Source organism: Podarcis muralis, chromosome 5, assembly GCF_964188315.1.
Source record: "Podarcis muralis chromosome 5, rPodMur119.hap1.1, whole genome shotgun sequence".
NCBI classification, from domain to species: Eukaryota; Metazoa; Chordata; class Lepidosauria; order Squamata; family Lacertidae; genus Podarcis; species Podarcis muralis.
In genome coordinates, this window is record NC_135659.1 from 83,392,222 (window position 1) to 83,536,400 (window position 144,179).

Below are 144,179 nucleotides of genomic sequence, written 5' to 3' on the forward strand. Positions count from 1 at the left end.
TATAATCAATTATAATACTTTATTACAGGCATCCCCAAACTTGGCCCTCCAGCTGTTTTGGGACTACAACTCCCATCATCCCTAGCTTAACAGGACCAGTGGTCAGGGATGATGGGAACTGTAGTCCCAAAACAGCTGGAGGGCCAAGTTTGGGGTTCCTGCTTTATTATAATTAATTTTCTTAATTAAAAAATCAGTATATAAATTCAATTAAGCAGTGGATTAAGGCTTATCTGTCTCTGCTTAAAGCACCTTTTGCTATAATAACTGAATGAAATCCATGGAAGAACATTCTTCAGCTTGAGTTGCAAGGCGTTGGTAGTACTAGTTTGCTGTTAAACCACTTGTTAGAAGTGTCTTCCAATGTTTAAATATGTTACTTATTTAGTCTGTTGCCAGCCATTTTACCTACTCTTGATGAGGGGCAAGGAAGAGAGCTTATGGAATGGTATTTGTTTTCAGGAGATTAAAACCAGGTCATTTGGCCACCATCCCAATATTTGGCAGCACTAGGTCCACTGGCTGTTTGCCTTTCCTCATTCTTTTTATTCTAATATACTGAAACTCAAGAAGAATAAAAATGTAACCTAGAATTACACATTGACTAAAGAATTGCAAGTACATATCTTATAAGCCATTGACAGTTCTTTGGAAAGCTCTGAGTTTTGCTCTTCCAGTGCTAACTTCTTTGCTAAAAGTCCTAGAGCTAAGGATGTTCCGTTTGCGAGCCATGTGTCACATTTAGTGGGCTATATAAAATAAAGCGCAATACAGACATGCAGCTACCTTGTTCCTTGAATCCCTTTTTTCTTGGACTAGGCTAGCCTGTGTAAGTTCCATTTAGCAGATCAGGAGCAAAACATTACAGAATGCTGAGAACTATTTATTTAGGAGCTCTTTAATGGCTAGTCAGTGCCATATATGCTGACTGGGCTTATTTTGTACTCCAAAAATTAACATGTACTTCTCTCCCCCCCCTTTTCTCTTTCCATTTGTACAGAAGATGCAGACTACAGTGCCTTTGGGATGGATACCATAACAAGGAAGAAAAATGTCTTGACAAACGTGTTGCGTCCAGATAACCATAGAAAAAAGCCTCACATTGTCATTAGCATGCCACAAGACTTCAGACCAGTATCTTCTATTATAGATGTAGACATACTTCCAGAAACACATCGCAGAGTGCGGCTTTATAAATATGGAACGGACAAGCCTCTAGGATTTTATATACGGGATGGCTCTAGTGTCAGAGTAACGCCTCATGGGTTAGAGAAAGTACCAGGAATTTTCATATCTAGGCTTGTTCCTGGTGGACTGGCTCAAAGCACGGGCTTATTAGCTGTAAATGATGAAGTTCTGGAAGTAAACGGTATAGAAGTTTCAGGTAAAAGCCTTGATCAGGTTACAGATATGATGATTGCTAACAGTCGAAACTTAATAATTACTGTGAGACCAGCGAATCAGAGAAACAATGTTGTTAGGAACAGCCGGACTTCTGGTAGCTCAGGACAGTCTACAGATACCAGCCTTCCAAGTTACACTCCACATACTGTGCCCATATACCACCCTGAAGAAGAGGAAGACAGTGATGAAGATGATATTATTATTGAAGATAATGGTGAGCCACAACAAATTCCAAAAGCGGCTCCTTCCAGTGACAGCATTGAGTCACTGACACAAACTGAAACCAATCATGAATCTGTGCAGAACGGCTTAATTTCTTCCAGAGAAGTAAACTTGTATTGTTCAACTGGCAGCATTAACATGGAGTATGAAATCCAGGACTCAGACCCAAAGACTTTAGAAGAAGATGGGACAATCATAACATTGTGAAACTACAACAGCTTATTTGCTAAAAAGGCCATAAGAATTTTTTTACTTGGCTGTATTCATGCAGGACGTACCTCTCAACTACCATGCTCCAATGACTTTTGATATCTGCATAACGGATTAGAGCACTCTGCTGTGATTCACAGGAACTGTTCCATTTTGATACCCAGCTGAGAAACAAGTGTTTTAGGAACACACACCGACTGGTTTTATGGCTCAAGGCAGGACAGCATTTCCATGACCTCAAATTGTGCAGGTCTATTTTTCAGAATGTCAGTGTCTAGAAGGAGCCCCACCGTTTCGTTTATTGTCCTGTGATCTGGTTCCATGTATTGTTCATGGAACATGTTTTCATTTTATTGTGGATTTGAGTATTGTCATAGGAGAACCAGCCTGAACCATTTTTCAACACGAGAATGTTAATAAAATAACCAAACATAAACTTCAACAATTTTTGGCCTTCTTACTCCATACTCCAGACATGTGTAACTTAAAATAATCTGGAATGTTAATTATCAGTGCAATCCTATTCATATTTACTCAGAAGTAAGCTCCATTGAGTTGAACTCTTCTTACTACAGGCAAGTAGGTATTGGATTGCATTCAATGAGTTGATTGACTTCAGTTGTTCTAAAATTTCTTGAAGCAGTTCACAAAATCAGAAGGGAGAGAACTGTCCATTGGATTTATTGATTTGATAGTTGTGAAGTGTAACTTTTTAAAAAAAAAACCTTTTAAACTGTATTGTGATCTACTACTGGTGTTGGAGGGATAAATCACTGCTATTTTGTATGGATTGGATAGCTCACTAAAAAAAGCAATGAAGTTATTTGTCTGATCATATATAGATGTGTACATTTACCCTTTTTATGAGAAAAACTGTGACCTTGAAATATTATGATGCAATCAATCTCAACAAAAACCAATTGGATTTTCCATTTACGTCAGTGGGAGTTGTATTGTACCCATAATGTGAAAGTCTTAAAATATCATTCCTTTTTGTTCCTTAATTAGTTCTCTTGGTTCATGGCAAGAACTACTGCTGTAACTGTTATGGAATGAATATAAAAATGCAAGTGCTAATGACAGATTTGGCTAACGTAAATCTTACTGCTTATGAAGGTTCTTTTGTAGTGGAACAGTTCCCCAAAGGAGGCAAATTATATAACCACAAATAAAGCAGTTTAGAACGTTGGTTTTAGTTACTTTCCCCTTGACAAAATGCTTTCTATTTATAGAATTCTAAGCAAAGGGCATCCTAACATTTATCCTTTGGGCATGTGCTTATTCCTTTTTCTTCACATAATTATGACTGAAGTACAGTCCACTTGAAGAGGGTTCCACAAATAGATAATGTGTGCAATCAGGTAGCCATTTTCATGGATGCATATGTTTGGTACGACTATGGATCTTACCATGGTTCATTATATGGTAGATAAGGTGTAAAATGAACTTTTCACTTACACAGAAGCATGGAAACCAAAACATTAGTGAAAGAGTTGAATGTTAATTTATTGTGGAAACACACATAGGGTTGTTGTGCTGCTTAACACATTCAGTTTGATTTTTTGATACTTGTACTGCAATCATGTGCATGAACACTTTGGATATATTAGTGCAATTACAAACTTAAGAAAATATTTTATTAAACTGTGTTTAAATTTTACTCCTTATGATACTAGCCTCAATCAGGTAGCTTGTTTTATGGGATGGAGTGTGTTCTTTAAAAAGCATATATATCTATACATATCCTTGTAATGCATAAAATAATCTTGGCTTGAAGTAATGTAATTATACCTAATAAAATTAAACATTGGGGGATGGGGGAAATCAATGAACACTAGAGAGGATAAGCAAAAGGCTCAGTGTGTTTTTCTATTAAAATGACAGGCTGCACTGCATTTAATTGCAAAGTAATGCAGTTGCCATGATGGTTCATCACTACCTTATTTTTACTAAGCCTTTTAAAATCAATTTGAAACAGAATAATAGTACATTTTAATTATATATATATAACGGTACTGGGCTTCAGTATAAGTGAAACTATTAGACTTTCATATACTACCTCTTAAACTTTGACAGCATCTTGTGGGGGACAAGGTCGGTCTGCTAGATGAAGACATGAAGGCTTGGTGTATGTACAATTTTTACTTTAAAACCCAGAGATACTTAAAATTTTACTACAAGTTCTAATATGCTGTTTGCTCCGTATGTGTGTGTATATATACACGAACATACATAAATGCATTCTCAATTTTTGATTGAATCTTACAATGAATGTGTATGGACAACTTCACAGAATCAAAATTCTTTTGATGTTTGTATTGATTTACAAAAATGAAAAGAATTTTTTTATAAAAAAAACCTCTCAGCAATTTAAAGACTGATTTGCCTTTTAAGTGCACCTTATCTGAAAGACAGCAGAATATGGCTAGTAGTACAGTTTTCTGGAACTATTTTATAGTTTCTGATGAAGTCAAGCTAAACTGTGAAATCTCTGTTCTTCCACAGCTATGTTATTTAGGATGTTGTTGTGTACTTTTGTGACTTGTGTGTTTTCTAATTAAAACCTTTATGCAACATGATTTTTACATGAACATGTATAATATGTCAAATGTCAGTATTTTTCTTACCACTTTAATGTATGATGTACGTCAGTACCACTAAATGGACTTTGATTTTACAAAAATCAAATTGGCATAAGTTGTATGTTAGTCATATTTTTACAGACTCAACAATAAAAAACTGTAACTATTGCTAATTTTAAACTTCGATGCCTTCAAGAATGCTTTATTACTTACTTAAGAGATCTCAAAAGTTACTTCCTGATCTTCTCCAGGTCAATATAGAATTTCATTGGAGCTATCCCAGATATTGCTAAAGCACAGAGCTTATCCTTCCACAATCAGGCCAATCACTAGAAAAAGGAAGGACCAGGATCACATTACCTTTTCCTAGAGTATTCTGAAAGGGCTAAAAACAATCGCTCATCTCCTCAATCAAAATGACCACCATAGTTTCTGTTGTAGAAGTCACTTCAAGACTAGTCTATTTATATTACATATGTATCCCACTTTTGCTCCATGAAAGAAAGAAGCTAATAGCACCAACATGTGGTCTCTCATCCAAGGAGTGATCAAACCCTAACTTTAAGTTTTCTAGCATAAATTTTCAGCATTCTGAAAATAAATGAATATGGGACAGTTAAATGTTTCATTATTTCATTTTGGACACCTCAGTTCATAAAGAGGGAACAGCATGAAAGGCAGGTTTGGAAAGGTCAGTTCATCATGCTTGATTTTAGAGATGCAGTTTATGTCCTTAATTTGTAAAAACATAATTATGCTTCATAGGTATTCATAAGTTCCCTTAGCATATGATCAGAAAGTTAAAATGGTAAGGCACAGACCAGGTCTGCAGGAGTGAATAAAAGTTTCAATCTAAAATGAAAATTCAATGCATTGCGAAACCTTGTTACCTCAGGTTTCACCAATTAATTGGCATTGGGTGTGTTCACTCCTACATAAGAAGTGTTTCAAATTGTAAGATCATGGCTGTGATCCACAAAGCCAGTTAGACTAGAGTATTTTGCATTTAAATCCAATTTAATATTAAATGTGGGTGAAGTTTGACGAAATAATAAATGAACAGGCACTAAGGTTTCTGCTATAAAACATGAAAGACAATTGCGACTCCAGTTGTATAATTTAATTTCTCATGCTTTTAGGGAAGAAACTTGATGCAAGTACTTGCCTGTTCCATGGGATTTGAAAACCCAACCCTTTTTAGCATTTATGTGCAAAATAAAATTCTGTGCCACTTTCTGTGACTTCAGTTGGATCTGTCATTTAAATGCTGTAAATTATCTTATGACTCTGCATTTTAAGTTGGTGACTTGCGGATTTTGACAGAGGAGATAAGGCTGTCCCCCTTTTTCCCTTTATCACTGGCATGGCAGGTGCACATTACACTGGCCATTACAACTTATGCCTCAAAGCCCAGAGAATGTCATACAAAGAGCAGAAAGAATAGTGCAGAGTAGTGCAGAAAACCTTGCTTAAATATACTAAGTGTGATGGAAACGGTAGTATATTAACACCAGCTCCCACTGGATGCATCTCTATAGTGCAAACCTAAGTTTAATAGTCTATGATTTCCTAAAAGTGTATTGAGGATTATAGTTTTGTGAGGATGCTTGAATTCTCTGCTAGAATTTCCTAGCGCCTGTTGGAGCTACAAGGTCCAGGGATCACTGGCAAAGAGTAACAACAAAAACCTATTTGAGCTTGTGGTGTGGATAGTGAATAAGTTTGATTTAAATCTAAGTACACCCTGAGTTGTGTGGTCAGAACCTCAGTCAGTGCAAAGGTGGAAGTCATGGGATAAGGGGAGTTCCTTTGCTCTTCTGAAAAACACCAATACTGTAATGATTTTATATAAACTTCTGATGCAAGTGTGTTTGGCATATTGAGCACAGTGCTGGCTGCTGCGTCTCAAAAAGCATATTACGGAGCTAAAAAAGATGCAGAAAAGGCCATCAAAATAGTTAAGGGGCTGGAGCAGCATGGAAAACATTTCAACCTCCAGATGTTGATTAACTACAACGATATCCCAGCAGGCATAGCCAATGACCAGGGATGATGGTAATTGTAGTTCAACAACAGTTGGAGGGCCAAAGTCCACTCCATCACCTGGATGAGAATTTACCCAGGGCTTTTTAGTTTTGAAAAGGGGAAAGGAAGAAGTTGTTGGATTGGTAAAAATGGATAGTGTGGAGTGTTTCTCTTTTTTTCTCGTACTGAATCCAGTACACTACATAGTCCAGTGTAGCTGAATGGTGGGGGGAGACAGACAAGAAAAAGTACTTCACATTGCATATAATTAAGCGATGGACTTTACTGCTGCAAGATATGATGGCTACATAAATTTAGACGGATTTAAAAGATAAGGCAAATTCAAGCAGATAAGGATACCAATGCCTGCTATTCACAAAGCAGCCTTCCATAGCCTCATGCTATCCAGATCCTTTGGACTATATCTGGGGCCCCCAAAGGGGCACCTATGGGCACTATGGTACCCCCTGAGCATGCCAAGGCCCCTGCACTCCCCCCCTTTAAAAATTAAGGGTGCTTGGATTTTGTATGGATGGGTAGGCTTGCATTCTTCCTCACCTGTTTGATTTTGGGGTGCATGTAGGTGTTTTGCATGTTTTAGGGGGCAGGTCTGACCCATCAGAGCTTCTCTGTGAAATATATATTGCAATTAGTGCCTGCAATAGCTTCCTGGGTTTTCAAAAATATCCTCAGGCACTACGTGAAATATTGCTAGTGTTGCCTTGGATCCCTAAATTGATACAGAAACTGTTTCCTCCTTTGGTGAAGCCAGTTCTGCATGACTGATAGTTGCATACACAACTTGTGTAACAAATGGTGTGTACCTTGCACCCATTGCTTATTTTTCACATGAGAGCTGGGTGGCCTTTCACCTGCACTGCACAATGACTTGATCCTCAGGTTTTTCTCTTTGAGCTAATCAGATAGCTGGTGTTCTGCAATCTTGGTTGTGTTTACATACGTGGTTTTACTCACAGCTCAAATTCCTGGAGCCTTGGAAGAGTAAAGTATGCAGGAATACAATGAAATGTGGGGACACGAATGTGTCAATGAGGGTGGGGGGAAGCTGTCAAACCTGAAACCATGGAAGTTTTTACATAGCAGGGATTACTCAGTCTCTTCCCACTGATTACTTTTTCGGTAGGAAAGCTACCTTTCTACTGAGATAGAGGCTGTTGCTGCCTTTTAAATCATGGTTTAGTCTGATTATTTTTATCACAGTGATTTATCATGCAACATTTTCTTTTTGAAACGTATGTAAAATGTATTTCTATAAAATAAGCAAATAGTATTTGTTTGGACCCTAGGTGAAAAGAGATCGCAACTAAGTGTAAGCAGAGACTCTTATATGGTTGGTTGTTTCCTTTTATAATCTAGTCAATATAGCATTGTGTAAAACAGGAAGAGGGAAAAGTGGAAGCATTTATTTCTTACATTTCTATTCCTCTTTCCGCCAAGAAGCTTAAGGCAGTGTATATTGTTCTCTCTCTTGCCTCTGATGGGTTGCAATTCAGCCCAATATGACTTATATTTAAATCTCACTTAACTCTGGGCAGGACTGCAAACATGAACACCTTACGCTGACATTATGTCACTGGGCTCTAACAGCTAAAGTGTGAAAACACCCTAAGTTATCTATTTTGGGCCAATTGGCAAGCAAAACAAGGTTACAAGGCAACCAGGCGTCCCATCTTCTGCTTTAACAAGCAGCTCATTCTGTTCCCTAGAGAAAAATAAATTAGCCAGGGTGGAGTAACTCCCACATTCAGTTGTCATTTAAATTGTAATGCCAATTAGGTTGGCAAACTTGCCATGGCCTGCAGGAAGCATTAATGTCTGGGAACACATTATTTATGAAAGATGCGAATAAAATTGCAAGGAAGGGTTGTGATTGGAGCTAGTGAGACAGAATGTGCCCCCACGGTATTTTGCATTTGCCGTATTTCATGTTTGCACCCAAACAAACCTTGAAAGCTGCTTGAAGTCAACAAACGGTGAAATCTCATTCAGAATACTAGCCATCCAACGATAACTGAGGCCAGCAATGTCCCCACCCAGCATAGAATTAAAACAGAATTGTGCGTAATATAAAGCCAAATACAGAGACAATGAAAGCAACCTGTGTAAATTATGCAATACAACATAATTTGCTTGATTCTCATTATTATCCTTAATGTGAATTTTGCTAACCTTAATGTGAATTTTGCTACTTTGTGTGTCACTTCTTCCATTGGTTGCCTCCAACTCATTGGTTGTCTCAAATGGCCTTATTTTCCAGCATTAAAGTGGAAGTGGTGATTCAGAGGATCCTTTAGGGAAGTACATGTAGTTCAGTGGTAGGTCCCTGATTAAATCCCTGACATCTCCAGGTAGGGCTGGGGGAAAGAGTCCTGTCTGCAACCTTGGAAAGCCACTGCCAGTATGTGCAGAAAGTGGGCAATGCTGAGCAAAATGGACCAATGGTCTGCCTTAATATAATAAGGCAACTTCCTATGGATTCCTATGTACTTGTGCTTAATACAGGGAAACCCAGCCGTTTAATTGCATGCATGCCAATTTGATGGCCCTGCATACATTTTTTTTTGCCATGCCTCCATACTACTAATAAAAGTATTAATTGGTTCAATTTGTATGGCTGCTGAATGTGATTGTTGTCATCAATAGTAGCCACCAAAATGTTGCCATCTGGTGGTAAAGAGAGAGATTGCATGAAGAAATGGGTGCAAAGTCTAGCTTGATGAGTACAGATAGGAGGGGATCAAGTTACCGGTACATGTGTAGCTCCAGAGAATCAGGAAATGGAGGGATAGTTCAATAATACAGTGAGGGTAGATCTGTTTTGGCAGTGACACACAAAAGATGGCTGGCATTGCATGTCCACAAGAAAATGTGCAATATGTTATTTCAACAGGTATGCCAATGCTCATCTGCCCAGGAGATTTATTTCAAGTGCTTTAGGCTGGTGCTCTTCAGCCTTGGTATCAAGTTGTTGTAGCAGATTTTGGTGTCGCACAGGGTGCCCCTGAAATTTCAAGTGCTTTAGGCAGTCCGCCACTGCCTTCACCAATAAATGGTAAAAATGAGGGTGAATTTCATCACTTACTGAGGAACTCCAACTTAGTTTCAAAATTACCAGTACCAGTAAATTGTGCGTGTGAATTTTTTAAAACATTTTCCATTAGCCACCTAACATCTTAAGGATTACTAAAAATGCCAGTGAAGTATTCACTAGATTTTTGGTATTTACCACAATATTACTCTTCTTATTAGCAAACTCGGTTGGTGGGCGATTCCATTGCAGCCAGAATGGCATCGCTGAGAAACGAAAGAAATATCAACATATACTAGTGGGAATATGAAATGAATATTTCATTTAATGTGGAAGAGAAACAAGATTCTCTTTTCTTCCTTATGGGTTACTGTTTTTCCTCCCCTAACTCCCCAGGAGAAATAAGGAAAGGCTGAGGCTTACATGAACCCACTATGGGTAGTCTCTGGAGTTGGAAAATCATAGGAAATTGGATACAAAGATGGGAGACACCCTCCCCTAGGTAATTGGTTCCATTGTTCAACTGTTCTGATAATTAAGAAATTTTAGCCTCCAGTGACTTGAGTAAGGGGCTAATTAGAAATTTAAGCCTTAATTCTCTTTTTTAAAAAAAACCCACCCCATGTATTTAAGATTAGATGGCTCTTTTTTAAAACAAATCTTGCCTGCCAGTGAAAATATGTTGGCAATGTCAAACTTTAGGGAATTCTATAATAGATTATGAGAAAGTTACTCTGTGTACCCCCTCATTTTGAAGAGGTTCTGTGAGGTAACGTGCCAACTTGGTTAAGTCCTGAGAATGTAATCACTTTGAAGTAAAGCAGTTTAAATCTTATCATAAGATGTCTCCCTTGTGATGCCCAATTATTTCTTAATACCCAGTAAGTAATTTGTTAGGCCAAGCTATAAGGAAACAGCCAAATCTTCCTCCTCTTGCAGATGGTGAGCATGTTACTGACATGAGTGAACATTGCCAGTAATCTTTGCTTTCAAACATCAGTCAAAGAATTGAGAGAGAAAGAAATTGCCCTTTCAGAAAATGAATTCACATTCCAGGAAAGGTGCAACAACCTAAATGTATATCATGGCAGGCTGCCATGTTGGTCCATTTGGAGTGGAGGGCGGAATCCAAAAAGTAACAGTAGGTTACTTTTATACCTTTAACAGGTCCAACAAAAATGTTACAAAGAAATGGGCAAAAATTACAGTTGACCAACATTCTTCATCAGGTAGGATGAAAAGTAGAACACAACAACAGACAGAGAAAATAATGTTGCTGTGCACTGTGAAAATCTTCAGCCTGTAATAACTGAAGATGAAACTGTGTTAAACGGATTTAATTAGGTTAGGGCATATCTGGGGGGGGGGGGGGGAGGAACAAAAGGTGAAAGTGCAGTAATAATCTCAGGTTCCACCAAAGGCTACAAAACTCTGCCTAATATATATATAAAGCCAGCAGACAAATCTAGAGGCACATCTCAATCTTTTTAAAGTATTTATTTATTTTGCTAAAATACTATACATATCACTGTATGTCCAGACAGAGACATATACATATTCACTATCTGAACGGGTCAGCAATAAATTTATAAAATGAGTGGGGCTAAGTCTTAATGTCTATTGCTTCAATTGTATGCAATAGCTTTTGGTGACAGGTCAGTGTAAATTATGCCTGTTCTATGAACAAGTCTCCACCCACATCCATTATGTAAAGAATCTTCCTGCTGGTCCTAGACTACGGCAAGCATGGTTGATATTGGAGTGTGTAAAAAAAATTCTGGGAATACCTTCATGCTCCTTAAGACTTTCAGTGTCTGCTATCTGCATAAAGGGACATTTTTTTGCATTTGGCCAGTTGTGTTTGCCTGTTGTTCACGTTGTGTCTACTGTTTCAGTGCTCATAGGCTTCTGCCTTTAAATACTGACACATATCATTTAGGTTGTAATCCTGTTTCCAAATATTTGGAAGTAAGTTTCACTGAACTCCGTGGGCAATATCTGAGCAAGCATGCAAAGCATCATGTTGCATGTAAAGGCTGCATTCTTATTCTTCTCTACAGCAGTTACAGCTTCCCCATCATTGTATAATGCAGAAGGGAAAGCTCCACCTGCTGTGTTCTTGTCTGTCTTGCAGCTACCAAAGGAACACAACAAAAAGCTGTTGGGTTAAACAAACAAATCCAAAAACTCTAGGACAAACAGAATGGGGTGGGAGGCAGGAAATATAACCTGGGCTAGGAAACCCATCCCATAATAAACTCCTGAATATCTTCAATCACCTGAAAAAGTTTTCTTTTTTTTAAAAAAATATTTTAAATTCTTAACCACCCCAAGGTGTCTTGGCAGAAAGGTAGTGTACAACTGCAACAATTAAATGAGCAAAGGAGCAAATAATCAGGTGTGCAGTTACTTTACCCACAGAAAATATTTGAAGTATTTCAAAAAATGTTCATTTTTGTTCTCACCAAAATAGACAGTCTCTACAACATAACATCAAACAACCTAAGTAAACTTCCCTGGAAGTCCCTTCAAACTTGGCAGAGCTTATGCCTGAATAGCCACGCATTTAAAGATTGCATTGTAATTGGTCAACAGCCAGACATTTGTGCAATGATATAAAGAAGGAGGGACGCGGGTGGCACTGTGGGCTAAACCAGAGCCTAGGACTTGCTGATCAGAAGGTCGGCGGTTCGAATCCCTGCGAAGGGGTGAGCTCCCGTTGCTCGGTCTCTGCTTCTGCCAACCTAGCAGTTCGAAAGTACGTCAAAGTGCAAGTAGATAAATAGGTACCGCTCCGGCGGGAAGGTAAACAATGTTCCCGTGCGCTGCTCTGGTTTGCCAGAAGCGGCTTAGTCATGCTGGCCATGACCCAGAAACTGTACGCTGGCTCCCTCGGCCAATAAAGCGAGATGAGCGCCGCAACCCCAGAGTCGGTCACGACTGGACCACGACTGGTCAGGGGTCCTTTTATAGGGAAGAAGGAAGGCAGTGCATTCTGACTTTGCTCAACTGCAATGGTCTAATTTTGTCAAATGATCTTTCCATATGATGAGCTATTGGTTATTGCATGGGTTAGGTAATTACTGCTTGATGCGAAACAGGGAGTGCTGCCCTGCCCTGCCCCAGCATCCCTCACCCCCATAGCTTGTGTGCTGGTGGCGCAAGATATCTGTGTGGACAGTTCCCTGCCAGGCACTGCTTTGGGTCAGCTCAGTTGGGTAGAGCGTGAGACTTTTAATCTCAGGGTCGCGGGTTCGAGCCCAACGTTGGCCAAAAGATTCTTGCGTTGCAGGGGGTTGGACTAGATGACCCTCGGTGTCCCGAGTCTGCGAACCTGTGCTTCCTCCGCCCGAGGTGGCTGTTTCACCCTGGCCCCGAACGGGAGCCGTCTTCCAACGGCATCTGGAGAGAGACAGGCTCCCCACCCCTGCGAGGGGGAAGAGGCAAAATCGAGGGCGATGAGGGGCGCCGCCGCCGCCGCCCTCCACCTTTGGGCGGGAGGAGCAACAGTTCCGCGCCGCCGCCGCCAGGGGGCGCCCCGAGCTCGCCCGGCGGCCCCAGGAAAAAGGGAGCCGCTTCGGATCCGGCCGACGGCGCTTGGCTGCGGCGGGGTTCCCGAGCCGGGGCTGGAGAAGCCGTTACCCGCGGCCTCCGGGCCCAGTCGACTGCCGGCGACCGCCATGAGCGCCGCGGCGGCCTCGGAGCGGGGGAAAGCCTCGGCCTCGTCGACGACTTTGTCCCCCTCAGCTGAGGAGGGAGGCGGCCACGGGGAGCCCCAGCTGAGGGCGGAGGAGGAGGCGGCGGAAGAAGAGGCTCGGCAGTTCGCCCTCTACCTGGCCCCTGAGGCGGGGCGAGAGGGGCGCGAGGAGGTGCGTGGGCGGTTAACGGCCGCGGCTGAGGGGTCACCCGCGGCGGGGGGGAGGGGGGAAGCGTTGCTTAGCTACGGTGGTGGGAAGGACAGGTGGGCGTGGCGGCGGGGGTGGGGTTCCCGCCAAAATATTTTTTTTGGGGGGGTGGGATTGGATTCGTTTGTCTCTGGCGGATGTGGGGGAATTTTGAAAGCCACGCTGCGGGGGGGGGGGGGTGACGCGTGTCTGTGGGGAGGGTGTATACGTTCACACACACAGAGATAGATGCCAGGTTTAGTATCCTATCATTTCGTGTGTGTTTGTGTGTGTGTGTGTACACGTGTACATACTCACACATATATTTAGATCCAAACACACACAATAGAATACTAAACTAACAGTAAGAGCCATTTGGGATGGACTCCCACGAGAGGCGGTGGACTCTCCATCCTTGGAGGCTTTTATGCAGAGGCCTCTGTCAGGGAGGTTTTGGTTGCGATTTCTGCATTGCAGGGGGTTGGACTAGATGACCCTGGGGTCCCTTTCAGCTCTGCCCTTCTGCAATTCTATAATTCTAAGCTAAGCCATAACAAAGGGAAGCAGGGGGTGGGCGTGGAGGTGGGGATCCATTCAGAGTTGAGGCACAAATTCGGGTCTTATTTTCCTGGCAGCCAGCGCAAATAGAGAAAATACGCAAGGTAGCATTATTTCCCTTGTCCGGCAACGGTATTCTTTTTTGTGCCTGCCGAAGACATTCTTATTTAGACAAGCCTACGCAGATATCTAGAAAGTGTGTATGAGTTTTAGTTCATTTTAATATATTCTGGTATTAACTTTCTGTATGTTTTTAATTAGGGTTGTAATATTTTAGGTGAGCATTTTATTGTAAGCTGCTTTGAGGTTTCTTCTGCAACAATCTAGTAGTATATAAGATGTTATTAAATAAATAAATAAGTACACTCAACTCCCTCTTGATGGGACAACTTTTCCTGATTTTTTAAATAAGAATCTTTATATAAAGGAATGCAGTCAACAACATTTTATATAACTCTTAAATCCACTCACAAACCCTGTTCCAAAGGCAGCTTCTTACAGCAGCTGTCCAGAAAGGCGGTCTTAATGCTGTAAAAGCAATTCTGTGTGGAGCCAAACTAATTAACTTGAGCTAGTTGGCTTTCTGATGGTCTGTCTTAATACATGGATGCAACCTGGAAAATAATTGAGGAATGGATAGTTAGCATTATCAAGCAAAGGAGTTCTGCTATGCACAAACTTATTTGGCACTGCTATTCTTAGAAGAGCAGATAAATAAACTGGGAGCATGTGATTGGTGAAGGCAGCCTTTATCTTTTTAAAATCAAACCACTTTATTATTTAAGATTTCTGTCCCACCTCCTCTACCAAGCTGGGCTCTCTGGGTGGCTGAAATTCAGAGAAAACCTCAATGCAGTAAAAAACAAACAACTACTTAGTAAAACATGATCACATTTTCTTTTTGAAAGAAAGCTATGAACACCACCAAAGCTAACGGTTAGCCACCTTCCCTTCAGTGTTTGTTGAAGCATAGGAAAGCTAAAGAATTCCGTATGCACAGACACATCTGCTTGCAGATGTCAGTTAATGTTATAAAAATTAATTTTATATCCTAAGGTTACAGTGCTGTGCCCATTTATCTAGAAATAATACAAGAAGCTGCCTTATACGGAGTACAGTATAAGATGTATATAGATGCCAGGAATGGAAATTTGGACCTTCTGTTCTGCATGCAAAGTATGCTGCTGTATGCACCCAGACTTGCTTCTGTGTCAGCATGTGTATAGTTGCACTATTAAAAAAAGGTTTTATTTATTTATTTAGAGTGTAACTTGCCAGAAGGCTCCCAAAGTGGCTTATATCCAGTCGTTTAAAACAGGACGACCCCTTTTCTTTTTCTTAATAGTTTTAAAGACATGACATAAAAGGAAAAGGGACAGGGAGGAAAGATGAAAAAAGCAAACTCATGTACCAGTTATTTAAATTAAATAGCAGGTTTTATAACAACAGTTTGGAATAGAAACAGTTCAAGAGCAGGAGGTATCTGTACCAGTGGAGTTGAGAAAATACCAAATTTGTACTGTCACAGGTAATACACCCTGATTCCTTTCTGTGTTGGCGTTCCATCTGCTACAGTTAGAGAACTAGGTGGGGACAGACACCACAAAGAGCAGTGCCCAGGAGTTGGCAGTGCTACCCTTGGTTTCTGTGATATGGGGCAAGAAGAGGTGAATCAACAGTAGCAATCCCTCCTTGGGGGGGAGCAACTGCAGCAAATTGCTGTTGCAGATGGTGGTGCTGCTAGAGCACATCTGCACCGTATATCTGAAGGGGTTCAAACTGCAACAGGCCAGTGGCCAGAGTTGACAGTAGTTGTAGTTCAGCAATGTCTGGGGGACTGTAGCTTAGCCACCCCAGATCTATTAAACCATACATAAGGAATAAGAATAAAAAGAATACAGGGGGGGAAATTAGAAGGGGAAAGAGAAATCCATCAGTTTTGAAGGTTGCAAAGGATCTGATGTTCATTGTTTGTTTATTGTGTTTTTGTGTGTGTTCATTTGTCTTTCATATTCCTGCAGAATAGGTATGTTAATTTGTCTGTCACCTAATAGTTATTTTTAATACATATTTTAGCAGATTCACGTTAAATAACCACATACAGATGTCTGAAAATGTTTTGTGTGTTTAATGTACTTTGACGAATACAAACCTTCAGAGTCACTAGGAGAAAGATGAATGAATGAGCTACAGGCTCAGCGTCCCTTTCCTGTTTTCGTGATTTGCAGCAGTATTGTTGAATGTGCCCAGACTGGCCCAGGGAGAGAATAGGATGAAGGCTGTGTTGGGGTCCATGCTGCCCCCCCCCCCGCCTTCTCATTGTATCTTAAGGGTTCATTCCATGGTGGCTGCAGTGCTAAGAGTAATGTAAGTTGTACAGCTGAAGCTGTGTTGGTTTACTTGTGCCTTTTAGACCCTGCTTTTTTTTACTCTGAAGTGACCAAGTGAATCCATGTCATTCCAGTACCACAACTACTAACTACAGAGTGTACAGATCTATCTTGGTAAAAAAAAAAAAAAAAAAAAAAAAGTCTCACGTCTCACGTGGTGCCACATATAGAGATGCTAAAGCCCTTTGTGCTACAGTTTTGGGTCTTACGTGACTGAAATGCGTCACTTGGCATAGAACTGTGCATAGTTACTAATTTTTGAATTGTGTACAATTTCCGTCCTGCCCCTGAAATGTTGTTTAATATACAGTCGTACCTTGGTTTTTGAACAGCTTAGTTCTCGAAAGTTTAGGCTCCCGAACGCCGCAAACCTGGAAGTGAGTGTTCCGGTTTGTGAACTATTTTTGGAAGCCGAACGTCCGACAGGAGCTTCCTGCAGCCAATCAGAAGCAGCGCTTTGGTTTCCAAATGTTTTGGAAGTTGAACGGACTTCTGCAACGTCACATGTCTAATACTGCTCAAGGCAACGTACAGAACGATGCCAAGGATGCTAAAATATTACGTGTGCAGAGTCTCCTTAATGATTTAATAATGTTCCTTTTTTAAATCCAACTCTCAGACAGGAAGGATACACAAAATCCCTATGGTAAAAGTATTGAAACATGTAACTCGGCATGTTTCCATAGGAACCAATCTCATTATCTGATTGGCTCTCAAGATTCTCCAGGTGTGAAGCTATAGGTTTCCTGCAATGGATTTGATGTAGATTATACTCCTTGGATTTTAATCTAAAAATACCAAGGCTCCAGCTTTTCAGTAAACTTTTTGCTAAAATGGAAGCTGAAAGAAACATCACATACTCCTTGCTTTTGACTTAGACATTGCTATGGGTAAACCACTATGAACTTGCATTAGGAACATAAGAAGCTGCCTCATACTGAGTTTGACTGTTTGCCTAGCTCAATATTGTCTGCACTGGCTGGCAGCAGCTCTCTAGGATTTTACGCCGGAGTCTTTTCCTGTCTTACCTGGAGATGGCGGGATTGAAGCAGTGACCTTCTGCTTGCAACGCAGGGGGCTCTACCACTGAGCTATGGACCTCAGTATTCATTTTGCTGTGGTTTAATCATGGTTTTGTTTCCTATACATACATTCTGGTGTTCTTTTTCATAGAATCTATAAGCACTAGAAGTAACTGACACACCATGCAGTTGAACCTCATGCTTGCAAAAATATACTTGCTCTATTTTAATGTCAGGAAGTGGTGAAATAATGTAGTAAGTACCTGTATAGGCTTTAGCAATGGTATGATAGTGTTGGTATATTATATTATATTATATTATATTATATTATATTATATTATATTATATTATATTATATTATTATAATTTAGCAAACAAGCTGCAGGCACAAGCTAAAACATTAATGCAACCTGCTGCTGTTGTTTTCTGATTCTCTTCTGTTTGAGATGAGTTTTTGTTTATGGGACTAAATGAGCAATGCCAAAGACAGGTGAGAACCTAAGGCCACATACCCACAGTACTTGCACATTTTGAGTACAGTGGTGCCTCGCAAGACGAAATTAATTCGTTCCGCAAGTCTCTTCGTCTTGCGGTTTTTTCGTCTTGCGATGCACGGTTTCCCATAGGAATGCATTGAAAATCAATTAATGCGTTCCTAGGGAAACCGCCTTCAGACCAGGTCCGGGGACAGTCTGTCCCCGGACCTCTTCTGAAGGCTGGGGGGGGGGAACAAGGGCTTTTCTTCCCACCCCCAGCATTTTAAAAAACCCCGGGACAGCGGAGGACTTCTCCGCTCTCCGAGGCGATTTAAAAGCCCCTGGGAAGGCAGGCAGGGGGGACAAAGACTTTCGCCCCCCGCCCGCCTTCAGAAGGTGTTCCCGCCCCCGCCCCGCTTCGGAACAGCTTTCCGAAGTGGGGCGGCTGGGGCAGGTGTCCCCGCCCCCCCTCCCCACTTCGGAACAGCTTTCCGAAGTGGGGCGGCTGGGGCAGATGTCCCCGCCCCCCCTCCCCACTTCGGAACAGCTTTCCGAAGTGGGGCGGCTGGGGCAGATGTCCCCGTCCCCCCTCCCCGCTTCGGAACAGCTTTCCGAAGTGGGGCGGCTGGGGCAGATGTCCCCGCCCCCCCTCCCCGCTTCGGAACAGCTTTCCGAAGTGGGGCGGCTGGGGCAGATGTCCCCGCCCCCCCTCCCCGCTTCGGAACAGCTTTCCGAAGTGGGGCGGCTGGGGCAGATGTCCCCGCCCCCCCTCCCCGCTTCGGAACAGCTTTCCGAAGTGGGGCGGCTGGGGCAGGTGTCCCCGCCCCCCCTCCCCGCTTCGGAACAGCTTTCCGAAGTGGGGCGGCTGGGGCAGGTGTCCCCGCCCCCCCTCCCCGCTTCGGAACAGCTTTCCGAAGTGGGGCGGCTGGGGCAGGTGTCCCCGCCCCCCCTCCCCGCTTCGGAACAGCTTTCCGAAGTGGGGCGGCTGGGGCAGGTGTCCCCGCCCCCCCTCCCCGCTTCGGAACAGCTTTCCGAAGTGGGGCGGCTGGGGCAGATGTCCCCGCCCCCCCTCCCCGCTTCGGAACAGCTTTCCGAAGTGGGGCGGCTGGGGCAGATGTCCCCTCCCCCCCTCCCCGCTTCGGAACAGCTTTCCGAAGTGGGGCGGCTGGGGCAGATGTCCCCGCCCCCCCTCCCCGCTTCGGAACAGCTTTCCGAAGTGGGGCGGCTGGGGCAGATGTCCCCGCCCCCCCTCCCCGCTTCGGAACAGCTTTCCGAAGTGGGGCGGCTGGGGCAGATGTCCCCGCCCCCCCTCCCCGCTTCGGAACAGCTTTCCGAAGTGGGGCGGCTGGGGCAGGTGTCCCCGCCCCCCCTCCCCGCTTCGGAACAGCTTTCCGAAGTGGGGCGGCTGGGGCAGGTGTCCCCGCCCCCCCTCCCCGCTTCGGAACAGCTTTCCGAAGTGGGGCGGCTGGGGCAGGTGTCCCCGCCCCCCCTCCCCGCTTCGGAACAGCTTTCCGAAGTGGGGCGGCTGGGGCAGGTGTCCCCGCCCCCCCTCCCCGCTTCGGAACAGCTTTCCGAAGTGGGGCGGCTGGGGCAGATGTCCCCGCCCCCCCTCCCCACTTCGGAACAGCTTTCCGAAGTGGGGCAGCTGGGGCAGATGTCCCCGCCCTCCCTCCCCGCTTCGGAACAGCTTTCCGAAGTGGGGCGGCTGGGGCAGGTGTCCCCACCCCCCCCCTTCGGAACAGCGTTTTAAAATGCTGGGGGTCGGGAGCGCTTCGCTCCCGACCCCCAGCATTTTAAAACCTTCCCGGGACACGGGGAGATTTTAAAATGCTGGGGGTCGGCAGCGCTTCGCTCCCGACCCCCAGCATTTTAAAACCTTCCCAGGACACGGGGAGATTTTAAAATGCTGGGGGTCGGCAGCGCTTCGCTCCCGACCCCCAGCATTTTAAAACCTCCCCGGGACAGAGACTTCTCTGCTGTCCCTTGGAGATTTTAAAATGCTGGGGGTCGGCAGCGAACGCTTCGCTCCCGCCCGCCAGCATTTTAAGATCGCCCCCGGCAGGCGGGGGGAAGGCAGGCGGGGGGGAGCAAAGACTTTTGCCCCCCGCCGGCCTTCAGAAGAGGTCCTCTTCTGAAGGCCGGCTGTGGGCGAAAGTCTTTGCTCCCGACCGCCAGCATTTCCCTATGGGCTTTCGTCTTGCGATGCAAGCCCATAGGGAAATTCGTCTTGCGAAGCGCCTCCAAAACAGAAAACCCTTTCGTCTTGCGGGTTTTCCGTCTTGCGAGGCATTCGTCTTGCGGGGTACCACTGTACTTGCAAGATCTCCACCCCCTCCCTTTGCATTGATGACAGAATAATTTAAAATGGGTGTGGTCCCAGTTTGTGAGAGTAGTAAGTCTGTTCCTTGGTTTACAACTCTTTCTGTTTTTATTCTTCCTTGAAGTGGCATTCTGTGCTTTTCAAAAGCTTGTCACCAGTAAAAGGCAGCATAGTCTATACAGTCAGCAAGGCTGGGGCAGTGTTTTTCAACCACAACTCTGGTGTGTTGTCTCTCATCAGTTACTCTCTTCTATTCTGTGTGTTCATACTTTTGTAACGAATAACTTCTACATGCATTTGATCATTTCCTCCTCCCTCCCAATTCATTTTCCTTTTGTGCCATGCCTTTCCAGATTGTAAGACTGGGGTCAGGTTCTGTGTTTTATTCTTTTTCTTTTTAGCGACCTGTATGGCCACTCAGGGAGCCTTTTCTGGCTGAGGAGTGGAATAAAAACTATTTAAGTAATAAAAATAGCATGATTACTAGCCAGCCGGAATTAAATACAGTGGTACCTCGCAAGACGAATGCCTCGCAAGACAAAAAACTCGCTAGACGAAAGGGTTTTTTGTTTTTTGAGCTGCTTCGCAAGACAATTTTCCCTATGGGCTTGCTTCGCAAGACGGAAACATCTTGCAAGTTTGTTTCCTTTTTCTTAACACCGTTAATACAGTTGCGACTTGACTTCGAGGAGCAACTCATAGAACGCGGTGTGGTAGCCTTTTTTGAGGTTTTTAAAGACTTTGGTGATTTTTGAAGGTTTTCCAAAACTTTCCCGACACCGTGCTTCGCAAGACAAAAAAAATCGCAAGACGACAAAACTCGCGGAACGAATTAATTTCGTCTTGCGAGGCACCACTGTAAATCTTTTCATTTGTGATAGATAGTGCATGTATTTATATTCATGCAATAACCGAGATCAAGAAGAATTTTGAAACACGTTTTATTTATATTCTTCTAGCTTTAAATCTTCAACACCTCACCAGCAACAGATAAGACTGAATAATGCTCGGAAAAGGAGATTCTAAGAATGTGTTTGGCTGTTTGCATGTTTCAAGCAGTTTTTAAATTAAAGTTTTCCATATTTGCACAATTGTGTTGCCATGCCTCTTTTTCTGCGCCTTTGGATGCGGCAGCTACTTTGTGCTGTGTCTCACTGCCTCGTAGCCATTTTATGTTTGGTATCCAGAATACATTCTCAGAAATGTGCCCATATGCCTGAGAAGGTCAGCAACCATTAAATTACAGCAATGCACTCTATATGCACCTTTCCTTTAAGTTGGATGGAAGCTGCAGCTGGTGCAGAATGCAGCAGCGAAGTTGTTCAAGGAGGAGTCCTTTCAACAACATGTAACACCACTGCTGAGAGAACAGCACTGACTTGTCAATAAGCTAGCGGGCCAAGCTTAAGGTCTTCCTCTTAGCAAATAAAGCCCCAAGCAAATTGGGATCGCCAGGATTTATATACAGTACCTCTGTCTGGTCACTTGGATCTTTGAAATAAATGCTCTTAAGTAGTGCTGCATGCTCTAAATGGCTTTTAGTGTTGTGTCGCCTGCTGTTTGAAATTTGCTCCCAGTGAATAGTAGTCAGGTGCCTACAGTATTGGCATTTAGGTAAAGGTAAAGGGACCCCTGACCATTAGGTCCAGTCGTGACCGACTCTGGGGTTGCAGCGCTCATCTCGCTTTATTGGCCGAGGGAGCCGGCGTACAGCTTCTGGGTCATGTGGCCAGCATGACTAAGCCGCTTCTGGTGAACCAGAGCACGCACAGAAATGACGTTTACCTTCCCATCGGAGTGGTACCTATTTATCTACTTGCACTTTGACGTGCTTTCGAACTACTAGGTTGGCAGGAGCAGGGACCGAGCAACGGGAGCTCACCCCATTCGTGGGGATTCGAACCACCAACCTTCTGATCGGCAAGTCCTAGGCTCTGTGATTTAACCCACAGGGCATTTAGGTGCCTACTTAAAACATATTTGTTTGCCTATGCTTTCCCTAAGAGGTGATCCAGTTAAATTGAGTTATTCTTCTGATTTATTGAGTTCTTGATGTAATCTTATTAATCATTTTATATTGTTCACTGCCCATATTGGTTTCTTTTAATGTCTGGTGAGATATAAATATTCTATATAGAAATAATCAAAATATTTATTTGAATACTTGCACAGAGACATTATAGGAAGTGCCTTCTTCAAAGAATTCCCTATGAATACTTTTGTTTCGCTGTTTTAAGATAAAGCTATTGGTTTACTAGATGGTTAAGGTGTTATGGTAGATGTTGCCTACACATTTAAAGACAAGCCTGCAATATCGCATTGGTGGAAACGTTTTGGAACTGAAATTTTTCCCATCAAATCCCTTCAGTCTTATAGTTTTTCATCCCCATACTATAACTATTGTGTTTTTATCCCAAGGGGTAATATCTCTGTGGCAAAACTGCTATATGAAATTATAAAGAGGGTTTTGATCTTGAACAGTGGGCAACCCTAATTCACTTATTCTGTATTAAATCCTTGCACTGGTGGAACAGGTTAGTTGGATACCACCCTTAGTCCGTACTGGGGCAGGAAGTGCTAAACTGGTCCCAGCTTGTTTAGGGCTTGATATGTCAGCAGCAAATCTTTGAACTTGGCTTGGAAGCTATTAGGCAGTCAGTGTGCATCTTAATACGATTTTGGAACTATGGTTAACACAGTAACCTCAGTTAGCATGAACCATGGTTAATGCAAGGTATCTATGCTGGCATGAGGGCAGTTTGTGACAAAGCTACTAGCCTTGGTCAACTATGGTTAAGACTCAGGCCATATTATTTATGGGTTAAGTTGAGAAATGCTATGAAAAAATCATTAAATTAATGGTTTTCCTTTATTTTCATTACATTTTGGTTTACTTACCAACCCTGAGTGGAGTGGGCTATAAATCTGAGGTTGTATCCCAGGTTGTCTACACCAGTCCTAAGATGATCCAGAGGTGGGTAGAGAAAACTAGTTTTCACCAGGAATCTCTCTTTATACAGTGGTACCTCTGGATACGAACGGGATCCGTTCCGGAGCCCCGTTCGCATCCTGAAGCAAACGCAACCCGTATCTGCGCATGCGCGGGTCGTGATTCGCTGCTTCTGTGCATGCGCGTGATGTCATGTTGACCATCTGCGCATGCGCGAGCAGCGAAACCTGGAAGTAACGCATTCTGTTACTTCTGCGTCGCCCCGGAGCGCAACCCGAAAGCGCTCAGGCTGAAGCAACTTCAACCCCTGAGGTATGACTATATTCACTTCAAGACCCTAAGTAACCTGTTCAATTTTTAAAGTGGTCAAACTTTTACGAGTGTGAATGATTGGCTGCTGAGACTGTTAACTCTGAAATTGTCTTCCAAACAGCAAATTTAGAGAAAATGTCACCATTCTATAAGTATACACAGAAGTTCTAAACTTCCATCAGCACAAAAGAGAGAAGGTAGATGTTGCGAGTGGCCAAACCACCTCTCACTTCTTTTCCTTTCCACAACATGCTATCCCAAGAGTTTCTGTTGCTTTTGCTAATTATACTACAATAGAAATACTTCCTTGGAAATCCCACTCTGAAAGAAGTGAACATCCAAGTTTAAAAGGTCAAATGGCTCTCAAGAGTGATCCCTGTAAAATGGAGAAATAATTTGGGTTCTTTAACAGTTAGCATCATCAACTTAAATGTGATTTCCATTTTTAAAAATTGATCTTTGCTCGGACAGTAGACCTATGTCTCAGCAATGTACCAACTATAATGTGTGCAGACTGTCCAAGCAGGAAATACTCAAAATTTGAAGGTATTGTATGCTTGAGAATTGCCATGGGCAGTCTTGAAACTTCAGAGGCGATCCATTTTGAAAATGTAGCCTATTTCTTGAAAAACCTTGATTTTGTGCCTGCGTGCCTGTGTGTGACACTTAATTGCTAAATGGCAAATGATTATTTTATTTGATTACCATCGTTTATTTTTAATAGCTGAATGGCATCGCTGAACTTTATTGAAATGCAGACCGTGCTAATGTCTATTCTTGGAAGGCGATCGCCTTGCTCTTTCATAGATGCAACTTCCTTAAGATTGTTTGTTTGTTTCCAGGTGAAAGAAATAGAGGAGTCTATAGAAGAGATGTTAATAAGACTGGATGAGTTCTGTGGCATGACTGATCTGGTATGTACTTAGCTCCACCTCTGTAGACCTTGAACACTGTAACTGTTGTCTCTGTTTGGCTCCTGTGGAGGCCATCTTGTGAGTGTTTCAGAAGCCATGCAGGCAGCTCAGGCAAGGCAGCAGGCAGCTGTGGTGGCGGGAGGGAGGGAACACACTCTCTCTCTCTCTCTCTCTCTCTCTCTCTCTCTCTCTCTCTCTCTCTTCCCGAGGCAGCCATCTTGATTACAACCTTCCCTGAAATGGTTTTTTATTACAGCGATGGTTTAGCCACAAGGTGGCACTCTGGCGCACTAATATTTAAGGGCCTAGACTAGTGCTCTCCGCTTGTAAATTTAATGTGCTCCTTACAACACACACACACGCACATCGAGGAACCTAGATCATCCCCATGCCTCTCTGGCTTTTGTTGTTTAAGCACTCTGACAGGTTCATCACACACACACACACACACACACCCCCCGTTCTGTATGTTCCCTCTTCTAGATTTCCAGAGAGGTTAAAGTCTGGTGGCATTCAGTACAACAGGTACCCAAAGGTCATTTTGGGAAAAGTTGCTTGTTAGCACTGCTGCCCTTATTATTTGGTGGGGTCGCAAGGCGCATTTCTCAGGAGGTTCCATGCTGACCTGTCACAATGATTGGCGTCCCCCCAGTTGATGGTTTAAGACTTGGGGTGGGGTGGCTGAATAATAGCTTTGATTATAATGCAGTCATCTGGTTGCCCCAAGGTGCAAACTCATTTGAAACAACAAAATAGTGCTAAGCTGCAATTGATAAGAATGCTATCAGCATCTTTCCTCACCGCTGCTGTATATGCAGTGCGGTTGGAAATGCTTAGGAGAAGTGGAATTGCTGTATGTTGTCACAGCAGCCCAACTTGGCCCCTTTTTAGTAGGAATTAGTTAGGCAAGTGCAAATGAAGAAAATTATGACATGTCTCGAACCCACCCAAAGCAGCAATGCTGCAGCAGCAGCTCTTCCTAAGAAAGACATCAAATATTTTTGTAACATAATTAGTACAGTGGTACCTCGGGTTACAAACACTTCGGGTTACAGACTCCGCTAACCTGGAAGTAGTACATCGGGTTAAGAACTTTACCTCAGGATGAGAACAGAAATTGCGTGGCGGCCCGGCAGCAGCAGGAGGCCCCATTAGCTAAAGTGGTACCTCAGGTTAAGAACCGTTTCAGGTTAAGAACAGACCTCCAGAACAAATTAAGTACGTAACCAGAGGTACCACTGTATGCTGAAACAGTAAGTTAGCCTTCTGTTTAACTATTGATACAGTGGTACCTCGGGTTACATACGCTTCAGGTTACAGACTCCGCTAACCCAGAAATAGTGATTCAGGTTAAGAACCTTGCTTCAGGATGAGAACAGAAATCATGTTCCGGCGGCCCAGCGGCAGCAGGAGGCCCCATTAGCTAATGTGGTGCTTCAGGTTAAGAACAGTTTCAGGTTAAGAACGGACCTCCAAAACGAATTAAGTACTTAACCCGAGGTACCACTGTATCTGGCTTCTGCCACCTCTAAATTCCCTGTGACAGTTGCAGCTCACAAAACCCTTATTTCCCACTTACCTGGAAGTAAGCCTCACTGAAATGAATGGAGGATACTTTTGAGTAATCATGGATAGGGTTGTGATACTAGTCTAAATGTTTACATAAGTTGGAAAACAGTTGTGTGATTTGAAGAAACAAAACAACACAACTCTACATAGGTGAGTAAATTACAATCCTGCTTCTTCTTCTTTTTAATTTTCTATTGTTAAAATAATTCAACATTAATACACATACAAACATACATTTCATACAACATACCCACATACATACAACATACCTACAACATACCTACACTCAATCCCACAGATAATTCCCATCACCATCCACCACCCCTCGCCCTTTGTGTTAGACTTCCAATCTACTCAATTGCAATTTCTTTCCACTTCTATTACTTTCTTTCACACACCTTTAACCTAATTTCATACTTCTTTTTCTATTACACATTGTTATCCATCTTATTTAGTATTCCAATATTTGAAACGAAACTTGTTTATTCTGAGTTCTGATTTTTCGATATAGTTTTGCAAGTATCTTTTAAACACCTTCCAGTCCCTGTCTGCCTTCTCTTTTGAGATCCTTCCAATTTCTCCCATTGTTTTGGATATATTGTAAAGGTAAAGGTACCCCTGCCCGTACGGGCCAGTCTTGACAGACTCTGGGGTTGTGTGCCCATCTCACTCAAGAGGCCGGGGGCCAGCGCTGTCCGGAGACACTTCTGGGTCACGTGGCCAGCGTGACAAGCTGCATCTGGCGAGCCAGCGCAGCACACGGAAACGCCGTTTACCTTCCCGATATATTGTAGTACTCCAATAATTTGGCAAGCCATTCTATCTTTGTTGGTACAGTAAATTGGAAAAGTGGTACAATCCTGCTTCTTTTTAAATCTGATTTTTGGTTTCCAGTGCAGTTTTGCCATTGTTTTCAACACTATCACATGCAGACAGCATTTTTACACTGCCTTCATTTCAAAATCTTGGTTAACAGTAACAAGCAAAAACAGTAGAAGACAACACTGACTATTGCAGCAGGAGAAAATCACAGTGGAGGTTAAAAGCCTGGGAATCTAAACGACATCTGCATTCTTGCCAGGCAAACCTCCATAGGGAGAGGGCTCTGCAAGTGACTCTCCACAACTAAAAGGGCCCTCTCCCATTTGCTTCAAATGGTGGTGGCAGCCCCCAAAGAAAGGCCTTTGGGGAAGATTTTAGTGTACAGGCTGGTTGATGTAGGTGAAAGCATTATCCAGGTACCAAGCCATGTAGGGCTGCCTTTAAAGGTAAGTACCAGTGCTTGGAATTGCGCAAACCACTATGCTTGGGACTTTAAAGTTATGTTGCTCATAACAGCTGGAACAGGGGCAATGTTGCTTACTCCCCTGTTACTGATTTAATATTGCAATGAATGCGGAAAATTGATTAAACTCTGCAAGTGGCCAAAAGTTTATTCTGATCAAGCTTTGAGTTTCAAGCTTGGAACTGTTCAAACGAAATGGTTAGAGTTTGTGGCTCTGTAATATTTTTGCAAGTTTCAGGGCCACTGAAGGAATAGCCACTTCTTTTTTCATTTTCCCTATAGGGAAAGTTTAATTGAAACTTTTGCCTATGCTGAGTTTTGAGGTACACTTCATTTTATTGGCATTTCAGCTATTTAAAACTTTCAAAAATCACTTAAGTTGGTTCAATAAACTGAGTTCTCCCTTGAGATCTTCCCCCCATCCCCTTTCCTCAATGGGGGTTTGTTTGCTTGCTTCATCTTTGCTTTACCCATGAAAACATTTTTAGAGAATCTGAAGTATGAATAATTAGGCTGTGTACAAATTATTGACCTGCTATGGCAGCATCAAAGCATTATGCTTAGTCTGCTGAATTTGTGCTTGGCAGTGCTAAATACCTGTAGTGGCAGCTTCCTTTCAGCAGTGTATGAAATAGTATCCAATAAAATTTCATGTCATCTTTCAGATTCATTCCAATTTTTGCACATAAAAACAAACCAAGGAATTTATAGTCTTCTGTTTGGTGTCATGAAGAAATGGATGCATCGTTTTAATTAGTGAGTCAATAAAACATTCTACATTAATTTGTTTCACTGCTTTCAGTATCCTGCTTCTCTGGGTATGTTTAGTTGTTACAGTTATTGGGCTCAATGATTCTTTATATATTTGCATAAATTTGTTGGTTCCTATGATTTATGAGAATCCTAACTGTTATGTACTGAAGTTCTCACCCTGGGCCAGCAGGGGGATACTGTAGATAGTTATGCAAATGAAGGATCGAAAAGTGACGTTCAGTGATTGGATAGTTTTGTATGCAAATGAAGGATCGAAAAGTGACGTTCAGTGATTGGATAGTTTTAGAAAATGGCAACAGTTACATTGTTCTGGAGCTCTATATAAGCAGGCTGACTGAGCCCCTCAGCTTAGTTCTGTTCTGGCATCTGAATAAAGAAGAGCTGTTTGAAGAATCGCTGTGTCGTCTGATATGTTTACCCACAACTTGACACTAACTTCAAACAATCTTTGGGCAAAGATGTGGCTGAACTGAGAGTGCTGGTTATATAAATATATAAAATGAGATCCATCACATTAGACACGTATGACATCAGATTTTCACGGCCATACATTTTTATCAAATTCACATATTTGTAGATGTGAGAGCCTTGATCAGCAGGGTGTGTGAAACAGAACTAATCAGCAAAGTCTCATGTTTTGAGGGTTTTAAAAAACAGCCTACTGATGTAATGATTTCTAGCCCAGGGAAGCTAGATTTGCTGAACATAGTAAACCAGGTGAGACTTATTTCGTTTAATCTACGAAGCAGAAGGGTTTAGATATAGAATGGCACACTAGGTTGTTTTATACCTAAGTCCATCTTGGCATCCATCGGTCATGTTTTATACCTAAGTCCATCTTGGCATCCATCAGTCATGTTTTGGCCGAAACCGTTCTTAACATGAGGTGCTGCTGCTGCATCTCTGGCGCACGACTTCTGCTCGCATCCTGGGGCAAAGTTCGCAACTGGGGACATCTACTTCCGGGTTAGCGGAGCTTGTTACCCGAAGCATTCGTAAGGAGGACGGTACGTAACCCGAGGTTCCACTGTACTACAGTTTGCCTGAGTGTGAATGTCACAGCAAACTGGTTGGTCTAAAACAGAAGTGAAAATGTCCTGTTGCAGCCATGCTGGCTGGGAAGGGCAGTGTGTGCAAGCTTGAGGCTCACTGCGGGAAATATGTAGACACAAAAGAGGAAAGGGAAAATAGAACCGTCATTCTGTCTCAACACAGGCAAACACACACACCAGCACACACAAAGACTTTACTGCCTTCTCTCATCCTGCGTCAGATCAGTGGGACAAAAATAATGTGGGCAAGAAGAAACAAAAATACTGGTTGTTTCCCTGATAAGCACAGAACCCTCTGCTCTCTTCTCACCCACCCACCCAATACCAGTTGGGATAGTTAGGAGGACCTACCTTGCTCAGTTTGTTTTGGTTACTCCCGGAGGGAAACGGATTATGTTATTTTTCAAGAACCTGCCATGGGGGAAGGGAGGAGAGGAGAGGAGAGAAGAGAAGAGAAGAGAAGATCCCATTAGAGTTCACAACACTCTCCCTTTATCTAAGAGGGGAGGATAGAATGGAATTTCTTTTTTATCAAAGGGGGTGCAAGGGTGAGGAGTAAATAAGGGCTCGCTGCATATTTCTATGTTGGTTTCTTTGTTGGTATGGTTCTTAATTCAACCTGCTAATCTCTGGCAAAAAGGTGTTATGTTTCTCGAGGAACATATTTCTGCATTGCAGGGAGCTGAACTATCCTCGTGGGCCCTTCCAACAGTATAGTTCTATCATTCTTTGATTCTTATATATTTCTGCATCTGGAGGAAGATGCCTGTTTTGACCTTATAGGGCATACCTTTAGTGTTCTTCTGTAGATTAATATCTCCTTGTTTTGTCTACATTTCAAACTGCATTTCTTTTCAATGTACTTCCATTGGCTTTGCAAAAGGCCTTTTGAGGTTGCTTCTTTCAACATTAACAAGCAACCTTCGCTTGCTTATCTTTGGTAAATTAAGGGTCAGTTTCTAACCTCTGCTCCGTTTCCTTGTCCTTGAACCAATGATTTTTAAATATTTCCAGAGAGTTACCCATGCTTGTTTGCTGCTGCAAAAACAACAGAGTTCTGAAGCACCTCAAGTACTAACATTTTTATTATAGCATAAGATTTCATGGATTAGAGATGTCAGGGGTCAGTAAAGTTTTTCAGCAGGGGGCCAGTCCACTGTCCCTCATACCTTGTGGGGGGCTGGACTACAGTGGTACCTCGGGTTACATATGCTTCAGGTTACATACGCTTCAGGTTGCACACTCCGCTAACCCAGAAATAGTGCTTCAGGTTAAGAACTTTGCTTCAGGATAAGAACAGAAATCGGGCTCTGGCAGCGTGGCGGCAGCAGGAGGCCCCATTAGCTAAAGTGGTGCTCCAGGTTAAGAACAGTTTCAGGTTAAGAACGGACCTCCGGAACGAATTAAGTACTTAACCAGAGGTACCACTGTATATATATATTTTTGGCAGGGGGGAATGAACGAATTCCTATGCCCCACAAATAACCCAGAGATGCATTTTAAATAAAAGGACACAGTCTACTCATGTAAAAACACGCTGATTCCTGGACTGTCCGTGGGCCGGATTTAGAAGGTGATTGGGCCGGATCCGGCCCCTGGGCCTTAGTTTGCCTATCCATGGTTTATGCCATCATAACTTTGTTTAGTCCGTGAAGTGCTCTGTTGCTTTTGTAAATGTTTGGACAACAAAGACCTGGGCCAAAGGGATGTCAAATGGTGATGATACCACCTTTGTCTGCTTCATCTTTTGTTGGTGTAAAGCAGAGTGGGAAATGGGAGGCCCTCCAGATGTTGTATGACTACAACACCCACTATCCCTGACCATTGGCCATGCTAGGTGGAACGGATGGAAGCTGGAGTCTGACAACATCTGGAGCGCTTCAGGTTCCGCAGTGCTATAGTAAAGAATGTTATCTTAACATTATGCAGAGTCTTCACTGGATAGCTTTGAAGGCAACTAATTGTCAGTTAGAGAATGCCCAATGGTCACTTGATACACATGGCTTTCATTCTCCTACAAGGGTGAACGGAAAGCCAAATAGCTATATTGTTGTGTGAAAACATGTGTTTTTTTGTTGCAAATGCATGTGCCCAGATTCAAAAGCAAAGGTAGGGAACCAGTGGTCCTCCCGACGTTGTTGTACTCCCATCAGGTAACAGGAGATGTAGTGCAGCAACATCTGGAGAATATTTTCATGGTTCTCAATTCATAACGGAGCACTTGATACTGTAGCATCATTGAGGATATGTAGATGTGGACTGAATGGGAGGCCATCAGGAGATTTATACGTATAAGCTGACTTTCTTAAGGAAAGTGCACAGTACTGATACAATAAGTAAAACACAGTAATAGTACTTCAGTTTCTAAATAGTGAGTGAACTATGTCTGGTATTTATTGTTAGTGCTTTCTGATACAGATTTTTCCCCCTTTGTCTATACAGATTAGAAGCAATACATCCCAACTCTTGGATGAGGCAATTCCACTAATTAAAGCCAAGGTGATAGAAATGAACAGCATCTATACCAAAGTGGATAAGCTAGAGGTTTGTTATCACACCAAGTAATTGTCCCGAAGATTATGCATGTGAAAGTTCTTTTCTGCGCTTGTGTTGAAGATTTAAAAGTGAGCCTAGAAATCTGGTGCTGATGCCTAGAAACATGAAAACATTATTCAGCTCTCTGCAGGACTGATACGATGAAGCTTTTAATTCCTGTTGCGTGTTTTTTGAATGCTGGGAAGAGGTCAGTGAAGCATCAAACTAAAGCCTAGAACGTGCAGAGTTGCAGTAATATAATGCTTTTGTCATCCTCCCCCCCCCAAAAAAAAACAAACCAGGTAATAAGAACTCAGGTAAATACATTCTGCAGTCTTTGAAATCTTAATAGCTATTGGCTACAAGAACTCTGGGTTCAGTAGATTGAAATGAGACCTCTTAGGCCATTGATTCATCCATGGGACATTTATAAATATTCTAACTACTCAGAAGTGTTAGAATTTACATACAGGGCCTAAGGGCACTTTGAGGAGTGTACAGTTAATTTGTGCTACCTGATGCCTTCTCCGCTGAACCAATCCTGAAGTCAACTGATAGACTGAAAATGTGAATGTTCTATGTATGTGATACAGTGGTACCTCGGGTTACATACGCTTCAGGTTACAGACTCCGCTAACCCAGAAATAGTACCTTGGGTTAAGAACTTTGCTTCAGGATGAGAACAGTAATCGTGCTCCGGTGGTGCGGCGGCAGCAGGAGGCCCCATTAGCTAAACTGGTGCTTCAGGTTAAGAACAGTTTCAGGTTAAGAACGGACCTCTGGAACGAATTAAGTACTTAACCCGAGGTACCACTGTAGTTGCACGTGAATGGTTTTGTTGAGAGATGGGAATGTGTGCATGTATGTATTATGAGGATTGTGTGTGTGAATATAAATGAATACACACAAACATTCATACGTCTTCTTTTACTCTATTAGGTAGCAAATCTGCCTGCTTCTCTCTTCCACAGTGCTTGTGTGTTGTGAATGTCGGATGTTTATGTGAGGGAAGGTTGTGTGACTTAACAGAATTATGTTCTCTTTTTAACAAGCCACCCTCTTGTAATGGCTGTGAGGAAGTCTGCTTCTGCAGCAAAACATGGGAATATACATATGGCATTGTTTAATATCACTTTAAGTGACTCAGAAGTCTTTGTGTTATCAGGACTGTAAATTCTTAAATTTCAAACCCAACCTCTTGTGTGCACTGATGGAAATTCTTCCTAGCACAACTGAGCTTGGAAAGTTAGCATTATTTATGTGTATGATAGTTGAAGGAACCTATTTGCATTTCTTATTATAGTTTATTAAAGCATTTGAAAGTGCCCATGCAAAAGTCTACATCCGTAAGCAATCCACTCATAGGTGGCAAGTATAGTCAGATCTTCAGTCCTTTGATCTGCACATTTATCTTTCTAGTGCAGCAATATCAGTCTTTTGGCCATAGTAAGGGCACAGGGAATTCATTGATGAATTCATTAATTGCTCAGCCCGGACACTGAGGTACTCTTCTTCTGGTTCCCTCACTGTAAGAAGCGAAGTTACTTGGAGCCAGACAGAGGGCCTTCTCAGTAGTGGCACCCTCACTGTGAAACGCCCTCCCATCAGATGTCAAGGAGAATCAGGAGGTTTTTAATGCTTGATGTTTTTATTATGCTTTTAGATATGCTGTAAGATATTTTTATTTTTATTGATGTCCAGTTGTCAAATTCCATATAGTAGGTATGTAGTTCAAAAGAATATTATCCTCTGAACATTTTAGCTTTTTTCATACACTCCTGTTTACATAATTCACTACTTTCTCCCAAAACCTAGTAAGTATAGGACATTGTAAAAACATGTATTTTAAAGAAGCATTATCCTTATTACATCTCCAGGAAAATGCTGTTTTTGACAATCCTTTTCTGTACAGATGTTGTTGTTGTTGTTTAGTCGTTTAGTCGTGTCCGACTCTTCGTGACCCCATGGACCAGAGCATGCCAGGCACTCCTATCTTCCACTGCCTCCCGCAGTTTGGACAGACTTATGTTTGTAGCTTCGAGAACACTGTCCAACCATCTCGTCCTCTGTCGTCCCCTTCTCCTTGTGCCCTCCATTTTTCCCAGCATCAGGGTCTTTTCCAGGGAGTCTTCTCTTCTCATGAGGTGGCCAAAGTATTGGAGCCTCAGCTTCAGGTTCTGTCCTTCCAGTGAGCACTCAGGGCTGATTTCCTTAAGAATGGATACGTTTGATCTTCTTGCAGTCCATGGGACTCTCAAGAGTCTCCTCCAGCATCATAATTCAGAAGCATCAATTCTTCGGCGATCAGCCTTCTTTATGGTCCAGCTCTCACTTCCATACATCACTACTGGGAAAACCATGGCTTTAACTATACGGACCTTTGTTGGTAAGGTGATATCTCTGCTTTTAATGATCCTGTCTAGGTTTGCCATCGCCTTTCTCCCAGGAGCAGGCGTCTTTTAATTTCGTGACTGCTGTCACCATCTGCAGTGATCATGGAGCCCAAGAAAGTAAAATCTCTCACTGCCTCCATTTCTTCCCCTTCTATTTGCCAGGAGGTGATGGGACCAGTGGCCATGATCTTTGTTTTTTTGATGTTGAGCTTCAGACCATATTTTGCGCTCTCTTCTTTCACCCTCATTAAAAGGTTCTTTAATTCCTCCTCACTTTGTGTCATCTGCATATCTGAGGTTGTTGATATTTCTTCCGGCGATCTTAATTCCGGCTTGGGATTCATCCAGCCCAGCCTTTCGCATGATGAATTCTGCATATAAGTTAAATAAGCAGGGGGACAATATACAGCCTTGCCGTACTCCTTTCCCAATTTTGAACCAATCAGTTGTTCCATATCCAGTTCTAACTGTAGCTTCTTGTCCCACATAGAGATTTCTCAGGAGACAGATGAGGTGATCAGGCACTCCCATTTCTTTAAGAACTTGCCATAGTTTGCTGTGGTCGACACAGTCAAAGGCTTTTGCATAGTCAATGAAGCAGAAGTAGATGTCTTTCTGGAACTCTCTAGCTTTCTCCATAATCCAGCGCATGTTTGCAATTTGGTCTCTGGTTCCTCTGCCTCTTCTAAATCCAGCTTGCACTTCTGGGAGTTCTCGGTCCACATACTGCTTAAGCTTGCCTTGTAGAATTTTAGGCATAATCTTGCTAGCGTGTGAAATGAGTGCAATTGTGCGGTAGTTGGAGCATTCTTTGGCACTTCCCTTCTTTGGGATTGGGATGTAGACTGATCTTCTCCAATCCTCTGGCCACTGCTGAGCTTTCCAAATTTGCTGGCATATTGAGTGTAGCACCTTGACAGCATCATCTTTTAAAATTTTAAATAGTTCAGCTGGAATATCATCACTTCCACTGGCCTTGTTATTTGCAGTGCTTTCTAAGGCCCATTTGACTTCACTCTCCATGATGTCTGGCTCAAGGTCAGCAACCACACTACCTGGGGTGTACGAGACATCCATTTCTTTCTGGTATAGTTCTTCTGTGTATTCTTGCCACCTCTTCTTGATGTCTTCTGCTTCTGTTAGGTCCTTTCCACTTTTGTCTTTTATTATGGAAATCTTTGTACAAAATGTTCCTTTCATATCTCCAATTTTCTTGAACAGATCTCTGGTTTTTCCCATTCTATTGTTTTCCTCTAATTCTTTGCATTGCTCGTTTAAGAAGGCCTTCTTGTCTCTCCTTGCTATTTTTTAGAAATCTGCATTCAATTTCCTGTATCTTTCACTATCTCCCTCGCATTTTGCTTGCCTTCTCTCCTCTGCTATTTGTAAGGCCTCATTGGACAGCCACTTTGCTTTCTTGCATTTCCTTTTCATTGGGATGGTTTTAGTTGCTGCCTCTTGTATAATGTTATGAGCCTCCACCCATGGTTCTTCAGGCACTCTGTCCACCAAATCTAAATCCTTAAACCTGTTCCTCACTTCCACTGTGTATTCATAAGGGATTTGACTTAGATTGTATCTTACCGGCCCAGTGGTTTTTCCTACTTTCTTCAGTTTAAGCTTGAATTTTGCTATAAGAAGCTGATGATCTGAGCCACGGTCAGCTCCAGGTCTTGTTTTTGCTGACTGTATAGAGCTTCTCCATCTTTGGCTGCAGAGAATATAATCTGATTTCGATGCTGCCCATCTGGTGATGTCCATGTGTAGAGTCGTCTCTTGTGTTGTTGGAAAAGAGTGTTTGTGATGACCAGCTTGTTCTCTTGGCAGAACTCTATTAGCCTTTGCCCTGCTTCAGATGTAGTGGAGTCCAATAAATTCTAAATATTATTTTCTGTTTTATACATAGTAATTGTGCTTGGACTAGGAGGAGTATTGGTACAGCCCTCTTCTTTTCACATGTCATGCATTGATTTAGCATGACCGTTGCTCACAAAAAACTACTCTGAGTTATTGGAGGAAGCAGGGACCCTTGAGAGATGTTCTTAAAGCTGGGATATAAAACTGGGGCAGCGCTAAAACCAAGTTAAAAAAGAGACTGTTTAGCTTTATTTCTGTTTAGGGAAGCTTTTAATGTTTAACAGACCATTGTATTTTAATATTTTGTTGGAAGCCGCCCAGAGTGGCTGGGGAAACCCAGCCAGATGGGTGGGGTATAAATAAATTATTATTATTATTATTATTATTATTATTATTATTATTATTATTATTATTATTCTCTTCTGGCATTTCTAGGCATTTGTGAAAATGGCAGGACACCATGTCTCTTTCCTAGAAGAACAAGTCCTTGAGGCGGAGAAGGCTCATGCCATCTTTCCCTACACTGTGCAGAAGCTGTTTGGCTCAGTAGCTACACCTTCATTTAAAAAAGTAAGTGTCAAAGTTCTGTGATGCATTGGAGGAGGGGGGATGCCTGTTGAAATAACCTCCTTACAGTTATCCCATTCATCTGGTGTTACTCTATCTATTTATAGATAGATAGATAGATAGATAGATAGATAGCATTTAACCCAATCTTCAGCCAAAAAAGGGCTCCCAGAGTGGTTTGCATACAGTGGAATAAAACAATGAAATTATTAACTGCTAACAGGGTGTTGTGGAATGTTGCTATGTGCTTCTTTCTTCCTTGGAATTGATGCTTTTTGGCAGTGGATGGAGAATCACTTTTAGAGGCATGGAGCCCTGTTTAGAATTGCAATTTGTGGCCTCAAATGCACCTCCCACTTACATCTTAAGTGCCGACAAAATGATTATTCGGTCCATCATACCACTGCTAGAATTCAAGTCCGCAGCAGTTCGTGAACCTGAGACATTGGGATACAACCTCTATTTTGACCACAAAAGGATGGCTCATATCACTTACCCAAGTAATCTTGAGTTATGTACCTTACACACCTCCGTTTCTTAATCACCAGATTAGTCTCTTTCTATGCCAAGTTGTGTGCAGGCTTTGCAAAGGCAACCCAATAAACTATTAACTATTTATTTACAATTTTTATCCCACCTTTCATCTAAATAAAGCCCTTATGAAGATAAAACCCAATAGAAATGAAACAAAAATTATAAATTTCAATAAATTCATTAGACCAGAAGAGCAGTAAAAAAAGAGGACTCCTAAAAGTACGGGAGAATAGGACAGACTTCTCCCTGACTCCCAAAAGAGAGCAATGAAGGCAAGAAGTAAACATGTAGAGTTTCATAAAAGGCCATCTCTCTAACGTCATCTCCCTAATTTCTGAAGAGAAGGGTCCCCAGAAGCTGACATAATTTGTCAAATCAGGTTCATGTGGCAGATGGTCTTTACGTACTGTGGTTCAAGCTGTTTAGCACTATAAATATTGCAACCATTTCTTTTACTTGAGTTCAGAAACAACACAGAAGCCATTGACAAATCTTTAACCAGTGGAGTAACGTTTTCGTAGCAGCCAGTGCTGGTTAAAAGGTTGGCTGCCAAATTTGTTGAAAGAACAAACACTTTTCAGAGATAGCCCCATGTATAATTCATTGCAGCAGTCTATCATGGATTTTGTTAAAGCACAGTAAGCTGTTGCCAGGTCATCTCTGTGATGAGATGACTTCATATTCAGGTTGTTTGTAGGTGAATGTGGTTTTGTTCTGTTCCTTGCTAATGACTCATTTTGCCGTGCTCTTAAAAGCTTTGGCGTCTTCTTTAAACAGAAAAGAATTGTGGACAGATCTCTTATAGTTTAAAATATAATGTATTTCCTGCAAATACATTTGAAAGAGTTGTAGAAAGGTGAAATTTTTGAGGGTTATTTTCACCTTGAACTTTAAAGCAATATGTCTGCTTTAAAATCCTGTTTAATTTTTTGAAGTATATACACAAAGTATCAAATGTGGTGACAATGATAATAACACAACAAAACAACAACACCACAAACTGGCTTATAAGTATAAACCAAATTTACTAAGAATAATAGCTAGAATAGAGATAGAATTATAACCATTCAAACAACAAACATACTAAGGTGCCATGTGCAAAACAAAGCCTGGAGATACTGTAAACATGGAGTGGATAAATGTACAACTCTATCTTAACAAGTTACATGTACAGTAAACGTTATACAGACTGAATAAATGAACCGTTCTACAAGTAGCATAAGTCCAATCACGGAACGGCAACCCCGTGCCGCCACAGTGGCAAGGGTAGCACACTGGAGAATATGAAAAAGTTTTTCAGAGCTGTTTCTCAAAGATTGAAGTGGATGAGATGTTCTTCAATGGGTCTTGAGTTGGAAACACAAAGCCGTGTACATGGATCAATCAGGGGAAGGCAAATCTGGTCCTAATTGCACGAATGGTACTGCCTACACATAACAGCCCACAAGTGCAGTGGATATAATATACAGTGGTGCCCCGCAAGACGAATGCCTCGCAAGACGAAAAACTCGCTAGACGAAAGGGTTTTCTGTTTTTTGAGTCGTTCCGCAAGACGAATTTCCCTATGGGCTTGCTTCGCAAGACGAAACGTCTTGCGAGTTCTTGCGATTTTGTTTCCTTTTTCTTAAAGCCGCTAAGCCGTTAATAGCCACTAAGCCGCTAATAGCCGTGCTTCGCAAGACGAAGAGACTCGCGGAACGGATTAATTTCGTCTTGCGAGGCACCACTGTACACAGTTTTTAGTTGAACAATTTGTGAACTGTTGCAAGACCAGAATTTCTGAACATAGGTCCAAAATACGTATCTTATGTTTAGACTTCCCATTAGTCCAGCATGTCCAGCATTTCCAGCAAGCAGCCCATACAGAGAATGATCTGAGTTTTTTTTTATCTTGTGGACCTTTAAAAAACTACCTTTTAGAACCATAGATATACGAAAAGCCTTGTTACAAAAGGAGTATAAATTAATATTTCAGTTAGGAACCTTATATCCAAAGGGTCTGAATACTGAATTCGATCTAGGATGCTATGTATGAGTTAATATGTATACTGTTGTTTGGTTGTAACAGAAAAGTGATGCTGCACCTTTAACCATGTAATCATGTGATGATTGATTCTATACACCTGTATTGTATTTAACTGCTTGTTATGAGTCTGAACACTAGCTGTGCCTGTGAATACCTTCTTTATCCTGAGCAAACCATTTTGTAAGATTGGGTAAGGTACAGTTTGAGACTGATATTTTCTAATTTTTATGGTTTACCACGCATTGTAATTGGAGTGTTATTTTGTATCATGCAGCTTTTCGGACTGATGAAGCATGTAGCGAAACCTGTAATATATCCGGAGAACAGGTCTCCTTTTGCCTACTTGCGTTATTCTCACCAGGGTGGTGGCTTTAATTTGCCTTCCCCTGATTGATCCATGTACACAACTTTGTGTTTCCAACTCAAGACACATTGAAGAACATCTCATCCAGTTCAATCTTTGAAAAACTGCTCTGAAAAAACTTTTCATATTCTCCAGTGCTACCCTTGCCGTTGTGGCAGCACGGGGTTGCCGTTCCGTGATTGGACTTACGCTGCTTGTTGAACGGTTCATTTATTCAGTCTGTATAATGTTTACTGTACATGTAACTTGTTAAGATAGAGTTGTACATTTATCCACTCCATGTTTACAGTATCTCCAGGCTTTGTCTTGCACATGGCACCTTAGTATGTTTGTTGTTTGAATGGTTATAAGTCTATTCTAGCTATTATTCTAGTAAATTTGGTTTATACAGTACTTATAAGCCAGTTTGTGGTGGTGTTGTTTTGTTGTATAATTTTCTGAAGTGCCAACACAGAGGTCAGTTAATGCAAAATCATTGCTACTGCAGTGATACTTAAAATGGGCTTCTAGTTGAAGTTATGTTGCTCAGGGCCCATTCATACAGCTGCATAACATGTTTTCGGTACAGCACCCAACTCTGGAAATGCAAAAAGAATGCCAGTTTTACATACTAGGCTAAGTGTTCTGCTTACATAGGGCTGCTATGCAAATGGAAAATCTATATTGGCTAAAATGTACTTTCAAGTTAAAAATCCTTCTGCATTTCCCTCCACGTTAGCAACATTCACACCATAGTAGGAGAGAATCTCAGAGTTTATTGTCACGTATGAAAAGAACCTTTGAACTGGTTAGCAGAAAATTTAGTATCTCAAGGTTTCTCATCACATAGGTACTGAGTATTTGAAGGCAGTCAACAGAATGTTATAATTGTCTCAGTTGAAAACTATTGTTTAGTTTGATCTCAGCAGTGGTTGGTGGGACATGCCTGACTTCCCAGTGCTGAGCATTGCTGCTGCTTGCTGAGAGGGATAGTGGTGGAGATCAGCTCGATGTAGGTGTGGTGGCAGGAGCATCAGATTGGATGATAACACCTGATCAATGAATGATGAACTTTCATGTGTGAACTTGGGCAAAGTTACCACTGCATGAATCTCACCACGTTGACTTATGGTGTCTGTGTGAAACCCTAGCCTTAGGTTTACTGTCTCTTGTGGGATTAGAAGCAAGTCCGACATTTAAAGGTTGCATTTTTATTTTATCCTTCCGCTAAAGAACTCAAAGCAGTGTGCAATATTTTCTGCTTTTTCTGTCGACAGTACTTTGAGATAGATTAGGTTTCTTGTTCACAATATCATACTAGCTAAACCACATTAGAGACAGACAAGGTCATCTGGGCTGTAACAGCTAGGTCAGAATGCTAGTTCAGTTACTTTGAAAGTTAGTTTTAAAACTTACCTAGCTGTTGCATTGAATTGCAACTGAATGAGTAAAATGTTTTGTTGAAGCCATTGGAACATTTAAGGAACTAGATTTAAGGTTGACTTTGGAGCATCCACACATGTACATGCAAAACAGTGTAAGACAGCACAACAGTTTAATCTTTCTGATTGCTCACAGAAGAAAAATATTTATCCCAGTCCACCAGAGCACTAGATGCAATAGTATTTTGCAACTGGCTCCACCTATGTTGGAAATTACTGCTTTTGATTTGCTTTTGAATTATTGCTAAATGCATTTGACATTTAGAAGAAGATCACACCTCCATATATGTAGGACATTGTTCCTTTCTATTTGTGCAATGTTTCCGCCCTTTTCTCTTTATTATTTCACTAGCTAATCTTTTCAATGAGAGATCAACCATGCAGGTATGTAATCAAAATTCTAATATGGCTTTTACACTATTTTGGAAGCTTATTCAACAGCTGAATATAAATGTTAATAAAGTAGAACAAAGCACTCAATGATAATTTTTGTTTGCATTCTGCTGAGTTTTGGTTTTCACACATACAATAATTTGCAGCCTCAGCTCCTTAAAGCCCATCCTCTTAATTCTCCCAGGTTAAATGGAATGTTATCTCACTGCCCATTTTACCCATACAACATCCCTGTGAGGTAGGCAAGACAGAAAAATAGTGACTGGTCTGAAGGCTTATGGCTAAGAGTGGATCAGAACCAGAGCTGTCCTTTTTCCAGCCCAAGGGTTGCATTCCCTCATGAGTGGAGGGCCCCCTGCAAGCCCCAAGAACCAGATGGCCTCATTTGGCCCCTGGCCTTCAGGTTCCCAACCTGTCATATATGGTTGGACACTCTAATACTACAATATACTGCAGATATTTGGTAGCACTATGGCCATGTTAAGTTGTTCACATTTTGGAGCTCTGCCCATAATAAGTAGATGCTTGTTATCCATATTTCAGCAAAGGAAGAACTGTCTGTCTGAACAAAATCCCATGTGTCATCAGTTTGAAAAATATCTTTGTGTTTTGGGAGGAAGGGCTTCTTAAGGCAGCACATGAAGGTTTTTGAATTACACAAACATTGTATGCCAAAAAAAACCCCCCAACCTTAGTTTGAAGTTGTGCTTAGGCTAATAATAAAAAAACCCCACCACTTGCTTATATGTGGTTGCATGTACTCCCAGTTTTGCCTTAGTCGATGTAATTAGACTGTCCATAATTTTCTAGATTAAAAAGTGGTAGCCCTGTAGCTGATTAATGCAGGTATGCATCACCTGAGCCCATGCCCCTTTTGCTGTCTCACTGCTGCTGTCACTGCACATATGACACTTTCAAAGATCTGGCTACTTGCCAACAGAAGCTTGTTGATGTCTCTTATCGGGTCACTGGAAAACTGTCAGAGAAGCTGCCTCTGGTGTGCATGAAAAACAGGAGGCTAACAGAAGCAATATTGAGCAATGCTGGAAACCTCCAGGAAAGAGAAGTAAGTGTTAGGGGTCCTTGTGTGCAATCTATAGAGGAGCTTTTAACAACTTCTGCTGTTGAATACATAAGAGATATTTCTGAGTCATCTTGATCATGGCTGACTCTCACTGAAAGCTGTAACTGGCATGCTACTTCAGGTAACATTTTAGGGTTGGAATACCTTATATTTGTGTGGCCCTGCTCCTAGTACTTTCCAGACCCATATCTCAGTTCCCATGATTCCCCCCCCCCCAACTTCTGCCCCATTGCAGTTGTGTAGGACAAGGAGGAAGCCAGCAGTAAGTTGCAGCTTCCTAGGATAGCAAATGGGAGACGTAAGTTTCCTTCTCTTCCTCTTCTCAGTTAAACTGCTCTGGAGAGGTGGCAACTGGAGGTGCAGGGCTGGGAACTACAGAAAGGTAGCCTCCTCTCCTGTAAATATTCAGATTTTTCACTCACTTGGTGTCTCATAGGCTCTGGTGTTCACTGAAAGGAAATAATCAGAAAATGGAAGACAACAGTTACTTGCTCAGCAGGAAGAGTGAATCTGTGGCTCTCCTGATGTTGTTGAACTATAACATCCATCACCCTGACCACTGACCTTGTTGACTTGAGGCTGATAGGTGTTGGAGTCCAGCAACATCTTGAGGGTCCAAGGTTCCCACTCCAACTTACTGAGAGTTGGGCAGCTAGGACTGGCAAATTATCATCATGTATTCTAGATGCCCCTTTGAAGCATAGCTGTCAACTTACAGATTTGAAAATAAGGGACCGGCAGCCAAAATAAGGGATTTTCAGAGCACAGGTATGTTCGACTTCTGAGCCCCTCTGAGCCAAAGGCAGAAAGCCCAGCCAGCAGCCAAACAAAGCCTCAAGCGGTGGTTCTCACAGCGCAGCAACCCGGCAAAGGGGATGCAGCAAGGAAAACCACTGTCACCTCTCCGCTGGGAAGCGCTGAGCAAAGGCGAGTCCCCAGGCAACGCGGCCAATTTGATCGGCACAAGGCATTCAAGCTCCACTCCCCAGTCGTTCTTAGACTCCTTATTGGGTGAGCAATGCAGCCAAGCAACACAGTTGGAGCCTCCCTCCTCCCTGACCAGCAGGGAGGGAGGGAGAGGAGCTACTTCCTTTGAAACCTGGGAAATTTAAGGGACATCATCAATAAGGGACAGCAGCAGGACACGGTGCTGAGATAAGGGACTTTCCCGCCAAATAAGGGACGGTTGACAGCTATGCTTTGAAGAAGGGTAAGACTCTCTCTCTTGTAAAAGTAGTAGTGACTTAGCCTTCCTTTAAAAAAGCAAACCCAGTTCCTTAAGAAATACGATCTAGCCAGTTATAGGCCTGTGTCCAGTCTTTAAAGAAGTTGTTTGAGCAGTTGGTGGTAGAGCGACTTCAGATGTGTTTGAAAATAATTGAGGAAAGATCCACTATTTAGTCTGGTATCAGGCCTCATTTTGGGGCAGAGAATACATAGGTTGCCCTGGTGAATTATCTGCTCCTGGATATCTACAGGAGGAATACTTTTCTGCTGATCTTACTGGACCTCTCAGCAGCTTTTCTACAGAGGACCATGCTATTCTAAAGGGCGAATTGTCCTTTCTGGTCTGGGTGTTGGGGGTTGGTCTCTGGTAGTTTTATTGTCCAATTAAACTGGATATTTGGAGACACAGGTTCAACCCAGTGGAACTTGGTGCATGGTGTTCCACAAGGTTTAGTTCTTTCACCAGTGCTTTTAAATGTGTAAGTTAAACTCCTGGGAGAGATAGTCCTGAGATTTGCTGTTGGCTGTCATCAATATGCTGATTAATCTCTATTACATATCTGGAGCTGCTTTTTCTGTCCTTCACCAGTGTGTTTTAAAGCTGGTCAGAAGGGTTAAGTAGAAGAGACTGAAATAAAATCTAGACAAGTCAGAGAGGAAGCTTGTGGAAATGATTGTGCCCTGAGGGTGAGAGTAGAGCTTAAATAAGCCAGAAATGGATGGAGTGGTTGTTACCCATTGGTGAAGGTCTGCAGCTTTGGGATCATCTAGATCAGAAAATAGCTTTGGGATCATCTAGATCAGAAAATAGAATGTAGACTTTTGTTCCATATGCGTTAGAACAGACGTGTGTTCAGTGCTTTACATCAAGTTTCATTTCTTCTTGAAGCCTTTTTGTAGTTTTCTGGAGTGAGGTTTTTTGCCTTTGTCTTGTTTGCCTCCATCTGTTGTGGAATAGGAGCTAGTTGCAGCTAAACTGTCTATGTGTGCTGTATTCTGGCCTTAAAGAGCCTTGAGGCAATATGCACAACTGCAATACCTTTCTAGCATTCTTTCTCTATTTATGAAGAGCAGCACATCAGCATTGTATACTGTTGTCTCTGCTCCCCGCCCCCCTACTTTTAGCATTCTTCAGGAACTCTGGACCGGAAGTTGCCCTGGCTTCACTAAACATTGGAGAGAGAATCCACTTGTATTGGTGCAGAAGTGTGCATGTCTTGCTCCAGCGTTCACATTGTTTAAATGCTCAAAAACTTCAATACAGATTCAGCCATCTGATATGCTGTTTATCCATCTGATGTGCAATGCATGGACTTTGCTTTGTCTTTTTGGCAAGGGCATTATCCTGCATAACTAAACACTTTAAAAACCCCACAGATAGTTCTGTTGCTTTTGAGATCACGTTGGCTGACAGAAGGACATCATTTTTACTTAGGAGAACTAGAGAGAACTGATTAAAACTACAGCTTCTAGACAGTTCTGAAACCAAGATCCTATGAGACCACTGGCTGCCCATCTCCAGATGATAAAAATGCATGTTTTCAGCTGCCAAAGACTGAACCATAATGAAATCACTAGAAAGGAATGTTATGATCAGATTTCAAAGATCCTATTTTAGTGCAATACAGCTGAGCTGCCTCTAGGGATGGGGGAGAAACTGAATTCAGTATGCATGTAAGATTAATTTACCTAATTTGCATTTACCAAAACACAGCCATTCTTTGAAATTTGCACTTCTCCTAATTTTGCAGCTTCTCCGAATCTTATCTTGCCAAGTAATGAGTACAAAAATGCACCTACGAATTTCCATATTAATGAAAATAACACAAAAATGCATTATTTTAGGGGAAATTGCTTTGCAAAAATGCATATATTAGGCAAAATTGCAAGCAAATGTATATATCAGGAGAAATTTGCACTAAAATGTTGATGAATTTTTATGAGGACTGTTAATAAAAATGTAGGGTGATGTGGAAATATAAAGAATTGAATTTAAGATTGAAAAATTGAGAAACCAAAAATGATAGATCCACCCACCCCTAGCTGCCACTATGCTATAAACCCCCAAGTATATTGCTACTTTTCTTTGCCATTAGCCTATTTGATCTATTGTGGAAAGCAGAAGAAACTCAACTCAGTCTTGGATTGGACCACATTTTTTTTTTTAATAACTCACCAGAGTCAAATTTGAGAACTTCTCCATGTCAGTTTTGTGCTATATCGGTACAACATTGGCTTGTCCTTCTTGTCTCTGAAAGGAAAGGAAAGAACTGAGGTGGGCTTTGTGACCTAATGTTCCAATCCTCATAATTTTTCTGTGGATGGAGGCTGTTATGTGGGAATGCACTGTACATCAAGACAGTCCAGTTTCTTTGGTGCTGAATCTCTGCAATATGGTATCAAACAATGCATGTGCTTTCTTTATTTTGGACTCACAGCTGTCCATGGAAGTGCAGGTCAATTCTGTGTTCAGGGCAGCTGTCTACCAACTCCATCTGGTATGCAGGCTGAGACCCTACCAGCCCATGGACTGTCTTGCCAGAGTGGTGCATGCGCTGGTTATCTTTCGCTAGGACTACTGTAGTGCGCTCTACGTGGGGCTACCTTTGAAGGTGACTCGGAAACTACAACTAATCCAGAATGCGGCAGCTAGACTGGTGACTGGGAGTGGCCGCCGAGACCACATAACACCGGTCCTGAAAGACCTACATTGGCTCCCAGTACGTTTCCGGGTACAATTCAAAGTGTTGGTGCTGACCTTTAAAGCCCTAAACTGCCTCGGCCCAGTATACCTGAAGGAGCATTTCCAACCCCATTGTTCTGTCTGGACATGTGAGATCCAGCGCGGAGGGCCTTCTGGCGGTTCCCTCACTGCGAGAAGCAAAGTTATAGGGAACCAGGCAGAGGGCCTTCTCAGTAGTGGCGTCTGCCCTGTGGAACGCCCTCCCTGCAGATGTCAAAGAAATAAACAACTATCAGACTTCTAGAAGACATCTGAAGGCTTCCCTGTTTAGGGAAGCTTTTAAGATTGGATGAATCATTGTATTTTAATATTCTGCTGGAAGCTGCCCAGGGTTAATAATAATAATAATAATAATAATAATAATAATAATAATAATAATAATAATATTTACAGGAATGTACATTTGTTTCCTAAGTAATTGGTTCAAAGTTAATATTTTTTTAAATTAAATGGTGTCAAGAGCATTGCAGCTATTGAAAGTAGTCCATCATATGAATTTGATATCAGGTCAGTATAATAAAACAGCGTATTTTATGTGAATATTGTAACTTTATTTCCAGCTCCGCAGTTGATTATCTTAGCATTTATTGTGCCTCCCAGCAGATTTGGTAGAGCACAACCCTGCATTCATGTTTCAGCCTGGGGGAGTGCCTTATGAATTGCACTGTCAGGCTCGCCCCGTGCTGCATCGATATCTATGAGCTACAACAGGGAAGCATAACTCGTTCCAGAGGAAAGTGGTTGGGAGTCTCCTGCCTTTTCCTGTGTCCCTTTGTAGCTGCTCCTTCTGCTGGGACTGCAGCATGACAGTGTTTTCTGCAGCACTATTGACTAAGTGTCTGCATATGTTCCAGCCATGCACAGGCAAATTTACAAAGGAAGGGCATTACATTCTTGATCTGGGCCTGGTTGTGAAATCACATAAATTGGGGAGCACCCCACTTAATAGGGAGGCCATGCGGGAAGGGGGGTGGGTGGAGAGAGAGAGAGAGAGACTCATACTGGAAATTGCTCAGGGCTGCTGCACAGCCTGCCCGCCTGCCTAAGGGGAGGCAGTGCGTGCAGCAGCTGGCCAGGATCGGTGCAGAGGCAGGGAGAAATTGCGCCAATCAATTGAAGGCCACCTTCCGTCGCTCAACCAGCAGTCCTGAGTAAGGGAAGGGAAATTTATTTATTTATTTCGCAGCGTCCCACAAAAACGTGGTTGTGTGCAAGTGGAATGCACATAGGGGGCAGAGCTGCAGTTAAATGTCTGGCATTCGGTTGCATGTTCCTGTCACGTGAATGGATTTGTTGCTGATACAGGAGAAGCTAATGTTCTACTACTGTACTTGTACTAGAACAACAGTAGCAAGGATTGTCGTGTTCTGGGACTGATTGCCCTCGATGAAATAAATCGGCGCAGCGCCAACAATGTTTACATTATCATTAAAGATATTCCCTGCTACTTAGCTTCCCCACCCCTCCCTCACCCTGTTTGTCTGCTAGTCAACATTTTATGCTCTGCGGCTAGATCTCTAATTCTGTTTCTCTGTCTCAGTTCCAAATGATATATGGATCTCAAGTCAGTCCCACCACTGCTATTTTGGTTTGTTTTATAGGCGGGGGTGGGGGGGAGAGGTTTCTGTCAATTCAAGAGGGATTTCAAATTATGTATGGGGAAAGGTGGGCTTTTTCTTCCCATCATTTCTTCTAGAATTTGGGGCCATTCAGTGAAACAAGAAAAAAAATGTAGTTTTTAAAATGGCACATAAATAAACCATGGCATTCACTGTGCAAGTTACAGTGGTGACCACTAACTTTGATGGCTTTGAAAGAGGATAAGACACATCATAATGCTTATATGCTACCTACAGGTTCAGAGGCAGTATACTTATGAGTTACTGAGCTAGGGTACAGCAGTAGCAGAGGCTGTTGTCTCTGTGGGAGACAAGATGCTAAACTCTAGTTCAGCCTTCCTCAGACTCAGCACTCCAGATGTTTTTGGCCTACAACTCCCATGATCCCTAGCTAGCAGGACCCGTGGTCAGGGATGATAGGAATTGTAGTCTCAAAACATCTGGAGGGCCAAGTTTGAGGAAGCCTGCTCTAGTTAGATATGGTCTGATCTAGCAAGGGGATTCCTAATTTTCAAAAATCTTCTGAACAGACTTGTGGCAAAAGAGGGGAGAAGTTTGTGAATTTAATACTTTTTTTTTCTTTAAAGAAAAGTTAACTAAGAATCACTCAATCGTGGGATAGTGTTATGTGGGGTGGGGTTGGGGTGTAACCACTTCTTAAAACATAACTGCTTAAGCCTTTATTTAAAATGAATTTACTTTTTAATGCAAAAGACAGTTAATCTGTGGAACTCATGGGTACAAGACGTTTTACCTGTGAATGCTGTAACAGGAAATGGTTAGACTTAATAAAAAGTGAGTCTGCTAACGATTGTGCCGGTGGCATTATAGATCAAGTTTCATGACCCACCCAGCAAAAATGCGAGAGTGAAGCATACGAGAGACCTGTGAATCACATGAGTGCTCAAAGAGTTGTGTTAATAACAATAAAGAATTACTGCTAGGAGTTTATAGGCTAGTCTAGTAGGTTGTTGGAATCGTAATTTGTGGCTAAATGAGCCATAGTTTTGAGCCATAATGACACCCCTTAGCTGTCCGTTACTTTGTATTTTCCAATTTTGGCTGGAAACTTGCACCCATAATGAAAGCTAATATGTATGAAGAGGAACTCCAGAAACCTCCACCCCAGACACATCTTAAAGTGATATGTCTCCTGAAAATCATTTAAATGATTCATTTGGAAAGGGCAGTGGCACAGCTTTTGTGTTTGTGGTGCGCTGTAGTAAATACTAAAATTCCCTCCCAGAGTGTATTGGAGCACATCTGCATGGATTGTACAGCTCTGCTTCTAGCTAGGATTTCACTTTAGCCCTGCCTCTCACAGTCTGGTCTGGGGAGTTGATTGCTGCCTTCCTGTCTCGCCCTCCCCCAACTCAACTTCATGCATGCCTCTGGCTAGACCCCTCCTATGCCATTTCCTCAGTGCTGCGGCTGAGTGGTGTTACCACTTTAGGTTAGGTCAGATTAGTCATGTTTTTTTGGACACCTACCACTTTTTAGAAAGGTATTTTAGCAACACTTATCCAATGCAGTCACCGCCGCCTTGCTGGAAATAGAACCCTGTTGCTTTTTTGAAATGTTATGCACTTCATTTTTCAAAGTTTAGAACAAGTTCTGAAAGCATGTATAACTATGGGGGGGGGGGAAACATCCCACATCTCAAATTCTGGTTCACAAGACAGATTGATAATGGCAAACTCGTATAGTAAATTTGCCGTTCTATCTACAGATGCTCATCACGTTTTCAAATATTTGTTCTTGTTTGTTTTTGAGAGAGAGAGAGAGATTACAGAGAAAATTTGAGACACCAATGACTGGAAAGCCTTTGACGTAATTTAAATATTGGTGGTTGTTTTCCAGGATGTGAATTCCATCAGTATACTCTTTAGGAAAGATTGCCTGTAATGTTAGGTAATGCCCTGGGACGGCATGGCGATTTACATGAAATTTAACTTGGAACCTAACATTTACACTTGGGCAAAGACAAACCCAGCCTAATGTGTTACTAAATCCTGTAAATAGATGTATAATTTTCAAGTGATGCCATTCAGAAGAAGAACGGGAAGAGTGATAGAATGAGAAGGCTTTGTTGAGGGGTCTGTTTTTAAAGATGTGGGGGAAACACACACTCCCAATCTCCTTCCGAACTCTAAAAAACCAAGGGCAGCAAAGGGCAAAGATGACACAGCAGAAAGAAGCACAAGGGAACTGCCGGACTGCATTTCCATCCCCTCAACTCAGTTTCAAGCTGCCTTTGGGACACTGCAGGAAATACTTAAATGGTTGGGGGAAAAGTAACATGGAGTAGGAACTTTGTAAAAATTAAAGTGTATATGGGACACATCCTATTTGCAAGTTTTACATCCTGCTTCACCCTTCCTGCTTGCCCTTGTGTTATGTACTGAGTTGAATAGGATCCAAAAGGCAGCGGTCTGATTGGTCCTAGAACAATAAGATTCAGAATGCAGCAGTCTGATTGGTCCTAGAACAATAGGATTCAGAATACAACAGTCTGATTGGTCCACAGGAGCCACCCAATCCAGCTCCAGGTGGAAGTGAATCCACAACCTGATTGGTCTACAGGTGAATCCCGGAATTAGCCAATCACGTGGGGCCCATTGTGTAAATGATGTATATAAAGCAAACATTCTAGGGGAACTTCCATTCCTCCTCACCACTATGAGCTGAATAAAGAGCATGGAATCCACTCTTGACTCTGAGTATATTTCACCTTGACTGCTGTTGAGTAGCTGTAACATTCGTGAAAATTTTGTGCTAACTGCATGGAAGCTCAGCTTTGCCAATTTTCTGCTGCTCTCATGAAACACTTGCAGTGTGGCTCTCAGTGCCAAATGCAACGATCCTTTTGAATTTTGATCATTAGGGAACAGGCCTGTTGAATTCAAGTCCAGTGCCATTAATGGGACTACTCAAGACTTTGGATATCACACATAGACTGCAGCCTATTTGAACCTTATTGGATCAGGGTGACTAAATGTAAGTTTCCTTTATTTTCTTGGTGGTTGCTTCCATTTGCACACATCTAATATGTGTCTGCCTTGAAATAGTCATTTGGGCATCATTGAACTTGGTGGATGTGCCTCTCTTTGCTGCTGCTGCTGCTACTACTAGTTTCACACACATCGCATCAAATTAGAGCTGGGTTTAAGACCGATATATTTAAGATCTAGGGATGTAAAGCACTGGATAATAACAATTCTTTGGCTCTAACTGAATTAATTGTAGTGTTCTTCCTTTACAAGTTAATTTACCAGCTCATAACCGCAATACCCCCATGACTGCCTCTTCCCATGTGAACCAATCCAGACCCTGCGATCATCATCTGAGCCCTTCTTCGTGTGCCTCCTCCATCAGAGGTCCAGAGGGTGGCAACACGAGAACGGGCCTTTTCTGCATTGGCCCCTCCATTTGTGAAATGCTTTCTTCAGGGAGGCTTGCCTGGTGCCTTCACTATGCATCTTTAGACGCCGGACAAAAATATTTCTCTTTAACCAGGCCCTTGGTTGATTAATATTCTTTGGCCTTTTAAATGTGTTTGTGGATGGGGGGGGTATTTCTTTGTTTTTGTTTTATTATGTATTTTGTGTTGTGCGGCTTGTTGGCAGTCTGGGTGGGGCTTGCTGCACCCCCACCTCTCCGATGTATCAGCTGTCCCTGTTTAGGATTATAAACATCTGGAATCTGTTACTACGAAGGGTGACTGAAGTAATGGAAAAACTACTAAATCGGTTTCCTCTTCTCTGCTTCCCCCTTTGGATTTTCAGGATTTTGACAAAGAAGCAGGAAGGTAAATATGAAAGAGGGCATGCTGATTCAGATTGCCCTGTTCTGCTTCTAAAAAGCTTAATGTGGTAGTAAGAGCACAGAAATAACATTCTTGGACAAGTTACACTTTGGCTGATTTCTTTCCCTTCATTCATTTTGCTTACTATCACTATTTTACTCTAATCCTCTTTCCCCTCCCTCTCACTCTCAAGCCGAGAATAGCAACCCTATTCTGAAAGTCATGCTGTTGTTGATGAGACTTGGGATGGAATAAAGTTCTGATTGGCAATTTATAGCTGTCATTCCAAAACGGTTTGCTGCCATTAGAGAACTGCTACGTAGTGCACCGTGAGACTAAATTAAACAAAGGCTCTGGTGAGCCCAAAATATGAACCTTGGAGTAGGGTGCATGTTGCACCTATGCTTTGGCCTCAGAATATTTCTAACATATCCTCACGGGGGGGAGGTAAATTTTTGTCCTATTGCAGCATTGTAATTAGAGTATGCAATCACTCCCAATACAGAGATGCAGCAGGATTACCGCTTTCAGAGGAGGCTGTGTATGACCATGTAGAAATACAAGTGTGAAAATTGCCTTACATTGAGAGACCAAAGCTCAGTACAGTGGTACCTCAGGTTACATACACTTCAAGTTACATACGCTTCAGGTTAAAGGCTCCGCTAACTCAGAAATATTACCTCGGGTTAAGAACTTTGCTTCAGGATGAGAACAGAAATCGTGCTCCGGCAGCGCGGCAGCAGCAGGAGGCCCCATTAGCTAAAGCGGTGCTTCAGGTTAAGAACAGTTTCAGGTTAAGAACAGACCTCCAGAACGAATTAAGTACTTAACCTGAGGTACCACTGTACAGTCGTACCTAGGATCCCGAACGCCTTGCGAGTTGAACCTTTTGGCTCCTGAATACCACAAAACAGGAAGTGAGTGTTACGGTTTCCGAACGTTTTTTGGAACTTGAATGGCTTCCGTGGCTTCCGATCGTTTTAGAAGTTGAACGGACTTCCGGAATGGATTCCGTTCGACTTCCAAGGTACCACTGTATCATCTATACTGGCTGACAGCACATCACCACAATTTTAGAGAGAGTTCTTTCCCAGCCCTTGAACCTTCTGTGCTTTAGCACTGAGCTATTATCTTTCCTTAAAGGATGGAGGGCTTCTTTGAGGTGAGAATTACTTATTAGTTTGGATCCCAGGATAACTTAACTTCAGGAAGTTGACACCAAATATATGGTGGTTGTTTTTGGAAACCTTCTGAATGGAACACTTGGCCATGTAAACATGATTTTATTCAATACATAGCCATTTGTTCACCACTAGCCAGACTAAAGTATAACATTTTCATAGAAAACCATGGGACACAGAAATACAAACTTTGCCCTCACCAAAAGTAGTGTTCTAATTCACAATATGTAAAAATTTAATTAAAACCCCCAGCAAGATTAAATTCACAATTCTTCACCAGCAACAGGCAACAAATATTGTTATATGAGATTTTAAATAAATAGCCTCCCAAAGGGAGTTTCTCATATCAATGTGTTCCTCAAAGATAAAACCCACGCCACCTTTTTTCTGATTTAAAATGGAAGCCATTGGCTTAAATCTTAAGATAAGCTAATTTAAGGAAACCCAAAGAAAGAAAGTCTTCTGTCTCCTTTTCCCCTCTGCAACTACTCACGACCCCCAAAATGCAGCAGTCTGATTGGTCCTAGAACAATAGGATTCAGAATGCAACAGTCTGATTGGTCCACAGGAGCCACCCAATCCAGCTCCAGGTGGAAGTGAATCCAAGACTACTCAAGACTTTGGATATCACTTTGGATAAGACTTTATTCTATCAGTTGTTTAAAGTATTTTAATAGTAAATACCTTGTGAAATTTATGAACAGAGGTTATGAAACTTATCATCTACCTGGGAAGAAGGGTTCATTTTCAATCTGGTTTTTTTTTTCTTTCAAGACTTCTGTCTAGCACCCTTGCCTTTCATAATGATAGACAAGGATACTTTGCTGAATGGAGAAATGAGATTGCAGTGTACAGAAGAGATGCAAGTGATGAATTAAAAAACCTAGATGAGACATGAGAACATTCTCAAACTCAACATACCTAACAGAGATGTACTTGCTTTGGTTTTAACACCCCAGAATGTAAATATTTCTGCAGTCCTTTTGAACACCTACAAAATGGCAGCATGTTCCTCAGTTCATAATCAAAAACTGCTATTACCCAAACTCTAAAAACAGCAACACATTCTTATGGACCTGTTTGGTAGCAAAAAGCCCCAAGGAAACCAATTTGTTGATAAAGCTGCATGTTAGTTTTGTGTTCTTCTCCAAAGGTCCGTTTCATGTTTCCCTGTTGAAGGACTTTATATAATAAGATCATGCCATGTGGAATACCTTGCGCAGTCTTAAAACCAGTATTCTGCAAGGGGAGCAGGAAGAGTGTAACTCGTTAAGGCCTGGCTAAACCAAGGCTCACGCTTTCAATAGCAACAGGCCAGTCTTCTGCTTAAAAATGAATAAAACCTAGGCCTCCGATGGACGTTTTCAAAGGGCAACTGCTTTCAAGGAAATACTGATTTCCGGTGAGCAGAAGCACTTATGTAAGTCTCCAGCGGCATGGCGAGAGGTGGGGTGTGTGCTGCTGCATCTGCTTTTGGCTGGGTCGGATTATGGCCATTTTCTGTAGGCTGCTAGCAGCTCTCTGGCTGTGATGTAATGGTGGTTGCAGCAAAGGTGCTGTTCTTCACTGTGGCCTATAGGAGTCATAACGTTTGGCTGATCTGTCGCCTGCCTCCCAACACAAGGCATTTTCGCTCCACTCTCAGCGCACCGCACCTCCCCCAACTCTCTCCACAGAGCTTTTCCCTGAGGCAAATTTCTTGCTGTCTGGAGAATCAAATATGCACAGGCACTTTCCCCTCCTTTCTCTCTCTCTCCCTCCAAAGGATTTCCCAGTGTGGTGGTTGTAAGGCGCAAGCAATACCTTGAAAAGCCACTCAACTTTGCTCAGGTTCTCTTTTTTCCCCTGTGGTGTGGGTTTGTCTGCTTTGCTTCATTCAACTTTGTACATCTATACAAACAGTAGCTCCGCATAAGCTAGAAGCACTCTCTTGCCATTCCAATTTTTTTTTTCCTGTGGTGAAAATGTAACATGAGCAGATGGCAAGTATTAACACACAAAACGCAATCCTTGCCCCTAGACGCTGATTTTAACAATGATGTAGGCTTCTGTCATGGACTTGCAGCTAGTTAAGTAGTGTTTACAAGTTAATGAATTTGTTCCACTTGAAATATCTGATATGTGCTGAGGTTCGGCGATCAATGAGTCCTTGAGGAATAACAGAGGAGTGTGAAGTTTTGAAACCGGCTCCTCCCCCTCCTCTCAACGCATTCATTTGTCCACAATGTAAATTACCCACTTTTAATAAGGAGATGAAAATTAATAAGGGTGTGCAAAACCTGTTCCTTTTATTTCCACAGCCTTTTCTGCTTTCGTGTCACAATGGCATCACGCGATTGTGACACTTGTCCACAAAAGTGGCTATGCCGTTTTCACAAAGTAGATTTCAATCATTAATGTGCATCACATATGCTTGTCATGTTGCCCATTCAAAAACACAGCACCGTAATTTAATACAGATCTTTATCATTGTTAGCACCGCAGGTGCGGTTGACATAAATGCACAACAGCTTGCACGATGAAGCTGCCTCTTTTAGTTTTTTCTTTCTTTTTTTACAGATCTGGTAATATTTGTAATACCTGCTGCCATTTGGGGAAAGTGGATGTGCAGTTTTGTTGTTCACCCCGAAATTGCAAATATTCACGGCATTCCAAAACACAATAAAGAATAGAAAGCAGCTGTGCATGGCTTCCTGTACCCTAAGCTGTTATAAATCTTGCAGTGATTGGGCTCTTAGCAAATGCAGATTAAATACTATTATCATAACACGGCCCTGTATCTGATGATGTGCTTTCTTATTTTTGATATGTTCAACTGACAAGTTCTAAACATGAAGGCACTGAATAGTGTACATTGTTATTGACCGGGCTGATGACAATCATATTTTGGAAATATTTTATGGATGGTCCCATCACAAACTTTTCAGATATCAGGGATTTGGAAACATGGACTTCTTTGGTGTTTGTCTCCTTTACTCTAGCTAGTTTTTATTCAATAAGAAATAGAAATAGTGCTCAGAAGCCTAGCCCCTAGTTTAAAAAGGGTGCGTTTCTCTTATATTCATACTTAAACTGAAGCAAACCTTTGGCAAAACAGAGGGTTGATATATGAAACACATGCTATTCATTATCTAGAAGAACAGGCAGGCAGTGGCCTACCATACAAATACTTCCTTCTGAAGAAAGTAATTGTTCATAGTTGGATGGGTAATTTTATGAAAATGTCAACCTACAGACTCATCTTTCATTTTCATATATAGTTAACCTGTTCAATATCATTTTAAAGATAATTTCCCAAAGTTTCATTATCTGGCAGTTTTTTCAAAATGGCGTTTTACACATGAGCAAAACAACCAGAAGCACGACATGCAAGATAACTCTGATTTTCTCTGTTCCCTACCCCTAAAGTTCAGTTAAATATCTCTCCAATGAAATAGAGAATAGGTTAATGACCCTTTATTGTATTGACAGTTTGCTTTCTCATGTGGTGAATATGACAAGATTTTTTTTATGTTAGGAGTACAATCAGCTGAACTTGGGAGAGTAAAACTTACTTTACTTGAGTTACATTAGTCACAAAAAAAAATACTCCCCCCACCTCAACAAATTAAAAGAAGTATCTATATGTATATTATGTCTATAACCTTATTCTCTTCTTTGATTTTCTTGCCATTGAGAAAATGTGCAAACCACATTTGTTGTGACCAGCATAACACCACAGTGGTGCAACTTTACATAGCATAAACATGATGGCATGTGTGTCATGTAAACCACTTTTTAGGATTGTCATATTTTCTTCCTTGAGAATTAAATAATGGTTAGGGGAGCAATCCTATGCACAAGCAACTAGTGAAAAGCAAGCTGGGGTAAGTTAAGGCAAAGTAAAGTACAGCAGACCCAAACTCTGTTCCATAGCAGGGCACAAGCCCAGCACAAGGAAAGCAAGTAAGCCTCCAAAATAGTCTTCTACTTTGGGTTGCCAAGTCACATGGCTGAGCTGGGCAGGCTTGAGATGCAGCCTAAGTCCCCACTCTCTGGTCCTGCACCTGCCACACCCCTGGAATGCCCTCCTTTTGGTCCTTACACTGGCCTTGGCTCAGCCAGCTTCAACTTAGATGGCTGAGTCCTGATTAGCAAATTAAGCCAATGTATCTTTGGCTGAGCCAGGGTCAAGGACTTGATACTGATGGAGATCCTCTGCATCCCAATCTGCTCATTCCAGCAAATCTTGCCATAGGATTGTCCCCAAAGCCTATTATATGTACTATTCCATCAACGCAGAGCATCTTTTGGAAAAAAGAGACAGGTGCCTGCCTTCAAGAAACTTGCAGTCTGAAAGACAAGTCAGACAAGGGAGGTGGGCATATGTTGTTGCTTTTTGAAGAAAGGTAATAAAATTATGTGTTGATATACAGTTGTACCTTGGAATCTGTTCCGGAAGTCCGTTCGACTTCCCAAACGTTTGGAAAACAAAGCGTGGCTTCTGCAGGAAGCTCCTGCAGCCAATTGGAAGCCGCAGAAGCCACGTCAGATGTTCGGGTTCCAAAGAACGTTCGCAAACCAGAACACTCACTTCCGGGTTTGTGGCATTCAGGAGCCAAAACGTCTGAGTACCAAGGCGTTCGGGAGCCAAGGTACGACTGTATTTAGTAATCAGACTCCTTCTTTAGGTTAACTATCAGTTACTTCAACCTTGGTATGGGTTAGAAAAGTGTAGAATTTATATTTCTGTACTATTTATCCACCCGTTTTCTTGAAGCAGGCTCATCTTGAATGGCTCTCCCTAGCCAAGGTGAATAGGTGGGATCATGTAGAGAGGGAGCAGGGAACCTTCTTGGCTCCATGGACCAGATCCCTAAAAGGATCTGCCTCCTGGACCAAAGTTGATGTCAAAATTCCATTTGCTCAGGCTTAAAGAGGGCGGAAAAGAAGGCTTTGGGAGACATTAAGATCAAAGGAAGATCAGATTTAAGGGGCAGAGAAGAGACTCCAGCCCACACCTTTTTAACTCTGGGTTTGGACACGCCTTTACGTTTTCTTTACCAGCTGATGGTTGTCATTATGTATTTCCTGTGAACAAAACAAATGGCACAACTTGTATGTTTTTAATGTCGTACGCCGCCCTGAGATCTTTTGACAAAGGACAGAATATAAATGGAAACAACAACAACATAGATTGGTCAGAACAAACTACAGTTGTTTTTAGCAAACTATTAAAGTCTAAAAACTTTAGTTAGTACGTTCGCACGTTGGTATCGTTACATTTCTCTGCATGGATTGCAGGCCATTCTTTTACTGCACTGCAATCTAAGCTTTTGCACTAGTCGCTCTTAAGTAGCTCATTTCAAAGAATCGGCGCTAATAGGCTATTTCAGAATGGTTGTTGGTAGATGAACATTCCTGCTAACAGAAGCAGTTGAATATCCAAAGATCCCATTGCCGCAACGGCAGCTTTGCTGCGCATTCTGCACCGGTTGAGTGTTAAACCGCCTTTACTTCTTTGCCCTCGTGCAATTGCACTTAACCTGCAGAACACCGAGGCTCCTGTTGCCTCTAATTCGACAAGAAAGGTGTGTGCATTTTGTGTGTGTTCTCTCCTGGCCAGTAGGAGCGAAGCTTTCCTGGCCTGCCGGGAAAATTCTAGCTCTTTCTCTTTGCAGTTGCTGTGGCCAGCGGTTGCTATTACACAGTGCTTCACTGTAGTTTACCTAGCAGAGCACAGCCTGCAGGAGTCGCCATGATTACTGCAGCGTCTCTTTCTGGCTGCCCATCCCCCATCCATGCTGCAGTGCCAGTTCTATGGTGAGAGAGAGAGAGAGAGAGTTTTCACATAGTCATACACAAGACTATTTTTATTCCCTCTTAGCTGGCTATGCTATTGCCATGTTGAATGGGCTTTTTTCTCCCCAGGATCTGTGCACCAATATTACCTCCCCCCCCAAAAAAAAAGTTATATGGACCCCTGGGGTGTGGGTTGCAGCTGTTTAACCCTTTAATTGACAAACAGTTCTCCCATTATTTCTACCTTTCTTGGGCATCAGGATGGTTTTGAGGCCAACACACTGACCTTTTTGTATTACCCGCCTCCCTTTTGGGTTCAAGTAGCAGAGTTTGTTTGTACAAGTGGCTCCTTTTCATAGTGGTGTAGCGCATGGTTTGTTTGTTTTTCATTTGAAGTTAGCATTTTTCCTGCATCTGACTCCAGATTCTGGGTCATGCATTAATGCCTTATCTATAACTGGAGCGGGGATAGTAGCCTCCCTGAACTTCGTTTCCCCTCTGTGTGTAAATGTGGAGAATAGTGGCCTGCCTCCTGGTGCTGTTAATTGAGACTTTTCATTAATTGACTACCTCTGGCATCAGCTGGGAAACTGCAGCTCTGCAGCTGTCTGCCATTGTGGATACCACAGACGCAGCAGTGGGTGTAAGAATAGCCCTCCACTTGGGGGACCATGCAGCAGATGGAGCATGCTGAAGCGCCTTTTGGTTTGGACCTCAGCGTTTTCTTTTCTTCTTCCTTTCAGCGCAAGTGTGTCGTGTTCGGAGGCAGCGTTGCACAGTCTGTGTTAGAAACTAGAGCAAAACGCCCTTGCACGAAGCCCAGAGTGCCAGCAGATACAGACTGTCAAGTTGATCACAAACAGCAGATAGAAAACAAGCAGAGGCCCTCATTTATAGACATGTCGCTTCTGGCAACGTCATATAGGAAAGCTTAGCTAAGTTTGTGGCTGAAAAAAGGAGAAGCCAGGGATCCTGAGCTGAGCAGAGGTCCCTAATGTCGTAAGGACGGCCAGATTGAGCCCCAATTTCAGGTTTAGGGCTGTGTGTATTATCTATATGTTTTGTGATTTCAAGTATAGAATCTAGCAACTGGTGCCTTTATGGTTTCAGAGTAAATGTCCAGCCCTCCAAAGTCTAGAACTATGTGAGACGTGTCTTAATGAAGGCTCCATAATTGCTATGGAGATGAGCTCAGTTCTGTGTAGTCAGGCGGTGGCTGGTGTTTTCCATGGCACCTGTCTCCTGCCCATGCAGCCAATCTCTATGCCGCTATTTCACATTCTCTACCTCCAATACAGATATGAAACCCCCCACTTCTTTTCTCTCTGCTATGGGTGGAGGAGGATTTATTGTGATTATTGGAAAAAAACTCTTTCTTTTCCATTTCCTCCCCCCGTTCAAGCCTCATAAGGAAGTCGGGGGGTGTGACCCTTAGGAATTTAAAATCCCAAACTGTATATCTTCTAAACTCATATTCCAAGTAGAAAAGGGTCATTGATATAATTTAAAGAATATATCATTGTTTACTGTTCATAAAGACGTTATTCTTATTCAGGACGACTCTTTTAGCCTACCCTTACTGTGATCCTTAATGCTATATACTATTAAAGTGCCGGGTGGTTGGTTATATATCCAAATTTACTGAGTGATGGAGATGCTCATAACCTGTTGATTTTTCTCCTCCAAGAACAAGTTTCTCCTGATTTTGCATGGCAGAAAGGGCTCAGGTTACAACTTTGGTGTCCAGTGCATTGGGCTTTAGCATGGCACCAAAATTCTCTTCCTTGGCACCCACTTTCTGCCTATATTTGTGCCACTACTTTTTATATGTGCTGAAGTAAATCTGCATTTCACTTTGCTAAGTACTCAGAAGGCCTCTTCTTGGCAGGTTGCAAACTACCAAGCTGTTTGTGCCATTAGTCTCTGACTCCACCTACACTGAGGTTCTTTGTAGAATGCAGTTCATGGGCAATGGCTATACAGGCCCTTCAGAATCTGTAAACGTAGGAAGGAATTTTAACAATGCCTAGTCAAGGACCGAGCTACATGTTACTTTGGCAAATGCCTGATCATTTTCTGAGATCATGTGGGGCCAGAGTATTGAACCCTTCTCCCTGCCTGCCCATGTTTTCTCTGCAAGTTCCTCTCCCCTGAGTTCACAAGCAGTAACACTTTTTGATCTTTGGGTCTAGCTTAGGGGAGAAGGGAATGAAGGGTGTGTGTGTGTGAAAACAGCTGTGGGAAGACGACACATTTGTAGAGAATTAGTCGTGAGCAGACGTCACATGAAGCATCTCCCATCTGCTGATGCTTTCCTATAAATGTACTGCCACGTAGGGTTGGGAATCCCAAGGTTAAAGGTAAAGGGACCCCTGACCATTAGGTCCAGTCATGGCCAACTCTGGGGTTGCGCTGCTCATCTCACTTTATTGGCTGAGGGAGCCGGCATCCAGCTTCCGGGTCATGTGGCCAGCATGACTAAGCCGCTTCTGGCGAACCAGAGCAGTACACGGAAACGCCGTTTACCTTCCCGCCGGAGCGGTACCTATTTATCTACTTGCACTTTGACGTGCTTTCGAACTGCTAGGTTGGCAGGAGCTGGGACCCAACAACGGGAGCTCACCCCTCACGGGGATTCGAACCGCCGACCTTCTGATCGGCAAGTCCTAGGCTCTGTGGTTTAACCCACAGCGTCACCCATGTCCCTAATCCCAAGGTTACCTTGGACTTATTTAAAATATTGATATCCCACCTTTCTGTCTGACAACAGGGTTCCAAACCAGCTGATAAAGGAAAATTAACTCAATAAACACATTTCCCATTTTTAAAGCCGGTGACTAATGAAGACACTGAGACAGATGCTGTAAGAATTCCCCTCTCCTCACTTCTTTGGCGTTTCTTACAAACTACTGTCGACTCAGAGAAAATCCAACGCAAAAGTGCTAGGAGTCTGGCCCTCTATACATAGAAATAGATGTTGGGTATGCATTCCTTTTGTATTAAGATATTGTTTGTTTTAAAAAGTCACTTGCCCCACAAACACAGATTGTGATATTGAAAGTATGGAATTGTTCTTCTTGATTGAGTTTTGGTCTTAAAACAGAAGTATGAGGAGTTATATGGTGAAGCAGATAATCTTGTCTAATTCTAGAATGGTGGTTATGTGGACAGCAAAACCTGCTGATTTTGTGCAGATCTGTGATGTGGCCTCTCACTTTTTTTTAACAATTGGCCTAGTGCTGCTTGCTGTCACTTTGTGCTGTTAACAGACCTGCCTCTGCCAAGGTGCCCCATGTATGTTTTATTCTTTGCTTCTGTTGAGCAGCTATTAGACTGTGAACCCCAGGAGAAATAGGAACTAATCTTTCCAGCTGCTTGGACCTTAGTATGGATGTAACTTTGAAAACACAGTTCCCTTGTTAGTCTTATCGAGTGAGCACCAGTTCATTGTGATTGAATACAGCGTAGGTATTTTATTTTTGTTTCTCTGTTTTCTTAGCTTCTCAAGAAGCAGTGTTTGGGAGTAGAGATGAACAAAATGGAAAGTGAAAGCTATTAAGTAGTGTATAGGCTCCTAGAAAATGTTTCACACTTCGAGAACATGAGTATTTGTGGGTGAATAATCCTTTTATTTGCCTTGATTTAGCCTGGCGCCAGAAGTCTAGGGGTCCTAAGACAGTTGGACAACACCATGGCTGGCACACCAACATTAAAAAATCCCATCTGTCTGAATTGCCCCATGGTACAAAAAAAAGGGGGGGACGTGGGTGGTGCTATGGGTAAAACCACAGTGCCTAGGACTTGCCGATCGTATGGTCGGCGGTTTGAATCCCCGCGGTGGGGTGAGCTCCTGTCGTTCGGTCCCAGCTCCTGCCCACCTAGCAGTTTGAAAGCACCCTTAAGTGCAAGTAGATAAATAGGTACCGCTTTATAGCGGGAAGGTAAACGGTGTTTCCGTGTGCTGCGCTGGTGCCGGCTCGCCAGAGCAGCTTTGTCACGCTGGCCATGTGACCCGGAAGTGTCTCCGGACAGCACTGGCCCACGGCCTCTTAAGTGAGATGGGCGCACAACCCTAGAGTCGGACACAACTGGCCCATATGGGCAGGGGTATCTTTACCTTTACCTTACTGTTTAACAAACTACTTTCCTATCTGAGTATCTTTAGAAAAAATGCTAGTTTAGACTCAGCGTCTCTCTTTGGAGTGGTCTCCAAGAATACCACTCTCATGCCCTTCCTGACTGAACTTCTTAGCCCATAGATAACCATTTCATTGATACGTCCCAAGCAAATTGTCTCATAGCAGAAGGTATGAAGGATTTCAAGAGTTTGGTGTTTATGGGTCACAGGCAAGCTTGGAAGACAGTGGATTCCTAGTTGACAGTTCCAGAATGTGTGGATAATATATACTGACCCACCACTGCTTGAACAGTATCAACAGAGTGCATTGCAGAAGTAACCCTCGATTATACAAACTTGGATAGTAATTTATGGGATGGTGATATTATTATTTATTCAATTTATATGCTGCCCTATGCCCAGGCATCTCATCTGTAATGGAAGCTTTAGCTGAGATTCCTGCATTGCAGGGGGTTGGACTAGATGACCATTGGGTTCCTACTCTACAATTCTATGAAATAATACTAATAAAAAAGATACAAGGAATGGCTTTTACAATGGCCCATATAGTGTAATATTGACTCATGGCTATCAGCAACATTGGCATCTCAGGCAGAAGTACCTCTCTCTCTCTCCCTCCCCCCTGAAAATGCCTGGTGGTAAACGTGTGAATTCTGCCCCTCATGGCTGCTGAGAGGCAGGTAAGAGGGCAATGATGTGCTGGACTAGCAGGGGGCCTGGACTGCAAGGGGGCCTGGTTGGAATGCCTGGGATATTAAAGAGCTGCTGTTTCCCCATCAAGTACAATTTCCTGGTTCTGGCTCATTTTCTTCCCTTTGAAATATCTGCAGTTTAAAGATCTACTATTTCCCCTCATCTTCCTTTGCCCTTTAGCAGGACTTACTCCCAGATAAGTGGGTACAGGATTGCGGTCTTGGCTTTCTTGTAAGGGGCAAAAGGGTTCAGTATTACTACAAAGCAGAACTTATAGTTCTAAAGTTATGCTATAAAGAAAGGCATATAATATTGATAATTCGAACAAAAAAATTAATCTAACATTTTAAAAATCCTACAGCTTTGCCACTGGGGCAGAACACTGGAAAAGTAGGAATAACTTTTATTTTTTTAGCAAGCTGTTAGGAAAGATGTTGATCAGATGTGCTTTTCCTTCCTCTATTTTACCAGTAAAGGGCAAATAGTAAAAACTAAAAAGCAGAGTGTTTTGCTTTCCTTGGTCTCCCAACACCAGTGACTGGCCTAAGGTGACTCCTCTTAGGAATCAGTCTCCTGTGCACACCAACCTGGGAATAAGCTCAGCTGAATACAAGTGGGACTTGTGCATCTTAGTAAACACACAACAACCAGGTCAGATTAAGTTTGCTTGAAGTCTTGGAGCTTCATGGGTGGAGGGTAAAAAAAACACTCCCTAGTACAAAGAAGCATCTGTCTGGTTAAAAGGACTAAAATTAGATGCCTGTGATACAGAGTGTAGACCTAACCAGTTCTACTCAGAAGTAAATCCTGTTGAAGCTAGTGAAGCTTCCTCCCAGTTAAGCGGGGCTAGAATTGCAGCCATTGTATGCTTCCTCCTGTTATGAGAGTTGGTGGCTGGTTCATGGCAGAAAGTGAGTTTAGAATGTGAAACTGCGTTTGCTCAGACTGTTGTTTCTCAAGGTTGACAAGCTGGTTTTTAGTTGTGCTCTGCTGTACAGTATCACAAATGGAATGTAGCAATCAGGGGGGGGGTGCTAATCTACCTGGCTTTGTGTTTTTATTTCTAGTGTCTCATCATCTTTTTTGCCTGTGGATGCTATATTACACATATACACAGTTATTTTTAAAAAATGTATTACCAGGTTGCCCAAATAGTTTGTTGCTTTTTCTCTTTACTTGTTCTTTGCATGTTTTAGTGTGGAAAGCAGGGCTCTTGTGCCTCTAGCAGCAGTGTGGCAAGCACAAATTAGGCAAAGGAAACCTTTCCTGGTATGGAAATCAAATTATGGGGATTCACCTGTCAACATTGTGTCTACCAAAGCATTTCCTTCTGTGTGGCCCAGCTCCACCCGCAGAAGAGGGTGCAAATTTGCATATGGCAAATAGTATGCAAATCTGTGTCATTTGTGAATGCAGAAAATGCAATCCATGTACAGTGTACTGGGCTCAGAAAAGCCTTTTGGCACTCATTCTACCAGTTGGCTTACCTTACATGAGGGTGGGAACAACCAGCCCTCTAGATGTTGGACTACAATTCCCATCATCCATCCCTGACCACTGGCTGCGCTGGCTGATGAAATGCCAGCAACAGAGGGAGGAGTCACCTGTAGGCCAGTGCTGCTTTAAGATGGATAGGTAACAAAATGCATCCATTCCCTTCAACTTGCTAGAAGAATAGGGAAGCTGGACCAGCAGAATGAAACTATGGTTAACTGGTAACCTTAATGCTTTAATGAAAGGAACGATGTGAACTTTAGGCAATAAGGGGGATAGTGCCCAATCTTGTTTGTTGTTTGAACACAAAAATAGCATTATAAAGAAACTTATTCCAACCTATGGCTCAGCTCCTGAGTAGTACTGCTGCTTTTCAGAGAGAATGGCCAGCTTGCTTTGAAGAGGAGGGAGCATGGTAGCTGCTACTCATCTCCATTTTCTTCACTTCAGAAGCTACACAGGGCTTCCTGTCCTTTCCATGTTGTTCTGATCTGAGCTGCTGCCCTTTGGGTGCAGACACTGGTCACACTCCAAACTTGGGCCACCGGAGGGGAAGGGGAAGTGCGCTGGCGTTCTTTACCACATTTAATTAAGCCTCAGTACTGCAGAGGTGCGCTTTCCACATTTTTGATCCGGCACCTCAGTGGGAAGGAGGGCTGCATGGAAGGGAAAAAGCCGAGACCAGCAATCCTCCCGTGCACTTGCTGACTCTGAGTCACCAAGAGAAAACGTCAGGAGGAAGCCACTAGATGCTGGTTTCAGTGCTGATGTGCAACAGCCTCCACTGAGCTGTGGCGCGATGCCATTTTGAGGCTGATGAGCCAGGGGTGGAGGTGTTGGCTCTCAAACTGTGTGACGGAGATGTGCCACTATCAGTTAAACCTCCTCTGCAGCATTTCAGGGAGGCTCTGTGCAATGATGGGAAGTGCAGCCATGCAATGTGAAAGGCAGGTTGCCGTGACGGAGCACCTTTGGCTCACCACGGATGCAAAAGCTGGAGATCAGCAAAGAGCTGCAAAGGAACTGCAGTGCTCACCAGCCTTTTTGGCTCTGGTGCCAGCCACTTGCATTCCTGCTCCGCGTTGAAGGTTTCTTGCCAAGCACGAGAAACTAACTATACCAGAAGGCGGCCATCTGAATTCAGGAACGCGCTCAGGCTTTGGAGGTGCAACCAAACACATAGCCAGTGTCTCTGTCAGAAAGGGTCTCTCTCTCTGAAAGCTACCTGCTGGCCTGGGCACTTAGGTGAGGTCCTTGGTGTCACTTTGCTACAATGGAGATACTTCTCCAGAAGTTAAAACTGTCCCACTCTGGAACTACTGGAGAAAAGGCCATTAACGGTTTCCCTTGTAAGGTTAGGGAATGTTATTCAAGCAGTTGCCTACCTTGCCACAGCTATGATTTCCTTACTACAGTGGGTCAAGTTTGATATCAACCTGTTCCAACTTTATAGCTGAATCAAATGCCTTAAATTCCACTGAGATTTGTAATCATTATGGACCTCTGGGTGTTAGGAGAGTGCTTCTGCATGGCTAAATGGAATTTATTTTTTTCTTCACACACACACACACACACACACAAATATGGATTTTTTAATTATGCAGGTCTAGGATTTGTGGTAGTCTCCACCGACCTAGGGAGATGGGAATGGCAAAGTGAAATTCAGAATGAATTGCATTTAAAAAATATGTGTATGGGGGGAAATGCTAAGGGTTTTTGTAGAGGAAGCCATCAGTAACTAAAAGTTGAAGAGAGTAAAGATACAAAGGGCCTGTTGACTATTCATTCCTTTCCCCCTGCCCAGTTTCTGGAGGAGGAGATTAAGAATAGAAGACCTTCCTAATAGGCTTTCACCGACAGCTGGCAGTATAGCAGATTTCACTACCTGGTGCCTCAGTTCTCTTGTCCTCAAGTATCTTGTTAAGCTTCTTTCTTGGACTGAAGTTTCATAAAGTCTGAAAGCTGCAATCCTGAATCTAATTACTAGGAAGTCCAGCAAAACACAGTTTGACTTATTTCCAGGTAAACATGCCTAAAAATGTGCTTCCAGACTCACATTTGCCATTTGAGCAGCGCACAAGAATTAGGAATTCCCCCCCCCATCCTGTCAATCCAGAACCAGCCCCCTTCTAAACACTTACCCATCCTTTCAGTTTTATATGTAAATGAAAGCAGAAGAGTTTTGAGTTATCATAACAGAACCTTTTTTTTTACTTCAGAGGCAGATAGTGCTGGGGACAGACAACTGGAGATGGCTATTGCCTTCACACCCTGCTTGTGAGCTTAGTATCTGACTGGCCACATTTTGGGGGGAAAACATTAGGTTATATTAGCCTGGTCTGATGAAGCTTGGTACTGTGACAAGGATGCAGATGCCCCACAGGCCAAGTTCAGAAAGTCATTAATTCCAAATGGTCAGACTGAAATAAGGATGCATTGACCTGCATCTTCCTGTCAGCAGTCAGACCAGGCCTCACATGGTCCAGTTTGGGTATTTGTGTGGGGGGGGGGATTAAGAGGAGTATTTCATTCTGCTTCCAAGTCTGCCGGTGGGGGCCTTAGAATCCGAAAAACCCATGTTTGCCAAGCTAATACAAACTCAGTTCTATAGCAATCACTTTCCCCAAGTTACTTGCCTAAAAGCCAGGTCTTTCACTCACAGAAAGATTTAAGTGTTAATTTACTGTTTAAATGCTAGCACAGAATTGGAACAAAGACCCGAGAGCTTAAATGTATTGAGTGTGATACATTTACAAAACAAAAGCTTTCAAAAGGTACAACATAACTTGATACATCCACAGCTTAAGAGGTAGGGCTGATACAAAGCAAAGGCAGCAAGATTTGAGTTGCTTGAAGGACTTGCCACCAGGATAGGTGTCATCTTCTTCTGCACCAAATCAAACATAAGTTTACTTGATTTTCAGTAATTTAACAAAAGTTCAAGAGGTAATTCATCACAAAATTGGTTCTTCCCATGACCAGTAAAATCTGCAGGCAACTCAAGCTTAGACTTATATCAACTTTCGTTTGGATCTCATGCTGCTACCAGGAGTAGAGAATGGGGTGTGTGTGTTTAAAACAATTTTTACCTTTAGTTTGTTGCAGCAATTGGAAATATTCAGAATTCCCAAATATATTTTTGATGCTCAGAAGACCACTTCCACTTAGGTATTCTGCACAATATACATTTAAATTTGATTTAATCTGTTAGTTAGGAGCTATTTAATTAAAATCTAATTCTTTGGCGACCAGCTGAGGGAGAACTAATGTCTTTCTTCTTTTTCAGAAACATGCCACAGCTTCGCAGCACACTTACAGCCTGCCAGAACTCTACAGAACTGAAGATTATTTTCCTATCAAATATATAGGCAGCAAGTACCAGAACCACTAAGGCTGCATTTAATCGTCTCTAGCATTTGAGAGAACTTGATCTGAACAGCTACAGGGATAGAGTAAAATAGATGTTAGACCAAAGAAGGGAAGAGTGGTAATATTTCTGCCTTTTTATCTTTCCCATGAGGGAGGAATTAATCCCCAGAATTGCTGGTTTTGAAGTATTGATGGTCCTTGCGCTATGACAAAAACTTTATAGAGTCTTGTTGCTTTGCTTCCATTTGGCATTTGAGACAGGTTTATGTAAACAAAGCAGGAATAGCACATTTAAGATGTCAAAATTGGATGAAACTTACTTACCTTAAGTACCATGGATTGCAGCAAGAAGCTATTTTCCTACTCTGTGCCTAACTGCTACAATCTTTCATTTATACCAAGGCTGTTGCAGTGTAGAAATCCTATTTTGAAAGTTGCCTAATAAAGTGGCACAATCTTACTTACCTCCCCCCTTCCAACTAGCACATCTATTCAAAATTCTTCTGAAATGTAACTTGAATGGTTTAGTTCTGGAAAATGCTTGTTATTTGAACCACAGCATGTTCAAAACAAGCAAATTAAAATACGTAATGCGCACTAAAGAGACCACTGCATCCAGTGTCATGTTTTTGAGGCATGAAGCTTTGGTTACAAGCTCAACCACAAAGGTATAAGCGATCAGAAGCAGTACTTATAAGCCATACGAGGCAGACTCCCCCATATGAAACAGGATACTGCTCATATACAGGGCAAGGTGAGGCTGCCTCAGGCAGAAGCCACAGGACAGCAGATCCCAGTGTAGATCTCTATTCCTGATACAGATCTTTACTTCACCCTTCCTCCTGGCAGACAGGGGGGCACCATTTTGTGGTTTGCCTCAGCTGCCAAGATGTCTTGGGCCAGCTCTCCATTAAATGCGATTTTAAAGCATTTTCTGACCCCTCTATACAAAGTACTTCCCTAAAAGGGATGAAATGAATTAACACTCATTTTAACAAAGGCAGTTGATCAGCACATGGTCTTTGTGTGTATGGTTCTGCCTCTACTGAAATGAATGGCACTTCTGGGATGCCTAAATTCTGTCATGCAGCTAAGAACAAGCTGTGTATCTGTATTTATACAGTGTATGTACACAACTGTTGCTGCAGATGTTGTGATTACAGGAGCTCATACTTTAAGATCTTCCAGCTCTTTCCATTGGTTTTGCTCACAACAGCAATGGACTGTTTAGAACATTTAAGACATGCACAACTAACGATGCACATTGACACAACTATTACTAATTTCTGGAGATGTGGATTTTAGACTACAGAAGTAAACGACTGTATTCTTTCGAGTGAATTGATCAATACTGAAGGCTATATTAAAAATATATGATCAGACTGCTGCAGTCTATTGATTTTCATGAATGCAATATAAAATGAAAGCAATCTTGCTCATCCAAGGTTACCCTAGAGGACTCACAAAAATATCTTTAGAATCATGTTGCCTACATCTGACAGAACACCTGGCTTCTTATTATACTATCATGTGCACAAAATAAAAAACCTAGTGTGAAAATTTAAAATCTTTTTTTTTGACATTGGTGCTGCATTACACACTCACAAATTATGCTGCAATTGTGAAGTAGTTATGGCATAAACCAAAAATGAAACAGAAAATGAGTAGGTCCTGTTTAAGTAGTTTAGAACCTATGAAATGTTATGCAAGTACATGTGGCAGGTACCTGGAATACATACGGAATGCTGACACATTAGGGAGAACTCTTGTCAAAAAGGTTTTGGGTTTTGAGGTTAAGAGGGGGTGAATACAAACAGTATCTGCTTCAAGGGCACCAGTGCAAATATTAGACTTTTATGTCCATGGCAGGCTGTGGCCTGGAATATGCAAGTTGGACCTAATTGCTTTGTGGTTGACTCCAAATACCTGATTAACTGACTGCCAGGAACTGCCAGCTTGTCTAATACCTGCTTATATCCGTGACTAGTAGGAAAAAAACTTGCAAATATACAGACTAACTTACCCTCCTCTGCAAAAGTAGTCGTCAATATATATCACCAGAATGTTTGTAAGGTTTCTTGTGAGCTTTTGCCTTATGAGTCCACCACTATCAGTTGCCCAGGTTGTATTCTTGCCGCTTCCTGCTAGAACAAGATGCATCCTTGACTCCAGCACATCGCAACACAATGAAGCAAAACTATGATGCTTTAAAAGCTTCTTTCCGCACAAGTGAAGTCTTAGAAAAAGGAGGAAACATTTACATTTTTCAATAACAGAGAAAATGAGTAAGCTGTGTCACTTGAACAGAATGGTCTCTGTACAAACTGGGATGTTGGGAGTATTTTTTTCCTATGCCTATCATTAGGGGAAAATACATATCATTACGTATTCACTCCTAGTATGGAATAAGATGCCCCTGGTATATTACTTTTAACATTTGCTGATAAATGCATGAATTATATTAAAAATATGTGATATATGAACACTTTCCAATGTTCACTACTACCTTAATTTATCTTCATGTTGCTCATCTGCCCCATCTTTAAGTATACATTTAACTTCCCCACAGAAAGCAATGGGACTTTAAAATGCTCAACTTTAAATTGGCTGCGCTGCATATTTGCACATCAGTTAATCTATATGGTCTTTTACATTTGTATTTGTCTATAACTTGATTGAGGCTCCATAGGATTCGTTTTCATATAGGCCACCTATTGTGATTTGTATGAGACTGCTCCAGCAGAAATCTTTCATTTTCTCAAGGCATCATAATCCAAGATTGCTTCCTTTCAACAAAAGCCAACATAATGAAGCAGAATTTTTAGAATGAGGGATGCAGACCTTGTAATAAAGCAAATGTTTACATTAAGCACAATACAGCAATTTATTTAGATGCTTAAATGAATACAAAGGGGAAATAAAGATCACAAATTATCCATACTACAACAATGTGTCATATATTAGATGGTATAAATGAATACAACACCATGTTGGTGTTAACTAAAGATAAAACTAAATATCCAAAAATGCAGCACTCATTTCCGTATGCTGCTTTAACACAGTACGCTTTTATACAGATCTAAAAGGTGTCAAAATTAGTAGCTGCAAACTTGTTTCTTGCATGTGATTTTTTTTTTTTAGCTTAAAAGATTTCAGAAAATGGCTCTGAAATACATAGTCATCAGTTGTAATGTCAAGGATATTCAAGAACAAGAAAATTCTATAATACAATAGAGTCCAGATATACTTTTATGTTGCTGGCCTCTGTTTTGAGATTGTACAAGGTTATGTGCAAAAACTAAGTCTGTCAAAATTCTTACTATAGCAGTTTCAAGCTTTTTGCTAGGTAAACTAGATACAGCATTTATTACACAGCAGGGCAACACTAAAAAAAAGGAAAAAAGAACCAAATCTATGATGGGTACACAAGAACAATAGCATAAGCATCACTTGAATAGGTCTAAAAGACTGTACAAATATACATTTCAACTATTCAGAATGATACATGAAAAAAAACAATTTCCCCAGAGTCCTACTATACACATTGAATTGGTAGCTCATATGTTGGCCCTAAAACTACCATGTGAAAAAGGGTAATGTTTAAAAAGACATACAGCTGAACATATACAGAGTGAAATATGTTGAAAATGCCAATAAAATAAAACCTTTGCTTTTCTTCAGTGAGCAACTGGGAGCCACCAACATATCCATTTTCACATTAAGTTACTGTGCTCGTCACAGCAGATACTCTCAAGTGAGATTTGCCAACAGCATACTTTGAAATAAGAACTGGAATCGGTGTGGCAGCCTCGCAGCCGCTAACCAGGTGACCTTGCATTCAAAAGGCAGTACCAGTTTACAATGAACTTAGCAGTCGTTCTGAAATGAAAATGTTTAGACGGTTGTCAAGTGGAAGATATGGAGTCTCGAGTTTTAACAGCTTATGCTTGCTGACTACTCAGCTCTACCCCAGTTAGGGTGCTGTGCATCGATTCCGTAACCCCATCAGTCACACTGTCAAACTGTTCTCCATCCTCGCTGTCAATTGTGCTGTTCTGCCACTCCATCTGCTGATTTGACAAGCTCTCTTCGATTTCTGTTGCATTTTTCCACTGTGACTGGTCCTTGGACCAAAACTCGCCCACTTTTCCATAGGAACTATTCTTCCACTTTGACTGTTCTTCGTCACTCTCAGAGGCGGCACCTTTAGTTTCTGCAACTGGTTTACTATTAGTAGCATCTTCACTTTGGGATGATTCATCCGTCCACGTTTCTGGTTTCACTTCAGATGTATTATCTTCAAAGTCAGACACTTGCTGAGAACCAGGGACGCTTTCAGATGGCGATGCTTCTACTTTCCATTCAATGGGATCATCTTGATCTTCTTGGTCACCTTCACTGTCTGAACCTTCAGCTACCAGCTTTGTTGGTTCTTCTGCAGAGCTACTCTCCTTGTATTTTGGGTCTCCATCCTCCTTTTGGTCTATTTTTTCCGGAGACTCCAAAGTGGCTTCTTCAGTTGTCTCCTTAGATATGCTTTCATCTGGTGTCTCATTTATACTATTAATAGATGTTTTGCGACCAGAGTTAGACACAGATTCTGCAAATGGACTATTGCTTTCGTTGAACTCCTGTTCTATATTCTCAAAACTGTCTGAGGAACTTTCATTATCTTTCTCTAGGTTTATCTTTTTATCAACAGTTTTGCTAGGATTGACTCTGGAATTCTCGTCGTCGTGGTTCTCAAACAACCACTCAGCATCAAAATCCATTTCGTGTTTAACCTTGTTCAGTTCTTTCATGTTGAAACCTAGCAAGACACCCAGTTTATACCTTTCACAATCTCTAACGCATTTCTTTCTTTTGTTGCTGAAGTGTGAAGCAATGTCGGATTTCCAAAGCCAGAGACTGGCAGCTAACTTTTCAATCTCCCTCCGACTGGGATACGGTTGCTTATTGAAATACTTGGTGAGAAATGTTTTTCTAGCTTCGTACGAATCATCTTCATGACCCTTGGGATCTAAAGCCAGCACTACGGGTTCTTCAGGCTTCTCCTCAAAGACGGAAGGGGAATCGTCGTCATCCATTTTTCTTTTCTTCAGCAGAGAGAATTCCATGTGTTCATAAGTACGTTTCACAGGTCCTGCACCTGGAGACTGGTTTAGTCGGGAGGGAACATTACCTTTGTCTTGACCGTTCTGAGTCTTCCCCACACCCCTGCAGTGGACAAGGTGCAGGGTTATAGTTGAGGCAGTCATGTTACTCGTGTACACTCCAAGGCAATGAATGCATTTATACGTAAGCTTTTTCTCTACCGGATGAACTGTTTGAATAACTTGATGTCTCTCCCTTAAGTGATGGGCCAGTGCATCAGAAATGGGTCCTTTCAGGATTGAAAAGCACAAAGGGCAAAGGGTTTTCCCCACATCTTTTTTGTAGGGGACTGCTGCTTGAGGAGAACTTTTTACAGGGACATCTGTCTTCTCCTGAATTTTTGGCTGTGGTTTTGGAGGAACTGGAGCAGTATTTTGAGCATGGTAAGCGACCGATTCGGCAGGAGCATCTCTCAAGTTGTAGGTAGTTACAAGCAAGTGTATATTGGTGTGGCTACCCTGCTGCAACGTCAAATCAAACGTTAACGTGGAATCAGTTTTGGGCCCCATTTCTTCATCGACATGAACCATTCGCATGTGAGCAGCCATCTTCTCAACATCATTGAATGTTGAGCGGCAGTAGGGACAGGACAGACCATGGATTAACATGTGGTTGAGCAGCGTGTCAGTAGGCAAGTAGCGATTACAGTATAAACATTTGCTAGTAAAATTATGTATTTTCATGATGTAGTTAGCAACTGCGGGCACCTTTTCGGCCTTGTGCTCTTTCTCAAAATGAACACTGTACACGTTTTCAGGGAAGAGCTCATTGCAGATTGTACAAATCTTCCATTTCTGAGTTGATGAAGTATTGGCAGAAGTGGTACATATAGGGCCAACGGCAAGAGGCTTGGGTGTGGACTGCGATAATATTCTGGATGCTGCCTGAGACTGACCTAATGATGTTGATTTCAGTGAGCCCGATGAAAGTGAAGATGAGTTGGCAGACGAAAGAGAGTACCTTGCTGTAGCCTGCGATCTTGGTTCCCCTCCGAGAGGGTAAGGTCGGCCGTTTCCACTTGGGGAATACTGCTTCATTGATTGAGACTGCTGGGATAGGGAAACTGGAGAACTACCTGTTAAACTTAGCCTTCCTCCCGTGTGACCAACGTAACTTGGCGGTACCGATTTCACACCATAGTTGTTCGGTTGCAAATGGACGTTGGACATCATATTTACTCCTCCAGAATTCAACGTAGGCTTTGGTATATTCAGTCGGTTCATCATTTGCTGTGATGGAAGAGACCGGACATTTCCAGGGGACAGGGCACCCATCCTCTGAGGAAGTCCCATAGGCTTTTTATCCTGTGGTTTTGGAGCAATTAGCATTAAAGGTTTGGATCTTGGAACTACCACATTTGTATGCCCTATCATTGCTGTCACTTGGTATCCTATACGCTCGTGGTCTTCAATAACATGCTGTACTAAAGCTTCATACGACTTCGGCATAAAAAGGCAGCGTTTGCAGTGAATCATGCCCTCTTCTCGGGAACTTAAGGGTACAATCCCATTGAGTGACTTCTCACTTCCCTTTGCTATATAAGGTGCAGCAACATGCTGAAAATGTTCCCTGTAAATGTGCTTTCTAACTATTTCGTAGAGAGGATCTCGGTAAGTGCACTTCTTACAGTAATAAACAGCTTGTTCTACACTGTCAGCCTGCTTAGGTTTAAGGCTATCATGCTTGTTTTTATCTTTAAAAGTGCTGATGCCTCCACTTGGTGTATTGGCATTTGGAGCATGAAATATTTTAATATGCGTTTCCAAAGTCTTTTTGTCTGCATTGAAAGTACAGTAGGGGCAATTGAGAAGGATCCTGTTTTCAAAGTCTTCACTATGAACATTCCGGAAGTGACTTTTGTAGGCAGAAAAGAACTTTGAGGAAAATGGACATGCACTGCAGCAAAAGGGTTTTGTCCGATAGTCCTTAAAAACGAAACAAAAAAAAGAAACAAGTATCAGAAAAACTGCATTTGATTTGCATTCCCTTTCCTAATCCTTCTGACTCAATGCATCACAGCCTCAAGGCAAACTTATGAAACTATCATCCATTTAACGTTCTTTTTTTTAAGCTGGCAAAAATCAGGCAGTTCATAGAAAGTCTTTAAGAAAGAAGACTAGTCCTAAACCACAGAAATACATCTTCCTTATTTTTGATCATTCAGCCCCTGCAAATCAAGCATTACAAACCAAGACAGCTGCCTGCTTGAGACATAATAGGAAGCCATGGGTTGTATCCTATGCTTGTGTTACTCAGAGGAGACCCACTGAAAATAATGAACCTAAGTTAGCCATGTCCATTAACTTCAATGGGTCTACTCTGAGTAGGGCTAGCATATGCTACAAACCATGGTTTCCCATTAAGAGAACGAGCTGCAGTGACCTTTGGGCTGCATGCTTCCCTCCACCCTTCTCCTGCAACTTTGTGCCTAAGGAGACTGAAAGCTTCATAGAGCCACACCACTTTCAAACTAAGGGTTTTAAATTGTGTAAGGAGCCTCCAGAAGTAAAGGAGGCTCCCGGTTTCCGAACCTGATCTTCCCAACTTGTGGAAGACTTGAAAAAAAATTATGCTTCGGAGGAAGTAGGGCTTGTAAGGGTGCTCTTATTCTCTCTCACATAAGTGTTATCATGCAGCACAGCAGTAAAAACACCCACCAGGACATGGCTTCTATTGAGCTCAACAACGAAAGCAGCTTTCCATTTCCTCTTCTCATGTACAGAGAAGTAATGGGAGAGCACAGAAACCTAAGCTGTGCCACCACATGTTCTCATAACATGAAAGCGCAGTTTCCCAATATATCTGAACCAGTCCAGTGATTCATCAGCGTATACCAGATTCTCAAGCAGTGATAAAATACTTAGGCATGCACAAATTCTTTTTAGAATCTCTGTATTGGTACAACATCTAATTATGGCTTTATCAAAGTTTCCAAACTTTCAATCTGATACACTCTGTAACTAGATAAACTCAGATTGCTCCGGTAAATATATCCTGACACTTCAGACATCAAACCATGGTTTGTGCTAAATTTAGTGTGTAACTGAAATCACTGTTTTGAGATTCCGAACACACAACAGCCAAACCATAATTCAAGGCTGCTAGACTGCTTTCATTTTCTGCCCTCTTAGTTTCATAAATTACAGATTCACTCCTGTCTATTGTACAGCAGCTTCTGCAAGGAAAACAAAAAACCATTAACTATGGTCTGTCAATTCATTAATCATGCTAAACCATAGTTTACGCTTTGCAAACTAAATTATGGTTTACAAGCTATAGTTTGTTGCCCATTTGCTCTCTGACAAAAAAATGACCAGTCCATAATTACAGTGAGGGGGAAAAAGTATTTGATCCCCTGCTAGATTTGCCCATTTGCCCTCTGACAAAAAAAATGACCAGTCCATAATTTTAATGGTAGGTTTATTGTAGCTGTGAGAGACAGAATAACATGAAAACCCCCAGAAACCCAGAAGACAAAAGCCAGAGATTGACATGCATTATAATGAGTGAAATAAGTATTTGATCCCTTTGCAAAAGATGACTTAGTACTTCGTTGCAAAACCCTTGTTGGCAATTACAGAGGTCAGACATTTATTGTAGGTGGCCACCAGGTTTGCACACATCTCAGGAGGTATTTTGCGCCACTCCTCTTTGCAGATCCTCTCCAAGTCAGTAAGATTTTGAGGCTGACGTGTAGCTACTCGAACCTTCAGCTCCCTCCACAGATTTTCGATGGGATTAAGATCTGGATACTGGCTAGGCCACTCCAGGACCTTAATGTGCTTCTTCTTGAGCCACTCCTTTGTTGCCTTGGCCCTGTGTTTTGGGTCACTGTCATGCTGGAATACCCATCCTCGACCCATTTCCAATGCCCTGGTTGAGGGAAGGAGGTGCTCCCCCAAGATTTGACGATACATGGTCCCATCCATCGTCCCTTCGATGCGGTGAAGGTGTCCTGCCCCCTTAGCAGAAAAACACCCCCAAAGCATAATTATGTCCCCCTCCATGTCTGACAGCAGGAATGGTGTTCTTGGGATCGTAGGCAGCATTCCTCCTCCTCCAAACACGGCAAGTTGAGTTGATGCCAAAGAGCTCGATTTTGGTCTCATCTGACCACAACACTTTCACCCACTTCTCCTCTGGGTCATTCAGATGTGCACTGGCAAACTGCAGATGGGCTTGTACACGTGCTGTCTTGAGCATGGGGACCTGCTAGGCTCTGCAAGATCTCTGTCCTTCACGGCGTAGTGTGTTACCAACTGTTTTCATGGTGACTATCTTAGGGTTACCTGACGTCCCCGGTTCCCAGGTACAATCCCCAGATTTGCATATGTTTCCCCGGACCAATTCCACCCCCGGAATGTCCCCAGATTTCATTAAATGTCCCCAGGAAACAACGATGCCAACAGAAGCAGCCAGATTCAACTCAATTGTTTGGCAGGGAGGCGAAGTGGGGAGAAGCCACTGTGATTGCAAAGCACAGGCACACGCGCGAGGAAAAATCGGAAAGAAAAGCCCCCTTTCTCCCCGTCAGCCTCATTTACATCTCCCTGGATGGCATCCTGGCCTCTGGCAGCATCCAGTTCCAACCCTTCTTCAAGCTTCGCTTCCCCCCACCCTGCTTGCTTCTCCCCTGTCCTTGACGCTGAAAAATCCCAGTGAATTGTATTGCCATCTCCCTTTCGTCCATGCACTTCTCTCTGTGTGTGTGACTGGGGATTGCGAAGTCCTGACACGGACTCTCCACTAGCTCTGAACTGGAGCCACCTCCAGCCTCCACCTCTTCCGCCAAACTCCACCCCCTCTCTTTCTCTCTCTTCTACCCACCCCTGGGCTCAGCTAATCATATAAACATATTATCATGTAGAGGAGCGGTGGGAGCCAAAAAATATAGGGGGACACACACACACATATATATTCTTCTCTTCTCCACCACCGCGCTACTTCTGCCTCCTCGCCGCCGCCACCCACCCAGCCAAGCTGGTGGGAGGGGAGGGGGGCATCTGGCAAATAAAAGCAAATTAGAGACAACTAAGTACCAAACGTGAAGGAAATAATCTAAAGGCTCGATCTGCCACCACTGGCCATTTTCCACTCCATTTGAGCTGCTTGCGGCTGCATGGCTTTGGGGAGGACAGGAGGAGGGATGGGGGGGGGAGGTGGGCTGGGGAGAGAAAGAAGCAGTGCGGGGTGGGTGTGTTCGTGCCAAAGCTTTGGGCTCGATCTAGCAGCGGCAGGGAGCGCTGGGGCAGCCCCACAGCGAGAGCAGGAGGCTCGGCTGCATCTCGGGGCCCCCACTGGGGGCCATCTGCCCACTCACAGAGAGGACCTCCTCACCAGCTCAGTTTTAAAGCAAACTTTGATCTGTGGTGTTGACTTTTTTTCGTAATTTTTAAAAATATTTTTTCTTTTTAAAATAAATATTATATTATATTACATTATATTATATTATATTAGAAATTAGAATTATATATTATATTATATATTTATTTGCGTCCCCAGATTTACTGGAAAAAATCTGATAACCTTAGACTATGGTCCCAGCTGCCCTGAGATCATTGGCAAGTTCCCCCCCGTGTAGTTCTGGGCTGCTTCATCACCTTGCTCACGATCATTTCAACTCCACGAGATGAGATCTTGCATGGAGCCCCAGACCGAGGGAGGTTGGCGGTTATTTTGTGTTTCTTCCATTTGCGAATGATTGCACCAACTGTTGTCACCTTCTCACCAAGCTGCTTGGCAATAGTCTTGTAGCCCAGTCCAGCCTTGTGCAGGTCTACAATCTTGTCCCTGACATCCTTGGACAGCTCTTTGGTCTTGGTCATGGTGGCTACTTGGGAATCTGCTGGATTGATTGCTTCTGTCGACAGGTCTCTTTTGTACAGGTACTGTAACGAGGTGGGATTACAGGTAAGACCTCTCCCTTACAGCAGGTGCTTCTACTCTCAGCTCGTTACATACAGTGAAGATACCAGGTAGCCTGACATCTGGCTGGTTGATAGGGGATCAAATACTTATTTCACTCATTATAATGCACATCAATCTCTGACTTTTGTCTTCTGGGTTTCTGGGGTTTTCCCTGCTGTTATTCTGTCTCTCACAGCTACAATAAACCTACCATTAAAATTATGGACTGGTCATTTCTTTGTCAGAGGGCAAACGGGCAAATTTAGCAGGGGATCAAATACTTCCCCCCCCCTCACTGTATACACTATGCTTTGTCAATTCAGACCCACCAAACCATTGTTAAGTTTCTTTAACAATGTTTTGGTAGTATATCAGAGTTGAACTACCTGCTGTCAGTTCTTTCTCAATTCTGCTTATCTTAAAAGGGGCACCAAATTTGCTAGTTAAGTTTAAATTTCTTCAATTATGTTGAACTACTAGATATCCAACTAAGTCATATTCAGGAGTACACTCACTGCCAAACTCAAGTCCAAAAAGATTTCAAAAGAACTAATCAGTCCTGAGACAGCACTCAGCAACTGTTGTTTCCACAGAGACCATAGTGACCAGTCCCCATGATACTATAACATTCTTTTTCTTCTGTCCCACCTCTGCTGACATCTGGGCTGTAATCCTGTGCACACACATCTTGCAATAAATCTCACTGAAATCAGTGGGAATTATTACTTTCGTAAACAGATATAATTTAGGTTGTAAAGCACTTAACGTTTGTCATAAAAACACGATTCCAAACTTAATTGGTTTGGAATTGGTTTCAGATTTAAGGTCATTTTACCACATTATTACCAACCTGATTTTTTGTAAGTGAAGGATCCCACAATCCAACATCTTCCCATGTAGTGTTTTTCAGATAGAAGTCATTGGGTTCAAACTGCTTAAAATCCTGCAACAGTGGAAGATTGACAAAAGCATAAATAGAAATAACAAACCGCAGAATGATTGCCTATTCATTTCTTTAGATCTTGAAAATTCAAGAAGAATTATTAAGGTACCAAAAATTACAAATAAAAGGGCTCATTAACAGAAAACTTCCCAGGGAGTATAATTTTTACTAATTAATGCACTTATTATTTTTTTACTAATTAAGGGCATGATACAACCACTTCAATAGAAGACAGGTACTTAACAGTCCTTTGAAATGAAGATGACTTTAAATTGCTTAAATTTGTCTGGCCCCTGTTCGTTTCCCCCTACGAAGTCAGTTTAATTTTTTTATGCAATCTGTAAGTCATACAGATAATCACATATGAAAAATTATTTGAGGGAATGAGCTTGCCAGACCGTATGAGCAAGTAAGTATTTGCAGGAGCATAGATTACTGTATTTTTCCGTGTATTGGACGAGGTTTCTTGACAGAAAAATCATGCCAAAAAACTGGGGTCGTCTAATACACGGATAGTGGCAAAACTGAGTCTCCCAAAATAGGGGGGAGTTTTATATATGGGGGGCGTCTAATATACGGAAAAGTACGGTAGTTTGTGTGACGACAGGTTATTTGTACTTTTAAGTAAAAGGCGTAGAAACAGAAAGAGTAGTCTCTAAGAAGCTAGGCTCAATGGGAACATTACTGAGAATGCTCTCCAGAAGATCACAGAGCATGAAGCTGCTCTCACTGCCAATCCTTCTCAAAAGGAGAAGGCATGAGCACTAGTTCCCTGGCCAGAGGGCTAGAATCCTCCTAGATCTGTCCTGTGCAGGAGCAGAATCTATATACCAGACTACAAAAATTAGAAACGATTGTGTGAAAAATCACAGATAACATGAAATTTCAGCCCACATTTTTCAAAATATGCATTTAGTGTTTGTCCAAAAGCAAGAGTCATGTGGCACATTGAAGACTGACAAATTTATTGTGGAATAACTTGTCCAGTATTTCATGCTTAAATTGGTCCCAATGAAATCAATCATAGCTGCTTCTAAGTGCTGCAGTTGTGAACACTAAACAGACACAGTGTGCATTGTTGTTTATTCTATTACTGATAAATTGGGCATTAACATCAACCCATTTGGTTGGTTATATGCAAAAACCACACGCACCCATTTAATTGAAGTAATCTAAAACTTTGGTAGTAGCTAAGCAAGAGAATCTAGTATTACAGCTGCATGGTTTTGAAATGCGTAAGTCAGATTCACAATTCAGCAGATGGGGGGGAAAGACTTGAAGGGCTACAAGACAGTGTTCATTTTTAGTCCAATGCATTTTGGGGAAAAAATCATTTCTCAGGGGCAGATTTTAGCAACAATTCTAACATACAAAGGATACTGCAGTAACCCCAGGTGTGTCAGAACTGTTGATAAAAACATGCCCTCCAGCAAGGTTTTCCAAAACGTGTTGGGCTTGCAATAAGCAGTATTCTGTAGCATCTCCTGTTTTCTCCCTCTCCTTTCCTGCCTGCTAGCCGTACCACCTCAGTTTCACGGTTGGTTTTCCACCCTTCAGTAGGCAGAAGAGGTTCTCCACTGCAGAGGGAGAAGCAGTTTGAGGCACGGGTACAACATTAGTAGACTACCACAGTTAATGCTGTGATATTTAACACAGAGAGATCATCCTTTTTTCCTTGAAACTACTCCTTGGGAGTTTCTTCAGCAACACTCCTTGGACCTCTTACCTACGAGGCATCTCTGAAGGAGCATCTCCACCCCCATCGTTCTGCCCAGACACTGAGGTCCAGTGCCGAGGGCCTTCTGGTGGTTCCCTCATTGCGAGAAGCAAAGCTACAGAGAACCAGGCAGAAGGCCTTCTCGGTAGTGGCACCCGCACTGTGGAATGCCCTCCCATCAGATGTCAAAGAGATAAACATCTACCTGACATTTAGAAGACATCTGAAGGCAGCCCTGTTCAGAGAAGTTTTTAATGTGTGACATTTTAGTGTATTTTTTTGTCTTTGTTGGAAGCCGCCCAGAGTGGGTGGGGAAACCCAGCCAGATGGGCGAGGTACAAATAAAAAATTATTATTATCATTATTATCATCATCATCATCATCTCCCTATAACAAGTGCAGCATGTGACGGAAGTTCTCTATCCAGAGGCCAACCAGTGTGTCTTGGTGGCACAGACTGAAACCAGCCAACGCCAACCTTTCCCACAAAGATACCAAGAAGTGGTTAGGTGGGAAAGCTCCATGTTTCTCAGGAGATGGCTCCCTTGGTGGGGTGGCAGCCAAGCAGATAATCACAGTTTTTGGCTTGATAAGTGAGTACAGCCAAGAAGCAAAAAACTCATGCCACTTTCGTAATACCAGTCAATCACTGTTCTCCTGAAACTTCACTTCAGTTTATAATATTCCCAACGGAAGATACAGCCCTTCAATTTAAACTGCAACCCAAGAGTTCAACGGAAGATTGTACTTACTTCTATATGCTCTTTACAGTATTCCAAACCAATGTCACTTAGTATTTTTTTCACAGTTTTCCGGGCTTTTCTTAAACTGCCAAGGTTGTTGACAGGAAGTTGGAACATAGTTTCTACTGGGAGGGGGGAGAGAAGAGGGAGGGGGAGAAAATAATTTACTGAAAACGTTTTGTCCCAAAGCGCTTGAATTCAGATCAAAAAGTCTGTTATCACTCAGTTTTCTGTTTACATTTATGCACTTCATATCCCTCAGATTCTAGGCAGTTCAAAACAAACTGAGTTGTTCAGCCATCTTGTTTTCAAAGTTGAGCCAGGTAAGTAAACTTTAGAAAAAAGTTTTTTAAAAAACCAACACCTTACAGGAACAGAGAATATAGTATCCAGATTTGGTCTAAAACACACACATCCAACTTTATGACCAATAGTTGCATACCCACTCTCATGTGGAAAAGTCAAATTCATCCCAACAAAAGATGCTACTCTAACAAAAGGTCTACAGTTTTTGGCTGGCTTTGCTGGCCAAGTCAATTGTTTACATGTTTTTACATGCACATATAATACACAGAAATTAAAGACAACTACAAAGGATGGAATTCAATGTTGTGCTAAGGGGAACGTCAGTGCAAGCATTGCAGTGCACTCTTTCTGGAAGTTCACCCTCCCCTCAGAACCAGACTTAGTAGGTGACCTCAGCCCAATGTCTTATTGGAAAAGTATAAAAGCCAAAAATTGTAATCACCAGCTCTTCTCCCTTAGTAATGGGAGTTTGCTGGCTTGAGGAGGGTGGCCTTTCTGGAGGGAAGGGGAAAAGGTTCCCAACACACAACTCACCTTTCCCAAGAGAAAGGGTCAATGCGGAGAAAGAATCAAAGGCACCTTCATAATTAATAATAGTTCAATTTATATCCCACCCTTTCTCCTGAACCCTTCCCTTGTCTGCTCTGTAAAATACAAGGCTAGCTGATTTTAGGATATTGCTTGTTTTGTTGCCTGCATGACTCCAGACAGCTGATGTACAAGCCTTGGCCATCCTTCCAACTTTGGAGCTGGGAAGGTGGAAAGGACGGCTAAGCAATGGCCAGGATGATCTCAGCCTACTTCTGCAGGTCTGAAGTTGCAAGGAAGTTGCGGCCCCTTGTCACATGCGCCTCGGTGGAGTCCCACACTCGCCGTGGCAAATAGAATGGCTGGTGCCAGACGTTAAATCTTTTCTATGTCATGATATAGTTTTCCATTTTCATGAAGAACACATATATCAGCCGTTGCTCACACCATTACCCTCTTCGTCAACAGGCTACGTTAGCTCAGTGAAATTGCAGAGTTCGTTTTTTCAGTCTAGTGCATGAAGGAAGCGGGGCTATGGGCACGCAACGAAGAATGGCAGACAGGCTAGGAGTTTGACTGATAAATATGCTCAGCTCAACAATGAGCTCAAGAGAATACTACCTAGAAGATCGAAGCAACAACCAAACAACAAACCGTTTGAACCTCAAAATCCAAATGATTGTGAATTCAGCTCATTCTTCTGAAAAGTCTTGTTTAGAAACCAGTAGAAATTTCAGGGATTTCAAATTACAAAGTTTATTGAAACTTATTTCTTAATAGTGCAACACACACACACACAAAACTGCAGCAGTACTCACCCGTATGTACACATCCCACTCCCATAACCCATACAGCATTCTCATAACTAATCAACAACTTGGCTTTTTCAAACTCCATCAGAACCTTAAATCTGAATTTCAACTGCTTGCATCAGTATCCCAGCAATACTTACAACTTAAAGCAGTGGCTTAATCTTAATTCCCACTTTGGGCAGAGTTTTTAACATTCTTGCAATTGTACCCTAGCATTGGGCTGCTGAAATATATTGTGCCTGGAACTCTTGAAGTTATCTAGCAGTGAGGAGATGTGATTCTTATTAAAATGTTTTGTGGGTTTTTCTGCTGTTTTGTTTGTTACCCTGGGCTCCTTTCTAAGGAAGGGCAGGATAGAAAATAAATAAATGCACCATCTGTCCCAAGCATGACAACTGCTAAAGTTGTTAAAATATCCTTCTATGAGCCCGTAGAATGATGCATTTGAAGAATGTACAGTGGTACCTCAGGTTACAAACTCCGCTAACCCGGAAGTAGTACCTCGGGTTACAAACTTTGCCCCAGGATGAGAACGGAAATTGAGCCGGTGGCAGTGGGAGGCCCCATTAGCGAAAGTGCACCTCGGGTTAAGAATGGTTTCGGGTTAAGAACATTAAACTGCTCCTTAGTGGACCTTATGTCTTAATGCGATTATAAGGAGATTGAGAAGGCATTTGATCAATATCAGGTATGAATAAGCACACACAATAGACTTTCTGTGTTAAGAATTCACCACTTACCATAATTATGACAGTAGCTGGAGGATGGTGATTTACAATCTGCTGTTTGTACTTAGAGTTGTGCATACAATTACAATTGAAGCAAAAACCAATTCTAGAAAATTCGTATCCTCAGAAGAATAAAAATGTATATTCTATTATCAAAATTGGGACTGTTTGCCCTCCCAATTGCTAACAGAAGCTTCAGAATTAACACACAAGGCCAACAAACATTAAAAAGTTGAAAGAGCAGAACTCAAGTCTTTCTTTTGGTTCATATTAAGTGGAGAAACAAATATATTTTGTTTCTACCATGCAACAAACCAGCCAACCCTCTTAGTGTACCTGACTTGCAATATATTATACAGTTCATCACTATTGTTCATATGCCTGTGTCACCCATGAACTAGTCTCCCAACAAACATTTTGGGTGGAATTCACCCAACCAGCCCTATCAGTGGAACAGGGCTGCCCCCTCCCCTCTTCCCCCAACACACCCTCCAAAATTTGCTCAGGGGGGCAAGAACTCCCAGCTCAGTGCAGAGAGAATGGTTAGAGGAGCGTGACATTGAATTCCACCCACTATATTCACAGAGTGCAAATAATCCAGGATGTGCAAGATGCACACAATGGCTTGCTCCCTGAATTCCCAACATATGTGCCCCCCTTTTCTCACTGCCCAGATGCAATATTCCCAGCAGCTTGCGGCAGGGAGGAAGATGTTATTGGATCTCAGTGCTCCAGGAGAGAAGGCTTAAACCTCTCTCTCCCTCCACACTAAGACACTGGGGGAAGGATAAGTACGAGAGACTAAGCTGGGGAGTAAGTGGGTGGGGGGAGCCCAGGCCATGCCTACTACAGCCATGTGGCCCATAGCCCACCACGGCATGCAGTCTTTGGGGACAAGGAAATTGCCCACCCCTATTTTAGTACAACCGATGAGGATCGATTTTGATTTTTAAAAGCCAAAGGGCTGTCCATTATGTATGTGCTTGCGTGTGTTTGCGAACAAGCCACCTCTGTGCTGCCCTTGTAATCTCATTCTTATAGCTGGCAGGATTGAAGGTTTTGCCTGGGGCATGTAGGAGATATTTTATACTAGGTTGCAAACATTAAGACCTCCCACAATGCACCTGCAGAATCTGGTTCATTCAAATTATGAAGAAGTGCTTATTTTGAAAAGCAGCTTGCCTCAAGCTAGAACCACCTGCTAGGCAGATATATGCCCACTCCTGTTAAGATGCTTTCCAGATGATCGTCTTCCAAAGCAACTACTCTATTCCGAACTTAAAAATGGAAAGCGTAATGCTGGTGGTCAACAAAAGAGGTTTAAAGACTGTCTCAAGGCAAATCTAAAAAAATGTAATATAAACACTGACAACTGGGAAACACTGGCCTGTGAGTGCTCCAATTGGAGAACAGCCTTTACCAAAGGTGTCATGAGCTTTGAAGACACTTGAACTCAGGACGCAAGGGAGAAACGTGCTAAGAGGAAGGCGCGCTTGGCAAATCCACACCGTGATCAACTCCCGCCCGGAAACCAATGCTCCCACTGTGGAAGGACGTGTGGATCCAGAATTGGCCTCCACAGTCACTTACAGACAACTCAGCAAAGTGCATTGTTTAAACACTAGCACGTTCTGGTGAACTTTGTTTTTAAACCACTTGTAGCTACTGGTCTTTGTAGAGCAGGGGTGGGGGGATCTCAAGCCCCGGGATCAACTGCAGTCCTCTTCATCTGCCCTTTGAAGCTCTCAGTGAGTCACACTCCTCGCTGCCTCTGCTCCACCTCCCTCAAGTGTTTTCACCTAACGCAACAACACTAATGAATGACCAGTATTTAGGGCATCTTCATACAAAACAGGTCACTTCCAAGAGCATCTTTGGCCAGGGCAGAAACAGACATTCAGAACGAGACCACACTAAATAAGGTAGCTTAGAAATCTGCATAGTTGTGAAGCACAAAATCCACACTCGACAGGAGAATTCTGACTATCTGAGCTTCTGAACACTCCAGTAAATGTTTAGTTGTCTGGTAGATTTTGTACTTATCAGCAAAATTGTAGTAACTTTTTCTCCCCCTACCCTCGTTTTCAGATTTTTAAATTTTTGTTTGGGATTCTATCCTGCAAACCTGAAGTTCTAAACCCCCACCCCCCAAAAAAGCTGTCATCACATGTTTACAAGTGGCCATTCTGAAAAAAATATTGTGCAACCGATTGCCTAATGAAGCAGGTTCCCATGGAATACAAAAGTTTTCCCCATTCACAGTATAAGTATCAGCTCTACCTTATTATAATTCTACCGCAATTAAAAGATTATGCACTTGCACATGAACATTTCATTTGTGTGAGAACGTATTAATGTTCTTGATGTGTCTGTAATTCACAAACACACTGACTACCTGGATAAGAAGTGAGCAACCACATTCATAGTGATCTGATTAACAAAGGCCAAATGCTTTAAAAAAACAACCAACCACCACCTTAAGATGCTGGAGTCAGTGAAAAAAGGAGCTGCTTTATTTTTGTGCTCACAAAAAGTTATGAGGGCATAAGGTCACTTCATAGCATTCAGAGGATTTAAGATTTTAGTTCACGTCTCATTCTGGTTGTGAGTACAGTGGTACCTCAGCTTAAGTACTTAATTCGTTCCGGAGGTCTGTTCTTAACCTGAAACTGTTCTTAACCTGAAGCACCACTTTAGCTAATGGGGCCTCCCGCTGCCGCCGCACCAACAGAGCATGATTTCTGTTCTCATCCTGAAGCAAAGTTCTTAACCTGAGGTACTATTTCTGGGTTAGCGGAGTCTGTAACCTGAAGCATATGTAACCCGAGGTACCACTGTGCAATTGATGGTCTAACATTTAGGGTTTTCCCTCTGGCATTTTGAATTGGAAGGCAGCGCTGTGACTGCTGGGGATGGGGGTAACGTAACAGAAAACTAGAGAGTGCAGTCACTGCTGCTGCTGCCCCACCTCATGCTTCCTGTGAGAAGTCATCAGTGTCCTGCTCATCCTGACTGTGGCAATCACACAATATTGATTACACCCAGAGCCACACCCTGATGCTGTCCGTTGCTGTCTAATATCAGGGAGAATTCCCCAGGAGGAAAAAAGTGCACAAGGTGTCTAACCCACTCCTCCTCACACACGCTAACTGTATACATACACACCACAGACACACACAAGTATCTCTCTCACACATACACTTCACCACAGGAGGGGAAAGTGCTCTGGTGCTCAAATCCTGCTTGCGGGTTTCCCACAATGACTAGATAGATCATTGACCTGATCCCACAGGCTCTTTTTTATGTTCATTTACACAACCAAACATGCATCTCTCCCATTATAATAGGAAGTGCCTGTTGTTGTTGTTGTTGTTGTTGTTATATTTCAAACCCCACCCCCAGCAAAAACACACAAAGGCCTGCAACCCGGAGCTTGTCTGTCATGGAACATTCCTGGTCAGAAAAGCTTTAAAACACAATCATCACACAATGCCAAGGGAAAATGGAGCTGTTTTTAAGACAGGTAGTTATAACAGCTACAAGGCCATATACTAAATGATTTCTCAAAAACCACCTAAAGTTTCAATTCAATTCCTATTTAAAATGTTGTTCTGGCACCATCCAGGTCCAATTAGTTCCCACTGGGAGGAATCCAATCTGTAATCTTGCATTCACAGAAAGGCTTTTGATCCAGCAGAGGTGATCCAGCTAACAGGAGAGCACAGGAGATTTCTGCTGATTTCCCCCATTCCCCTGCTGTTCTCCATACCACCTCCCAACATGTTCTGGATGGTTCCCCCCAACTCTGTGGTGCTGATTTGCAGGGCGGTGGCACTGAGGAGTCACAGGCAAGGGAAACTTGGCAGAAGGCGCCCTGACATATTCCATTAATAGATGCCTCCACTGAACCAAAAGCCCTTCCATGCGTACAAGGGCACCAACTGGATTCCACATACTGTCTTTAAGAGAGGTCAGGGAGACAATTATTTTGAAAACGTTGAAGCAACGAGTGGAAATTAGTACCTTCCTAGAATCACAGAATTGTAGAGTTGGGAGGTACCTCCAAGGGTCATCTAGTCCAAACCCCCCCCCCCCCGGGGCAATGCAGTAATCTCAAACAAACAGACCTCCATCTTATTTGAAACCATACCAGTCTCTGCTTAGCTTTGCAAATGTGCTAGCAGTTTTATTGTTTCAAATCTAGGTCTGTATAGCCGGGAACAAGCCTGTAAACACACAAATATACAAGAGTTTGCAGATCTCCACTTATATTTATTCCTGTATAGAGCTCTTTCATTTACAAAAGGGGAAATCGAAACTGAGGAACTTGCTCAAAGTCACAAGACAGTAGATTTTCCCTTTGCTTTGCCAGCTGCAATGTCTTGTAGTCAGTTTGTGGGCACCGTTTTAAAGAACTGGTTTTAACCTTCAAAGCCCTTAACGCAGGGGTGAGGAATCTGTGGTCTTCTAGATGTTATGGAACTCCAGCTCCCATCAACTCTAGCCAATGTATTCAAGAGCCAGGAATGATGCCAGTGGTAATCTAACATCTGGGGAGCCAAAGGCTGTAATGCCTAACAGCCAGGCTGCTTGAAATATCATCCTTTTCCCAAATATACCTACCCAATCCTTAAGATCTTAGTCAGACATGCTGCTCTGAGGGCCTCTCCCAAATGAAGCGAGGTGGCTGGCAACTAGGGCCTTCTCTGGTGGTGGCACCAAAGTTATGAACAGCCTCTCACAAGAGTGCCAAATGCATGGTGTCTGTCACCAATTTTGTTTCTCAATTTTGTAATTCAGGTATCAATCAATCAATCAATCAATCAATTCCATATGGGGGTGTGGACCTGATCACTACTTAAAGTGCATACACTGGTATAGAAGTTTTACAATGATAATACATAAATAATCAAAAACTCATGCATTCTCACCAAACCAGATGAAACTATGAACATGTGGGAATTAAATTCTGTTTTTGCTGTTTTCACTATGTGTTTTTGTCTTTGAATGTTTTATATTGTTTGTAATTTGATTCTGTACATAACTTTGAGGATGAAATCCTAAATACACTTGGGAGTAAGTCTTCCTTGTTTCTTGTCTTTATATCCCACTTTTTTCTCCAAGGAGTTCAATGTGGCATTGCATGGTTCTCCCCCTCCTCATTTAATCCACACAACAACCCTGTAAAGTAGGCCGGGGTGAGAAGCAGTAACTAGTCCAAGATCACATCATAGCTTCATGGCTAAGTGGGGATTTGAAACTCTCCAAGGTCCTAAGTCTGACACTCTTATCACACAACAACCGGCTCTTGCTAATAGCAAACAAGCATAGGATTGCACTGCACATATGTAATTAGAAGTCATTTACTTTTGCCTGTTAGTAGGCATTCTGCTTACATTAGTAATACTCACAATAGTAGTGCAATTAGATAAATGGTATTGCCTGCAAAAAAAGAACCAGTTTCAACAAATACAAAGTTGTTAATATTTTCATAGTGACGCTTTGATAAAATAATCTATCATAAGCTAAACTGTTTACATAGTAATGATTTCTGACCTTATGTAGACACTAACAACTATTGCCTACTTAGGTAAGAGCTGGACTAAAGCCAGCCACAGCCAAAACTGTTCAATGGTCAGTTGGACTGGGTGAGCTTGTAAATCTTAAATGAAAGTGTAGCTTCATTATATCACTTACGGGCCCGCCTAAATATACAAGTTGAATGGCAGTGCTTAGCAAAGTTGTTAAGGCCCTATATGGATTACTTTTTTCTTTTTTTAAGTATTTCATATTATACCTGAAACATTACAAACTGTGAAAGGAGCAGATTAAGGTATTTCAGAAATTGCCACAGCAAGCCAAATATAAAAGAACGGGAAACCAAATTCATTCAACTTCATTTCAGGAGCACATATTTATAACAAAAAACTCATTTGCATAAGCAAAATAAAGGTAAAGGTATCCCTGACCATTAGGTCCAGTCGTGGCCGACTCTGGGGTTAAGCGCTCATCTCGCTTTATTGGCCAAGGGAGCCGGCATACAGCTTCCGGGTCATGTGGCCAGCATGACTAAGCCGCTTCTGGCGAACCAGAGCAGCGCACGGAAACGCCGTTTACCTTCCCACCAGAGCGGTACCTATTTATCTACTTGCACTTTGACATGCTTTCAAACTTCTAGGTTGGCAGGAGCAGGGACCGAGCAACGGGAGCTCACCCCATCACGGGGACTTGAACCGCCGACCTTCTGATCAGCAAGTCCTAGGCTCTGTGGTTTAACCCACAGCGCCACCCACGTCCCATAAGCAAAATAGATTTCTCCTAATTCTCAATCCCATCACTTGTGAATTAGGGAGGTTCATTTCTGTGTGGAAATTCAGCCATGGTTCTCTGGATCTGACCCGAAGAAAATAACAGGCCAATTCATTTGTAATATTTCTGGCTAAATAGTTTCAGGTTTAATAAGCCAGCCCACGCATTTCTTCTTGCATACTATGTCTAAAATAAAGAGCTGTGGGACAGTTTATTAATAACAACTTCAAACCAGGATAGAACTGCTTTTAAGGTCCTTGTTAGTAAATAAATGATAAGCCATGGTTCCTTGTTGCAGATGTTTAACAGGGAACTATGGTTTAAAGCAGGCATGGCCAAACTTGGCCCTCCAGCTTTTTTGGGACTATAACTCCCATCATCCCTAGCTAACAGGACCAGTTGTCAGGGATGATGGGAACTGTAGTCCCAAAACAGCTGGAGGGCCAAGTTTGACCATGCCTGGTTTAAAGAGACCAGGGCTGAAGCCAGCATGGGAGAGAGGGACAGGGTGAGGGATGTGGATATGGGCCCCAAAGGTCTACTGAGCCAGGAATGTTAGGTATTAATTAGGTCAAAGACTCATTCAAACATTATAGCAGCCAAAGACAGCCATGCAATCCAATACTTTACAGCAGGTGATGCAAACAATAAATAGAGATGTAAAATTTACGGAAATGTTGAAGCCAAGCAAAAACAAAAAACAAAAAAACCCACCCTATTTTCCCTCAGAAATCTTTTTTGAAAAATTGGGGGTGGGGAAGCAATACTTGTTTTAAGTACTTTTTATATATCCAAAGTCACTTTGTTACTTGAGGAACATAAAATGCATTATTTATAAGTTGGTTTACAATAGAATTATCATGTATAACATATTAAAAGTGCAGTTTATTCAAGAATTACAAATGGAATTTGTTTTGTTTTTAAGTTTTTGTTGCAATTGGAGCCACAAGCTAAGCTGTAAGGAACCCAGCAGCTGTTTGGTTTTGCCAGTTTACGATGAGCAGGCAAGAAACAATAAAAACAGAAAGCATAGACAGTACTGTATAGTAAAACAAATTATTACTTATTCTGAAAACTATTGTGTCTTCTCCATTCCCCCAAAGTGTCAAGCAGAAATAAAAAGAGGTGAGAAAAGGAAGGTAGGTGGAACAAAACTCAATGAACATTACATGAAATGTAATCAGGCTCTTTTCAAAGCTATCACTATCTGTTTCTGTTTCTTCATATTCATCACCATATTTACAATGGACTTATAAAAATCCCTAGACTGAACCAGGCTTCTACTGTCTGTGTCGGTTTATTACTTGATTTGGTGTATTTCCAGACCCACATCTTTCGCTTGCTGCAGAAGCAAGAGGTACCAGGGGCTGTGTTGTACAAAAGGCTTTGCCACCATGCTGCAAGAGTGATATGCTTGGCAGAATCCCAAACTACATTTCTTGGCCAAATACCTGGAGATGCTCTGTACTCTGCAACATCTGAAAGTACCGTCCCAAAAATCAAGCCCTAAGTGTGATGTGTGTTTTGTAGTCCAGTCAAATGCAGAAGCAATGTTATCGTCACTTACATTTCTGCCTTTGAATCCTGGGTCCAACATATTTGCAGCAGCGTGAATTATACGGAAACAAAATTATGTAGTTCTGTACTTTCTCTCATTCTCAATCCTTCAATGCATAGAGAAGAGGACAGAAGCAAATCCACCAACTATGTCAACAAGAGAAAGTTCACAAGCAAAGAAGAAACTAAATCTTTCTTCCTTCTCTTCTGACAATAGCAGTGCCTTCCAAGAGGCAGAAATGCATCTTTGCTTTTCAGGACCAATTTGTCCTCACTGTATAGATAGAAATTGCAATAATCTGATACCGTACATCATCTTACACAAGACTTCCTGTTACAGTTTTAGAAAACATTTTGGTGCAGTAAGTATTTGAAAACTTAGTCTTAATTTTTTTGTCCATTTTAAAAGAAATTATTTCATAATCATTTTTCCCATTTTTCAATCTTTTTTGGGTGTGGAGAATGTGACAGGTTTCTTCCACCTGAAGAAAGAGCTGCGTGGCAGGAGAAATCCCTTGCAAATTGTCTGACCTGTCTCCAAATTTGACTTGGGGGTAGGATTGGGTATTTCTTGAGAGGATTGCTATCCAAAACAGCCAGAATCTGTGTAGACAATCTGGTGAGTCTGAAAGATCTGCATGTGAAAGCCCATCCCTTGAGGAGACTCTGAAACAACTTTACTGGAACATAGTTTTAAGCTGCCATTTATTATGTAAACAAGCTTCAAAAGCAGTATAAAAAACCCTAAATAAATACATTTCATTACTGGACCTCAGAGACTGAAGTACATAGGTGACTCAAGCAGCATACCCAAGCTGCAATGTGCACATAGCGGTTTTAAAAGGACCAATTTGCATTCAAAACAAATGCACCCTGAGGTTAGAGAATTTCACTTCTTCAGTGCAAAGACTTTCTCAGGATAATTTCACCTTCAAAACTACAGCAGAGACTATAAGGTCAGAACAGCCTGACTAGGGACTTTTCAACTATTATAGTCATGACTGAGACAACTGGGAAACTATCTGCTATCAGATGGCTACAAATCAACTAAACTGTCAAATTATGCAGTGTGAAGAATTATCTCTTGTGTATCCTAAACCTTCTATCCGTTTCAATGAGTGACCCCACATTTCAGTATTACAAAACAGGGGGACTTTGTCTCTACTTTCTTGATCCCACTTCCCCTTTGATTTTCTCTGCACCATAAAATTGGCAGGAATTTTTCATCCCAACATTTAGACCAAGCTAATGTAGGTAAGGTAGTGGCGTTGTCCTCCCACGTTCATTATGATACAGGAAACCACAAACAGTTGTTAAGAGAAAAGCAATAATGAACTGACACAACAAAACAAGCACTAGAAAGTATGCAGCTTTAATCTAATACTATTAATTGGACTGAAACCGTCTGCGGCTCCTGCCGACAGACAACTACTAGACTGTGGGTGTCAGAACATGAAACACTGAATTGCAGACTGTGCTGGCTGGTTAAGAACAGTTTATCACAGCAAGTGCTTTCCTTCCACTACTTCCTGTGTTTATCTGGAAACAAATGTTGTAATAACCTCCCATGGAAAAGCAACATAAAAAGCAGTTCAGTTCTTAACTAGGTTTAAAATCAGTTTATACATAATAGTTGGTATCATCAAAAGGCAGACACAGAAACACCTGAACAGCATAACTGCATAAATAAGGCCAGAATGCTCTAAATCCTAAATATAGCCATATCATAGCATTACAGATACCTAAAATTGTTTTAGTAAAGCAGAGCCTGTCATTGTGCTGCACTTCACCACACCTTAAAAGAAGCAGACAAACCTCATCTATCGTAGCTACCCCTCTAGAAATCAACTTATTAAACAGTAAACCAGACACATAGCTTGAATTTTATAATATAAACTTTTCCAGTTTATTCCAATTTAATAAATATGTGTTTCAATCAAGATTACAGCTACAAACTAAAAGATAAACACCAGCATGGAAAATGAGGTTCACTCTTCAAGAATAGCCATGTTTTCTCAAATGGGACATTATAACTGGGACTGTGAGACCACTTTGGATGAATCTCCAATTCTGAACCTAATTGAGCCAATTCGCAGTGATTCAGACCTGGTCTGAAGCGAGTTATTCTGAACCAATCTTGAGCTCAAAATGCTCTCTGAGAAAGCCAAACAACCTGGTCTCAAAGGCTTGCAAAAAAGGAAAACACTACCACATAAGGAAATTGCCAGGTAGGTGAGGAGGGGACCTACAGTTTACTCAATGGCTACTCCAGCTTCCAATCAAAGGCTAGAATTTCACCCAACCCTTTCTAATCAGAGTGCTCACAGGGATGGGTAGCAAAATGTCAAAAGCAGCTGCTTTTGTTCAGTTTTCTGACTATTAATTAGCAAGAATTTGGTGAAATATGTTCAGCCTGTCCTTTGTTTATCCTTCAGTACCCTACCCAACTTTCTTATTATATATGACAGTGTGTTTCCCATCCTTATTCATTTATTCAGCTTGTCTTACCTGAACTACTATAATCTCAACTGGGGCAACTGGTACTTGTTGTTGGCATCTGTCTGTCTCAAGACACAATGGAGTGTGCTTCTGGGGTGAAGTCAAACCAATGAAGAATCACACAGCCTGCCAGGATTGTTTCTCGGGGTTTACTCCTGAAGTCTTTCTCACAAGTGAGTATAGCCAACAGGGCAGTGAAGGTTTTTCTTCTCCTAGACGGGCTACCTTCCCAGGTTGACAAGCCCCATCTGCCCCTCACTTCCTTCTATAGCACATGCTGAAACCACCTTCTTGACCATTTGGCCCACTATTGGTCTTGTCTGCTCAATTGGTCAGAACCTGTCTTTGCATGCAGGGCACATCCCTGACTCACTGAGGGTTTGAGACCCATCACCTACCTGCAACTGGCTTAGCCAGCCAGCTGAAACCATTTCCTGGATGTGGCCATTGTCAAATTATGCAATCGGAACAAGAATGATCTCTTGCCTACCTTGAATCTCCTATCAGTTTCAGGATAGACAAGAGATAATTATTCTTCATACTGCATAATTTGACACTTTAGTAGATGTTTAGTGATCTAGCACCAGATAGTTTTCCAGTTGCCCCAACTCAGATTATAATAGTTTAGGTAAGCCCAGTCAGAGGAGCACTGCATCTTGGAGGATGTGTCTGTTCCCAGTAACAGGAGCAATTCTGGGTCCTGGGCAATCAGGCTGTACCGTCCCCTTGATACTGGTTCCTCCACCCTTAAAGGTAAAGGTAAAGGTACCCCTGCCCGTACGGGCCAGTCTTGTCAGACTCTAGGGTTGTGCGCCCATCTCACTCTAGAGGCCGGGAGCCAGCGCTGTCCGCACACACTTCCGGGTCACGTGGCGAGCATGACAAAGCTGCTCTGGCGAGCCAGCACCAATGCCACACACGGAAACGTCGTTTACCTTCCCACTATAAAGCGGTACCTATTTATCTACTTGCACTTTTAAGGGTGCTTTCGAACTGCTAGGTGGGCAGGAGCTGGGACCGAAAGATGGGAGCTCACCCCGCCGCGGGGATTCGAACCGCCGACCATGCGATCGGCAAGTCCTAGACACTGGTTTTACCCACAGCGCCACCCGCGTCATGTCCCGCGTCCTCCACCCTTAGTGGTGGGCTAATGCCCTCCCATTGCTGTGCTCCTCTTTCCAGGAGGGAAGAGGGTAGATAGGAGTCCTGGGAGAGGCTAAGCACCGGCCTTCTCCAACCTCTGTTCCCTGGTTTCAGCACCCACTCCAATGTCATCCTCCACTCCTGAGCCCAGCACCACCACGGGACTCATGACACTAACAATAATCTTGGGGGTGCAGGAAGAGGAAGCAGCCTCAAGTCCTACTTGCATTTTATTTCCTTTAGTCATACCATTTTAAGCAGTCCACTAGGATTCAATTCACACTTACTTACAGGAGCACTGCAGTTGCTTTCCCACAGTTCCAGGAACATGTACAAGAACAAATGCAAAGATAGAGCTAATGTTATAGTTCATTCACATGTTACTGTTGCCCAGGACAACAAACTCATGGCAAGGAACTACATCAGCTGTTCATGTATATACACATTCCTGTAACAGCATGGGATTACATTTCAGGAAATAAACTCTCGCAGGTAAATGCTTGTTTACAAGCCCCAATTATGAAGAAATATTGGGACTCAATAGGACCAAAACCAGAAGATACCAGTGCTGCTGCAGATCAGCGGGCAACAGCTGACAAAAAGGGAGGTTAAGAGACCCCTTCTCCAAGCCTCTTCTTGAGTTACCACACACTTCATCCCTGTTTAATTACTGTGTGGCTTGGGTGCTACAAAATACAGCGGTACCTCTGGTTACAGACGCTTCAGGTTACAGAGGCTTCAAGTTACAGACTCCGCTAACCCAGAAATGTTACCTCAGGTTAAGAACTTTGCTTCAGAATGAGAACAGAAATTGTGCTGCGGCAGCGGGAGGTCCCATTAGCTAAAGTAGTACCTCAGCTTAAGAAGTTTCAGTTTAAGAATGGACCTCCAGAATGAATTAAGTTCTTAACCCGAGGTACCACTGTAGTTTCCAAAGTCTACAAAAGCAAAACAGTATCTCGCCAGAAGTCATTACAGATAAATATTCTATGCTCTGCTCTAGCATATGCAGCAGTAGGAGTCATTTGAGGAAAAGGCCATTTATTTGCCTATTGCCTAAAAGAATACTTTTATCTGAATGTGTTGCCGAAAATGTTATTTTTGTTTCAAACCCTACAGATCGTGGACAGAGTGGAATGTTTTGGAAAATGGCAGAAGGATATATCTAGGTTTGTCTGGCAGGGCAAAAAGCCCCGAATAAAGTATAAAATATTAACAGATTCAAAAGAAAGAGGGGGGTTTGCCCTGCCGGACATGAGATTGTATTATGAAGCTGCAGCCTTCTGCTGGCTGAAAGATTGGTTTTTGCTAGAAAACACTGATGTCCTAGATCTGGAAGGTTTTGATAATGCTTTTGGTTGGCACGCATACCTATGGTATGACAAGGTTAAAGTTCACAAATTGTTTAAAAGCCATATTGTCAGAAAAGCAATTTTTGCAGTCTGGACGAAATACAAAGACTTATTAGAGAGTAAAACACCGAGGTGGGTGTCACCGGTGGAGGCCAAGGCTGGAAAAAGACCCAATATGGAGGCTTATTGGCCGAAATATTGGGAATTAATTGAAAAAATTGGAGACAGTTGGAAGTTGCAGAGCCAGGATAAACTAAAAAACAAGGTGCGAGATTGGTTACATTATGCTCAAATGCAAGAGGTTTTTAAAATGGATAAAAAAGTTGGTTTCCAGGAGGAGAAATCGAAACTAGAGACAGAATTGCTAGAACCAAAGACCAAGATTTTGTCTAGAATGTATAACTTGCTGCTTATGTGGAACACACAGGACGAGTTGGTTAAATCTGCTATGATAAAATGGGCACAGGATGTTGGACATAATATTATGTTTGAAGACTGGGAGAGGTTATGGAACACCGGAATGAAATTCACGGCATGCAGTGCCTTGAAGGAAAACATTATGAAAATGATATACCGGTGGTACATGACCCCAGTCAAGTTAGCTAAGATACATCACCTGTCTGACAATAAATGTTGGAAATGTAAGGAGGCAGAAGGTACATTTTATCATCTCTGGTGGACCTGCCCAAAAGTGAAGGCTTTCTGGGAAATGATTTATAATGAATTGAAAAAGGTATTTAGGTATACCTTCCCTAAGAAACCAGAGGCCTTCCTGCTGGGCATGGTGGACCAGAAAGTGCTAAAGAAAGACAGAACGTTGTTTATGTATGCTACTACAGCAGCAAGAATTCTCATTGCAAAGAACTGGAAGACACAAGATTTACCCACGCTGGAAGAATGGCAGACGCAGTTGATGGACTACATGGAATTAGCTGAACTGACCGGCAGAATCCGAGATTTGGATAAAGAAACAATTGAGGAGGACTGGAAAAAATTTAAAGACTATTTGCAAAAATACTACAAGCTGTATGAATCTTAAGATAGTGCATGATTAGGAAAAGTTATGCTTCTGCAATTATGATTAAGTAAATTGTAAAATAAGTGATAAAAGAGAAAAGGAGACAATTTGAATCGAACATGTTATGTTTATTTTAAAGGCATCGAATATGAGATACAATATATCGAATTTGGGTACATAACATTGGAAAGTTACAATAAGGCATGAAATAAGGTAACAAAATGCTGACATTGTTAATGTAAATAACGCAGAATCGGAAGGGGTGGGGAAGTCCAAGTTGTTTTTGTTTGTTTTTGTTGTTAAAAAAAGGGAAAATTTGTTTCTTGCAATTATGTTATTTGTTTGTAACCTATAAAATTATGGAAAGAAACGCAATAAAAAATTTATAAAAAAAAAAAAAGAATACTTTTATCACATTGCTTCCTTCTAACTTCGTTGTTTGTTGTAAAGTTTGTTGCAAACTCCATCTTGAAAACATCCCCAATTACCGTATTTTTCGCACCATAGGACGCACTTTTTCCCTCCTAAAAAGCAAGGGAAAATCTGTGTGCGTCCTATGGAGCGAATGCAGGGGGGAGGCAGGCGGGAAAAGCCCTCAAGAGCCGCACACAAGCTTCGTGCGCTCTTGCGGGCTTTTCTCCAGGAGGGAGAAGGGACTGACTGGCTGCAGCAGTCCCTTCTCCCTCCTGGGGGAAAAGCCCCCAAGAGCGGCACCCTTTTTAAAGGCTGCGCGGCTCCTGCGGGCTTTTCTACGAGGTGGGGGAATCCCCCCACCTCCCAGAAAAGCCAGGAGAAGCCGCACAGCCCCTTTAAAGAGCGTGCAGCTTCTGCGGGAGGTGGGGGAAGCTGCAGCAGATTCCCTCCTCCCGGGCTCCCTTTGAAGCGGCAATGTGGGAGGGGAGCAGCTTACACTCGTGTAAGCAGCTCCTCTCCCACTTTCCTCCTTCAAAGCAACTACGGAGGAGGGAAGGAAGAGGACCATGGATCCTCCGCTGCTGGAGGCTTCAGCAGATTCCCCCCTCCGTGATTGCTTTGAAGCAGGAAAGTGGGAGGGGGCAGCTTACACTCGTGTAAGCAGCTCCTCTCCCACTTTCCTCCTTCAAAGCAACTATGGAGGAGGGAAGGAAGAGGACCATGGATCCTCCTCTGCTGGAGGCTTCAGCAGATTTCCCCCTCCGTGATTGCTTTGAAGCAGGAAAGTGGGAGGGGAGCAGCTTACACTCGTGTAAGCAGCTCCTCTCCCACTTTCCTCCTTCAAAGCAACTATGGAGGAGGGAAGGAAGAGGACCATGGATCCTCCACTGCTCGAGGCTGCAGTGGATTCCTCCTCCGTAATTGCTTTGAAGCAGGAAAGTGGGAGGGGGGCAGTTTACACTCGTGTAAGCAGCTCCTCTCCCACTTTCCTGCTTCAAAGCAACCACGGAGGAGGGAAGGAGGGGACCCATGGATCCTCTTCGCTGCTCGAGGCTGCAGCAGATTCCCTCGTCCCGGGCTCCCTTTGAAGCAGGAAAGTGGGAGGGGAGCAGCTTACACTCGTGTAAGCAGCTCCTCTCCCACTTTCCTCCTTCAAAGCAACCACGGAGGAGGGAAGGAAGGGGACCATGGATCCTCCACTGCTCGAGGCTGCAGCGGATTCCCCCCTCCGTGATTGCTTTGAAGCAGGAAAGTGGGAGGGGGGCAGTTTACACTCATGTAAGCAGCTCCTCTCCCACTTTCCTGCTTCAAAGCAACCACGGAGGAGAGAAGGAAGGGGACCATGGATCCTCTGCTGCTCACGGCTGCAGCGGATTCCTCCTCCTTGATTGCTGGGAGCTTCTCTGGGCAGGAATTCCCTCAGCTTAAGTGGGGTGGGGGAAGTGTGGCAGGTAGGGGGGTACCTACCTAGACACTGAAGCCACATGTCTCTCCAATGAAAATTGGGAGTGAGCATTGTGTGAAGTGGCTCTCGATCTCCTGCCACAGAACTGTAGGACTGTATAGAGTTGGGAGGGCCACCCAAGGGTCATCTAGCCCAGCCCCCTCACAATGTAGGAATCACAGCTAAAGAACGCCAGGCAGATGGTCCCCCAACCGCTGCTTAAAAGCCTCCAGTGGTGGAGACCCCAAACACCTTCCGAGGTCATTGCAGGGTTGGAAGGGAACCCCAGGAGTCATCTAGTCCAGCCCCGGTGGACAGCGGGCGCAATCCATCCCATTGCGCAAGACTAAAGATGCTGCGCAAGGCTAAAGAAGAAGCCAAGGCAGGGATGGATTGCGCTTGCTGCCTTGTCTTCTTCTTTAGCTGCACTGGAGAGGTTTAGCTCCTGGCTGGAGAAGTTGCGCGGCTATGGATCCCGCGCGCTGTCTTGGCTTCTTTGCTCTTTGGGGCTGGGGGAGGACCCGGGCTTCCCCCGCAGCCCCGAGGAGCTCTGGGAGAAGTGGACAGGCTGCGTGCAGCCTGTCCGTTGCTCTTTGGGGCTGGGGGGGGGGATAATATTTTTTTCCTTGATTTCCCCCTCTAAAAACTAGGTGCGTCCTGTGGTCCGGTGCGTCCAATAGAGCGAAAAATACGGTAATTGGTGCCAATAGTATTCTGGAGAAATGATTAATTACAAGGAATATAATATCTATGTGAATGAAGATGCAAAAATGAATTCTTTAGTTTAAAAGAAAGCAAAGGTATTTATATTCGTTCATAAATATGGAACTCAAACTAGGAAACATTTCAATTAAGCTTTCGAACAGGTGCAATTACATCTCTGTTTAAAATGCATTAACTTGGCAACTTCTTTAAGAGCAACTTCATTCAGAGACACTCAACCATCTGGGCTTCAAACACTGCTTATTTATAAAGGTGACTCAAGTATTACTATGCTGCTAAATAGGTTTTCAAATCTGCTTAATTAACTTCAGCCAGTCATATCACTTTCTACATACATTGTCGATTTCAGGGTAGTAACAACATATGTGGAACCAGCCTAGATTTCAAACCAATGTTTCTTGAAAACTAAGGAACCTTAAGGATTGTTAAACAATACTGACTGAGACTATGTCACTATGACAGGAGTTATAATGCAACATGGCCTATTAATATTGCATATTATTTCCTTCACAATTTGGTTGTTAATCTCATTGCTTCCCTGATTAACCTTCAGCAGCTTCAAGCAGTATTATCCGTATCTATTTGTTGCCTAAGTATTGCCAAGATTGGGGTGGGTCTTTTTCTTTTTGTTCCAAGGTTTTGTACACTGGGGTCAGAGACGGTTTTATTCTTCATTTACTTACAACTCTCTAGGTTGCATTGTATTTGGAAAAATAAAGGTTTTTTATTTAATAAAAAAACCCCAATGGTGATAACTAGAGGGACATAGCTTGTACAGTGGTACCTCAGGTTAAGTACTTAATTCGTTCCCGAAGTCCATACTTAACATGAAACTGTTCTTAACCTGAAGCACCACTTTAGCTAATGGGGCCTCCTGCTGCTGCCGCGCAGCCGGAGCACGATTTCTGTTCTCATCCTGAAGCAAAGTTCTTAACCTGAAGCACTATTTCTGGGTTAGCGGAGTCTGTAACCTGAAGCATATGTAACCTGAGGTACCACTGTAGTTATAATCTTTTATACAGTGCTTGAGTTCATATAACATCAGTGGCACCCCTCCTTTACCGCTGGTTTTGTGCAAGCACCTTTGGAAACAGAAATTCTCTTCTTTGCACCACATTACTTAGCTCCCAGCAAGTTATCTCTGCCAGCTTTTCATATGGCCAATGAAAGCCCATGTCCCAAAGAAGGGGTCGGCAAGGTTTACCTCACCTGGGCCGGTTCACTCCAGCGGAGATCCCTTTGTGGGCCAGATTGCATGTGAGCCCGCAATTTCCAGCATCTGCATACACACGATTTCTGACGCCGCAGAAGCGAGTCCCCGCACCGCACTGTGGGGATTCGCCGAGTGGGCGACTCGGTTCGGGTGACCAGCCCATGGACCACTTGTGGACCATCGGCCTTAGGTTGCCTACCCGTGTCCCAAAGTAACCATTCACCACTTGGGTGCAGTACCAATTCTTGAACATTTAAAAGTCTCTTTTCATTATTCAGGGCACATAATACGGACATTTTATGTAAAAAAATTAATGGTGCTTTGGTTACAGACTTATTGAGGACATTTTGTGCAAAAGCTTCCAAAAAACCATTGTCCTTATCGAACCTCCCACTTCAGCGAGTATTACGCCTATTATGTGAGGTCACAGCACAGGCATAGGCGAAAGTTCATATCCTCCTAAACAAAACCAAGTGTTAAATAAAATTAAAGTGAGGTAAGCCTTAGAGTTATGGTTGTGACAATTAGTTCTAAAAGCATACTACAGTAGAAAGTGGCACTATTAAAAAAAGTAACTACTTGGAACAAAAACATAGCACACTAGCCAATCCACATCTGCCAATGCAGCAAAATACTTCGTTGAAAATTAAGCCAAGGAGTTCATCTATAAGCATACTGAACACTTAAGCATGCAATAAATTGGAATGTTATCAGTCTTATGCCACAGTCTGTTCATTACTAGCCTACATTTTAAGCAAAATCCAAAGTAGTACTTATAGCAGGGTAGCATCTCAACCTATAATTTTTATAAAAAATTTGAGATTTTTTTCAAAACACTGACTCGTATACAGGTTGAAGTAGCTTCGGGATGAATATTTTCAGGTTGCGCTCTGCGACGATCCAGAAGTAATGGAGCACATTACTTCCGGGTTTCACCGCTCGTGCATGTGCAGATGCTCAAAATTATGTCAAGCGCATGTGCGGAAGCGGTGAAACACGACCCGCACATGCACATCTTTCATTCACTTCAGGATGTGAACAGGGCTCCAGAATGGGTCCCGTTCGCATCCAGAGGTACCACTGTACTTTTTCTATACATTAGCATGCCTTTAGTTCTACTTTTCTCCACTGCTGCTCACAGCACTTAAACCTATGCATGCTTAAGTTAATAGCTAACTAATTCCCAATGCTTTCAGAGAAAGCACCAACAGGAAGAATTTGTTGATGGCTATAATCCTATTCAGGCATTTGGGAATAATGGCTGTGGGCTTAAAGTGGGGAGAGGGACGCAAAACCTGCCCCCAATATCCTTGCACACACTGGTTCCACTTCAGAGCTTTCTATATTCAGCACGGAAGTCTGAAGGGGATTCTAAGTGCATTTGGGCAAGCATGCTTAGAATCCTCCCTGGAATCAGAAAGCCTTTGCTTGAGAGAATGTCACTTCAGATCTTCATGCTGAACATGCAAAGGACCGAAGTGGAACCAGCACATGCAGGGATGTTCTAGCCAGGCTTGTGTGCATGCTCTCCTCTTTCATCCCAAGTTCACAAATAGGGCTTCCGAATGCACTATCCCATCCCAGTAAGTCTTCCATAACTCTCTATGTGATACGGTTGACAGTCCCAGGCAACGAAGGGATAGACCTGCAGTATTTCTAAAAGTTAGTCAACTTTGTACATAATGACATACTTGGTCATTAAAATCAAAATAAAGATGTATCTGGAGCACAACAAGGACACATTTCATAGAAACCATCATCTAAGTACAGCCATATTTTAAAATAAGCAGGCTTTTGTCTGTAAGTAGTAAGCAGGCTGTGGCAAACTAGTGCAGTTTTTCTTGTCCTTTCAATGGAAGTTGAAGAATGTCTGATTTCCATAGAGATTTTAGAAGGACAGAAACCTTACAACTGTTGGAGTACAGTCATCCTAAAGTACGCTCTTGTGCTGAGGTGACAACCAAATGTTTTCCCCTTTCTTTTGGGGACAAACGGACATTTCCAATTAAAAGGGTTTAGGACTGAAGTCGGAACTGTTAGCATATCTACCTGCAGTAGCGCATTTATGTAGCAGGAGCATTATCAACTTAAAGAAAACCACAATCCAAAATTTGTACAACAAAATCTGTACACCTTATGAGTAGATAATGTCTACAGAACTTGCTAATGGCTAAACAACTCTACTGACTTGCGGCATGCTTAATTCAACAAGTACTCCTCCTGACTTTCTTTCCTACCAAAGAATGCAGAAATGATCGCTGCTATGCATCTGCTTCTACTGCAACTTGCATCAGTTACTTATTCTAATATCAGTTCTGGGGACTTAGGCTTAGTTACAGTAGGGCATGGGATCACTGATAGTGTTCCAATACCATCATGAAAATATGAGTTTGAAGCAGGGATTTGAATAAGGGAAACAAGGCATTCTGGGAAAGGTTTCCAGGCATAACAGGCAACAGAAGTTTCAGGAAGAAGAATAGCTTCAGATAATGGTGACACACTAGACAAGCAAATACATCTTGCCTGGACTGGCTCCATGAAGCATTCAAGGTAATAGAGGTTTATGTGACACACTGAACTGGGATCATTAACTTTCCTTCTGAAATAACAAAGTTTCTATAGAGTATATCAAGCCTGTTGATCAGCATTTGAAATTTGCCAGGCACATTTTGCACCTGGCTATTGGCCACATGTGACCAAGTGAAGATACCCAGGCAACATCTGGAGGTGCATGCCTGGAGATCCTTGGATGTTGCCTATTTTCAGACACTAACCACACACACATCCTGTAGAATTCTATCTGTGATATTTTATCTGCATAATCAGAACGAATTTCAGGAACCAAAAAGTTGTATTGAAAAATACGACTTTCAAACCGCCCGGCCCCAAAATGGCAACTAGGCATTCCATTTTGGTGACTGTAATCCTAGTTTAAGGAGTCATTTGGTGACTTGCTTATTTACCCGAGTTTTTAACACTGCTGTTGATGTAAGCACCGAACAAACCAAGACTGTTCATGAGATTAGATTTAGGTCATCTGCTTACAAGACTCCTCCACTCAAGTCAATCTGTTTTGTTTACAAAGCACTATAGCATATATGATTATGGCATGGTAGCGTTAAAACCATAGGTGACATTTAAACGCATGAGCCAGGATCCAGAAAAAAATTCTTAAAACCAGGCATCCAAATTCTACTAGCTACAATTGTACTAGTTCCCCAACAACTCGTTTTTTTTTTCTTTGAACGGATTACTCCTTTGTCTCATCATAACCCACTTCTGAAAATCCACTCAGTTGCAAAAGCGGTTTGTTACACTGCAGGGGACAGGGGCTACTGCTGGATATAAACATCCAAAACCACTTTGGGTTTCTGGAACAATTCATGGTTCTTTGGATATTGGTCACAGACCAAAAGAAATTCAGTCTATGAAACAATAATTTTAATGTGCATTTTTAAAGCCACTCTGAATAGGTAAGCATAACCCCATATAACCTTCACCTTCAGCTACTCCAACCCAAATCACAGTAAGCTGTTCTAGTGTTGGAAATTAGCCAGGTGCCAGGAGCATTTTGCAACTGGCAAAAGCCTAATTGCAACCACGTGGAGATCTCTGGATGCCAGGTTGGCAACTGACATATCCATCTGCAGGTAAGCAGAAGAGATTATTCATTGCATTTATATACCACCTTTTTCCTCTCAGTAGTACACGATTCACCCCGCTCCTCAATTAATCCCTAAAATGACCTTGTGAGGTAGCTTAAGAGGCTGTGACTAGCCCAAGGTCACCCAGTGAGCTTCATGACTCAGTGGGAATTTGAACACTGATCTCCCAAGTTCTAGTCCAACACTCTAATCACTACATCACACTGGCTTCCTAAAGCACTTTTGCTATGGGGTAGCTATATAAATTAAGTAGGTAAATAAATATGCGGAAAGCAAAATGCCACTTAGAGAAGGATCTGAAATATTTTCCTTGAAGCTTGAATCTCTTTTATTCTGGATTGTTTTAGTTGATGCTTTAATGTGTGAGATCTTTTCTTTATATATAGCAGCATAGAAATGAAAATAGTAGAATAGTAGTAGTAATAAAAATATTACTTTTAAAAAGAATGGTGCCTAGACATTTGTTTGTGACAACTGTAACATAGGTTTAAGGTGCAATTTGGTGATTAGGTTATTTATCTGAGTTGCTTACACTGGTTCTACATACAAGAAATATATTGATGTAGGAGTGTGACACTCATTGTACTATGGAACAGTAACATTTTAGGAGACACTGGTGCACCCCCTTAAAGGACCATCTGGATCAGAAATTCATTCTAATAGCCAGTACTTTACTTTGAAGCTGTGTAGATAAAAGCCACCACCATCCTGCCACAAGTTTAAATTACTTTTCAAACTCATCAATTTCACTCAGCAACACTGCATGCTTCATGAAAAGACATTTGATTACTATAAAAACATCACTTCAAAACAGAGGATGCACTTGCTACAGTCCTATTGTGTGTATGGGGGGGGGGGGAGAATCCGCTCCCTCTGTCTGCACATGTATTTTCTGAAAAATATGAATATTAACCATTCACAGTGAAATTAGTTAGAATTACTTATAACTGTGTAAAAGTGAAGTTAGTTTCAGCTATAAAACTTAACTTTGCTTTTATTTTGAAAGACAAAGCAAAATAAGCTTCACTTCTATTTATAGAGGACTCAACCACTAGTTAGAAAGTTTTCTAAGAAATTATGGAATAGAAGCACTAATCCTTCAAAAGTTTTTATTGACAAGCACGTTTGCAAGAGAGATGAGGCTTGTAAAGAAAGTGCCATTTAGGCCAAAAGACTGCAATTTTCAAATTGTCGCTTAATGTTGGAGGGTTTAATCTTTTTGTGCCTTTGACACTACTGGTTACTTCATGTCCCAGGGTTACTGCTCTGCTAGGAAGCCTTTTAAACAGAAACACGTGAACTATTATTTGGCATACGCTTTTAAAGAGGAATTACACTAACTCCGAAGATTCCAGTTGCAAGTTTATTAAAACACTTCCCTTGGAATTTCTGTGACTACCCAACTCTCACAAAACCTTCCAGTTAAATACAGAGGAGGATGGAAGGATGAAAGCTTACACTCAAGCATGGGCTGGGCTCAGGATTCTTGGAACGCAGAAAACTCTATTGGCTTAGGCACTAAAGTATGTTCAGCACCAAGATTATTTTACTTGTGAGCCACAGGTTAGACAATTGCTGATACATCACCTGATTGCCATGTTAAAAGGATGGACTTTGATGAGGGCTTCAAGGCCGACATAACCTACAAAGACCACCTTCCTTTTTTGGTCTAGTCTTCCCATCTGTTCTGCAGCCTAGCAAACAGAATCCTTTTGACTCACATACATTTCTCACTCATGGCGAGTTCTGGAATTTTCCACTGGCAGCTGACACGCCATCTAGCGGGCATGCATCCTAACTTCTTAACAGAAAAGGAATTAACTGTTTCCTTATGAAGCACTAAGCTGCAGAGCAATCTGTATTACGTATTACTTTTCACGAAGCTATCACACTGATTGCTGTGGAAATTAAAGCCTTGTATTTCCCATCATGTAAAGAGGAAAACATGCAAACTCTCTTCAAAATGTAGGCAGCTTTGTTATCAGGTCACAAGACACATTTTTCATCCCTTTGAACAGTCCTTTACCTTCGCCAATTATGTACTTGCTTAGACAAATACATGGGTGCAAGCCAAGGGAAAACACCGCCATGGGCACTTTCTGTCAACTCTACCTGTGACTGTTTGTGTCACGGAGGTTGTACTGAAGGACACACAACAGATATGAAGATAACTATTGATGCAAATTAAATACTAAGGTAAATAGGTATCTCAAACAGTTGTGACATAAGCGGCGGGGGACAGGGATGGGGAGGGGGACGTGACGTCCACACAGACTTTCTGCTACCTGCCTACAGCAGGGATGGGTAACAAGTGTTGGTCCAGATATTTTGGACTACAACTCCCACCATCCCTGACTGCTGGCTGGGACTGATGGGAGCTGAAGTCCAATAACAACTGGAGGGTCTTAGGCTTCTGAGAGATTTTGCACTAAGAAAACAAGGCAAGCTGCTGGTCTCATCATCATTATTATTGGGGGGGGGGGGTTGCAGCACTGTTTAGGAATACATGTACAGAACTGCAATAAGGTGAAGAACCTTGTGTACTGCAGTGCACCCTATTCTAACATATCATTAATCTCTTGTTGTCTACAACTAAAGCCCAGCCTGCGTACTACAATCTCAACCATGAATTTTCTGGGCAGCTGAAGGCACGCTACTTACAACTTCAGTCTAATATAGTGGTACCTCTGGATACACACACTGCTGGTTGCGTATCCTTTGGGTTACGCATGCGGCAAACCTGCGTGCATGCGCAGAAGTGCTCTATGCGCCGTACACATGTGCAGAAGTGCTTTACCGCACCACGTGCATGCGCAGAACAGGCACCTCTGGTTGCGAATTCCTCAGGATCCGACCAAAGCTCCGGAACGGATCCCATGTACAACCAGAAGTACCACTGTACTAGTCTGTTAATTCAGGGTTGCTGTGACTGTAATTATTTAACATACATAGCTTTGGGCACTCATGACATGCTAAATAAATGCTTGCTTTAAATTACTGGTTTTTAATTGTTGGCTGCTCTGAAAGTCCATTTAGGGTTAGAGAGCAGGGTGGAAATCCCTGTAAAAGAAGTAAAATACTCAAGAGAACAATTTAGCCATAGGTAAGTACTTTGAACAGGACAGTTAGGTATGAGCTTAAGGCTGCAATTCTATACACTTAGTGGGGCTTAGCTTCCAGGTAACTGTATATAGGATGGAACTGGCAAAAGATCCCTGCATTGCAGAGGGCTGGACTAGATGGCACTTGGGGGTCCCTTCCAACTCTACAATTCTATGATTCTATGAAATGCTGAACTCCCAATCCAAACATGTACAACTTCAAACTGCTTACCTTTGGCTGGTTTGTGCCCTACATAGTTTTATGTTGAACGCTCAGACTTTCATAATTAGCTCTCTGGGTGCTTTACTAAACAGTAATAAAGACAAAATGCAAAAAGTAGCTTGCCATTTTTAAAAAATGGGCGGGAATCACCTAACCAGCCCCATCAGCAGAAGCCATGTGCAAGAACATCAGCTTGCGCAACCGGGTTTCCTGCTCATATGCCCACCAAGATTGGCTCAAGGGAGGACCCTCAGAATAGCAGGCAGGGAAAGATGGGAAGAGTATTTCAATTGACAAGCTGAAATGCTTGGACACATAGAGCAACTGGAAGAGTGCAACACTGAATTCTACCCATTGTTGTAAACATTTTACCATACTACTCAATAGACTTTCCTAACAAATTTTTGCCCAATGCTGAAATTAAAGGTTGTTTTCATTAATTTTCATGAAGGAAATTTTTAGTATCTTACTGACCAGACTAAAGAGCTATCTATCTCCAGTATTCTATTCCTGATAGTGGTCAGACATACATCCCTGTAAACGCACAAGCAGGGCATGAAAACAATGTCCGTCCTCTATTTGCCCCTGACATTTGCTATCATTTAGCAATAAATGGCTAATAACTACTGAGACACCTGTCTTACACAAAGTACCGGTACTTATTTTGGCTGTAATCACTGCCTAAAGCCACTTTATCCTAACACAGTATTTCTAACAAGGAAGGAACCGGAAATAATTCAGAACACATCAATGTTTCTATGTATATCAATAGGGCATACGGTACCTAGTATAGTACTGTAATGATTTATGACAGCAGAAGAGAGGGTGTAAGAACAAGTAGAAGAAAAATAAAACAAAGCATTATGGAGCCACGATTTCATATGAAAAATTAGAGTAGAAATGCCGGAGGGAAAACCCTAAATGTTAGACCATCAATTGCACAGTGGTACCTCGGGTTACATACGCTTCAGGTTACAGACTCCGCTAAGCCAGAAATAGTACCTCGGGTTAAGAACTTTGCTTCAGGATGAAAACAGAAATTGTGCTCCAGCGGCACAGCAGCAGCAGCGGGAGGCCCCATTAGCTAAAGTGGTGCTTCAGATTAAGAACAGTTTCGGTTAAGAACAGACCTCCAGAACGAATTAAGTACTTAACCCAAGGTACTACTGTATGTTATTTCCCTACTGCTAAGTTGTGGGTACTAAGGACAAATGCAAAACCTAGAAACTATGAGGTACCTAATAAGGGTGTCTAATACTGCAGTGAACTTAAGAAAAGTAGGCATACTTTTCACAGCATAGTAATGACCAATGTAACTTGGGAGCTACAAGATGTCTGACTTCAGAAATCTAACCAGGGGAAAATCACAATGAAAGAGTTATGGTACGCATTCCTCTGTGTATCCCTGGCCTTTATGCTATCAAGTCCCTTGGCTAGGTCTGATGCAAAATTCCCAGTCCAAACTATGGTTTACTGAAGCAGGAATAACTGATGACCTCAAGCACTTCCTTTCTCTCCCCACCCCTTGGCTATAGAAGACACTTCCTGGTTTGTTAAACCAATTTTCCCATGATGTCTGAACTGATCATGAGTTGCAAATTTTCTCTTAGGGAGTGCTTCAGCCAGTTGCATGGGGTAACTTATTTAACAAACAAGGAACTCCGGCAACTGGGTATGTGAGGAGAGGAGTACTGTAGAGAGCAAGCATTCAAACTCTCCAGCAAAACAAAGCTTGGATGATTAGGTCAGACAGGAACATTGCACATGCACCCCTGAACAAGCAAGCAATAATACAGTATATTCCCCTCTTGGACCAAGTTGTGGCTGTTTCTTATAAGCACCCATAAGCAAGTATTATTGCAAACAGGATAATGGAATGGACAGTTGGATCCAACAAATGTTGTTTTGTGTTTTTATGTCCTGTGGTGACAACAACAAAGAAAAATATAGATCAAGAATCAAACAGGAGAGGAACAGATGAAGACAGGCACATGGACAGTAAAAAGGTTATTGAAAACGACAAAGAAAACAGAACAAGCTAAAGCGTAAGACATTCACTCACACATAGCTGATTAGTTTCAATACTCCTTTCTCCCTTTTAAAATACAGTGCAAATCTTCAGGGCTTCAAGCACACTGGCTTGGACACATGACTGAGCAAATCCCAGTAAATTCAAGAAGGCTAACAAGTAACCGTGTACAGTACATGATCACACTTTCATACTGCTTAATACTTGTTTAATTATTTTGAAATTACAATACAATTCCATTTTGCAGCTTTTTCTGTTTAATAAATATGGATAGGTTATATTCGGATATGGAAGCTAAAAGCAAAGTATATAAACACCAACTATCATTTGATAACTACACCGATCTGACCATATAAAGTTATTTACTGAGAGTGGCTTACTTCAGGGAAGCATGAGGTTGCATTCAGTGGTGGCCTACTATCAGAATAACTTTAAGGCAAAACACACAATTTTCACCAAACCCCATACTAATTGCAGCCCTCTACATCATATCCTATTTTGTACCAGAGGGTCCTTCAACCCTCATGATAAACTTTTGAATGGGATAGATGTCTTCGCTTGCTGGAGTGTACTGGCAAAAAATCAGGTGCTCTGTCATGTATACAGTTCAAGTAAAATGTTTAATGTACTTCTAATTTTGGCCTTTCAAGTGAATTGCAGCACAATCCTATTCATGTTTACTTAGATGCAAGTCTTACTGAGTCCCCCAGGTAAGTGTAACTGCAGCCTGACAGCAGATCTTCAAACCTCATACTGATTTTTTTTCTGCTTTGGTCTTAATGTCCATTTACAATCCATCGAATAAGAATAAGAATAAAACAATGCTGCATTTTACAAGTCAGATCTGCTTGACTATACATCCCACTACAATGGGTAATAACTCTTAATGTCTCAGGCAGAGGTATTTCCCTGCTCCGATGCAGATGATTCTTCAACTGGAGAAACAAGGAATTGCATCCACAGCCTTGTGCAATAAAAAGATGTACACTGCTCTAAACTTTGCCACCAGCAGCCTACATCATAAAACAAGGCTGTACCCAGGATTTTTACCAAACTGACATACAAACACTGCAAGTTTCAATCCAAATCTTTTTAACTATTCCAGTTAGAAGTACTGTATCTTAAATATCTCAAAGCCACTGCCCAGAGCACTGAGATGTGCATATTTCATTCACAACTATCTGAAATGTTCAAGTATTGCTTTGCACTAACTGTAGGCAAAGTAGGGCTCTGCCTGCCCATCTCAAATTACAATTAAGAGTTGAGAACAGAAATGTGTGCTCCCCATCCCATTCCAGGTGACTGATGTTGCAGGGAGCCAACGAAGTACTTGTTTATGAAAGTGTTTCACATACACACACACTCTATGCCCAATCCTTTTCCAACGATTACAGAACTTTCTGCATCAAATGAGAGCACTACAAGAAAATTCATCTTTGTTTTTTTCATCTCCTACACTTTGGGAAGTTCAAAATATTTGGGTTTTACCTGGGGATGGGGCTTTCTGCAGCAACGGTCAATAGCTCTTTCTGAATTCCTGTGCATTTATTTTTTTCTTGATGACACCACTCTAATTTGTTTAAAATTACAAAACCTGCAAAAAATGTGTGCTTCATGACACATTATCTACTTTCTGCCATTACTAACCGACAACACTTGACTTTAAAATAAGCTGTAGCTGAGTAGTTTTCTGCATGTAGAATAGGATTCAAGACACCACATGCTGAAACTCAAGTAAAATGGTTTTAGCATTTTGTTTATTAGACATCACAGTAGCATCATGCAATACAGAACTAGGCTATGTAGTATTATCTCTCCTGGGATTTCCAACATTTGTAATTTTAAACATGTATGAAAGTGTTTTGGGGGGGGGAATAGAGTCTAAATTGAATCATATCAACTCAAAGTGGGTTTCATGACCTATCAGAACGGTTCCTTATCGGTTACTAAACCACTGGAGTAGAACAGTTGTCCAAAATATTCCAGCAAGCAAATATGTCAAATTTACAGTTGGCATGTTTATCACAGCTGAAACTTTCTAAATCTTAAAAAAATCAAGCAGAAACGGAATGAAAATGTTTCTCAACATTAAGGGGGGAAAGCACATGTAAGAAAATATTAAGTAGGATGAATTCCTACAGAATCATACAAGTGTGGTGGATATTGTATGAATTAAGTTCAATACAGTATTTCTTTTAACTCTAGAGTACATTAACTGTGATAAAATGCACATCTTTCCTGACAGGTGTTTATACTCCTGACACTGAAAACACTGCCAACTCTTTAAACAACCATAGTTCAAGGAAGCAACCTCAACCAGACATACTTGGAAGCTATGGTTCTTTCATTTTTCTAGGATGCTCTGGCTTCATTGCACATTGCAATAAATGTGTTGATCGGTTGCTATCCAACTGCTTCCAGTTCCCATCAAAACACTCTAGAACAAACACAAAATGTTAGTAGACTTATTTTGGTCTTGCTTTTTAAGCAGCTATCTTTTAAATAAGCTTTTAAAGCTTCTGCCTAGTTCTCAGTTCATTTTAGCATCTATCACCAGAGCACATAAAACCACTTTTGTCCAGATGAAGGAAGTGGTGTTTGAGATCCTGGGACAAAAACCTGAATTTAGTACTCTTATAACACAAAGCATGACATCAGGGAGGGAGTTAATAATGTAAATATAGGTCACACCATACTGCACATGTGGCATTTTTCTTTATCTGACACATTGCCTCCACTAAACATTGAAATTCTGAGAATAAAATTGGCAGGTGCCACAGGATGAACGTGTAGGAGTTGTTTGTTTTTCCCAAGAACTCGAGTTTTTATCTCCTAATTGTCACAGATATCTGCAATACTTCTTCAACAAAAAACAGTGCCTGAGGAAAGGCAATGCATATTTGGAAATTCCTAACAATCTCTATTATCATGAACTGCACCACACATGAAACAGCCATGCAAGTAAATAATATACATGGCATCCCCAATCACAAATGAGTTGAAGTGTAGTTCCTTTACTCATCATGAAGTTTTATGTTCAAACCTGGAACAAAGTTTAATGTTAAACCTAGAAAAGGCTTAAAGCATCCTCACTGCATTGTAGTTACGTCCCTTCCTTTAAATCACCACCCTGATTTTGGGAAGCAACTTCTTAACTACCATCAAGCTGCTTCAGTGGCACAGACACAATCAACCTCCATGACTTTTAGCAAAAGCTTCAGGGAGGTAAGGTGCATCAAGAACGGCAGAGATTTTAGGTACCACATCAGGATGACACTTTTGGTCATCGTTTTCCAGGAAACCAGATGGAAGTGGCCAGATTCCTTAAATCAATGCTCTCTGCTCTCTTAAATCTTTGCCTGTGCTGCTGTCAGAGCAACTGAGCCTGCAGTGATAGGCCCATTTTCCCAGGCCTATAGAAGGCGCTGTGTGGCAACTCCATTCCGTGCATCTGGGGCCCTCCCCCCCCTCTCTGCAGCAGCCTTACCCAGTGAAAAGAATGCGCCCCCTACTGACTTGCATGCTCATTTCTCCATTCCACCGACTTGGCTGCGGTGCAGTTTGGGTGGGGGCTGGTATTTTTTTTCCTTCGATGGCCACAAACCCCAAGCAACGGTAGCTTTAACATGAAGCCACGCGCTGATTACGCACACGCCTAAGTAAAACTGAACTGGGGATGAGGGAGACGGACAAATACATAAATAGTCACAGCACCGGAGTAGAAAGGCACGTTAGAGGGATAAGTGCCTGGTGGTGGTGTTTGTCTGCGACAGAAGCAAAGACAACCTCCTTTTCCCTCTTCTTTGTCTGAAATATAGGTTAGAAGAACTACTGCGCGGGATGGATGCAGTAAACAAGAGTTACGGGGGTGGATGGGTGCCTGTTACTCGCTTGGAGCTGCTACTCTGCTACAGCTACGAATCCCGCCTTTTCCAGTACACCCGACACCTCTAAGTAGGAAAGGGAGGGGGGGTCGCAGAGGAGGCGGCCGTTCTCCATTCATTGCACCGCAGCCTGCTCTAAATTTCCAGCGCCAACTCTGCAGTCGTAAGGGGGCTTTCCTCGCTTCCTCTCCTTCCCCCCGCGCACCTCCTCTCTTTCCAGCGCACATGCTGGAGGAAAAGGCGAATCTCCGAGCATGCATGCCGGAGCGGACGGGCTGCATTCGCCATCCTCTTGCCCACCCCCCCACGCCCGCCCGCCCGGCTCGTTCGTTCGTTCCCTCCTTCATCGGTCCACGATGCAGCCCATGCAATCGCGGGCGGGCGCAACATCCATGTGCCGCCTCCCTGCAAGGAACGGGAGGTGAGGTGGGGTAGGGAGGAGAAAGCGAGAGAGCGCGATGCAAACGGAGAGGCGCCCGGAGTTAAGGCGAGCAAGGGAGAGGGAAGCCGGCTACGGAGGCGTCCTCCCGCGCCTTACAACCCGGCCTCGGACGGATGGAGATGAAGAGGAGGAGGAGGAAGAAAGGAGGGAGGGACCGGGAGCGAGTGCTTCTTAGCGGCATGTGCAAAGATGCGAGCATCGGAGGCCGCCGGGCCCGGCTGCACCGGAGGAGGAGGAGGAGAAAGAAAGCAGGCGGCGGCGGCGGCAGCGAAGGGAGGGCGAGGGAAGGGAGGGAGGGTTGCGCGGGGCTCCCGCGCGCGCTCAGGCACCTACCTGGCTGGGTCTCGCGCTCCCTCCTCAGCAGCGGCGGGCGCTCTTTCCCCCGGCGGTGGCGGCGGCGGCGCTGCTGCTCCTACTAGCGGCTCCCGGCAGGGCGGGCGGGCAGCGGAGCCGGTGGTGCGGGGGAGACAAAGGGGGCTGGATGGCGGGCTGCGCCGAGGGGGGGCCGGCTGCGCGGGGGGCAGGGCGGGGGCTGGGCCCTCAGCGGGGATGAGGCGGCGGCGGCAGCGGCTCCGTCACCGGGGCGAGGGGCGTCGGGCTCCGGGCCGCGGGGAAGGGGAGGGGGGGCTCCCTAGGCGCCCTGCAGACAATACAGCCGGGTCCCTCCTGCCCAGAACCTGCCCTGGCCAAGATGGCGGCCGAGAAAGAGCGGAAGTGACGCGGGGCGCTCATTAGCATATGGGACTCATTGTCCGGCCGGAGAGGAGGGGGACTCGCGGGCACGGGCGCACACGCCCCCCCCTTCCTGTGAGGGGCATTGAGCCGGGAGGAGGCCGGACCCCGGCAATGGGACTTGCTTTTTTCCCCCCCTCAGTCGCGCCTCCCCTCCCGGCGTGAGGAGAAGCGGGCCCTTTAAAAAAGTAGGTGGGTGGGTGAGGGGAGCGGGTTACATAACCCCGTCAGAGTGGGGGGATTCTCGCGAGAAAGGCAGCCGGCGGCGGGATCTGCCCCGGCTCCGCTAGGAGGCGCCGCGCCCTGCGGCTGGGGCCGGAGAGAGAGGAACGCGGAGCCGCCCGCTTATCCCTCCGCCGCCCCCAGCCGGCACTACATCCTTCCCTGAGGGGAGGAGGGGAAGGGGGTCACCACGCCGGGGAAGAGGTGGCGCGCGGGAGGGGGAAGAGTCCGGAGTGAGCCCGCGGCCACGTGACTCGGGAGTGAGCCCGCCACGTGACCCCAGCTTCACCTGAGCGAGCATCCTGACACCTCGTGCCGCTAAGCTGCTGGTCACACGCCTTTGCACTAGTGCAAGAGCGAGTGTGAGGAGCAGAGGGTGGCAGAGGCATCCTTGCACCACAGTCTGGTGGCTGCTCTTGGAATAACGCAGCAGAAGCCTTTTGTGTTGTGAGCTACCAGTGGTGTACCTCACACCTCCCAGTAACATGCAGCCAGATTTGTTCCTGCACAATGGTGATCACCCATCAGCATGCGGCATGGCACCATCGACGCGCCATCAAGAGAGAACGGGTGAACTGCTGCACATCACATCACGGTGGCATTAACAGATAGCATACCAGTGGTGTTTTTTATTGGACAGACCTTTATTTCATTAGCATGGACTACTAAGCATTTACATTACCTAAAATTAAAAAAATACAGAATGCAGTATAGGATGCACGTGCAAAAGAGGATCAAGATGTTGCAGCTGATAGCAAAGTGAACACGAGCCACCAATGTGGTACATCTGCTAAAAAAGCTAATACGTTCTTAAGGCTGCATTAACAGATGCATAGCGTGAGAAGTAATAATTACACTCCATTATGCAGTGGTCAGGCCCTGTCAAAGGTACTCTGTCCATTTCTGGACACGCCGTTGTAAGAAGGAGGTTTGCAAACTGGAGTATGTCCAGATGAGGCCAACGAAGACAATTAACAGGTCAGGAATTCAGGTCCTATGGGGAGCCATTGAAAAAGCTGAGTATGTTTAACATAGAGAAGATAATTTTAAGTACAGACACGATAGGTATCTAAAGGGCTGTTGTGTAGGTTGGGGAAGACTTGTTCTCGGTTGGTCCACAAGGCAGGACTAGAACCAGTGGGTGAAAATTGCAGAGAACCATATTTCAGCTAAACCTTAGGAGAAACTTCAAGTCGGTATGAACTACAATGGTACCTCGGATTACATACGCTTCAGGTTACATACGCTTCAGGTTACAGACTCCGCTAACCCAGAAATAGTACCTCGGATTAAGAACTTTACCTCAGGATGAGGACAGAAATCGTGTAGTGGCGGCAGCAGCAGGAGGCCCCATTAGCTAAAGTGGTGCTTCAGGTTAAGAACGGACCTCCAGAACGAATTAAGTACTTAACCTGAGGTACCACTGTATTTGACAGTGGAAAGGCTTTCTCTGGAGATGGTGGTTTGTTTGTTTTTTGTCTCTGGAGGTATTTAAGCAAAGGCAGGACAACCATCTATCAGTGATGTTATGGTTACAATCCTGCAGTAAGGAGGGGGTTGTGCTAGATAACCTCCACAGTACCCTTCCAATTTTATAATTCTAAGACTACACAAGAAACCTAAGCTGTGGTATTGTGGCAGGAGTGCATAATCTCAGAGATGCACCTCAGCATTTTCTTGAACACTGCGAGAGATCTTGTGGCACGCCTGTAGCATCAGGTAATACAATTACATTGAGTGCAGCAAAATGTTTTGGGCCAATCTTTGGTGACTCCTTGACAGTAACACTCAATATTGCCGAATTAGAGACCAAATATCACAGGGGAAGCCATTCTAAGGACATTTCAACTGTCACCATTTTTAAAAAGCTGCAACAGCACAGATAGTGCAAGTTAATTTCATTGTATTGTACAAAGGTTGTACATTGACAATAAATGTATTATTATTATTATTATTATTATTATTATTATTATTATTATTATTATTATTTATTAGTGACTACTGCTTTAGTAGCTCCTCACTATGCTGGCAGATGTGCCAGGGGTAATGCAGCTGCATAGCAACAGCTGCAACCATACATTGCATACCACTAGCCTAACAGTAACCATATAATAGCAGTAACCATCTGATTACTAACTATATAGGACAGTGCAACTGTGACGTGGCTCAAGAGGTGAAAATACTAACCACACACAGCAGTAGCAATAATATGAGCAGAACAATTGAGTTTTAGGCCCAATTTTGGCACATAAACTGCTTTGGCACAGACTGAGGAACTGTTAGTGGATTGTTCCCTTGACTGGATAGATGGGAGATTGCCTGCTCTTGATAGATTTGCACTTCCCCCGAAGGAGCAGGTACGTAGCTTGAGAGTACTTCTGAGTCCTTTGCTGTCGCTTGAGGCTCAGGTAGCCTCCATGGCACAGAGTGCCTTCCATCACCTTCAGCTGGTTGCCTAGCCGTGCCCACATCTGGGCAGGGTTAGCCTAACTTCTGTGATCTAGGTTCTGGTAATCTCTAGGTTAGATTACTGCAAAGTATTACATGTAGGGCTGCCTTTGGAGACAGTTCGGGAATTTCAGCTGGTGCAGAATTTGACAGTGAGGTTGCTCACTAGGGCAAGACTGTTAAAGCATATGATGCCAGTCTTGGCGCAACTGCACTGGCTGCCAATTAGTTTCCGGGCCCAATTCAAAGTGCTGGTTTTGAGCTATAAAGCTTTAAACCGCTCAGGACCACAATACCTCAAGGACCGTCTCTCCCCATATGAACCTATCCATCATATGAGGCCTTTCTTTGTATGTCTCCTCCACGAGAGAACCAGAGGGTGGCAACACGAGAACAGACCTTTTCTGCAATTTCTCTACATTTGTGGAATGCTCTTCTGGGTGAGGTTCATATGGCACCTTTATTACACATCTCTAGGTGCCAGGTGAAAACTTTCCTCTTCAACTAGGCCTTTGCCTGATGTAATACAGTGGTACCTCGGGTTAAGTACTTAATTCATTCCAGAGGTCCGTTCTTAACCTGAAACTGTTCTTAACCTGAAGCACCATTTTAGCTAATGGGGCCTCCTGCTGCCGCTGTGCCGCCAGAGCATGATTTCTGTTCTCATCCTGAAGCAAAGTTCTTAACCTGAAGCACTATTTCTGGGTTAGCGTAGTCTATGTAACCTGAATCGTATGTAACCCGAGGTACCACTGTAGTCTATGTCCTTTTAAATGTTGAAACAAAACAAAACAAAATAATAAAAAAATTCCTTCCAGTAGCACCTTGGAGACCAACTAAGTTAGTTACAGTGGTACTTCGGGTTACAGATGCTTCAGGTTATAGGCTCCACTAACCCAGAAATAGTACCACGGGTTAAGAACTTTGCTTCAGGATGAAAACAGAAATTGCGCAACAGCAGCAGCGGGAGGCCCCATTAACTAAAGTGGTACCTCAGGTTAAGAATAGTTTCAGGTTAAGAATGGACCTCCAGAATGAATTAAGTTCTTAACCCGAGGTACCACTGTATTGGTATGAGCTTTCATGTGCACGCACACTTCTTCAGATACACTGAAACAGAATTCACCAGACCCTTATATATAGTGAGAGGGTGGGGAGGGGTATTACTCAGAAGGGTGGTGGGAATGGGTGATTGGCTGATAGGTATGATAAACCTGTTGACTACTGTTGACGACTGCAATTGGTCTTACAGGAAAAAGCAATGTGTGAGAAGGCTAAAAATAGCTTTATCATGTATAATGAGATAAGAATCCAATGTCTTTGTTCAGACCAGGTCTCTCCATGGTTTTAAGTTTGGTAATAAGTTGCAACTCAGCAACTTCTCTTTCCAGTCTATTTCTGAAATTCTTTTGTACTACTTTGAGATCTTGTATAGAATGTCTTGGGAGACTGAAGACCTCCTGGTTTCTCTGTCTTGTGAATCCTGATATCTTTTAAATGTGTTTGTGAAGGGGGAACAGTATTGATTTGATTTGTTCTTGTTTCCATTGGGCACTTTCTGGTTTTATTTTGTATTTTTATGTTATGAACCACCCTGAGATTTTGGGATGAAGGGCAGTATACCCATTTAATAAATAAAAATAATAATAAGAGAGTTCCATCATACCACTGATGCTGCTGCTGTGGCTGTATAGCACGTGTTTTTATACAGCATGCCATTAGCATCACTGTACTGGTAAGCATCATCATTATCCTTAATATATGTGATTAATTATAATATGGTTACCTATATGAAGGAAAAGTTATTAGTATATCATTTCATTATCCCAGCATTTCCATGTCAGTCTAGCAGAGGGGACCGTGCAGATATTACTATAAATGAGTTGCAATGTGGAACCAAGTGTTGGGGTGGCAGGGAAAGTTGCTTGGGCAGAGGAAAAACTAGGGGATGGAGGGCATATTTTTCTTCCTCCCCAATAATGTTCCTAAGCAAGCCTCGTATCAGCGCCCAGCACTTTGAACAGCAGGACCCACCTGGACTATGCAGAATTAGATAAATTAACAGGAAGGATTTGAAACCTGTGGGATCAGAGATTCTTAGAGGACTGGAGAAAATAGGTGAACTATTTGAAAAGTAATTGTGATGAACAGATTACGCTAGTAGGACTGCAAGAAGTTTTGTAAAGTGGATTATCTGAAATATTACAAGAAAGACTATGAAAAGAATTATTAGTTAAGGACAGTTAAATGCAATATAGAAATTAAGAAATGCAGAATAAGTGATAAAGAACAGAAAATCATCAGCGGTGTCGACGGAAGTCTAAAACATTGTATAAGATGAGAAGATATGTTGTATGACTGTTGGAACTGATATGTTAAAAAATCAATATAGATATATATATATAAGAACAGCAGGACCCGCCATCTTGATTTCTGACTGTGCCCTGGAGTGACACTAAACTGCACTCTCCAGGATGTTGTGGGAAATTTAAAATGGCAGTCGTGAGCCTGCTGCTGAGAGGACCCACTGACATTGGCAGATAAGGTTGACAAATGCCTGCTTAAATGTGGAGTCACCCTTTCTCTTAACTATACCCTTACTTTTATTTATCCTTGTTCTTAAAATCCCATGTACAAAAACTAAAACACCAAAGCCTTTCTTTCATCCTAAGAACATAGGACAAGCCTACTGGATCAGGCCAATGGCCCATCTAGTCCAGCGTCCTTCTCTCACAATGGTCAACCAGATGCCTATGGGAAGCCTGCAAGATGGACATGAACACAAGAGCGCACTGCCCACCTGCAGCTTCCAGCAACTGGTATTCAGAGTCATGCCTCTGACAGTGAGGACAGAACATAACCGTCATGACTAGGAGCCACAGATAGCCTCATCCTCCATAAATCTGTCCAATCCTCTTTTAAAGCCATCCAAGTCGTTGGCCAACACTGCCTCCTGCAGGACCGGGTTCCATAGTTTAACTCTAATAGAACGAATAATTTAAAAAATCTGTCCAGAATCTTCCAAAATTCAGCTTCACCAGATGTGCATGGGTCCTAGAATTATGACAGAGGGAGAAAAGCTTTTTCACCATCCACTTTCTCCATTCCCATGTATAGTTTTGTAAATTTCTATCATGTCGCCTTTTCCTTGCCTTTCCTTCAAATGAAAAAGTCCCAAATGCTGCAACGTTTTGTCATGGATGAATTGCTCCACCTTGGTCATTTTGGTTGCCATTCCGTGATCCTCCAGATTTTTGGACTAGAACTCCCGTGAGCACTAGCCGGATCAGCCCAAATGGACAGGGATTAGTGGGAGTTGTGATCCATGGAATCTGAATGGTGCAAGAATGGGGAAGGCTGAGAAAAACAGATCACAACCCTGTGGGCAGGGACAAATAATAAAGCGCTGTTACGGAGAAAAGAAAGGGAAATGGTGGGAGATTAATTGGAATTACTCCTATGGGGGAGATTTATAGTGCTGTACCTAGGGAGAGTGTTTCAGTGAGGCAAGAACCTGCTCACTCTGAGATTGGGTGGTCTGGCTTCCATCCATAGGGACAACATCCAGTATGTGCAAAGGATATCTGTGCTCAGAGTACATGTTGAATACACGGCCAAGGATTTGAACAGCCTGTGGGCCTTCCCACCAGTCCACACATGTACTGCCAGTCACAATCCATCAGTAGTACTCCAAATATATGTTATGAATAATAGCTTTGTTTAGACAAGCATTTCAAGGGTTCAAGGTGCTTCACGGATAATTGTACCAATCATTACTGCAACAGCCCCAACTGTTATGCCAGGACCATTATTGTCCCTACCTAGGAGGTATGCTAAGTATATATAATGGTTTGTCTAAGGCCATGGGCGTAGCCAGGATTTAGCGGTGTGGGTGTGGGTAGGACACCCACCTGACCTGTTCCAGAACCGAGCTACCTCTGACACGAAGCCACACCTATTGCTCAGTCGGGTTGTCAGTTGCATTGCTAGAATGCACCGCAACATCATCCAAGTAATAATAATATTAATAATAATATTTATACCCCGCCCATCTGGCAGGGTTTCCCCAGCCACTCTGGGAGGCTCCCAACAGAACACTAAAACAATAAAAGTTCAAACATTTAAAATTTCTCTAAACAGGGCTGCCTTCAAATGTCTCACAAGTGACCTCGGTGAATGTTTCAATTTCAAATATTCTGATTATTTCTACTTTGAGTTAAGTATTGTTATTTGTTTACTTGATTTAGGCGGGGGCAGCTGCTCCTGCACCCTGCCCCCGGCCCCGTCCATGTCTAAGGCCACCTATTGAGTTATGTGGCTGAGATGACATTTGAAATGTTGGCCCCTGCAGGAGTATTACCTTGCGAGTATTTGGCTGCAGATGGACCACGCTCACATTGTGGCACCATGTGTGTGAACCACTGTTGCTTCCATTGTACCCAAAGGGAGTTGAAGCTCACAGTAAAACAGCCCAAACTAGCGTTTCCTTGTGAGTTCTTCCCTGACTGCAAAACGTTCCTTGTTTACTACAATGGAGAATGCAGCTCCATGCCTTTATTTTTCTTCTGTTCTACATAGATGTCCCTTGACTAAAATGAATTGAAATGAATAGATGTCCTGAAATGAAATGTGCATATGCTCTTCCTGCCTGTGCAGGAAGAGCATATGCACATCAAAGCAAACACAAGAGTCGGAGTTAGGGTCACTTGCCCAGGAAGACTTTCTGTTGTAATTGGCTGAAGCAGACAGCTGAATTGAGGCCTAAATCTAATACACTCTCCATTTCATCACCAAGGCTTCTGTTAGATACGTATCCCAATTCAAATACAGTGGTACCTTGGATTACATACGCTTCAGGTTACGTACGCTTCAGGTTACATACGCTTCCGGTTACAGACTCTGCTAACCCAAAAATAGTACCTCGGGTTAAGAACTTTGCTTCAGGATGAGAACAGAAATCGTGCTCCGGTGGCGTAGCGGCAGCTGGAGGCCCCATTAGCTAAAGTGGTGCTTCAGGTTAAGAACAGTTTCAGGTTAAGAACGGACCTCCGGAACGAATTAAGTACTTAACCCGAGGTACCACTGTATGAGTAAGAGTCCTGTGGCACTTTAAAGACGTAACAAATTTTATTATGGTATACACTTGTGTGGGCTAGAGTTAAGTTCATCAGGTGCATGGAGTATCCTAAGTTGGCAAGTGTACATACACATGGTTGCATATCCTCCATCATTTTTCTGATGAAAATAGGCATATCATTATATTTCATTTCATTTCTACCCTGCCCACCTGACTGGGTTGCCCCAGACCAGGCATAGGCAAACTCGGCCCGCCATAAATTTTTGGGACTACAACTCCCATGATCCTTAGCTAACAGGACCAGTGTTCAGGGATGATGGGAATTGTAGTCCCAAAAACATCTGGAGGGCTGAGTTTGCCTATGCCTGTCCCAGACACTTTGGGCTGCTTCCAACATATATAAAAACGTAATAAAACATCAAACATTTTTATAAAAACCTTCCCTATTCAGGGCTGCCTTCAGCTGTCTTCTAAAGGTTGAGTAGTTACTTTTCTCCTTGATTCGGGGGTTGCATAACTCCGTATCCCCACATTTTTTTGATGAAAATAGGGACGTCTTAAGGAAAAGTGGGATGTTCTGGGATCAAATCAGAAACTGGGATGGCTTCTGTAAATCCAGGACTGTCCCTGGAAAATAGGGACACTTGGAGGGTCTGTGGTTGTGGGGAATGCGAAGGACCATAGCTCAGTAGAAGAGTACAGTGGTACCTCGGGTTACATACGCTTCAGGTTACATATGCTTCAGGTTACAGACTCTGCTAACCCAGAAATAGTGCTTCAGGTTAAGAACTTTGCTTCAGGATAAGAACAGAAATCGTGCTCTGGCGGCGCGGTGGCAGCAGGAGGCCCCCTTAGCTAAAGTGATGCTTGCCTTGGATGCATGAGGTTCCACGTTAAATTCCCTGTTGCTTCAAGTAGGGCTATGAATGTCCCATGTCTGAAATCTTGGAGAGCTGCTGCCAGTCAGTTTAGGCAATATTGAGCTAGATGAACCCTGCTCAATGCAAGACAATTTCCTATGTCCCTAATTATAAGCAGTGAGGTTAGAGAGGGATACGAAATGCAAACAGCAGCGAACTGACAATTATCTTAAACGTATGCAAAATAATGACAGAGATAATTCACAAAGCGGTGTTGATAACAGAAACATCCTGGCATCCTTCAGCCTTTTGAAACTTGTAATGGGAAAAGAAAAGAAATGTCTCAGGCCTCAGGTGATAGATTTGAACTTCTTGATAAGTTGTCTTTTCACTCTGGAGTCTCCCTTTGAAGTTCCTATGTTCGAGAACGGCCACATTAAGATTGGCGACAGAGTGTTTGAGGGCACTGAAATATTCTCTAAATATTGCCCTTTCTGAGATCAGAGTTGTGTCAATTTATGTTCACAGGTGTAAAATAGATATTATAATAATAGTTGTATTATTGTAAACAACAACATTAAAGGTAAAGGGACCCCTGACCATTAGGTCCAGTCGTGACCGACTCTGGGGTTGCGGCGCTCATCTCACATTATTGGCCAAGGGAGCCGGCGTACAGCTTCCGGGTCATGTGGCCAGCATGACTAAGCTGCTTCTGGCGAACCAGAGCAGCGCACGGAAACGCCGTTTACATTCACGCCAGAGCGGTACCTATTTATCTACTTGCACTTTGAGGTGCTTTTGAACTGCTAGGTTGGCAGGAGCAGGGACCGAGCAACGGGAACTCACTCCGTTGCGGGGATTCGAACCGCCGACCTTCTGATCGGCAAGCCCTAGGCTCTGTGGTTTAACCCACAGCGCCACCTGTGTCCCTTAACAACAACATTACGTTACTATTATTATTATGACAGCCAACTCCCCCCTATTGCGCACTTGTGTGAAATCGCCTATGATCAGAACACCCACTAAAAAAGCCTGCAAGCAGCAGTTTGACTTCAGCCCCCAGATGCATACTTCATTGTCTCTTGAAACAGATGGGTGCCAGCTACTTCAAGATTAAGTACATATAGTGTCACACTTTGAAAGGTAGCGAGAGACCACATTTGCACGATATACTTAAAGCCGTATCATACCTGTTTAAATAGTTATAGCTTTCCAAAAGGAATCCTGGGACCCCTAGTTAGTTAAGGGCATTGAGAGTTGTTAGAAGAGTTCCACTCCGAGAACTACAATTCCCAGAGTCCCCATGGAAGAGGGAATGATTCTTAAACCACTCTGGTTAGTCACCATCAGCTCAGACAATTAGTATGACACTATGGCGCTTAATCTTCCGGGCACAGGAAGGAAGGATGGAAGGAAGGAAGGAAGGGAGGGAGAAAGGAAAGCTAGAGTTTATTTTAGTAAACACCAGCAATTAAACATGAGCAAATAGGCATTCGTTTAAAAGGAATGCTTTCCATTCAAGTAGTACATTTCTGTTTCCAGTCACTTTGAAGGGACTTCTTACCCTTTGAAGGAATCAAAGATAATGCCAGCATGCAGACAACCGAGGACGTAAATGGAATTTGTTAAAGGCAAGTTAGAGGACTGGCTTACTAAAAAGAGGGTGTGAAGAGAATGGTGGTCTATGCTCATATCGGAATGTGTGAGAGCAGCTGCCTGAAACCATCTATTCCCCGACTCGAATCTTCCTCTGCATATTGGACCTAACAGCAGGCTAACTTAAAGGGTTCTTGTGAAGAGAAGGTTGGTAATACCTGGCTTGAGTCCTGTGCATTCAAGGAATTACTGCTGGGATAGCTGTGTCGCTAGAGCATGAGACTTTTAATCTCAGGGTTGTGGATTTGAGCCCCACATTGGGCAAAAGACTCCTGCATTGCAGGGGGTTGGTCTTGATGACCCCTGTAGTCCCTTTTGATTCTATGCTTCTAAATTTAGTTTTCCAAGCATATCTGGCCTTACATTTTTTTTTTTAGGTACCATGTTAACCCCAATGAACTCAGGTTCTAATCAAGCGCTGACTAGGTTCAAAGTAAACTAAAGTAAACCTTTTTCATCTTAGCTTCCTAAACATCAATTCAGATATGAAGTACTATAGCCAGGGCGCTATCTTAAGGGTGAGGGAGTTGGATCACATACTGTCATTATGAGACATGGCTGGGGGAACGAGGTTCTAAGGCTTATACAGTGGTACCTCAGGTTAAGTACTTAATTCGTTCCGGAGGTCCGTACTTAACCTGAAACTGTTCTTAACCTGAAGCACCACTTTAGCTAATGGGGCCTCCTGCTGCCGCCGCGCCACCGGAGCGCAATTTCTGTTCAGGATAACTGAAGCAAAGTTCTTAACCTGAAGCACTATTTCTGAGTTAGCGGAGACTGTAACCTGAAGCGTATGTAACCTGAGGTACCACTGTAGTTAAAAAATGGTTCAACTCTTGAAACTTGGCAGTGTAATAAAAGCAAGCTTGGTGGATGGCCCATGCCAAATTTGGGGTAGAAAGGATAATAAATTACTTGTTTTAAGCAAGCTAAACATTTGATGAGACTGGCATACTGACAGATGCTGTGCATTTTTCTTCCATAGAGTTTTCTGAGGTATTTTTTTTCTGGAAATATTTCTTCATTTGCATTGTGCCTTTTGGGAAATAGTTTGTTGTGTTAGGTCGAGAACATATTTAGTGTGTGCTTTAGCGTAACGAATCTGTACTCTTTGGAGGAAGCTTAGGCCCGCTCTGTGGAACTCCCTCCCATCAGATGTCAAGGAAATAAACAACTATCTGACTTTTAGAAGACACCTGAAGGCAGCCCTGTTTAGGGAATTATTTAATTTTTGATGTTTTATTGTGTTTTTAATATTCTGTTGGGAGCCGCCCAGAGTGGCTGGGAAAACCTAGCCAGATGGGCTGGTTGTAAATAATAATAAATTATTGTTGCTATTATTATTATTGTTGTTGTTGTTGTTGTTGTTGTTATTGCTTCATAGCTCCCTGATTAACAATTTAAACTGCATTGTATTATTGAAAAAAGAGGAATAAAACTATTAATATTCAATTAACCAAAAATGGTATTTCTTGCTGGGTACTTGTAAAATGGGGTGGTAGATTCAATGGCATTGGCTACATGTGCCTATTCCAGTGAACAGACAAGTCTTAAGATGTAGGTCCCATCACACTACTGTTTTTTTTATTTGGTGGATTTATGTCCTGCTTTTGGCCTGGAGTCTGAAAAACAACCAGCCAACATTTACAAAGCACAACAGATGGACCAGGAAATACAGTCTTGCAACAGCAAGCTTCATTTTCTCTTGCATTCACCACTATACACAAGCATAACAGATTTGGTTGTAGTTTTATCCCTGCTCCCCCAATTTGGGAGTACCTGTGGGCCTGCTATATTTTCCAGAAGAGAACCTAACCATTCAGAGATAGATAATTTGCAATTCTATATAGCCTGAACTCTGGAGCTTCATTTCCATATTCCTTTCATGTATACTATGAATTACAAATAACCAAACTCTCTTGAAGTGCAGAGGTATACTGCATAAAAAAAATTACTGCCGGGGATCAGACTGTACTTTTTGTTTTGTTTTTCCACGAACAGTTCACATTAGGATTCTATTAATGTTAGCAGTAATCTAAATATGGAGAAGTGTGCAGCCAGGAAGACATTACTGCACTAGCTGTATTCAGAGAAGTACGCACTGTTGTATTTAGCCGCAAAAAATCTTACATAGGTGCACCCATGAAAAATAGGCCACACTGTACATGTGTCCATATCCAAGTGCTTCTGGAGTTTTTTGCCTATCTCGTCCCAAACGAACAGTATTTGTTAAAAATTTCTGCCTTGCCTTTGCATAAAAATGCTCAAGGAAGCTAAAGTCCAGCCATAATTCCTAGAGAGGGATAGTAATTTTCCAAAGCAGCACAATTATGAATTACATAATGTGGTTACGGCCCTACCTAAAGGTCAAAATCAAAAGTTTAGCGCCGGGAGTGTGTGTTTTGGACCTCTAGAAGTTATGCCATAGGGCATTTTATGTTGCTTAACATCCATATGAAGCTGTTGAGAATAGTTATTAAGAGATTTGTGGTCAGGTGCCATCAATATGCTGATAAAATAAACGCAGCTCTATTTCTCCACAACATCTGAATCACAGGAGGCTGTGCAGGCCCTGGACCAGGGGATGCTGGGAAATAAACTAGGCTTGAATCCTGGCAAAATGGAAGTTTTAGGGGTAAGTGGTTCTTGTGTCTGAGAAACTGGCCGATTTCCCACCCTGGATGGGGCAGCACTCCCTCTGAAGGATCCCCCACAGCCTGGGGACTTGCATGGAGGGTTTCGCTTGGGAACCACGCTGCAAGGGATGTTGTCAGCTCCATGTTCAGTGCTTGGGGAAACTAGAGCTGGCAAAGTGGTTGTTTGTCGCCTCCTGTCCATTGACAAGGACAGGAGAAACAAGGCTGCAGTTTGCAAGTGTGACTGTTTCGCTTTGCTGCAGTTGCTTGCAAAATGTAGTTTTGTTTCTCCCCTCTGTGCCATATGATGGGAGAAGAAGCAAGGCTGCTAAGCGCTGGGTTGGGTCCATGAAAGGCAGAACCACACCCAGCACTAAGCAGGACCTGCCTTCCTCACATCAGCTCCTGTGGCAGGGGTGTGATCCTGCTTGGTCCAAATGCACCTAATTTAAATACATGGTGGGGCAGACTGAATGGTATTTTCTGTTGCTCTGACTTATGCACATGCAGAGGAGCAAATGCACTTGATCCACCTTCAGCTTCCCTGGAATGCAATGTGCAAATGTCGTCTACATGCATAAAATCTAACGTGCATAGGCCCATTTCCCCCCCAGCACACATGTGAATCTTAAAAAAATGAATATCATGTTAAAGAAGGATGCAAATAGCTTACTCCATTCAGAGGAGGTGGTCTCATCCCACACATACCCAAAATTTAAACACAATTTAAATGGAATGGGTTTATTTTTGAATAGTAAACATTACACAGTGATCATTATTCACATTTAATAAATAATGCCGCCCGAATTATATGCACTGTATTGTTTTTCTTCAAATCAGAAATTAGCAATGATTTTCTATATATAGCCACAAGAAAACTTAGCTAGATTCCACTATCCCATATAAAAATAATTTCTTCAGTCCAATGCAAAGGTATATGGAATGCTAGGAAGATTCTCTTTAATAAATTATGTGGTTGCAAACAAAGTCAACAGTCCCTTTACAAAAGAAACTATTTCATTGCCTCCTAATTTAGATTCGCCATAGACTCTGTCCACAAATGATATAGGTACCTATTAAAAAAACAAAACACAAAATTATTTTAGTTTTAACATAACAAGTTCAAGAAGTAATAGAAAGAAAAAAAGGGCCACTTCAGCTCCATCTAGCATCATGTCCAGAATAAAATCTGCTTTGGTGAGAAGGTATGAAATGATGGCACCTATGTTATCATAGCCATTTTCACTCTCAAAATATAGTTCTAATCCAAAGCATCTCATCTACAATCTCCTGTAAAAGCATGTTCCTAGTGTGCATGACTGGATCTTGCATGTGGTGGCAGAAGCACCAATGGCTCAGAAGAATAGTTAGGGCTCTCCTTTCTCCTTGTGGTTAACATGGTCTTTCAAGCACCGGCTGAAAACTTTTCTGTTCACTCAGGTTTTTGACAGCATTTTAATCTGATGATTTTCTGCAGCAAAATGTCCTGCTATGTTATTCTGTCTAAAAAGTAATTACAGCAGGCATAAAAAAATTACTTCTCTGGCTTACACTCCACCCACAAACACCTGGTGAAAAGAAGACTTGAGATGAGAACAAAAATACACCAGTGAGGGATACACCCCCAAAGGGAGGGGGTTACACAGATCTGGTGGCACTGCAGAGAGGGTCCTATCTTGCATCACCACCCAATGAGCCATATTTGTTGATGTGACCATGAGAAGGGCCTTCTCTGCAGATGTCAATGCCTGGGTGAGCAGATATGGGGAGAGGCCCTCTTTCAGCTTTGTAAGTTAAAGTCAAGGTCTTGAATTGGGCATGGCTGCAAACAGCCTGGCAAAAATATTATTAAAACTCTTTGTTCAAAAGGCAGGGTATAAATATTTCAAACAAAGGGAAAAGCAGAAACAAAATCCTGTTCGGCTTTCTTTTCAGCATCCCTATCTATGTGGTGGTGGGTTTTCCATATTGCAGCAGAATATATCACCATCTCAACAGTAGTTAAAATAGTGTTATACCTGCAATTAGTGTTATACTTCCAAGGGATACATACTTGGGCTACAATCCTACACACACACTAGCCTCAGACAACAATTGCTCTTGTAGCACCTTAAAAACTAGCACACTTTATTCTAGCATGATGCATGAAGTGTAATTCTCAGTTGCCGGTATATATGGTTGTAATTAGTGGGATAAGGGGGAAACAAAATGCAAAAAGTACAAATACCGGCAATTCAATTGAGAGCTAATATATGCACAATAAGTAGAGTGACCCTTTACAAAAGCAGTGCCAGGTGTTATCTGGAAGTAACACAGTACTTCCACTGAATGCAGGAAATATTCAATGATAAACGTGCATAGGATCGCACTGTTAGGGGAATTAGCACAGTCCTATGAACAGAATACTAGACTTGATCTGGAGAAGCATGTGAATTCATATGGCCCTGAGAAAGTTACTACCTCTCATCCTGAGCCCCTTATCTGTAATTTGGGAACAATACTAACCTACCTCACAGGGTTGCTGTGAGAACAAGAGAGGCAAATGTTACTGTATATACCTTCTAAGTGTTAAATAAGATTCCCAGTAAGCCTAACATGCATTTTATTTTTGTAGCAAACATATTGAAGTGCTGCTCCTTTAATAACTATTGCACATGGTTCTAATTCAGTAGCTATTCATTTAAATATAGTAAACACTGATTTGAATTCTTTAGAATGCCAGCTATTTTCACTATACTGAAGCAGGAACTTTAACATTCCAGTGTGTAAGACTATATGTTAAATAATACCCAAGGGCCCAAAGTCAGACGGTGGAATCCACAGAAAGTCTGGCTAGGTACTCTCAGTTGGCATACTGAACCAGAAATCAGCTGGCAGGCAGAAATGGAAAAAAACCACGCTTCCCACACACATGCAGCTCTGCCAAACATCAGTTGTTGCATCTCTAGGCAATAGTTTTTTCTGCCAATGGAGAGCCAAAGGCAGAGGCTTGTCTAGTACATTTTCAGTTGCTTCACCGACAACAAGGGCACAGTCTTGAGACAGAATTGCTAAAGAATCTGGGACTCCTACTGGAGCCTCTTGCCAGTGCAGGAAAAAGCAGCTTGGAATGTAGTGAATGAGACAGTCTAGAACGCTTATGCTAAAAAAAATTAATCTCATAAAACATGTTTGTTTTCTTAGCAGTCTTGTACCTGTTTGGGAATCCTAAGAAACCAAAAAAGCAGTACAATTTTGAAATCAGTGATTAAAATCAGTGCAGTTCTGAGAGGTTCAGTCCACTATTTTGATTCAAAATGGCATCCAATGCTATCTAAGCATAGATAAAAACCTGCTCCTTGATGTCAGGAACCATCATGCAAAATTTGGTTACATAGGATGAGATTCAACTGCCCTCTTCTGCTACTGGAAGCCAGTGCAAGGACTCCCATTAGCGCAATGGGGTTCCCCTGTTCCCTCTCGTACCCCACGCCTCCCCCAAATCCATACTGGAGGATTGGGAGAATGCCCAGAACAACATACTTGGGGAGCCAAGGGGTGATCATTCCATAGGGCAAAGCAGAAATGGAAGGAATGATTTCCTTAGCACTACAACTGAATTTTGCCCGGTATCTTAAGAGATGTCCAAATGCATAGTGAACAAACAACTTTCCGAAATACAGAGCAGAATCCACAGCAAAGGCAGGCCACCATGTTTGTGCGAGGGTGCCAAGAATAGATTTTCATCGGCAAAAGAAGCAAAAGAAGCTTGTTAAAATAAGTAATGACTGTTGAAGTTAGGTACATATTAGGTAGACATTTATTAATTAGGGCTTTCCAGTGTACTATGGCATAGATAGGGATTAACTTTTATCCCTAATTCATTAATAGCAATTAAGTTGACAGTCCAAGTCTAAATAGTTGCTGGAAGGTTGGAGAGAACTAACTTGTAGTTGCACAGTGTGTGCATAACTGATCTGAATTAAGGGTTATGACTAGAGATCATTGGATTATTGGCTCAATTCAATACATTTTTGTGAACACATGGAACTCAAGCGGGTACCTGTCTCAGTACAGGATGTTAAACAAATTAAATATTCACATTTTTAACAGCAATTACCACAAGCCTACATTTGTACGTTGCTGACTGCCAAGCTCCTCACAGCATTACATAATTTGTGTAATTTCTGTCACAATATTAGATTTAGTAGTTCTCAGGCTTATTACACCTCCTGGGCCATTTTGCAGCTGTTAGCCAATTATTATTCTATTATCCGTCAGGTAAATTTATAATATTTAAAATGTAGTGTTTGTGATTTAACATTCTTTACCTCTCCAACAGAGAAACCCAGCTGTCTGGCCCGGACAATCATTTCCATTTGGAAAACATATCCTTTCGAGACGCATTTCTCCACCAGTTTTTCTAAAACATCTTTTCTATATAACCTACAGAGAAAGTACATAAAATCAAACCCTCTTGAAATATTTCCGTTATACAAACACTCCACAACTGCAGTCTTTACTCCCAAAATTAAACAAGTTTTACCATTTCAATCCATGTCTGACGTTATTATCCATTTCAAATTGACCATTAATTTTATTGCTCATCTTTGAAAGCTGAATGCAACTTTAGAAGCAACACACCTGAAGCTGCCTGTTAAGTCGGATGCACCTGGCCGCAGTAGAACTTGAGTGAGGAAGTTGGCGCCACGGCTGCCAAGAAAGATAAGGAGTTTTGGTAAACATTCAGAATCCGATGTTGAAAAATCACAAACTGTTCTATAGATGGGATTTCACTATACAGTGGTACCTCGGGTTACATATGCTTCAGGTTACATACACTTCAGGTTACAGACTTTGCTAACCCAGAGATAGTGCTTCAGGTTAAGAACTTTGCTTCAGGATAAGAACAGAAATCGGGCTACGGCGGCAACAGGAGGCCTCATTAGCTAAAGTGGTGCTTCAGGTTAAGAACGCACCTTCGGAACGAATTAAGTACTTAACCCAAGGTACCACTGTAATAACATTGGCCTGATTCAATACAAATGCATAATTTGGAAGAGTTTGCTAATTCACATCAAGCCAAGAAAAGAAGCATGTAGAACAAAAAAGATTTATCTATCCCAGTTTGTAAATTGTTTATATATTGCCAAACACAACCAGGAGAATTACAAGAATAAAAGATAATCAAATCTCTGCCCACAGGTTTAGTATCTACGAAGTAGGACGAAAACAAAAAATGCTATTACCCTAGGACGAAGCAAGAATGAAAGACTAATCTGGAACAGTACAAAAGGAGTAAGAGGAGAGTTAATAACAGAACTCAGAATCATCCTGTGTGGCTTTTTCTATCACAGACCTTGAATGATGGAAGAAGTAGCTACCAACCTGATCAATTTTCGTTTCAAATCCCACCCATGCACACCTCCATTTCCTTTATATCGCGTTCCAGACACAATGTCAAAGTTACCTTCTTTCTGTGTTCTATGTAAACATTTGAGAGGAAGAGGGAAACACAATTACATTAACAAAAATCTTTTAACTTCCAGTAATCTAGGTCCGATTTAATACAATAAATTCAGCTTAAGGAAGGCACCAAGTTGAGAAGGGGAGAAAAAGGGTCCATTTGTGACTGGCAGGTCTAGGCTGCAGTAAAAGGGAGTAATTTCAACTGGGAAACTAATCCCTTTTAATTCTTCCCATCTTAGCTTTGCCAGTTTGAGGACCAGACAAAAAGCAATAATAACAGGATAAACAATCAACATTTTAATAATTTTCTTTGTTTTACTATGCCTCCTCCAGTCCCTCACTGTTTCAAGCACACAAAACACTTGTTTCCATAAAAATAGTGGAGAAAAAGGGGTGGGGAGCAAGACTCAATAAATACTACATGAAATGTAATCATTTTCATTTTCTAAGCTATCACTATCAGTTTCTGCTTCTTCATATGTATCAAACGATGACAAGTTTGAGGTCAAGTCAAGAGGACAGAAAAGACAGAAACAGATCCGCCAACTACGTCAACAAAAGGAAGCCCATAAGCAAAGAAAACCCTGAATTCTCCCTTCTCTTGTGACAACGACAGTGCCCCCTAGAGGCAAAAACGATTCTTGCTCTTGCATTTGAGAGTCGTACTCTAGGTGTACAGGAATCCGATACTGTTCATAGTTTTACATAAAAGTTTACCTGTTGCATAGTTTTTAGAAATCATTCTGGGGGAGTATGCTTATGAAAACCTAGTCTTAAAAACTTTATTCACTATTCTGGAGGAAAATATTTCATAACTCATTATTTTTCAGAAAAACTCAGAAGCATAGGCAGAATATGTTCCTCCACCACCACAATTTCAATAGGTTTTATTGTGGGCTTTCACATCTCTGTGCTGCTATCCGTGTGAAGTTTGGCAGGAATCTGACCTTGCTGCAAACATTAACCAATTCTGGTCAAAAATTAAAGTTTAGACTCTTCTTTTCTGATTTCTTTCATTGTTCAACCTATTGCCCATTGCTAATGTACCAAATGTAAATGCAGACAGGACAAAGCATCTGTGTCACACGAAGAAGGTTGCAGGTTTATTCCCCAATATCCCCAGGTAAGATTGGAAGGGGTTTCTGCCTGAAACCCTAGAGAACTGCTGCCAGTCAGTGTAGATTATACTGAGCTAGTTGGCTAAATAGTTTGACTTGGTATAAGGCAGCTTCCTATGCACCTGGGCAGTAAATGTCAAGGTCTGACTGAAATATTTAAAAAATACTAAAAATATTAAAAATACTACCCACCTGATGAACTCTGGAATGAATTTTGGCTGAAACACAAAAGAGAGATGTGGGAAAATGAAAATATACCCCAGCTCAATGCAAGTTAAATAAAGAAAACTTTATAAAGGCTAACGAAATGTATGCACAGATACAACGGAAACACTTACATGGTGTGAGAGGTCAGCATCCATAATAATAATGAAGTTTCCTGTGGCATGCTTCATTCCATGAATGTAAGCAGTCCCTGGTGTAAATGATACAAAGGCAAGATCTGTCACCCACATTCAGAATCATGTATGTGAGCTGTCAGCTACAAGGCTGATTCAGTTTCTCGTCAAAGTCAACATATGGAATAAAAAAATGCCCTACATTTTTAGTGAATGGCTGCTTGATCAATCTGCTATCCCACTCCAACCTGTCCCGGGCAACAGTTAGTCACACATGCATGAATTTCAAGCAGCTACTACAACCCCAAAGTATAGTATTTAAATGGAGATAAACAGTGTAATTTCATGGTTAGAGAAAATTGTGTAGGTTCAAGCTTATTATTTAACTGGAGTTGTGATATGTTGGACGCTGTTGAAAACCAACAAATATGCCTTGCTACCTACCCCCAGAAAGGTATATATACATATGTAAGTTTTTTTCCAAGTTTCCAACACACACGCTAACCAATAGAGTTAAAGGTATGATTAAACTTCTGCTTTTTAAAATGGTAAACTGCCCTGGGAGTTCAAGGTCAGAATATAAAACTTGTAAATCCTCAAATTAATAAATACTTACCCAATCCAAGTTTCTTTGCTCTGGGTCTTAAAAGCTGTAAAATATCAGTGGAGGAAATGAGTAACCAATTAATTGCATTAAATGATCCATGATTGTAGGTTTTTTTATTATTTCAGCTAAATATTAACATTAACACAGTTGCTCTTCTCTCAATTAGGGCTGCTATACTTCCATATTTACAGAGCAACCTGCCTTTAACATTTGGATTACACAGACATTAATTCAGATCAAAACAGTTACAGAATATAGAGCTGTAGACCAAGTTTAGAATGGTCTGCTGAAGATGGGAAATACAGCCAAAGCTGGCTGAATCAGCTGTGCGTGGTGCTTTGTAGTCCTGATTTTCGGACTTTGAAGTCATTACGATGTCAGGTGATTGACAGATGGTCAGCCCACCCACTTGTTGATTTCATCCCAAAGAGCCAAAAAAGTCCCCCTCCCTTAGCGTAACGTATGGCTCACCACCAAGCACTTCAAAATAAGGGAGGCTTGACTAGCAGGGTTAGAGCATACACCTGCCATACATCCATGCTCTCTTAGGCACTCACATAAAAACTGCAGGGGCTTAATGCGAGTAAGTTTGTTCATTATCAGAAATACATTTTGCATTTTTAAAAAACCATGCATTTCCAATTTTTCTTAACAACGCTTCATCAAGAGGTATTCAGCAGCATATATATGGTACCTTTAGGGACTTAATTCTGCAAATATGAGTGGGCACAGTATCAAATGGATGAAAATTTATTGGATAATATACAACTGAGCCACGATCAGAGAAGAACCGATTGCAATTAATGGACAAGTAGAGTCCACTGATTTCAATGGATCTACTCAGACTACAACCAATATTGAATATCACCCACTGTATATGCAGCTGAAGAAGCATTGCTAACACTGCACCTGGGTCCCCTGTTGCAGTGCTGAACATGACAAACTTTTCTGTGTGTGTCACAATGCAAAAATTATGGGGAAAGTGGTATCTGGTAGATTTCTCACAGACAGCTATTAGAGCATCCTATGAGGTCAAGTGATGACAACTCTAAGAATTAGCACAACTTCATAAAGTGAAAATTAAAACTGCATCCAAATATGCTAATTCAGGAAATTTCAAACAACTCCCAATGTTGCTACCTGAATAAACTGGTAAACAATTCAGTGTTAAAAGAACGAACAACCCATGCATTCAAATTTCATCCCTTAATGCTAATAATATTATTAAGCATCTTGTGTTGTAACAGCAAACAAGTCAAGGCAAAAAATAAACATATGACTCACAATCTTATCAGATCCATAAATTTTTATCAACTGTTCAGCAACTTCCTGTGTCCCATCAGGACTTCCATCATCTATTACTATAATTTCGAAATCATTTCCACTGAAAAAATAGAGAATTACATTTTAAAGCCAGGTTCAAAAGTTAAAGTATATACAGTATTATGAAAGGGGGTAGGGGAACAGAGAGAAATAGCCAATGGTTCCTCATCAAACTTAAATGGTGTTATTAATTCTATTACAATGCACTCTCCTTTCAAAATGGAACTGAAATGCTTCATAGTGCCCTTGCTCCAAGTAAATACTGCAGAGTAGCGGCAGGGTTTGCACTGTTGGCCAATGCTGGTTATTCGTTTCATGGGTCACAGTTGCCTCAGGCATTTGCCTGATTCAGAAACTGAATGATTAGAATCCTAGAAGTGGAAGGGACCCCAAGGGTCAACCCCTGCAATGCAGAATCTCAACTAAAGCATCTATGACAGATGGCCATCCATCATCTGCTTAAAAACCTCCAAAGGAGGAGAGTCCATCACCTCCTAAGGGAAGCAGTTCTTAATGTCAAAAAGTTCTTCCTGATGTTGAAATGGAATCTCATTTATTGTAACTTGAATCCATTGGTTCAAGTTCTAGCCCCCAGAGCAGGAGAAAACAAGCTTGCTCCATCTTCCATGGGACATCCCTTTAGATATTTCAAGATGGCTATTGTATCGCCTCTCAGCCTATTCTTTGGGCTAAACATCCCCAGTTCCTTCAACTGTTCCTCATTAAGGATTGGTTTCCAGACCCCTGATCATTTTGGTCACTCTCCTCTGCACATGTTTCAGCTTGTCAATAACCTTCTTAAATTGTGGTGACCAGAACTGGATACAGTACTGGCCTGACCAAGGCAGAATAGAGTGGTACTAATACTTTCCTTGACCTGGACGCTATACTTCTGTTGATGTAGCCTAGAACACCATTAGCTTTTTGTGTGTGTTGCTGCATCACACTGTTGACTCATGCTAAGCCTAGGTCTACCAAGACCCCTAGATCCTTTCCACAAATACTACTGGCAAAGAGTAGTATTTCACAAATACTACTCCAGGTGTCCCATTCAATAGATCTGGCCCTTAAAGCCAGCATTCCAAATAAGTAAGTGACTACTCCATAAATAAAGCTATCAGATTGGATTTTGGCTCTTGATCAATAAGCAATAATGTGCTTACAGCTGGTGAAAAATCATGTTTCAGAAGTTGCTGGCAACCTACACACCGCTTGCTCCGTCTGTGAAAACAGGCTGAAAATTTTCACCATAGGCAAGAATCCAAAGACTGCTTAATGAAAACCTACAAAATCTACACTCTGACACTTACTCACTTACAGGTACACATAAACCGGTCTATAGATTGCCTTGAGACAGTGGTTTAAAGATAAAAGGTAAAGGTACCCCTGCCCGTACGGGCCAGTCTTGACAGACTCTAGGGTTGTGCGCCCATCTCACTCAAGAGGCCGGGGGCCAGCGCTGTCCGGAGACACTTCCGGGTCACGTGGCCAGCGTGACAAAGCTGCATCTGGCGAGCCAGCACAGCACACGGAACGCCGTTTACCTTCCCGCTGGTAAGCGGTCCCTATTTATCTACTTGCACTTTTGACGTGCTTTCGAACTGCTAGGTTGGCAGGCGCTGGGACCGAGCAGCGGGAGCGCACCCCGCTGCGGGGATTCGAACCACCGACCTTTCGATCGGCAAGCCCTAGGCGCTGAGGCTTTTACCCACAGCGCCACCCGCGTCCCCGACAGTGGTTTAGAAGGTGATTAATAAATTGATTTTCATAATAATATAGGAATGTCCCTGGAAAATCACCATCCAGTTTACATGCAGATGGGGGGAAATAATGTTTAGGTTTCACTCCTATCCTAGACACACTTGCTTGGAAGGAAATCTCACTTGGATACGAATGAAAGTTTGCTTCCAAGTAGACATGCATAGGCTTGTGCTGCCAGGCTTTAATCCTATGCACACGCTCCCCTAAGTGTGAAAACCTCATTGGACACAGTGAGGTTTACCTGCAAAGTCCTAGCTTTTCTAAAACAACAGACAAAAGTCATGTCTAAACATATTCTATGGGGGCGTAATGGGTCTGACGCATCCTTAAAAACCTAGTTATAGGGTGGTGCCTGAAACAAACGAAGCAGATACAGTACATCTTTTACCCCTGGAAGTTAAGCAGACCCAACACCACCATGCCCTTACTTCGGGGTACATATACCACGGATTCACAACCCCCAACACCTTTAAAACGGCCTCGGGAGAAAAGCTTCTCCCCACGATATGGAGGATTCTAATTCGCAACGGCGACGATGGGAAACGGACCGGGGGTCTGGGAGATGGGGCTAGTAATTCCAGATTAACTAACGCGGAGTACAGGAACGGGGCGGATTTTTCCGGGGGGAGCTCGTTAGCGCTAGGGGCTTTTTTTGTATATAGTTAAGTCGCTGAAACGAAACAAGTCCCCTCCCCTCAGTCACCTCTGCTCGAAACTCCTCACCAGCAGCCACACAATGAGCGGCAGGTTCTCGCGCTCGTTGTAGGTGGGCAGCAGCACCGAGTACTTGTCCCGGGAGGCGGCCATGATGGTGGCGGCGGAGGAGGAGGCGGAGGCCTGGCAAGGGCCGAGCCGACGTCGCCTGTGTGCCAACCGGCTTCCTCAGCACCGAAGAGCCGCGGAAGCGGAAGAGGCGAGGCCTCCGCTCCCTCCCTCACAAACACCCGCGGCTCGCTTCTACCCTCTCGGTGAGGTGCTGAGGTAAATCATGGCGGCGGAAAAGCGCGCTGAGGGGAGCGTGTTGGGAGGCGGCGGCGGCCAGTCCCAGGAGGCGCCAGGCCCGCTGAGCCGGCTGGACATCCGGCGCTACTCCCGGCAGCTGGTTCTCCCGGAGCTGGGCGTGAGCGGCCAGCTGCGGCTGTCGGGCTCCTCGGTGCTGGTGGTGGGCTGCGGAGGGCTGGGCTGCCCGGTGGCTCAGTACCTGGCGGCGGCGGGCGTGGGGCGCTTGGGCCTGGTGGACCCGGACGTGGTGGAGCTGGACAACCTCCACAGGCAGGTGCTGCACCGGGAGAGCCGCCTGGGCACCCCGAAAGCGCGCTCGGCGGCCTCGGCGCTGGGGGAGCTCAACTCCCGGGTGCGCTGCGTGCCTTACGAGCTGGCCCTGTCGCCCAGCAACGCCCTGCAGCTGGTCCGAGACCACGACGTGGTGGCCGACTGCTCGGACAACGTGCCCACCCGATACCTGGTCAACGACGCCTGCGTCCTGGCCGGGAAGCCCCTGGTCTCCGCCAGCGCCCTCAGGCTCGAAGGGCAGCTGGCGGTGTACAACCACCGAGGGGGCCCCTGCTACCGCTGCCTCTTCCCCAAGCCGCCCCCTCCGGAGACGGTCACCAACTGCGCCGACGGAGGGGTCCTGGGGGTCGTGCCTGGCATCCTGGGTACCCTCCAGGCCTTGGAAGTGATCAAGATCGCCTCGGGCATGGGTGCCACGAGCCACGGGTCCATGCTGCTCTTTGACGCCCTGGAAGGCAGGTTCCGCCACATCAAGCTGAGGCCCAGGGACCCCGGGTGCGCCGTGTGCGGGGACCACCCCACGGTGACCGCCCTCCAGGACTACGAGGAGTTTTGCGGGTCGTCGGCAACGGACAAGTGCCGGGCGCTGCACCTGTTGAGCGGCGAGGAGAGGGTGTCCGTGGAAGAGTACAAAAGGGTCCTGGACAGCCGGGCTCCTCACGTGCTGGTGGACGTGCGCCCGCCGGTGGAAGTGGACATCTGCCGCCTGCCGCATTCCCTCCACGTGCCCTTAAGTAAGCTGGAAGGAGGAGACGAAGGATCCTTGAAGTCCTTGCAGGAGAGGATACATGAAGCGAGGCAAGGGGCGGACGACAGCGCGGCTCTCCCCCTTTACGTGGTCTGCAAATTGGGAAATGACTCTCAGAAGGCTGTGCGAATATTGCAGGGGTTGTCTCAGAATGGACTTGGTCCCATTTCTGTCAAGGATATCAGGGGAGGGCTGATGGCGTGGGCTAGCAAAATCGACGAAGAGTTCCCCCAGTATTGATGTTTTCTAAGAGCGATAGCGTTTTGTTTTTATTCAAGTGTTTTTTATTGATCACTCTTGTGGCTGAAAATATTTGTAATACTCCTGCAGAAGACTTTTTGGAATATGTGAAATTTCTTTTTTAGGAAAAAAGTTATTATTATTATTATTATAAAAGACAAATGTGTGTGCGCGTCAATTTGTTAAAAAGTCGTATGGGGTTGTAGCCAATGCTAGTCATGGTCAGAGGAGACCCAATGCAATTAATGGACATCACTAACTTAGGCCTTTTACTTTTAATGGATCTACTGATGAGAAAATCTTAGATGCAACTCACATCGTTTCAGAAGAATTGCTTCCTTAATAAGCTAGTTTATTTACATCTTTATTTTTGAATCTCTAATACTTTTCCTTTTACTAGTATTGATGCTTGTCTCAAGCTGCTACAAAAGCCACATCAAGACATATATCAGGTTCCATTTATGTATCATCCAATACTCTTGAGAGCATTGAACATCACTGATCCAGTGAACTTTGAAAATGGCAGTCTCCCCTTCACTTTTCTTTATCATCTCCCTTGTGTGACTTTAGTAATTATTTTGCTTAACAAAGCTGAGAGAGCACTCTTCAGCTTTCTCATGTATTCCTTCTTCCCCTCTTTGCTGCCCCCCACTATATCAGTTTGGATGCCGTTTGCTGCCTCTGCATCTTGGAGAATATTTGCTCCTGAGTCCTATTGGGTGTATGGGGTTTACATCTTGCACACATACTTTGCTTTATCCCACACACCATTGCTGGGAACTTTTGTTATCTAGCACTTCATCGCTTCCTTTAGCTCCAAACTCTCCATCTTTTCTTTATGACCTACTTGGTTGTGAGCAATAAAATAATGTGAGAGAGGCATTCCTAAATAACTTGGAGGAAGACATTTATATAACCTGTAACTTGAGGTTTTCCCCCTCATATCTGTTTTAACCCGACTAGTAGTGGATTTCAGAAAGAGCAATTTTCTGTACAAGAAGAAGATGGTGTCAGTTGTGTACTATAGTATTCATCTTCATGCCTGTACTTCTGTACTGGTGTACAAATTTCCTCTGGCATGAAGTTCAAAGCTCATATGTTTACTCAACTAACAGATCTTGGGAGAATGCTAACAGAACATGTGCTTCCTCAGTGCTGCAAAATAAATACATAAATCAAAAATAATTTGGCACACTGAACATATAAATGTATTTACAAGCATTTGCGTTGCTTTTTTCTGTGATCGGAATTCATGATGTCAAACAGATCTTGGAGATTTGGGACAGAAAATAGGGTGAAACAGCTGTGCAATAAAGGTCACAATAGGAGGGAGATTGAGAGCCATGTGATTATTGATAGTTGAACAGATACTGTCCACACTCCCCCCACCCCAAATATTTCTTTGCAGACACAGGCGTTAGATATATGAAGATAAAGATGGAGTTTTGGGAGTCCCTCTCACTTCAGTTGCTGCTTGCTATAGAATTTATTATTCCCAAATAATCTTTTTTTAAGTATCCGATTATGAGTTTAAGTAATGAACTTTTACACAGAGAGAACTTTAAAACATTCATATCTCACCTCGGTCACAATAAT

General features: G+C 42.7%; 5 protein-coding genes across 16 annotated transcripts in view; 3 read left to right on the plus strand and 2 right to left on the minus strand.

The window, feature by feature from the left end:
* The window catches only part of PARD6B (par-6 family cell polarity regulator beta), a 24,368-nt gene extending 19,770 nt beyond the window's left edge, over positions 1 to 4,598 (plus strand). Inside the window, exon 3 of the mRNA XM_028735197.2 lies at positions 1,001 to 4,598. Within this exon, the coding sequence (XP_028591030.1) occupies positions 1,001 to 1,833 (833 nt within the window). The 3' untranslated portion in view covers positions 1,834 to 4,598. The remainder of the gene's footprint in view (positions 1 to 1,000) is intronic.
* An 8,337-nt stretch (positions 4,599 to 12,935) lies between these two features.
* On the plus strand, positions 12,936 to 69,789 carry BCAS4 (breast carcinoma amplified sequence 4). Of its 6 annotated transcripts, none has more exons than XM_028735204.2 (6): positions 12,936 to 13,361; positions 24,247 to 24,318; positions 31,441 to 31,542; positions 36,219 to 36,353; positions 41,048 to 41,079; positions 68,140 to 69,789. In XM_028735204.2, the coding sequence occupies exons 1-6, from the start codon at positions 12,951 to 12,953 to the stop codon at positions 68,219 to 68,221; spliced, it is 834 nt and encodes a 277-aa protein (XP_028591037.2). In that variant the 5' UTR covers positions 12,936 to 12,950; the 3' UTR covers positions 68,222 to 69,789. The 6 variants fall into 6 exon arrangements, with proteins under 6 accessions (XP_028591037.2, XP_028591039.2, XP_028591038.2 ...); XM_028735206.2 differs by lacking the exon at positions 41,048 to 41,079 and adding an exon at positions 51,547 to 51,569; XM_028735205.2 differs by lacking the exon at positions 41,048 to 41,079 and having other exon boundaries at positions 68,140 to 69,604.
* A 1,303-nt stretch (positions 69,790 to 71,092) lies between these two features.
* ADNP (activity dependent neuroprotector homeobox) lies at positions 71,093 to 116,946 on the minus strand. Of its 5 annotated transcripts, none has more exons than XM_077929283.1 (6): positions 116,410 to 116,946; positions 114,077 to 114,187; positions 82,696 to 82,808; positions 80,134 to 80,226; positions 78,977 to 79,264; positions 71,093 to 75,301 (listed from the first exon to the last, which is right to left on the minus strand). In XM_077929283.1, the coding sequence occupies exons 3-6, from the start codon at positions 82,801 to 82,803 to the stop codon at positions 72,164 to 72,166; spliced, it is 3,627 nt and encodes a 1,208-aa protein (XP_077785409.1). In that variant the 5' UTR covers positions 82,804 to 82,808; positions 114,077 to 114,187; positions 116,410 to 116,946; the 3' UTR covers positions 71,093 to 72,163. The 5 variants fall into 5 exon arrangements, with proteins under 5 accessions (XP_077785409.1, XP_077785408.1, XP_077785407.1 ...); XM_077929282.1 differs by having other exon boundaries at positions 82,696 to 82,811; XM_077929281.1 differs by lacking the exon at positions 114,077 to 114,187.
* Positions 116,947 to 130,432: 13,486 nt separating this feature from the next.
* On the minus strand, positions 130,433 to 141,139 carry DPM1 (dolichyl-phosphate mannosyltransferase subunit 1, catalytic). Of its 3 annotated transcripts, XM_077929287.1 has the most exons (10): positions 141,006 to 141,139; positions 138,503 to 138,602; positions 137,228 to 137,261; positions 136,612 to 136,688; positions 136,466 to 136,491; positions 135,075 to 135,170; positions 134,936 to 134,965; positions 134,331 to 134,399; positions 134,018 to 134,132; positions 130,433 to 130,780 (listed from the first exon to the last, which is right to left on the minus strand). In XM_077929287.1, the coding sequence occupies exons 1-10, from the start codon at positions 141,107 to 141,109 to the stop codon at positions 130,676 to 130,678; spliced, it is 756 nt and encodes a 251-aa protein (XP_077785413.1). In that variant the 5' UTR covers positions 141,110 to 141,139; the 3' UTR covers positions 130,433 to 130,675. The 3 variants fall into 3 exon arrangements, with proteins under 3 accessions (XP_077785413.1, XP_028591043.2, XP_077785414.1); XM_028735210.2 differs by lacking the exon at positions 134,936 to 134,965; XM_077929288.1 differs by lacking the exon at positions 134,018 to 134,132.
* Positions 141,140 to 141,290: 151 nt separating this feature from the next.
* Positions 141,291 to 142,745, plus strand: MOCS3 (molybdenum cofactor synthesis 3). The gene has a single exon (XM_028735209.2). The coding sequence runs from the start codon at positions 141,291 to 141,293 to the stop codon at positions 142,581 to 142,583; it is 1,293 nt and encodes a 430-aa protein (XP_028591042.2). The 3' UTR covers positions 142,584 to 142,745.
* Positions 142,746 to 144,179: the final 1,434 nt, after the last annotated feature.

Coding starts and splice junctions, on each gene's coding strand:
- DPM1 (XM_077929287.1), bottom strand. CDS start 141,109: ATGGCCGCCTCCCGGGACAAGTACTCGGTGCTGCTGCCCACCTACAAC. Junction 137,262..138,502: donor TTTATGGATCTGATAAGATT/GTGAGTCATATG, acceptor GATATTTTACAG/CTTTTAAGACCCAGAGCAAA. Junction 134,400..134,935: donor CATTCTTGCTTCGTCCTAGG/GTAATAGCATTT, acceptor CTTTCTTGGCAG/CCGTGGCGCCAACTTCCTCA.
- ADNP (XM_077929281.1), bottom strand. CDS start 82,803: ATGTTCCAACTTCCTGTCAACAACCTTGGCAGTTTAAGAAAAGCCCGG. Junction 79,265..80,133: donor CTTCACTTACAAAAAATCAG/GTTGGTAATAAT, acceptor ACCTCGTTACAG/TACCTGTACAAAAGAGACCT. Junction 75,302..78,976: donor TTGAAATGATCGTGAGCAAG/GTGATGAAGCAG, acceptor TTCGTTTTTAAG/GACTATCGGACAAAACCCTT.
- BCAS4 (XM_077929284.1), top strand. CDS start 12,951: ATGAGGGGCGCCGCCGCCGCCGCCCTCCACCTTTGGGCGGGAGGAGCA. Junction 31,543..36,218: donor CCAAAGTGGATAAGCTAGAG/GTTTGTTATCAC, acceptor TGGCATTTCTAG/GCATTTGTGAAAATGGCAGG. Junction 36,354..59,271: donor CTACACCTTCATTTAAAAAA/GTAAGTGTCAAA, acceptor TCTTCCTTTCAG/CGCAAGTGTGTCGTGTTCGG.
- MOCS3 (XM_028735209.2), top strand. CDS start 141,291: ATGGCGGCGGAAAAGCGCGCTGAGGGGAGCGTGTTGGGAGGCGGCGGC.